The sequence below is a fragment of the Sciurus carolinensis genome, chromosome 2 (assembly GCF_902686445.1).
Source record: "Sciurus carolinensis chromosome 2, mSciCar1.2, whole genome shotgun sequence".
NCBI lineage: Eukaryota > Metazoa > Chordata > Mammalia > Rodentia > Sciuridae > Sciurus > Sciurus carolinensis.
In genome coordinates this window covers 27361437-27501485 of record NC_062214.1, presented here as the reverse complement: position 1 = coordinate 27501485, position 140049 = coordinate 27361437, and the positions used below count along the sequence as shown (strand labels likewise).

The following is a 140049-nucleotide window of genomic DNA, read 5'->3' as shown; positions in this document are numbered from 1 at the left end:
TGACCAGGCAGCACGTGTCTGTTGCCATAGTGGACCACAAGCCCAATGTCTCCGGGGTGTTAAGGGAAGTTGGAAATGAAAATTTTTAATTTAATACAAAATTCTTGCTGGTTTTAAAACACCACCTGCTTACTCAGTCACCTCGTACAAAACTCCTGCTCCTATTCCAGCCCTGGATGCGCTCCTTCACTTGTTCTAGGTTCCTGGTCTTCCATGGTCTTATCCTGTTTAGAACAACTGCAGATCTACGATGGCCTAGAGGGCCGGCGGTACCCAGCCTTTGCCCACCTCTCCGCTTCTTCTACCTCTGTCTCCTCACTTGGCTCCTTCCTCTCCCCTGCTCTCCTTGTCATCCTCAGCCGCCCACCCAACTCAACCTCAGGGACTTTGCACTTGCCAAGTGCACCCAGCCAGTAGACTCAGAAAGGTCAGAGGTAATGATGGGACAGGACCAGCACAGGTGGCTGAGGGAGCTCAGAGGAGGGACCTAATCCAGGTAGGAAGCAGTGGAGACTGAATTTCGAAGGACGAGTAGGAGTTAGCCGGGCCTGAGGGTGGTCAGCAGGGATGGGTGGGGTGAGAGAGGTTTCCAGGCAGAAGGAAGCCGGGGAGTTGCACAGGCTCGGGGGAGGGGTGCATGGGGCGTTGGTCCTGGAATTCAAGGTCGATGGGTGGAGAGCTCACACCAGTCTCTGAAGGTGCTGTGTACCAGCTGGGCTGCACAGGATAGATGACCACCTCTCTGGGCCTCCATTTCCTCATCTGTGAAATGGGTAGTCCCTACTTGTGGCTCATCCCAAGGACACCTTACACTAAGATCTGTACTGAGGCCTGGCACACAGTGAGGGTCTAGGAAATGCTGCCTCTGTCTCGGGGAAGCCCTTGAGTGCCAGGCGCAGCAGGCAGACCTCTCTGAAAGGTAAGGAGAGCCCCGAAGGCTGGGCATGGGACGGAGGTGAGTCAGATCTGTAGGATGGAGGAGCCATCTGGCTGCTGTGTGACGTGTGTCCAGGAGGACAAGTTTGGAGACTGGGGTTGGGGTGGACTGAGGGGCCTGGGCAGTGCCCGCTGGGTAAGCCACTTCCCGGCTCGAGAGTCTTGGGGCATCAGTTTCCTCATCCGCAGGGTGGGCGTGATAATAGCACGCGCGCCACTGGGTCTCTGTGGGTGTGCATGAGTGGATCCGAGAGCCCCTCAGAACGCCGCGGGCACCCGATCTCTGCTGGCCAGCTTTCCATCACGGTGACAAAACACTCGAGAAAACCAACTTAGAGGAGGGAAGCTTTCTTTAGCTCACGGTTTCAGAGGATTCAGTCCAGGCTGGCGCCATGGTGCCTGGGCCTTTGCTGGTGCGGGACATCATGGCGGAAGGGCACGGTGGAGCCCAGCTGTGCAGCTCAGAGAGGCAGAGAGAGAAAGATAGATTCACACGACGTAGGTGGGCTTCCTGCGTTAGTAGCCACGCGGTGGGGGAAGCCTCCTGCCAGGGGTCAGGGGTGGCCGAGGCTTCCCTCTGCATGGGCTGATCCATCGCCAGTGTGACACAGGCCAGGACAGCCATGGATGGCATCAGGGAAAGCGTCAGCCGCCTGTTTGCGTCTCCATATAAATGGTGCGGCTCACTCACCCAGAACCCGAATCCGCTCAGCTGCAGATAGAGGACCCAAGGGCCGGGAAGAGACACAGGTGGACACAAACCCACTTCTCTGAGTTTTCTGCTCAGGGCGCCCCTGTTCCAGGAGCAGATGGACCCACCTTTCATCCCTGTGTGACCTCAGGGGATGTTTCCAGGCTCTCGAGGACCGTTTCTCAGTGGGTAGATGGACTGATTTCCACAGACAAGTCAAGGGCCCTGTGCGTGCAGCCCCTGGGTCTCAGGGGAGGCTCAATGGTCAAAGCTGCTCTAGAAGTTGCAGTCACCTCGTGGACAGGCCTTGTACCCCAACTTCGCCCCTCAAGGCGGGACAAGGGCAGTTTCAGATCTGAAGTGCCCGTCTCACGCGTGAGGAGTGGATGAGGACATGGCTTGAGGGACTCAGAGTTGTAGGGGTTTAATAAATGGTGACTGGATCATATCAGGCAGGCTTCAGGGGGGAACTGTGTTTGTGGTGAGCGGAGCCCCACTCTAGGCTATAGCATGGGGCTCTGGGGCTCATGGGATGGAATCTTGCATGCCCAACACCTAAGCCAACATTGCAGCTTGCAGAAATGAGGACAGCCATCTTTCAGTTTAAGGGTGATGGATTAGGAAGACCAGCTTGGGAAGAGTGTGGAACCTCCAGCTGACCAGCCAGGGTGGGTGTCTCGGGGGACCTGCACTTTGCAATGTGACGGAACTACACTGGCTGCCCATTTGAATGACTTTGAGTCTTCACATTTGGTTTATAAAAAGAGGTGTCTGAAAGGGACAGCTTTTAACAGCTGTTAACGAAGCATCAATTCATCTGTGGAGTATTTATTGGAGGTCTATTATGTGCTGGCCAGGGTTTCAGGTGATAGGATATAGCACAGAGTGAGCTGGGTAAGGTCTGTGTCCCCAGAGGATGCACATTCCAGGGGTGGAGAATGCCAGAGGCTTACAAAGCACCACCACCAAATGAATACACATCAAATAGATAGGGAAGTAGAAGGTGGTGAGTGTAAAGGAATCAAAGCAGATGATGTGAGAGATGGAGGAAGCCACAGTAGATACAGGGATCAGCAAATGCCTCTGTGGCCATGTCATGTTTAATTCATTTAATACAAGAAAGAGTGGATCTTATGAAAATCCGAGGTCAGAGTACTTCAGACAGAGAGGCAGAGTGTGCAAAGGCCCTGCGGCAGGAACAAGCTTGGCCTGTTTGAGAACACAGAGCAGGTATTACAGAGAAGACAAGACATGGTCACTGCCTTTGTGGAGCAGTGGAGACTCTGAAGGCTCACCCAGCTAATTATCAAATAATGCATTGTTTTGATGGAAGAGATGCAAATTATTGGGAGAATAGGAAAGATGAGTATCTCATTTAGCCTGGAAACGCTGCCCAGAAGAGGTGATCTCCAGTCTAGGACTTAAGTGACAGGTAGCCAGAAGAGGAGAGGAAGGATTTTCTGGCAGAAGGCAGAGGGAAGAGCTTATGCCTTTGTGAGACAGCCTGATACATCATCAAGGGAATTACAGTTGGCGCTCAGAGCTGAAGTGCTGGCATACAGCAGGTGCTCAGCACTTGTCAATTCCTGGGCCTTGGACACCTGCTTCACCTCCCTGAGATGTAGAATGGACCAAGAATGCGTGCCTTGTGTGCTTCTGGCAGGAGTAAAAGAGATGGTTCTGCAGCTCCGCACCCCACAGAGCACGATCAGTCGATCGGTAGATCGATCGGTTTCATCGTCCTCTCCTTCTCCCTTCCCAGCAGGAAGAGCCACGACAGAATGGGGTGGCCGGGGCTGTTGATGGCCGCTTGCCTCCTCGCTCTCCCCTCTGCTGCAGCCGACTGCCTGTCCTGGTGCTCCTGGTGTGCCCTGAAGACCCAGGATGGACCCAAACCCATCAACCCCCTGGTAGGTTTCCGGCAGGCTTTCTCCATGCCAGGCCCTGCTGAGCGTGGAGCCCAGAGAGGGGAGGTCCCAGGCCTGTGCCTGTGCAGCACCCCACCCTGTGCAGCACCCCACCCTGTGCAGTACCCCACCCCGTGCAGGGCTCGTCTGCCCTGTCCCGTGGATGAGCCTAGGCACCAGGGGCCGCTGCCTCCCAGCACCCACCCACACCCACACCTCACCACCACGGGCTCTCTGGGGCCGGGACAGATTCAGGTTTCCAGGGAGCTGGATGCCTGGCAACAGGGAGTGTCTGTCAATCATGAGGCGCTGACTTTGCAGTCAGCAGATCTACATTCACTCTTCAGGGCTTCTCCCCTGCCGGCTGATGGACACCCCTAAATCCAGTCACTCTCAGGAGAAGAGCTGTCTCCACCACCTAACTGCTGGGATCTGTTGGACAGGCTCAAAACTTTGGTTCCTCTTCTGGGTCTTAGCATCTCTTCGCTGGCCTTGTAGGCCTTCCTCTGTCTGACTCTCCCCAGTGCCTCGCCCACGATGGCAGGAAGTCTGGGGTGTCCCTTTAGGCTCCCTGACTCTGGAAACCCCTTTTGGAGCCTCAATTTCCTTTTCTGCAAAATGTGGGTGATTCTGTGAGATAGTGGTGGAAAGTATTTCACAGATGATCTTAGCCCCTGTTTATGGAGATTCTCACAGTTTTTGGGGTGCTGCGCAGACAATCTCAGGTGGAGAAGCAGGACTTGTGGCGTTAGATACTGTGTCCCCCAACTCCACGCCTATGAAGCCCCCAGTGACCCCACATTCGTGTTCTTTACGCCAGGCTGCACTGCTCTCTGCCTGTCAAGTGTTCCCAGCATCCTTCACACCGGAGAAGGCTGGGAGAACCATCTTCTCCCTCTGGAGGAGCACGCAGAGCTCCATGGGAAGATCAATTCTGATCAATCTGAGCCCCATTTTGGCACTGCTGCCTGGAGCCACGTGTCCTTGGGAAAGCTGTTTCCACTCTCCATGACTTGTCTGTTCTTTCACACAAGTACAAGGGCACCTGCCTCTATGCACCCTTGGGAGCATTAAAATGGGTGGCCCAGTGCTTAGCAAAAGCCATTCATTTTGATTTTCTCAGATATTGAAAAAGGGGCTCCAGGGTGGGGCAGAGCATGTGTGGGTTTTTTGTTTGTTTGGTACCAGGAATTGAACCCAGGGATGCTTAACCAGTAAGCCACATCCTCAGCCCTTTTTAATATTTTATTTAGAGACAGGGCCTCAGTAATTTCGAGCATGTGTTTTGATAATTTGATAGGACAGAGCACAGTGATGCATGCCTGTATTCTCAGGGGCTCAGGAGGCCGAGGCAGGAGGATGGCAATTTCAAGGCCAGTCTCAGCAACTGAGTGAGACCCTGTCTCCAAATAGAGAATAAAAAGGGCTGGGGTGTAGCTCAGTGGTTAAGGGCCCCTGGGTTCAATCCCAGTACCCAAAGATAAAGAAATACTTGATAGTTTGACGGGGGTGACATGACCACTGTGGTCTCTCGGGTCTTTTGCAGATTTGCTCTCTGGAATGCCAGGATGCCCTGCTGCCCTCCGAGGAGTGGGAGAGATGCCAGGGCTTTCTGTCTTTTCTCACCCCCTCCACCCTTGGGCTCACTGGCAAGGAAGATCTGGAGGGCCAGGCAGCTTTGGAAGAAGCCTACAGTGAGCTGGTCAAGCTCATCGGTCCCTTCCTGAAGGAGGCAGAGAAGAGCAAATTCCTCCCTGGCACCCTGACAAAGGAGCGGCTCAGGGGTCTCCCGGGTGGGTTTGGGGCGGGAGGGGAATCGGAGCTGACCGGGGATGCCCAGCTGAACCAGGGCGCCCTGGAGGCGGCTGTGCTGGACTTGAATGAGGAGGACCCCAAAGCGCAGGTCAAGCGCTATGGGGGCTTTCTGCGCAAATATCCCAAGAGGAGCTCAGAGGTGGCTGGGGACGGGGACGGGGACGGGGACAGGGCGGGCCACGAGGACTTATACAAACGCTACGGGGGGTTCCTGCGGCGCATCCGCCCCAAGCTCAAGTGGGACAACCAGAAGCGTTACGGTGGTTTCCTCCGGCGCCAGTTCAAGGTGGTGACTCGGTCCCAGGAAGACCCCTACGCCTACTCCGCGGAGCCCTCGGACGCGTAAGCCCCGCGCGGTGCAGGGGAGTCGGGAGCTTCCCCTGGCACCGCCCCGTCCTGGAGCGCGCCCATCGCTCCTGCGCACACCTGCCCGCATGCTCAGCCCAGCACTGGCTACAACGTATCCAAGCCCAGCCTTTCTCCCTCCCGCGGGGACTGTGGGAGTTGTCTGGGGTCACTGATGAGAAAGAATGGAGATCCCCCTTCCAATGAGCTCAGTGCTCGGTTCAGAGCCCTAGACCTCTATAACCACCAACCGCCACTTTCGGTATCCCTCCACCCGGTTCTCATGACCCGCCCCCAACTCCAGAGGGACTTGTTCTTTGGAGCCATGATCTCCAGACTTTCCTGATCATATACCCTTAAAAAAACAAAACAAAAAAAAAAGTATGCCCCCATGTAGGCAATATACATAGGTACCATAAAACAAGCAAAGCAAAAACTTGGGGGGGGAAAAAACATAAATAGAAATCCTAGCCTTGTATTCTCAAACCTCGAATAATCTCCTTGTGCACTTCACCTTGGAGACCAAGCATTAGGTGAAAAGATTAAACCGTTTGCCTGCTATTGGATCAGAAATTCTGCCAGGGGGGAGTCCAGTCTTCGAGTGGGTTCAGTGTCTGATTTGCATCTTCTGAGCTCTGGTGATTTGGAAGTGCACCTCTCGGGGAGCTGAGTTCCTGGAAGTCCCGTGCCTGTGGTACCTTGCACAAAGCTGCTCTTCTTCTGAATTCTTAAATGATCAAGGAGGGAGCAAAGCAAACCAATTTGTTCTGTGCAACAAATTCAGAATGTGGACCGGTTCCCTCAGCTCTCATTAAGCTAATTAAACCAGTTGGTATCCCACTCCTTCCCCCATGGTGAACTGAAGCACCGTCAAGTGGATGAGGTTAAGCACAGCCATGTTCTTGAGCAGATGAATTGGCTGCCAGGAGTCCAGTCCATCTGGCCCAGCGTATGCACCCGGCATTGGGCGAGGGAGTCTAGAGTCAGAGCCTGGGAAGAGAAAGCTCTCCTCGACTCCCAGGGCGATTCCTTCCTCTCAGTGTCTCCAAATAAAACCAGAAAGAGGAAGTAATGATTGAGTGTTTGAGGCCAAATGAGCTCCCTTGATTCAAATAACCCAGAATCAGAGGCAGAGACCTCCTGGTGCCTCGGGCTTTGTTTTCACAGTCCTCCCCCACCCCACACTAGGTTTGGGTTTGTGTGTCCAGAAGATGGGACTGGGCAGGAGAGAAAACAGATTCAAGCTTGGATAATTTGTACAAGATGCTTCTGAGCACACCTCTTCACTCACAGACCCCCGGTCTCTCACGGTGTTTGGAAATGTATAGATTGTTTTTTGGGTTACTTTGTGTGCTTTTTAAAAATCCCATTTATGCAATTTACTTGGAATTTGCTTAGTCCTTAATAGGCCTGTGTAATTTCCTGCTCCTCCAGTACAATAAATAATAGATGCTAATGATTTGTGTGTGTCTGTGTGCGTGAGTGCATGTGAGCCCAAGTCCCAGAGAGAACAAAAGACCATTTGCAGAAAAGAATGCTAGGGAATGAATACTATCATCATCTGTACACATTTTGCACACATGCACATTCATCATGTACACACACAAACACATACAGTCATGTTTGAAAACAAACTGTGGCATGATAGAGCCAAAATTTTTAGGGTCCCACAGTCTTAAATTTGAAAGTTAAATCTGTGTGACGTTGGGTAAATGATGGACCTCTCTGGGCTTCACTACTTCTATAAAAATAAAGGGTAACAGCACCAATTTTTTCAGATGGTTGTGAGAATTCAATGACATCATATATGCAAAGCCCCTAGCACATAAAATTTGTCCCCCGAATGAGAGTTTCTTTTCCTCCATGGTCTTTCTTTTCCTCCAATGTCAAAGCTAAATATTCAACCACACATGAGGGAGGACCAGGAGAGATGCTGCAAACACAGCTGCCTTCTATGCTGGAAAAGCCAGGACAGGAGAGACAGAGATGTTCCTAATGAGGGTGAGTGTGCTTGAGTGACAAGGTGGCAGAATGACACTAGAAATGACATCCCAGGGCTGGCTGTATGGCTTCGGTGGTAGAGCACTTGCCTGGCATGCACGAGGGTCTGGATTCAATCCCCAGCATGGCCAAACGAACAAAAAACACCAACAAAAACACAAAGCTACATCCTTCACTAAATGGTACAGATGAGATGTCTTTAAATAGGTCAAGCGTGCAAGTGACGAGATGGCTCCAGACCCCATGGGGACGCTCTGAACACTGGCTTTCTGAGCAACATCGTAGAAAACACAGGGGTGGGGAGGGCTCAGTCATTCAAGGTTCAAAGCTGCAGACCCACTGTGCGCAGTAGGCATTTGCTAGGTGGGAGGTACAGGAAAACAAAACCCACAGGCCTCTGCTCTTGGGGAACTGACAGTGGGGGAGAGAGAAATGAACAGGTAAACAAACACATAAATGTAGAATTGGAGAGAGTGGTAATTGCTGTAGAGAAAAGAATTGGGATCTAGAAGTCAGGGCTAACAGGTGTAGAGGAAGCATCTCCCCAGGGTATTGAGGAAATCCTCTTCTGAGAGTATTCTGTTCTTCACATTCATTGGAAGAAACTTCACTTCCATTCCTGTGCAAGGAACCTAAGGTGTGGATTCATCTTATCCAACCACCTACCTTGTGCCAAAATGGACACTTGGATAGTAAACTTTAACCTGCTTGAACACTTTATGGACTCAGATCTCACAACACGTTGCCACTCCTTGCTGATTCAGCATTGAAAATTTCCATCTTTCTGTTAGGTTGATGTTTAGATTTCTGTCACCCAAAGGATCCTGGTCCTGCTGTAGGCTAACCTGGGAGATTCTCTCGGGAAGCATTTTCTGTCATTTGCAAACAAATCACTATTGACTATCTCAAATGGGTTAAGTGAATGGACAAACACGGCAATGTGTTGGCTTATATAAATGCAAAGTATGGCAATATTTTGCTTCAGGTAGAGATTGATCAAGGAGTTCACTGAGGACCTCAGGACCTTTCCACCAGTGGACTCCTTTCTCCTCAGTGTTGGATTCACTGTGAAGTTCCAGGTGCTTCTAAAAAGATGGCTGCCAGAAGCTCCAGGCTCTGCCACGCAGGTTCAAGTCCAAGGCATTATTTTCACAGTGATCCTAGTCAAAATTTCATTATACCTCATTGACCCTAAATGGGTCCCATATCCAGTCATGAGCTAATGCCAATCATTGTGGATGGATTGGTGCGATGCTCTGATTGGTCAGGACCAAACCCCACGGGCCGTGCAGGAGCCAGGGAGGATTCAACCACACTGACGTGGTGGGGAAGAGGCAGGTCATTCTGGAGAGGGAAATTGGAACGTGACCTCCAATAGGTGAGGAACAAATGCCAGACCACCAGGCAGCAGACGGCCACCCACCTAGTGAGCAGGGTGGGCTGGTGGGGTCTGGAGCAGCTGGAGAGCATATGCCATGGGGACTGTGGTCCCAGGGCAGTTGGACTTTGGATCCACACATGACATGCCTCCGTGTTTCAGTGTAGACAAGTCAGGTTTTTTTAAAAAGTACTAGGTAGGACAAACGAGTATGTTTGACATGAGACAAATCACTCTCTTGCCATTATTTTATGACTTCATTTTAATTTTCAAAAACTTCCCCATGTGCTGTGGATTTCAAAACACTATTGTCCTGGCCTCCCTTTCCTCAGCTTATCTCACTCGGTCACCAGGAGGCAGGGCCAGAGGGTAGAGGGAGCATGGCCCAGGGTCACAGAGGACCTGGGCTCAGACCTTGCCTCCCTGTGTGACTCTGGGCAAGTTGCTGCCCTCGGCGGAGCCTCAGGTTCCAATCTGTCAAATGGGGAGAGAAACATGGACTTCCTTGGATGGAGGCGAAGACAGTACCTGGGAATGTCTCCCTGGCTGAGACACAGGAAGTGTGCGACACCTAAAGTGGTCCCCCTCACAGGGTGGCACCTGGTGATGGTGGGTCTGAAGGAAGTGTGCGACACCCATGGCAGTCCCCTCTCACAGGGTGGCACCTGGTGATAGCAGTCTGATGTCACTGGGTTGAGGCACATTCCTGCAGAAGGGAAAACGTTCTGCTGGTGGTAAGACAGTGACATTTAAAACATAAATGTCATTGAGGTGTAATGTTCGTGTGTACAAACCTGTGTGGCCGCCACTCTGTCCATGGTGTAGGACTTTCCTGCACCCCAGAGGGCCCACAAGATCCTTTTAATGAGCTACTTGTGGGGACATAGAGCAAGCCAGAATCGGAATCGGGATAAAAGCATTGCAGGCCTTTCAGAATGCCGACCCTTTGTCCATGCCACAAAGGCCACTGCGCAGCGACCACAGAGCCGTCTTTGGTTAGGGGATGCCAACGTCCTGGTAACCTTAAAAATGCACGTTACTAATAGGCGCGCAGTTCCCATGACAACGCCGTACACCATCACCGGCGAGCAGCGCCTTGTCATAATGATCGTGACAGTCATTATGATCCCTCGGATTTGGATGGCTCCTCCCCCACCCTCGAGCTTGAGCCCTTCACACAAATGAGCCCAGCAATGGGGCTTGTCTGTTAATTAAAGACCCCAACGTGAAGGCGACAGAAATCCCGAGGACAGAGTTGGGACAGCGGCTCCCTAATAGGTGTCATCTCGCATTCTTGATTCCTGCGCTGGGTCCCCGTCGCCTCCCGTTAGCTATGGAGATTTATAACGGATGTTTATAATTACTCGCCTGATATGTAAATCTGCACCTGTGATGCTTCCCCACACGGCCTGTCTTGTCTCGGTCTCACTAAATCCAAGCCCATTAATATCTGTCCCCAGGACGCCCCTCATCCCCCATCGCCTCTGACGAGAAGTTTCCCTTCTCTCTCAGACCCCTCATGACGCCCACTGAGCTCCCACAGGATGCTGGTCCTGGGGTCTGGGAGGGTAGGGGTGCTTTCAGTTGTTGGTAAGATCCACACAGCCTTTGAACTTGAGGAAGGAGCACTGTACCGAGTCCAGGGCCTGGGGACCTAAGCATGGTCCCGCTCTGCTAGCGCCGTGGGAGGTGGGCTGAGACCTCTCCAGGACACAGAGTTCTCTTCTGAAAATGGTATTAATAATATCATGGGGTCTTTTGTTCTTTTAGGAGCTGACATGTAATATCTGATCTGCATCGACCAGGAATTGCCCAACACAGCAACTGAGCCTGTTTCCTCATCTTGAAATGCCAGGGACGGTTTCTACCCTCGAGGGTAGAAGGAGGTCAGGGGTGAGAAGATGGGTGGCGTCTGGCCCAGAGTTGTTGAGTCATCAGTGTCCGCGTCCTCCCTACTCAAGGCCATCTGGTGTCTGATAGACTTTTATTGAGCATCTGTTGAATACCCAGCCCTGGCTAAGCACCAGGGGACTCACTGGTGATCCGGCAAAGTCCTCAGTAGGTCTCAGGGTGTCAGTGGGTTCTGAGTGGTGGGAAGGAGAAGCAAGAGTTAGGGGTGCCAGTGGTGGAGGGCAGGGTTACTCAGAGAGGTCACCAAGGCCCCTCCTGAGGGGTGACATGTGACCAGAGCTGTGTCGGAGGTCTAGTGGGGAGCCTGCGGTTGTCCAGGCAAGGGTTGGGTGGGATGGGGAAGAGCTCCTCAGGCAGAGGGAGCAGCGAGTGCAGGGGTCCTGAGGCCAGCGCCTGACTGTTCCCGCCCAGAGGAGGAAGGAAGCTGCAGGCGAGCAAAGGTGGAGATGGGCAGCGAGGCTGCCCAAACGAGGGGACCAGATGGCACAGGGTCTCCCGCATCTCAGCAGTGTTCCCACATCTACCATCACCTTGATGATGGTGGATCCTCTTGTGCAATCCAAGCATCCTGATCTGGGCCAACTCGAGGGCCCTGGAAATGACCTTGACTTTGACCTACGATGGGAGGACAGCTGCTGAAGGGTTTTAAGCACAGGAGAAATTGTCTGAACTGGATGTAAAGAGATGGCGGTGGCTGTGCAGGGAGGGTAGACTGCAGGGAGCATGAGGGGACCTGCCAGTTAATGGCACCTCCAAAGGGAAGATAAGAGATAGGGGACCAGAAGCAGCACAGGAGTTTTGTTTTCCCCTTGGGATCAAAGCTGTGGTCACAATGTTCTTTTCTTAACCAGCAGCCACAGGCCTTGGACCCATGGCTCCTAGGTGGACCAAGATCCCCTGGCTCATCAGGAGGGGCGGGCGAGCTCAGTGTGGCCAGGATGACAGTGGAGAAGCCGCTCTGCAGAAATGAGCTGGCCTGAGAGATGTGTCTGCAGAAGGGGATCAGAGCCCCAGCGCCCCACCCTCCATCTCTGTCTTGAGAAATGTGGTCTTGGGGTTTAAACTCCCGTGGGAGAAAAGCCTCTGAATTAGGACTTGCTTTACATAAAAGATACATCATTGGCAAGCATACAAATCAAATTTGTGCAAATCGAATTGTATTTTAAGGCACTAGGGAATATTGCTATTCAATTTCCTTATCGATTTTACAGATCATGATAATGTCTCTTGCCCATTTAGGAACATTCATAAAGCCCAGAAAAGCATCAAGAACGTTCACGTGGTATCAACCAATGGTCAGGGTTCAGACAATGAATGCTCACTGAGCCCCACCCTGGTCAATGCACGTACGACCTCTGCACTGAAGGAGTTTGCAGGCCAGCGGGGAAGACCCGGTAGAGCAAACACCTACGTCAAAGATATGAAGAGTTACTCTGGGGAGCGGTGGATGGAAAGGGAAGCCGCAGGTGTCAGGAGCAGAGACCTGGCCTGATCTGGGTTGGGAGGGCTTCACGAGGAAATGACTTTGAAGCTGAGACCCAAGAGGAGCAGGAGAGAGCTGGTGTGGGTGTCCTGAGTGGTGATCTAGACACGACGGGAGATTGATCACACAGAACCTGCAGGCCATGTTGTGAGCCTCATGTCAGGAACAAGGGAACAAGTAGAGGATTTCAGTCAAAGAAAGGACATTGGTCAGGTGCACTGAATCAGGGTTTTCTTGGACAAAGTGAAGCATGAATATTTACACATAAGAAGTCAATATAGAAAACAGCTATCCCCCTTGATCTCCTCTCTGAGATAGCAATAATCAATCCATTTTAACATATTTCCTCCCGGGGTGGTTTCTCTACTCGTCTCTGAACTCTAGATGATATGCTTAAGCATTTTTTACACATTCTTTGTAAGTGTGAATTATAAATCTGCACAATCATAACAGTTTACAAATTGCATATGCCACAATTTCCTTAAGCACTTCCTCATGGGTGGAGGGAATGAATATCTAGTTTGCCTTTGATTTTCCAAGCCTGTGCCTTCATCCTGGTGTCATTATTAATTGCATCGAAAGAATCCTGGATGAAAAGTTCCACGGCTGCCATTCCAATGGGATGGACATTTGAGTTGCTTATGTCGCGATTTTATCGCTATTGCTGCTATTGATAACCCTGCGAGGAATGTATTCCAACCTATGAGCTTAGATAAACCACATTGTTGCAAGTGGTCCTTGCTAAAAGGGTGCTGAGGATTCACTTTGTTTCTCAAACTCGGACATCTAACTCCCCTCTGCCAGAGTCCGCCACTGGTATTACCTTTTCTTAACATTTTTCTCTAATCTGAATTACTTTTTAAAAACCTCTGTGAGTAAGTTGATTTGAGAAGGAAACTTGATGTTATTGCCACAAGTGGAAAACGGAGATGACGTTCCATTAAGAAAAGTGGGAGAACTATGAATTCAAGGAATAATGCCACCAGGAGGGGCCACTCTGAAGCTGCTAGTAACAACACAAAAGGACACTTGGCCAGCATCAGAGGGCCTCTGAGACTCTCCAGCACCAAACAGAGCCTTTCTCCGTAGTAGAATCGGAAGGTTTCAAAGAGCACTGGAAACCGCCTCCCCCTGGAGTCCTAGGCAGCAGAGCATCATGGGAGGGAGCTGTGTGGGGCAGGGCTGCGGTGACCTCGGATCACCATGGGCTTTGTGGGCCCTGTGGTCAGGAGCTCAGAGCTTCCTCCAAGGGTGTCAGGGTACACCCAGGGCCACGTGATGAATGCCACTCTGTCAATCCCATGCTGTCAACTGGCTGGCCGGATCATTCCCCATGGGGACATCCCCTCCACTCCTGCAAAAGATGAGACAGGAAAAAATAAAGCCCATGGTACCTCGTATAAGTCATGTGCAATAATAGCTTTAATTTTTAAAAAAATTAATGGACTTTATTTTTTAATTTTAGCTTTACAGAACAAAAATGAGTGAAAGTACAGAACCCCTAGGTACTCTTTCATCCCCGCCACCATATCCCGCATCAGTGTGGGACATTTGTTCCAATTGATCAGACAATATTGACACATTATTCGAGTTTTCTCCCTGGGCTGTGTGGTCTACAGATTTGGGCAAATGTACAGTGACATGTACCTACCACTGCAGTCGCACACAGAATAAGTGTCACATAACCCTCGGAGACCCCCTGGCTCCACCTGCCCACACCTTTCTCTGGAAACCCCTGGCTGGCAACCGCTGACTTTATCCACCTCCAGAGTTGCGCCTTTGCCGAGTGTCATGCATTGGGGCTGCAGTAGACAGCTTTCCAGATGGGCTTCTTCCACATGTGCCCTGAAGGTTCTCCCGGGCCTCCCTGTGACTTAAGAGTTCATTCCTTTTTGTCTGGATGATATTCCGCTGGATGTGTGGTCCACCATTCATCCATTCACTGGTCAAAGGACATCTCGGTGGCTTCCAGGTCGTGACAATGATGAGGAAAGCTGCTGTAAACATTCACGGGCAGCATATTTGTGGACAAAAGTTTTCACCTAAGAGCTTTCATTTTTTATTTTGGTTATCATTTAATTGTGCTATGTTTATTATGACTTTTGACAGGCAGGGGAGAGATGGAAGAGCTGGCTTTTTTGACAATGTGGTCAGGGACAACCCCTTGGGATGTGGCATTTTAAAAAGACCTGAAGGATGGAGAAGGAGACAGCCAGGAAAGAGCGGGGTGGGGGGGGGGCATCCTGGGCAGGGAAGAGAGCCTGGCAGGGGCAAAGGCCCCGAGGGGGAGCACAGTGGATGTTACGATTTGGACTGCAATGTCCCCACAAAGGCTCCTGCATCAAAAGCATGATTCCCCAGTGCAGTGGGGTCCAGAGGTGGGCTTTAGGCAATGATGGGATCCTAATGGCTTTGACCTCATCAGGGGATCAATCCATTTGATGAGTCAATCATTTGAATGGACTTACTGGAGGTGGTAAAAACTACAGGCAGGTGGGTCATGGCTGGAGGAAGTAGGTCACTGGGGGCATGACCTCAGGGGCTATATCCGCCCCTGATGCATTCCCCGCCCCTCTTTCTGTTGCTTGGCTGCCATGAACTGAGCAGCTCTCCTCCGCCATCCCCTTCCGCCATGTTTCTGCCTTGGAGCCGGCCAGCTATGGACTGAGACCTCTGAAACCAGGAGCCAAAATAAACCTCTCCCTCTCTGAAGTTGTTCTCGTCAGATATTTTGGTCACAGAGATGCGAAGCTAACACCCTGGGGCCTGGGAAGCAGACTTAGGGTAGCGTGGCTGGTGTGGGGTGCAGGAGGTGGTGGACTCGGCAGACCTGGTGGCCACAGCAAGCCACTGAGCCCTGATTGCCCAAGTCTAGAAGCCAGTTAGGGCCTCTGAGCAGGACTGAGAGCTGCTAGGGGTTGGTAGTCAGGGTCTCAGTGATCTCCCAGAACCCCATCGGGTCAGTGTATTGTCTCCATCTTGCACGGAAGAAACTGAGACCCAGAGTGAGAGAAAACTTTATTCCCTAACTTGACTCTGGGGATATTATAACCTGGAGCCCAGAAAGAGAGATGTAGAATCCAAAAAGAAGGCTGTCAATATCTACTGGAGTCACAGCCTGGGCAGACAGCAAAGGGAAAAACAGCTTCAGAATTCAATTAGGTAATAAAGAGATTAGCAAAGGAAGCCAGCTTTGACCTTCGGGTGGGGGTTGCAAAACAGGGCAGGGAGTATAGCAGGGGGGTTGTCGTCTTAGATCACACAGAATTAGGTAATGGTATGGCCAGAATCTAATTGCCCACAAAATCAACCTCTTCAGAGGAAATAGAGTCCCTCGTTGTCATGGCAACCAATTAAAAAAGGGCTCCACATATCCATCCATCACCAGCAAGAGAGAATAACCCTAGACCCTGAGGTAGCACATTCCAGCAAAAAAATCTCTGGTCTACAGATCCATCAGGATTTGGTTCACTCAAGACTCCAAACAACCATGGCTCAAATCGGATCAGCTTTGTTCTCAAGAAAGAGTTAGAACCGGGCAGGTTAGGGTCGTATTTTCTTTAGCTTTTGCTGCATAAACAAACCACCCTGGAACTCTGGCTGAGAACAACAATTTAGGTCTCATAGTCTGCGCCTTGGTGGAGTGTTTCCCCTGCGGATCCTGCCTGGGCTGCCTCACACAGCTGCAGCCAGCGCTGGAGGGCTGCCTGGACTGGAAGGTTCCACAGGGGCCCACTCGAGTGCCCGGCAGCTGGCGCTCCTGGCTGGAGACCTGCATCCTCCAGTAGACTAGACTGGCTCCTTCACATGAGAGTCTCAGGCCAGCCCTCCAAGTGGGCAGATGTGGAAACTGCATGGCCCCCCAAAGCCCAGTCTCAGAAGTCACCCAATGACAATTTTGCTATGTGTAACTGATCAAAGCAAGTTACAGGCCAAGTCCAGACTCAGGGAGGGAGAAGATGAGACGAGGGTGAAATCGCATGGCCAAGAAGCTCAGGCTGGGAGGAATCTCTCTCTGGCTGAAATGGATGTGCTGCTCCTTGGAGTCACCAGAACCCCAGGATCCTCTAGCTGACCCCTCACCCCAGAGTGGGGTCCTGGCCCTCCAGGTCTAGGCTGTGACTGAAGTCCAGCATCACACCTGTGGTCCAGATGGCAAGATGGAGGAGGTGGATAAAACAGAGGGGGAAAGGACATGTACTCCAGCTTCTTCTCAGAGAGGTTTCCGGACGTGGCCACTTAACATTTCCATTTCTATCTCATGGCCAGATTGTAGTGGTGAGACCACACTAGGCTGCAAGGGAGGCTGAGGAATACCATCTTTATTCCAGGTGGCAAAATGCCCATTCAGAACCTGAAGTCCTGCTTCTGAGGAGGCGGGGGTTGGGGGGAGATGGATATTGGTGTCTGCCACCACATGGAACTTCTGTCCCTGAGATCCTATGGTGTGCTAGAGAGATCATCCCAATCCCTGCAGGATGGAGAGTTTTCTCCTCCCTGGGAATATTAGTTTTCCATCACTGTGACAAAAATACCTGAGATAACTGAAAAAGGAGGAAAGATTGATTTGGGCTCATAGTTCAGAGGTGTCAGTCCGTTGTCACCTGGTGCCATGGCTTTGGGCTTTTTTTTTTTTTTTTTTTGCGGTGCTAGGGATTGAACCCAGGGCCTTGTGCTTATAAGGCAAGCACTCTACCAACTGAGCTATATCCCCAGCCCGACTTTGGGCCTTTAGTGAGCAGAACATAATGCGAGGGGGCTCACCTCATGGCTGCCAACAATCAGAGAGGGGATGGAGGAAGGGCCAGGTCCCAGGGTCTCAGGACCCTCCAGTGCCCTCTGTCCTCCATGAAAGGTTGGTCTCTGAAGTTGCCATCACTTCCCAATAGTGCCACCAACTGGGGACCACACCTTTAACACCTGAGTCTTTTCCAGATCCAAACTGTAATTCTGGGCCAATGCCTTTTACCCTGAAAAGGTTTAGAAATCAAATCCATATTGTGATATATTTGGTATTTAAAGTATTCATAACATTGAAAAGGGGTTTTTTTTGGCATAGAGTATGCACAAATTAGCCTTGTGACTCCAATTTAAAATGTGTAATTGATTTTAGACTTGTGATTCTTCTGTCAAGAAGCACATGAATCTTCTTACACTAAACTTATTAATGGTACCAGAATGTATAAGAGATCTTGAGATCTGCTATTGTTTAAGTTTTTAAATTAGATTTTTTTTCCCAAAGTGGTTTGACTTTAGAAAGTTTGGCTTGTCAGGTCAGCTGAGGAAGGTGTTTAAAAAAGGAAATTGAATATGTTAAATTAGTAAGTCCTGTGTAAAATGTTGGAGATAATTTAATTAACCAAGTTTGCAAGTGGGATGGATGGTTTCACTGAGTCCACTGACCATTAATCAAAAGTCCCTTGGAAGTGACTGCATAGAAATAGAATAATAAGTTTTGTAAATTGAGCTTAAAGGCTTAAGAATGCCTAGTCTTTTAAAAAGCTCCTGTAATACATTGAATGCTAATTAAATAACAATTACTTACAAGGAAACTTTTCTGCATGCAAAAAACCTCTCCCACATTGACATTTCCTGAGCTCACTTAGGAACCAAGTTGGGGCTTGGTGGTAACCCCAAGGTTCCTGCTTGTCCCCTTACCACATAGTGACTACCAGCCTGGGTAATTTTCTCCCCCTTCCCGGAACTGTCCCCTTCCCCACTGCAGATCTGGGGATGCCAATGACCAGTCCCTCCCTGATAGCAGCACTGTTCACCTGGGGTCTGACTGCAGCTAAGTCACAGCTGAGACCCCCTTTGCTTAGCAACTCGTGGAAAGCAGGGACAGCTGCCAAGGTCAAGTTTCCACTCGACCCTCAGCCTCCTCACCTTGGATAGCCACCTCTTTGTAGGTCCTCAGTTTTGTATAGGAAGACCCCGACACATAGTAGGTCCTCAACTTTTGCATCCTCTCAAGAAGCCCAGTCTATTTTAAGTGATCCTGAAAAGTCTCGAGGCACATCCTACTCCTCTGTAGTGACCTTGCTCAAGGCTTCAGGGCTACATCTGGGCTTATGGGATCTTCAAGGGGCAGGAGACCCCCGCCCCACCCTCCCAGACAGAGAAGGGACGATAGGTGGCAGCAGCGAGGCTGGTGGCTTCAACCGCCTGTGTCTGGTCTGGGAGCGCCCCCTCGTGGCGATACGGAGCAATACGAGTTGAAGAAGGTTTCGCCACCGTCAGGTGAATCTCCAGGGTTCAAACTCCAGCAGAAAAAAAGAGATGAGGATTTAAGGAGGGAACTCAGGGGCCCATTGAATCTTAGAGACGGTCGTTAGCATTAAGATGAAAAGTCTTGGTGCTTTCTGCTAAAATATGTTCTTCAGCGCTGTCTTTTCCCTTTGGCAATAGATGATTAAGTAATTTTCTCACTAAAGACAAGGAATAAGGCTTGCCATAGCTCTCAGCGGGCACCGGCAGAGAATGACCTTGGATAGTTGGCTTCCAGAAATCTCAGGCTCGCTCAAGTACAAAGTCCTTATTCCGCCCCCCCATCCATCCCATCTTTCTTGCACTTAAATTAAATATGAAGATAAAAACAGGCTCCAAATATTTTGTCTACCTCGCTGTGCCTGAAGTTCTGAGGGAAATTTTTAAATAATAATGATGATAAAAGCAAAAATCATAAACTATAAATATGGAGGGCTCTCAACTAAGATCCAAAGGCCTAAATGAAAGCGCATTTTGTGAGTGCAGGCCTATGAAAGAAAAAATGATTGATGACACACGTTAAAGATGGCGAGGCGGGGGTGGGGGGCTAGGGATATAGCTCTGTTGGTAGAGTGCTCGCCTCGCAAGCACAAGACACTGGGTTCAAATCCCCAGCGCTGCAAAAAAAAGAAAAAAGAAAAAAAAAGATGGCGAGGCAGCCTTGGTTCCAGGGGAGCCTGGCCAGAGCTGTAGGGTCCACTGCAGTGGGGTCTTGTGGTGGGGGAGAGAGATTGGACTAAGCGTGGCTCCAACCAGGACGAATGGGCACACACATACGCAGTCCTTTGTACAGTGGGGATTTATAACCAAGGAACTGGGCGGGACCAGCAGTGGAATGCTCAGGACGAGAGTGCCTGGCTAAAGTGACTTGGTAGGGTCACCGCTCAGGTGGGCCAGCGCGGGAGGATGCCAGGGTGGCCAGAGGCTAAGGGGCGGGTTCTATGAACTGACGTAGCGTTCTTTCTCAAACTGGAGTCTGGGAGGACAGAGGACTCAGAGAAAGACACCTGACTCAAGTTTTGGTCAAAGGAGAGAGTCTTGGCCTCCTTTGACCCAATCTGGAGAGAGGCTACGGGGTAAGTTCAGTTGCTTAGATGGGTCAATGATAAATGGTTCCTCCACGAGAGAGGAGGCAGAGCAGGGGCTTGCGATATTCTCAGACATCCAGAAGTGATCCCGGTAGTGCAAGAAGCTTGCCGGGAGTGGGGTGAGCTAGCACGCGCTGGGTCCCTGTGGCCGCCCGGGGACTCCCGGTTCTTCTCGTGGTGTCTTTACAATGGCCTTGATGAGGAAAGACAGCAGTCCCATTTTATAGATGGGGAAACAGAGGCCCCGAGAAGAGAGAGGCTGAGCTCAAAAGACATCACGGAAATGTGAAGGACGAAGATTAAATCCAGTCTCTTGATACCAGCCCCACTGGGTCGGCTGATCTGCAGCCTTCATTTGTTGCTGCATTGATTCCTCCGATGTAGATGGAGTCCCTACCATGCACCAGAGGCTGTTCTAAGCAGCCAGGTCGCCAGACTGTACGCAATCAGATGAAGACCTTGCAGCTGCAAACGTTGCTCGAGGGCCCAGATTACACCTGGTCTTCCATCTGGAGGCGACTGACCCATCATCTGTTCAGTAATGCATTCACTATCCCTTAAATCTTTATTTTATTTAGGCAAATATTTTGCTTATTTATTCATTCATCCAACCAATTGTGGAGCCATGTGCTCATTTGTGTGTGATCATCCACTTGTTTATTTTCTTTCTTTCTTTCTTTCTTTTCTTTTTTTGGACTTGGGTATGCTAGTATTTTTATCTTATTTTTATTTATTTATTTTTAATTTTTACAGACTGCATTTTGATTCATTGTACACAAATGGGATACATCTTTTTATTTCTATGGTAGTGCACAATATAAATTCATTCCATTTGTGTAATTGTACGTGTACATAGGGTAATGATGTCTGTCTCATTCCACCATTTTTCATATCCCCCTCCTCCCTCTCATTTCTCTCTATATAATCTAGTGTTCTTCCATTCTTCTCTCACCCCCAACCTCCCCACCCCCATTATATATCATCATCCACTTATCAGGGAAAACATTCAGCCTTTGGTTTTTTGGGATTGGCTGATTTCACTGAGCATGATATTTTCCAATTCCATCCATTTATCTGCAAAGGGCATAATATTATTCTTCTTTATGGCTGAATAATATTCCATCACGTATATATACCACAGTTTCTTTATCCATTCATCTGTTGAAGGGCATCTAGGTTGGTTCCACAAAGTAGCTATTGTGAATTGAGCTGCTATAAATCTCTTCCACATGCACTTCAGATAGAGTGTTAATCTCCAAAATTTATAAAGAACTTTACAAAACTTTACACTAAAAATACAAAGAACCCAATCAATAAATGGGCCAAGGAACTGGACAGACACTTTACAGAAGATATACAGGTGACTAATAAATATATGAAAAAGTGTTTAACATCTCTAGTAATTAGAGAAATGCAAATTAAAACCCCTCTAAGATTTCATCTAACTCCAATTAGAATGGTTATTATCAAGAATGCAAGCAATAATAAGTGTTGGCGAGGATGTGGGGAAAAAGGCACACTTGTACATTGCTGGTGGAGTTGCAAATTGGTACAGCCACTCTGGAAAGCAGTATGGAGACTCCTCAGAAAGCTTGGAATGGAAACACCATTTGACCCAGCTATCCCACTCCTCGGTTTATACCCAAAGGACTTAGAATCAGCACACTACAGTGACACAGTCACTTGTTTATTTTCACCTGTTCATTACTCATTCTTACTCCATCAGTCACTCACTCATTTACCAAGAACTTCACCACTCCACACACTTAGCCATTTGCACACACCACCATCCATCTATCCATCCATCCTTCCATCAGTCCCTCATCTTTCTATCCATCCCTCTATCCATCCTGTCTTCTTTTCTTCCATTGATTCATCTATTCCTTCATCAGTCCCTCCCTCCATCCATCCACTCATCCATTCTTTCCATCTTCATGTTGACCCTGTTTTGTTTTGTTTTTTTAAATACTGGGGATTGAACCCAGGGGTCTCAACCACTGAGCCACATCCCTAGCACTTTTTATTTTTTATTTTGAGAAAGGGTCTCACTATGTTGCTTAGGGCTTTGCTAAATTGCTAAGGCTGGCCTTGAACTTGTGATCCTCCTGCCTCAGCCTCCCAAGTCACTGAGTGTTCAGGCCTGTGCCACCACACCCAGCTGACCCTAAAGTTTAAGAACTAGATAAGACCCAGTTCCAACCTCCAAGGCACTTGCCCTCTCGTGGTGAGTGACAAGAATCACAGCTGCCCCAAGACTGTGATTAAACTCCATCCATCCCGTGTCACCCCATCCACCTCTCCCTGTCAGCCAGACGGACCTTCACCCAACTCAAGCCCCCACTGTGTCTTGCCAGAACCTTCCTGCCAGCCCTTCTCCCAACTCTGCCTCTAGTGGCCACCGCCACCCCACATGGCCATGCCTCTGCCTCTTGGAGTGTCTTTTCTGAAGGCCGGGTACCCTCCTGTCATTCACCTCCAGAATTCCTTTCAGGGCACCTTGTTCCAGGACAGCGGGTCAAGGGCAAACTCCCCAGCCAGGCGCTCAAAGCCCTTTGCCACCTGGCACATTGCTTGGCTCCCCTCCTCACACAAAGCCCCGGAAGATTCCCAGCCCGTCTTCCCTCCTGGCCTCTGCTCTGCCCCCAGTGACCTCCCTGGCTCGTCTGCCCCAGAAGACTCCTGATCGTCCTTCAGAACACGAGGGGACCTCCGCCGGGCCTCCTCACGACCCACCGTTACTTGGACAGTCTCTGTGCTTTGATGCGCATCTCTTCTGACGGGGCTGCGAGGCCCCGGGACGCAGAAGCCTCCTCAGTCCTCACTGCGTGCTCAGTGTTGCGCACACAGTAGGTGCTCCACGAACATCCTGTAGACAAATGAATGAGTGAACAAACGTCTCCGTGGATGCTTGGATTTGGATTGGACCAATGACTCTTCCTTGGTCCCCTGAGGGCGCGTATCCAGCCTGTCATTTATCCTGCCGTGGGAGCAACTTGACAGGCATTTGACGAAGGCCCCTTCACAGCACCTGGAAGACAGTCTGGAGGCCTGGCATGTGGTTTCCGAGGACGTGTCTGCACAGCAGGATCCTGTCTCTAAAGCTAATGAGAAAAACACCGTCCTGAGGGTGGGGGGATCACTCAGGTGCTGCCCCGCAGTCCAGCCAACAGGTGGACTCTGGGATCAGAGCCAAGGACCTGGAGGAGAAGGTGGTGAATGAAGATGCACTCGGAGGTGCTAGCAGCTGCCTCGTGAGGCCGACTCACTGCCACGCCGCGCTGGCCTTCCTGTGGCCCATGCTGAGATGTCTCCATCCTCAGTCCCTGGCTCAGATGGTCCTGCCTTCCCCTTGGCCCTGCAGGGGAAGGACTCCATGTCCAGGAGGCAGCAGAGTAAGGGCAGAGGAGGCCTCCGCTTGAGCCTTCTAGAGGCTTGACTCCGTCACAGGGAAGGACAGCCTTGGCAAGGAAAGATGTCGGCCCCATTTTACAGATGCGGAGACAGAGGCTCCGTGAAGAGAGAGGCTGGGCCAGTCAGGTCTTAGTAGCGTAGAAGGAAGTTTATTACAGAAAGTAAAAACGTGCACTCTCAGAGCAGAGCGAGAGCCATCCTGAGAGCAAAACGGGCCACCAGAGGCTAAGGTCGAGTTTTTATTAGGGTACTCAATTAAGTGAAATGAGTATGGTCCAAAGGGCTGGGCTTCTCCCGTGGTTGGGAAATATTGATCGAAATCATGTTTCCCCATGAGAGGGTCTGGTCTGCTCTGGAAGCTTCCTCTTACATCGATCATGGTCATAGGATGATCAGGACAGAGGATTACAGTCTAGCCGCCTGGGATCCCCTAGACTCACCAGGTGAATGGCTTCTTTCTATTGAGGTCTTGTTCCTGTTTTCCTACATCCCAGAAAACCAACAGGAAACTGTGGATCATAAAGTAACTTATGGGTGTTTAATATGTCCTTACGTTCTGTCCTTTTCTGTCCCTTAGTCTCTCCTTTGTCCTGTCCAGCATTGTTTCTGAGTTGTTTGTTCTCTTGTTTGGCAGAGATAATTTTTTCCTTTAGAGACTTGGAGTTCTCTTTTTATCCCTAAATCTGTCTCAGAGTAATGTCGGTACCAAACTGACCAGGCCGTGGGAAGGATTAGATGAGCGAGCACATCTCAAGCTCTTGAGCACCAACAGGTGCATGGGAACTGTTTGATTAGAGTCAGTCATTTCCTGAGTCTACTACAGGGGCATGAAGAACCAAGCAGACAATCCAGAGCCAGCCAGAGGCAGATGTGGTTCTTAGCTGGAAGCCTGGGGAGGTGTTGAAAAATCCAGGTGGAGCCTGGATCTGTTAAGTCAGAATTTTAGGGGATAAGACCAGGCATCAGTACTTGGGAAAGTGACCCCTTTATCATTATGAAATGACTCTTCATCTCAGCTGATGTTCTTTGTTCTGAAACCTATCTTATCTGTTAAGATGGTAACACGTGCCTTCTTTTAACTACAGTTAGCATGATCTATCTTTTCCTACATTTAACCTGTTTTTGTTTTAAGTGGGTTTTTTAGGGGAAACCTATTATGGGGTCTTGATTTTTTATGGCTGATATTACATCTATATTTACTTCTTTTCATTATTTTTTATTTGCTCTAATTAGTTATACATGACAGCAGAATGCATTTCAACTCATTGTACACAAATGGAGCACAACTTCTCATTCCTCTGGTTATACACCACGCAGAGTCACACTGTTCCTGCAACCGTACATGTACGCAGGGTAATAATGTCCATCTCATTCCACCATCCTTCCCACCCCACATCTCCTCCCCTCCCCTCACTTCCCTCTGCCCAATCCAAAGTTCCTCCATTCTTCCCTAGCCCTGCCCCATTATGGATCAGCATCCACATATCAGAGAAAACAATTGGCCTTTGGGATCGGTTTATTTTGCTTAGCATGATATTCTCCAACTCTATTTATTTACCTGCAAATGCCATCATTTCATTCTTTAAGGCTGAGTAATATTCTGTTGTGTATATATACCACATTTTCTTTATCCATTCATCTGTCAAAGGACACCCAGTTGGTTCCACACTTCAGCTATTGTGAATTGAGCTGCTATAAACACTGATGTGGCTGAGGCACTGCAATATGTTGATTTTAAGCCCTTTGGGTATAAACCGAGGAGTGGGGTAGTTGGGTCACATGGTGGTTCCATTCCAAGTTCCCTAAGGAATCTCCATACTGCTTTCCAGAGTGGATGCACCAATCTGCAGTCCTATCAACAATACAGAAGTGTACCTTTTCCCCCACATCCTCGCCAACACTTATTGTTGCTTGTATTCTTGATCACTGTCATTCTGTGGGGGCCTTGATTTTTAATCCAATCTGACAATCTCTGCCTCTTTAACTGGGTGTTTAGACCATTTATGTTTAATGTGATAATCGGCATCATTGGGTTTCAATAGACTATGCTGCTCTTTGTTTTCTGTTGGCCCCATTTGTTGTTGGCCCACCCCCACCACTTTTGTGGTGTTGGGGATCAAACCCAGGACTCCACACATGCTAGGCAAGTGCTCTCCCCCTGAGCTACACGCCCATCTCAGTCATCGTCCTTCACTGTGTTAATTCAGCAGTGGTTTTGGAGCTTAGAGCCTGCAGCCTGTCTTCAAGTGACATCACACCACTTCACATGAGCGTCAGAACCAGCCGGTGCTGAGCTCCCACTTCTCCACGGGCCTTTGTGCCATCGTAGATATGCACAGGATTTCTACCCTTATTCTGAACCCCACAGGACATTATTATTGTGCTTTAAATAGTCAATCCTATTTTAATGTGTTTTTTTTAATTTAAAAAAAAACAGATTTTTATTTACCCAAGTGGTTACCATTCCCAGTGCCCCTCCTTCCTTTCTGTAGGTCCAGACACCCATCAGGTGCCCTTTGCTCTCTGCTTGGAGAACTCCATGACCATTTCCTCCCTCCAGCTACGCTAGTGCTGAATGCTTTCCGCTTTGGCAAACCCGAAGACATCTTTATTTTGCCTTCACTTTCTGAAAGCTGCCTTCTTTGGCTGTGGGATTCTAGGTCCAGCTTTTAAAAACCATTTTCGGGATGCGGCTGCGTCGCTTCTCCCTGGCATTGTCTCTTTTGAGAAATCGGACGCCGGCCTTCTATCTGTTCCTTTCTCAGTAACATGGTTTTGTTTCTTTGTTTTCTGATTGCTTTTAAAGATTTTTTTCTTTATATCTGGTTCTGAATAATTGGATTATAATGGGTCTTGTGTCCTTTTCTTATTGCTTCTTTAAGGCCAGGAGGGGGGACGTGGGGGCATCATGTTACAAGATGCTCAAGCTTAACCTTGTAAGGGGACGTGGCACGATGTCATTTGGAGGTGGGAGGTGGGTTGTGATAAATCCATGGGCTTGGGGTTCACTGAGCTCTTTGGATCTATGGGTTTAGAGTTTTCATCAAGTGTGGACGCTTTTGAACCATTATCTCTCTCTCTCTCTCTCTCTCTCTCTCTTTCTCTCTCTCTCTCTCTCTCTCTCTCTCTCTCTGAAACACGTCCACTGGTCCTACAGCTCACCGACTCCCTTCCTTCCTCTCTGTTTCCTTTTGGATCCTTTCTATCACTCTGTCTGCAAGGGTGTATCTCTCCTCTTTCTGAGTTCTTGTACAATCTTCCACGTCACATTTTAACACCCTTATCTTTCCTCCAGATTCGCCAGCACAGGAAATACAGTCGTGGCCTCTGTTTAAATGTCTTCATCAGTTCCATCGTCTGCGGCGTTCCTGGGTCAGCGTCCTGTGATTGAATTTTCTCTTTGTTAATGAGTTGAATTTCCCTGCTTCTTTGCATGCCTGACAATTTCTTAATGGATACCAGACGTTGTGAATTTTACTTTGTGGGGCGCTAGATTTTTTTTTTTTAATTTCTATATTTGTATATGTTCCCTTTTTTCCTGGAACACAGTTAAAGTTACTTGAAATCAGTGTAATCTTTACTTTTAAGCATTTTTGGACAGGACCAGAACAATATTTAATTTAGAGTTAATTGTGTCCTATTAATGAGGCAAAACCCTTGTGAGTACTCCGCCTATTGCCCTGTGGGTCATAAGGTTTTCTCCTCTGGCTCCTGAGGACGGCATTCTTCTCAGCCCCGTGTGGACTCCTGGGATGTCTCCCTCTAATCCTCCTAGGTGGCCCCTTCCTGCCCTCAGCTATGTCCACCCGTGCACGTGTTCATCAGCACTTGGAAGATTAGTTTCCTCTGCTATCTCCAGGGCTCACCTATGCCATGGCACATGCACAGTCTGTCTCCTCTCCCGTTCCCTCTCCATCGCTCTTCTCCATGATACCTGCTCTGTGCCCTCTAGCCACCTTGGCCTCTGTCTTCATACATTTGAGTTGCTAAAACAAAATATCTGAGATTGGGTAATATTTTTAAAAATAGAAACTTATTCATTTCTCAGTTCCGGAGGCAGAAAAGACCAGGACGTTAGCAGCTTCAGATCTGAACAGGGCCCAGTCTCTGCTTCCAAGATGGCGCCTTGAAATCCAACTCCTCTGGGGGAGGAACTCTGTGTGCTCACGTGGAGGAAGGCGAAGGGCCAGAGGATGAGCTGGCTCCATCAAGCCTTTTTATGGGAGCGACCCATAAGCCAAGACCTAAGCGCCTCCCCAAAAGCCCCACTATTATAGTGGAGATTGTGGACAGAAACATTCAAACCCAGCAACATCCCAACTGCATCTCCTGGACTCAGGGAGAGCCCCGTGCTCCAACCGGCTTCCCTCTCCTGGGCCTGGCCTGAGTCCTCTCCCCAGGAGTCAGCTGAGGCTGTTGCTGGGCTTCTGTTCTCGCCTTCTGCTCTCTGCCCCCAGGGGATGGCTCTCCTTTGTTGCCTGATGTCCCCTGTTGACAACTGCTGTTTTATATTTATATTTTCCCATTTTTTGTTCCAAGAAAGAGGATAAACTTATTCCAGCTCAGCCAGGAGAAGTCAGTGAAGAACCTGGTTCTTTTCTTAAAGAACCAATATATTTCTAGAGAATTATTAACCTAAGCCATCCCGATTTTTTTTTTCATTTTGCAAAAACACTGGATGAACCAAACAATAGGCAGCTTTTGAGAGTCAAATCTTCAGATTTTCCCCCATTTGTTATTTTAACCAGTTAAAGCCTAAAAATAGTCTAAGAATGATACACTTTGGGGGCCGGGGGTTGTGGCTGTCAGTGGCAGAGTGCTCAGCTGGCACGTGTGAGGCACTGGGTTCGATTTTCAGCACCGCATCACGATAATGAAAGAAAATAAAGGTATTGTGTCCATCTACAACTAAAAAAATTTTTTTTAAAATAATGATAATATACTTTAATTGCCCAACGTTAGGAGTTGGAAGAGACAGAAACAGAGACGTTAGGAGTTGGAAGAGACAGAGTCCTGGAGTTCTCTGACTTCCAAGCTGGTATTCTTTCTCTCATGAAATCCCCACGCCTGGGTTCTCATCCGCATGCTGTTTTCCCCCAGCTCCACCCTGGGCTTTGAGACTGCCTTGGCTTCGCGTCCTCCATGTTTAGCAGAGGGCCTGGTTGTGCGAGGCATGCGGAGATCTGGGTTGAGCAAATCAATGCCTTCCCTCCTCTGTCTGTTGGCCCTCTTACTCCTTCCTGCCTCCCCGAATGCACACCCGTCTATTAAGTGGGAGGTATGTTACCAGCCGCACAGGTGGGATTTAAGTCAGGCAGCTGTTACCTGTGAGATGCCGCCTCTGCTCCCACAGGGCTGAGGAGCGTGGAGTGAGCCAAGGCTGAGTCAGAGGAGAGAGCTCGTTAACCACACAGACACAATCTTGGAGGGATTTTTAATTTTTAAAAATTTAAAGCCCTAAGAGATTAGAGGGAGGGATGGTCCTACTTCAGTAATCATCAAAGAAATCCAAATTAACAAACAAAATATTGGCATAATCTTTTTAAAAAAACAGTAACATGGGACATTAACGAGATCGTAGGGAAAAGATATCTCATAGGCAGCGGGTGGCATTTTGCATTGGTTTAATTTTTCTGGAAGACTATTTAGCAAAATTTATCAAAAGCCTTAAACACAGTCATGTGATTTTTCTCAGCGATTTCACATTTAGCACATTCTATCCTCAGGAAATATGCAGACAGGTGCAGTGATTTATCTACGAGAATGCTCATCACAGGGCTGTTTAGTCAAAGACTGGGGACCAGACCAATGCATCAACATGAAGGACAATCCAGCAGCCTTTAAAAACAAATACACAGAAGAATAACAACAAGAAAAATGCTTACGAGCAATTGTTAAGAAACCCAGATTATAAAATGATATGCATGTTCATTGTAATTAATGCTTCTTTTGCGCCTTACTAATTTAATTAGTTCATGTAGTCCTCACAGTAATCTTAAAGAGGTGGGTACCGTTCTTATAGATGCAGAGGCTACCCTGCCAGGTAGCTGGTGGTAGAACTGGATTCCAACCACTGAATCTTAGTCTCAGATTTCAGCGGTTTCCAAAGTGTGGTCCCTGGACCTGAGGCTCCACACCACCTGGAACTTGCTAGTCCCCAGGCATGGTCAGGCCCAGCAACCTGTGTTTGGTCAACCTTCCAGGTGAACGCATGGTCAACGTAGAGAACCCAGTGGGCAACATGATTCTACCTTTTCTTAAAATTTTGTCGAAAAAATAAATGTGTATAAAAACGTCTGGCAGAGGAGTAGATATTAATGGTGTCATCTCTGGATGGGTGATTTTGATTTTCTTGTGTGTGTGTGTGTGTGTGCGTGTATCTGTGTGTTTGGAATTTCCAAAGGGCATACAATGAACTTTTGTGATCAAGATGAAAAACTATACATGTTGAAGAAGAAGAAGGAGGAGGAAGAAGAGGAAAAGGAGGAACAAAGGAGGAGAAGGAGGAGGAGAGGAAGAAAAAGAAGGAGCTCTGCTTTAAACCTCAGCAAGAGGGCGTGGATTTTCCAGGGAGGGAAGTAGAGGTAGAAATTGCTTTTTCTAAATGCTGTAGAAATCAAGCCCAGCGCGGTAAGTCATGCGGATTCCCCCAGGGGTCTTGTTACAATGCAGATTGTGATTCAGCAGGTCGAGGTGAAAAGAGTCTGCCTTTCTATCCAGCTCCCAACCCATGCAGATGGTGCTGATCCCAGGGACCACTTTAAGAAAAAAGGGACCAGAGAGATGGAAGCTCCCAGCCCTCAGCATGGAACATTTCCTGGTCCAATAATATATTCCCAGTGCTGAAAACAGAACAAAAATTAGTTATCAAATGAATGGAGCTGCCGCATGCCAGGGAACCTGCGGGGGACCCAGGAAGCTGGAGTCTGGTCAGGGTTCTACACCTGCTGCTGGCATCGCCTTGGGCAAGCTGTGACCTCCCCGTAATGACAACTGTCACTGGATAAGGTGACAGCTTTGGGCTCTCCTTTTTCATGACCCAATATGTAATGCACGCTCAACCTGGGCCAGCATTGTTCAAGATTTCAGCTTTGTTTAAAATATAAAAGTGCCAGGAACTTGATGACATTATCAGGCTGTATTCTGAAAAGCCCAAGGAAAGAAGTTAGAGACGAAGAAAGATCTAAGTCGAAGTTACCGTAGAAACATTAACTCATCCACATAGTCTGCGTGCTGCCTTTGGATTACAGGTTAGGCTCATAAGCCTGAAATAAATTACATACTCTTCGTATTATTCAGCACCATACTGTATAATAATAAATTATACAGTTATAGGCCTCAGCCCAAGTTATAACAAATTATACCACAGCGTATAATTACTCTGCACTGCACCATATAATAATAAATTAGACAGCTACAAACCTAAGTTGTGATTCCTAGAAAAGATAGGAGAATGAGCAGGGCCTGTTGATCGATTCCTCTGATCAGATCCTTATCAGATGGGCCAGGGATCAAGGGAGAGGGGATGGCCGATCTCTGCCTCTGTCCTTGCTTTCTTTCTGCATATTTGGGTGCCCCGTGGTTTAGGGTACAAACTGGTCCTGGGGGGCCCTATCCTCAAGGATTTGCAGACTGTGGGGGAGAGTTACATGCAAACTGAAGTGGAAACACCATGTAATGTTACTGAAGCAGGCCCGGTTTCCCAGCAGCACGAAGTGCCAATCACTGAAACGGATGAATTTTGAAAAGAGAAAGAGTTTATTCACAAAAGCCAACAAGAGGACACAGGGGACTCACAGGCCTCAAATCTGCCTCCCTGGGCATAGGACCGGGGGATGTTTATGGACTGAAGCACAGGGAAAGGTGGTGGAGATTAGCTGAGAGGAGGTGAAGCAGGCTAGGGCCAGTGGGTTTATTTGGGGTTTTCCATGGGGAGAGTCAGAAATAACAGCAGCCAGAGGGGCCAGCGTACCCGCAGAGGGGCTCCCTGATCCCACCTTGCCAGGTGGTGTTGTCCTCCCATTTGGCAGGTGACGCGAGCAAGGCTGACCTAGCTAGCTCAAGGTCACACAGTAGAAATGGCAGGATGGAAATTGGAAGGCTTAACAAACCCTGAGGAGCCAGAGGGTTGGACACAGACGTCTCCTGGTGAGTCCCACACAGATAGCTTGTTTTGCAGAATTGGAGAGGATGGTCCTTCCTTCCTACAGCCCCTCAGCCTCAGGTTGATGGCAGACAGCAGTGTGACCTGGTGTTGTGCTCGGTCTCTGCTGTGAGCTTATAGAGGCATCTAGCTCCCTTTCCCTCTCAGCAACCTTGGGAGCTTGGTACTTCTCTTGTACCCATTTTACAGATGCCAAACCTGAGGCCCGGGGGAGGGAGCTAGTAAGCAGCAGAGCCAGAAGCTAAACTTAGGAAGTCTGCTGGCCACCTTCCTTATGCTTTTATTGGGTGCAGGGTGGGTGCTAGGGATGCAGCCCAGGGTCTCTGTATGCTAGGCAGACACTCTACCACCAAGCCTCACCCCGCCCTGCCACATCCCCTAGTCTGGACCACTATATTGCTAGTTAAAAAAAAAAAAAATCCAACCCCAAAACACTCTTTTTTTTTTTTTGACTGTTTTTAAATTTTATTTTTAATTGTTTTAATATATAACATATGTAACATGTTAATGTATAACATAAAGTGTAGCATTTTAACCATTTTTATGTGTATCTACCAGTGGCATTAAATACATTTACATTGCTATGTAACCATCACCAACATCCATTTCCCAAATTCTTTTCATCTGATAAAACTGAAACTCTGTACCCATTAAACAACCACCAAATTCCTCTCCCTATAGACCCAGGAAATGACCATCATTTTGTCTATGAGGTTGACCATTCTAAGTACCTCATATAAATGGAATCATACAATAATAATTATTATTTTTAAAGAGGGGATCTCTCCAAGTTGCCTAGGCTGGTCTTCAATTTCTGGGCTCAAGCCACCTTCCTGCCTCAGCCTCCTGAATACCTGGGACTATGGGCATGTGCCACCATGTCTGGCCAGTATTTTGTCTTTTTTCGTGACTGGTTTATTTCACTTATCATAATTGCCTCAAATTTTGTCCATGTTCTAGTATGTGACAGGATTTTCTTCCTTTAAAGATTGAATAATATTCCATTTTTTGGTGTGCATATCATTTTGTTTATCCCATTCATCTGTGGATGGACACTTGAGTTACGTCCATATTTTGACTCTTGTGAATAGATGTGCAGCCTGAAATTACTTTGTTTTCAGTGCTGGGTGATTGAACCCAGGTTCTCATGCATGCTAGGCAAGTGAGCTACCCCCAGCTAGACCACTGGGCTACACCCGCAGTCCTGAAACTAGCTTTTGATTGTTTCTTTTATTCTAAAAATGTTGAGCCATGTTCAGGATGAACTAAGTTCCTATGAGGAGATGAGAAAGATATTTTGTCTACCCCAGGGATCTGCATAAGAAAGGACAATAGCAATACCCACTATTTATTGAACTCTTGAATGCATCATTTTATTTAACATTTACTAAGACCCTGTGTGGAAGATGTTGTGTTATTCAGACTTACATAAGAGTTAGGTGAAGTTCAGAACTGCTAATCACTTGCCCAGGATTATCACAGTCAGTGGAACTGGGATTTGAATCTAGGACTGTTTGACTTGAAACCTGGGTCTCTAACAAGGACACAAAACCCCTAAAAACAAGGACGGAGCAGTTGCTCCTTGGGAAAGCCACAGCTGTCGTGCCAGGGATGTTCAGAGATGAGATGGTTGTTCTTGGGATCAGAGCAGGCTTTCTGGAAGAAGTGATATTTGGGCAGGATCTGGGAGGGCAAGTTGAATTTGGGTGGACAGAGATGGCAGAGAAGATCTCCCAGGAAGAGGCATCATGAACAAAGGCCCAGGGAGGACAAGCATGAGAGGGGTCTGGGGTCAGGCAAGCAGTTTGGGCAGAGTGTGGGGGGAGACATGGCTGCAGAGGTAGTCTAGGAGGTCCGTCCCAGGAGCTGGGTGGGAGCCGCAGATAAGGAAGCCACGCAGCAGCGGGGCTAAGCGATTCACGGAGGTCAGAGAAAAAGAAAACTCGGGTCCCCAACACAGACTCCAGCACAGTCCTTGCTGCTCAGTTGTGCTAGTGATGGAAAAGCACTAAGAAGTTTGACAGAGAGAAGACGCAGTTTATACTGCCTGAGCATCTGACCTTGCCCTCGGAGAGCAGAGCCCCAGGCCAGTCTCAGAAGGGAAGGGGTGTCAGTGTCAATATGACATACAAATGAGGGCTGTGGAGACTCAGAAACCCTATTGATTTTGGTTGTGGGCTTCTGTCAAGTGGACAGGGTTTGGGCTTCTTCCATAACGGATTCATTTCTAGACTTTTTACAACTGGCAGTGGTATGTACTAGGGTGCTTATGCTCTGGAGTCAGACAGATGTAGGTTGGAACCCACCGCACTATGCCACAGTTTTCTTTTTGTAAAAAGAAGAAAGCAGTAGGACTTCTGTGCAGAAGTGGGATTATAGGCGTGTGCCACCGCCCCGGTCTATCTTTAAAGTCTATCCCTGTCCTAAGGAGTTATGGGATGAGAGTCTGTGGGGACTGAGGCCCACAGGGCTGCTCTGCCTCTATCTCACATACTCAGGGTGGGTCCATGAGCCCACGTGCTCCTTATTTAATGATGAAATAAGGCCTTAGAGGCACGAGGGATGAATAGGAGTTTACACAGGCAGGAGAGCGAAGGCCACATGCTGGGTGGCCATACATAAGAAGAGACTGTCTTCAGGGACTATCCAGTCCCCCAGGTGGAGGTGGGAGCTGGGAAGGAGGTGAGGTGGCCTTCGAGGGCCTCTCTCAGGAAGCCGGGCTCTGTCCTGAAGGCAGTGGCCATCAGTGGGTGAATTCTGGGCCCCTGGAGGACTTCCCAGCTCTGCATTTCCTCCTCGGGAAGCCACTGAGGCCCTTGGAGTAGCAACTCACCCGTCCTGCTGCGTCCTCCCCGGCTCTGCATGTTGCCCGTACTTTCTCAAATGCTCTTCAGGCGAAGGGGACGGGGCTCAGTTCGGTAAGTCTCTCTGGGGGATGGAGACAGGGTTGCCAGATAAAATTCAGGATGCCATGCCCACTTAAATTGGAATTTCAGACAAACGGCAAATAATTTTTAGCTTATGTCATGAATATTGCATGAGCTAGACTAAAAAAGTATTCATTCATTCTGTAAAATTCAGATTGAATTGAATCTGTCCAATCTAGGGGGAGGGGAGCAAACCGATAATAAATGATAAATAAATAAATACACCATCCCTCCGCCCCTGCCCGCCTGGTGCAGCAGTCAGGGTCGCACTAGAGAAGCAGAACCTTTGGGCGTGATCCGCCACTATCTCCAGGGTGGACCCGGAAGGTCTGAGGAGCTGGACCAGCTGGAAAGGAGAGCCACTGTGGATGAGAGGAAGGACAAGGGGAAGTGTCTGTCTGCCACACCTCTGGGCTGCTCCCGCAGCAACCTGCCACCTGCCCCACAGAGCTACATGTCTTCCTGGCCCAAGGGAAGGAAGGGCTGGCAGTCACTGCAGGAGCTGAGGGTGAGCCCTGACCCCCGCCAAGCCATGAAAAGCAGAGCAGTCACCTGGGGAGTGAGCAGCCCCTCCAGCCCCAGAGCACAGACTCACAGTGGCCTTTTCAGTGGCCTCTTTGTTAGAGCCTCAGAAACCTCAAGCAAAATGTGGCACGTGGCCACTGTCACCCCAGAGCCAGACGGGGAAGGAATTCTGAGAAACAGCTCTGGTTTTGCTCGGTTGACCCAGTCCTGAGCCCATGGTGGGCAAAGAGCACGGTTACCAAGGAAGGGCCCTAGGGTAGGAGGCGTGCACCCCAGTTCTGCCCTTGCCAGGGTCAGTATCCGTGAGTCACTTCCGGGTAGTATTCATTCCCACTGCCTCGGTTTCCTCACCTGAAAAATGTATACAAAAACCATACCTCCTGTATAGAGTTGCTGAGAAAAATTAAAAAGACACTAGTAGCCCACCAGCCGGGTGGTTGACACATCCTAAGCAGTTAATTAATAATAATTTCTATTTGTGTCAAATCTGAGTTTGCTATTCATCTATCTTGCTATGGGGGAAAAAGTCATTTGTCTTAAAAGATAAGACACAGTTGTTTCCCCTTATCTGTGATTTTGTTTGGCAGTTTCACAGACATGAATGAAGAGTGTGAAAACATAGTATACATGGGGTTCAGGGTTCTCAGTGGTTTGGGGATGTCCATTAAGGGTTTTGGAGTGTGTACCTTGTGAGTAAGAAGGGACTGCGATATTAATAAGCAGTATGGTGCAAAATCTTCTCTCAGTCAAGTAACTCACCAGGTCAATTTGGAAAGATAACATACACCATCTCCAAAAGCCTCCCCAAATGCCAACGTTAACGTGAGCTACTGCATGCCTGCCAGTCACGAAGCTCTGAAATCTTAAAGCGTCCCCAAAATGAACCAAATGCATAAGCCCTAAGTCAGGAGAAATAATAAAATTATGCTTCAAGCTTTGCAGATGCAATGGCTGCTGATTAAAAGAAAATCCTTTCTTTTAAAAGGTCGGGTATGAAAAGGAAACCCTGGCAGCAGAGCCGGTGTGGAATGGAAGCCAGAAGGTCTCTAGCTGGCAGGTGGTGGCCACAACCAGGGACAAGGACCAGCTCAGAGATGGGAAGGCCAAGTGGGGCCCCCAGGGTGCAGGGCTCAGAGGGTGGTTCTCTAGATTGCTGGCACTTGCTAAGGGGTGGGAAGAAGGGCTTGGCCACTGGTCCTTTAGCTTTTGTCACCTCAGGGCCTAGTTTCACTGCCATCTCAGTGGGGGGACTTGTTTTCAGGGCCAATAGAAAGAAAAGCAAATTCTTTGTTGCTGGAAGAATAGGGATAAATTGGCCCACTTCAGGGTGTTGGAGGCCTTTCTCCTACTCCCATGGCAAAGGAGGCCCCTGGGCAGTCTTTGCAGTCACTTAGCTTGCCGAGGGTTTCTTCTTAAGGGTTTGGAATTCCAGAATGCAACGAGAAATCCAAATGCATTTGAGACTCGTGGGTTTGTGCCAGGGGTGGAGGGGATGGGCAGCGCGTTCGCAGAAGCCTGGCAGGTGGAGAAAGTCCAGGAGAGGGAACGGGAACCCCTGAGCGTTGGACAGGCGTGGAACGAGGGCGCGTGATCGTCTGGAGATGATCAAAAATGTCCACATCTTGAACCAACCATCTCGCTCCTGGGAATTTCTGTGCAGTGATGTTTCTGACAAAATTATCTGCAAGGAGGGGAAAACACAGAAGCAGCCCAAATCTGTATCAATAGGGAATTTGTTAATTAAATTATCACGGTGACATCTGTCAGTGGTAACGGGTGTCTCCTTTCCCTTCAGCTCTTCTTCCTCATCGGCTGGTCCTGTGGGCTCCCCAACAGGCACATTCCCATTGGAGTCCTCCCCGAGTCCCTGCATCAATGTCCCTGACAGGTGCCTCTGGGACTCTAGGGCCTGATGGTGTCCTTCCAGTGCATTCCTACATGTGGCCACCGTCCTTTGCCCCTGGAGGCTTTGCGGTCCTCTCAGTATAGAACCCAAGCTCCTCACCAGGGCCCACAGGCCTGCCTCACTCATGTCGATTAAGAAACACTCACTCTCTCCCTACTGGAGCTCAGTGGGGCCTCCCTGCCTCTGGCTGGGCGACTATTCTACCCTCTTCCTCAGCCTCCCCTTGCTGTTCCCTTCTCTTCCTCCAGGGGGCAGTACAAGCACCATCCGTCTAAATGTCTCCCTCCCACACCCAGCATCTCTCCATCTTTTTGCCCGTCTTATTTTCTTCATAGCGCTCAGCAGAAGGTGACATGGTCTCAGTTATTTATTTGTCTTCTTATTAATTATCTCTCCCACTAGAACGGAGAGCAAAGACTTAATGGGGCAGGGCGGGTGCAGGTGTCCTTGTGTGGCATCCAGAAGCTGCCTGATCTGTTTGGGGAACGAGAAAACAAACAGCAGGATGTCCTGAAGCTGTTTAAAAGAATGAGGTGGACCCCTAGCTCTTACTTGAAAGGTGCCCCGAATATGTATGGTAGATATGAAGCCATTGATGAAAAAGCATAAATGAACCAAAGCCCATACGACTTGCATTGCCCCCAGGTTCCGAGGGTCACAGTCACCTGGGCCCAGTTCTAACCACTTTGACTTTTGTTGACTTGTCTCACTGGATTGTCACCGTAACTCACTGGGGCTGGTTTGGTGTTTGGCGCCATTCACAGAAGAGGAAGCTGGCACAGAAACTTGCCCAAGGCCGCACAGCTGGGAAGTGCGGGAGCCGGGAAGTCAGAGGGTCTGATTTGCCCCCAAATATTTAGTAACCAGGGTAGAGAGGTGATCTCTGGGGTGGAGAGGTGGGAGCTTCAGGAGGCTGTGAACAGGCCAATTCTGCTTCTACAACTCTGTGTGATCCTGGGCAAGTCACTCTCCTTCTCTGTTCACCTGGGAACCACAGATGATGGCCCAGAGCGACCGAGAGGAATACACTAGGTGATGTGCTCCCAGCGTCCACTGGGGACCTGCAACACACGCTGACCACAAGCCAGGGACGTCGACATTTGGAGCAGCGGGCCTAGAAGCCACGTCCCAGTTCCTTGAACCAGGGCCACTCGGGACTCCACAGGGCATGGTGGCTTGGCTCAGGCTTCTGGTACTCCCAGCTGTCACTGTGTTTGGAACGTGGCTCTCTTGGCACCCCAGCAGGGGAATGCACAGAGCCGTAGGTGGAATAGCTTCGTTCCAGGCTCCAGGTGCCTGGAGCAGGGCGGGGGCTTCAAAGGGCTTTGCCACAGTTCCTGAAAGATGAGCCCCTGCAACTCGCCCTGCATCAGCGGCACACAGCTGGGAAGGGAACCAGTCAGGAGCAGGTGGCTGAGGAATCCGGTGCACGCAGGGCAGTGGCTCCTTGTGAGCTGAGGGTGTGGGATGTGTCTGGGCTCCCTTGCCAGCTCGCCCTCCTAGGCTCTTGTGGCTGACTTTGCATTTCTTTCTTTTTTTCCCATAAATCTTTCAATTTATTTATAGAAATACCATCCAAGACTATATTGTGACTCTATGATAGGATGAACTATTTTATAAAAAGTTTTTTAAATTTTATAAACTTTATAAAAATTTGAGTGACACATAGTGATATCAATTTACATTTAGCTTAATTGTTTTATCTTTTTACCGACCATCTATTTTATACTTACTATAAATTTTGCAATCATCTCTTCTAATATTAGTAAGGAGTTTCAACCAATTCATATGTTCCAGCAATATTTCAGGCAATACATTTTTGTAAGCAGTCAAGGCGTCTCTCTTGAGTTTCTCTCAAACTTCTTTTAGCATCTGCCCTTATATCATATTAAAGATAAAGTTCAGAACATATTGATTCTGTCACAAGGTATATAAGTAAAGATGGCAAAAAAAAAACTTTGCCATGTAGTTGTAATGCATAGTGACTTTTGTGACTCTCTGAACTTTGACACTGCAATTAACTGAAAGGACAGTTCAGATGAATACTGACCAATTAGCCATTAAAGTAAAAAATACATTCTTTAGAGAAACGTACTGATTTTCCAGTATTCAAGAAGATCACTAGTTCGTAGGTTTTTTTTGTTTTGTTTTGGGGTTTTGTTGTTGTTGTTTTGAGATGGGGTCTCCCTGCGTTGCCCAGGCCTGTCTGGTATTCCTGGGTTCAGGCCATCCTCCTGCCTCCGTCCTCAGCCTCCTGGGCACTGGCCCTACAGATGTGGGTCACCACACCCTGGTCACGTTTACTTTTCTGATTATTTGGGGACCTCCTTTCTTCTCAGTGGGGCCTGGATTTGTCTGTTCTCCACGTAGCTACCCATGTAGAGACTGAGTAACTGTTTCTCTAACCAATGGTGGGGTTTCCCTTCTGCAGGAGAGGCCCCGGATTCAATCCGCCTCCAGCACTCAAAGGCTGGCAAGTCCCGGATTTCACTTTCAAGGCTTCGGCTCGGCCTGAGGGCATCTGAGCCCAGCCTCGGCTCCTGCCAGTGGTCTCCTTGGGGACATTTCTGAATGTTGCCCTGCTTCAGTTTCCTCCTCTGGAGAGGCCAGGAGCTGGTATCACAGATTGGCGTGAGGCAGCAACAGTTTAACCCGTGAGAAGTGCAGTCAAGAAGAACTGGCATGCGGCAAGGTCTAGGTAAATATTAACTCATCAGTGTGTGCTATTATTTCTTTCAAAATCAATTTTATTAAGTTGTAACTAATAAACAATAAAATGCACTGTTCTTTGGTACCAGGAATTGAACCCAGGGGCCCTTAACCACTGAGCCACCTCCCCAGCCCTTTTTACATTTAGAGACAGGGTCTCACTGAGTTGCTTAGGGCCTTGCTAAGTTGCTGAGGCTGGCTTTGAACTTGCAATCCTCCTGCCTCAGTCTCCTGAGCCGCTAGGATCATGTTTAAGGACACAGTTTGACGAGTGCTGATAGATGATACCCGCTTCTAAGCACCACCTCAATCAAGGTAAAGAACATTTCCATTGCCCTAGAATTTTCCTCTGCCTCTTCCCGTCAATTCCTTCCCTCTCCCCCAACACCTGATGGGTGAGTTTTGCTGGTTCTAGAACTTGACATGAACGGAACTGTAGTTTGCTTTCCTTAGCTCTGACTTCGTTGGGGTTTTTGAGATGTCCCAGCCTGTTGCCTGTAGCCATCCTTCCTTCCTTTTTACTGTTGGAAGTCATGTTATTACCAATTATTTTCTGTCTCAGTTTCTTCCTCTGTAAAATGAGGTTGATAACTTCCACCCCATAGGACGTGGAGAATCGCAGAGAGGACGGTGAGTCACCTCCCCACTGACACCAGCGCGGATTTCACACCCATGCTCTTTCCCTTCCCCTCCTCCTTCTCCCCACGAAGCGGCCCTGGGAGCCTGGAGCCCAGGGGTCAAGGGCAGATGGAGTTGTGGGGGAGATGCTTCCCAGCAGAGACGCACAGTCGCCCAGGGATGGCCCTGTTTATGAAGCAGATTGTTATTTTTTAATTCTTTGCTGTGTGTCCTTTCCCCTACTTCCCTCTTTTAAGAATAATTAAAATGCAAGCTGGCACTCCCTGTGAGGAGACAGCTGAAGATTTAATTGCCCCAAGAAAAAATTTCCAGCAAAAGGTCCTGCGGTAATGGCAGCTCCCGGCCTGGCTGCTCAAGCACCTCCGCGTCCCGCACATAATATCAGCGATAATGCGTTAATCTGCATGTGCACGAGGTCCATTTACTGGCACCCAGGGAGCCGTGGCAGAACCCAGCCGACAGCCCCAGCCAGGCCTCAGCCTCCTCGCCATTAAACTCTCACCCGGCCTCATTCTGCAGACAGGTCTGTGGCCCGGATCCACACGACCGGCTGCGGCACCAGCTGACCCTGCCCAGAGCGGGCCTGCGGGGGCAGAAAGCAAGGCTGGTGGGAGCGGCACCTTCCACCACGAGGGCTTGGCTTGTTGTCCTTGAAGTGGGGCCAGGAGGACACGTCGGCTGAGTGGCAGATCGCCGGCGGCTCTCAAAGTTGGGCCTCTCACCGCAGAGCTTGGGTTGTGCAATTTCAGGACAGAGAAATCTCTGCAATCTTTCATCCTGTTTTCTAAGTATAGCCCCAGTTTCCCTAGAAGAGGCACCAAAGGCTTAGACGGGGGCCACTGGCTGCTTGCCTGCTGGGGAGCGTGCATCCAGTTTTTGAAGAGTGATTGCTCTTAGCCTAGGATCACGATGGAAGGCAGGGGGACTCGGGGCACAGTCAGGTGGACCGGGGTTTGAATCTAGCTCCAAACATGCCAGCCAGAGTTCTCATTTCTCCTGAGACTCCAAGAAGTATCAAACCTTCCTGTCCTTCTTTCTTCCCTCTCACTTTCCTGCCTCCCTCCCTTCTTACCCATCCCTCCTCCCATCCAACCTTCCATCTGTCTGTCCATCCTTCCATCCAACTTCCCATTTGTCCATCCATCTCTCTATCCTCTGTCCATCCATCCATCCATCTACCATCCATCCATCCATCCATCCATCCATCCATCTTCCTATCCATCTTCTTAATTCAAGCTCCCATCCATCCATCCATCCATCAGCCATCCATCCATCCATCTACCCATCCATCCATCCATCCATCCATCCATCCATCCATCCATCCATCTTCCTATCCATCTTCTTAATTCAAGCTCCCATCCATCCATCCATCCATCTACCCATCCATCCATCCATCCATCCATCCATCCATCCATCCATCCATCTTCCTATTAATCTTCTTAATTCAAGCTCCCATCCATCCACTCATCCATCCATCCATCCGTCCATCCTATCCTCCTATCTACCCATCCTTCCATGCATCTATCAATATACCTGTTCGCCCCCCCCTTCCATTTCCCATTCATCCTCCATTCATCCAACAAATACTGTTGGGTGCTTCCTGTAGGTGGAGTGTGGGAATTGCACAGAGTACAAACCAGCCACCTCCTTACCCCGAGGCAGCTCCCCAGGGCAGTAGAGGAGAGGGATGTTAATCAAGCACTGTGAGGCCAAGTGTAATTACAAAGGACAACAAGAGTTCCCAGGGTGGAGTGCTGGCCACAGTTGCTATGGCAGTGTCTGAAGAAGGAATCCAGCCTCTGGTATGGACGGTAAGCGGGAAAGGCCCAGTGAGTGTTGTAGGCGGAGGGAACATGTGCAAAGGCCCTGTAGCTCCCTTTAGAAATGGCAGCAGGCTGGAGTTGCTGGTGCAGAGGCGAGGGAGAGAGTCATGGAAGGTGGGGCTACAGATCCTGGCAGGGACCAGCTCACACCCGGAAGTCTGCTCCCTGCCTGGCACTGGCTTCTCGGCACTGTCTGGCTCATCCTTACTCATCCTTTAGGTCTCAGCTCAGGAATTTCCTCTTTGGGGAGACTTCCTGCCCCATGCAGGCTGAGCTAGGCCTACGCACTTTCCCCTAATAAAAAAAAGAAACCCCGACTTGGAAAGAAGGCAAAGAAAGGTGACGTTCCCTTTCAGGGCCACGCTGGGGCATTGTTTCAAAGACCCACTAAAGGATTGGTTAATTCTGTCAGGAAATATACCTGAGTTTGTCTTTGCTGTTCAGTTAGGGCCCAGATTTTACAAAGCTATTGTACATGCTAATTTGGAGATTCCGTCTGGTAGAGGTGTGAAAGACTTCCATCAGGCAAAACAGCTAAGTAACTCCAAAGGTATGGTTTCGTCACCTTGCAGAACATTCACCAGCTTTCTGTCTAAGCTGAACATTTTATTCTCACGTTCCTGTTTCAAAAGCCCTGGCTCTCCATGTCTACCTCCCTCCTGCTGGCTCACTTGCTAACGTGTTCACTTCGGGCGCCGGACAGCGCCGCAGCCTCATGTCTGCATTGAGATTGCTGCTGCTCCAGCTTCCTCATTCCTCATGAGCTCATCCGGGGGCGGCCCATCTTTCATCAACATTATATCCTCAGAGTTTTGCACAGAGCCAGGTTCCCCAGAGGAGCTTGAGGAATAATTATTAGCTAAATGAGTGATCTGGATCTTATCTCTTTCCCTCTCCCAGTCTTAATTTTCTTATCTGCAAAATGGACACATAGCACCCATTTGCAAGGCGCGTCAAGGCTCTGTGAGACAATGCAAGTGACCAGCACGCCATCGGCATGAGCTAGGCTGTGACCTCCTCATCCTGAGGGCTGGATCCCTGCTGCCGTGGGGCATGAGGTTCTGGGGTTGGGGACTCATGTCTGGTTGGAAGGATGTCAGGTCATAGGCAGAGTAACCCTCTGTAGGTCCAGGAGGGTCAAAGGAGGTTTCAGCTGGTAATTGGTGGGACAGGAGGACCCGCTTAGCCAGAGAGTCCAGTTGTGGCTGGAGGTAAGGGACAGGGAGCAGGAAATGTCCTTTCACAGTTCAGGCAAGGATGTATAAAAGAGGACCCTGAAAATCAGGCTGGCACATGAGACTCCCCAGAGTCGGTACATGGGAGCCACTTCAGGCTCATGAGGGAAACAGGGACTTGGTACGGTAATTTCAACCAGGAGTGAAGAGTCGCCAACATAGGGCTCCTGTGATAACCTGGCCTTGGTGTATGGGTGAGGAATGTGAGTGTGTGTGTGTGTGTGTGTGTGTGTGTGTGTGTGCTTGTGTGTGTGTGTGTGGTGTTGGGCGCTGCAGGGGCCACACTGCTGAGGAGGTTCTGGTGTCTATTTTCTCATTTAACCCTCCCTAGACCCCTGAGTGGAGGTGCACATGGCTACTCTCCCCATTTCACAGGTGAGCAAACCGAGGCTCAGAGATGAAGCCATTGGTGCAAGGTCCCAGGGCAAGGCTCTGCCTCCAGGTCGCAGGCTGGAGGGAGGAGGGATGTGGAGCGAGGCTGCGTGGGAGGGAGAGTAATTAGCGGAGCCTCAGCAGATGAAGTGATGACAGATAAACGGTGTGTCCTCCTAGCTGTCCTTGATCTTCCTGCCCGGTTTGGCACTGCTTCTTTCCCGGGTTCGCGTGCTATTTTGGTCACTGGGATGCTATCTTTTGAATTAACTTGACGATGCTCCTTGGGCTCCTTACCGGGACCAGACCCTGGCCTGGGTTTGGGGACCAAAGACGAGATGTTGACTCTGCTTTGAAATTGTCAGAATGGGGCAGGCGTCCAAGGATGGGGGTAGGCTGGGGTACCAGTCTTTGCAAAAATTTGAGGTCTGACTTTTATGCTGGGAAATGCATGCAGAGGGCAGCTTGAGGAATTTTTGCCCATGTAAACACCCCAGGAGCCACCCGGGAAGGTCCAGATGGCCCCTCCCCAGGCCCTCCTCATGTTCCCTCCAAGGGTCAGTAGCCACTCTGACCTCCGTCACCAAGTTCTTGCACACCTGGGGCACCTGTCTGTTTTAAAAAGCATTTTCAGCCTCCTACCTGTAATCCCAACAGCACCGGCAGGGCGAGGGTGGCAGCTGAGGCAGGAGGATCGTGAGTTCAAAGCCAGCCTCAGCAATGGCGAGGCCCTAAGCAACTCAGTGAGACCCTGTCTCTAAATAAAATAGAAAATAGGGCTGGGGATGTGGCTCGGTGGTCGAGTGCCCCTGAGTTCAGTCCCCAGTACACACACACACACCCTAAAAATGCAGCATTTTCCATGTCGTGAACTCATGTTCAGAAAACAAACCAAGACCCAGGTGAAGCAGCTCTGTGCTGGAGGGGGACGCTGGAGACCCCAGAAGTGGCAGGCAGAGTCCCCCCAGACTCCAGGGTGCCCTGGCTGGCTGGTGACCAGGTTGACGCTCTGATGTTTCAGTGATGAGGTCACGTGGGGTTTCCTGGCTTCCCACAGAGTCTGGTGCACCCCAACCACTTCCCGTGAACCCCACTGGGTCTCCAGCAGTCCCCGGCCCCCGTCAAACTGGCTCAGTCCTGGCTGGGCCGCATCCCCAGAGTCTCTTCTCGGCTTGGAGCAAGATGTTGAATCTGTCTGTGTTTCAATTTCTTTATTAAATGGGGTAATCATAGTATCTATCTTATAGGTTAAGAGGATGGAGGGAATTGGTGTTAAATAAGTTAATATTTGTACAGAGTTTAGGAGAGTGTCTGTTATGTGGTGTGTGCTCACATAAAAGTTAAATAAAATAAATAAGCCTGGGTCGATTCTTGGCTTTGAGACTACGCTCAAAGAGACAGGGGCTTTCGAGGTGGGGCAGTCTTGCGGGCTGGGGTGGAGATTTTCCTGGTCATCCCCTACAGTGGGCAGGGTCCGCGGGCTGGTCCTTATGGAGGGAGGGAGGAAGCGTCTCCTCTGTACGAGGTAGAACCCCAGGAGAGGTGCCCGATAAATGCCAAGTGCTTGACTGATTTCCTGGCGGGCAGGAAAAAGGCCACTTGGCACCCATCAACTTTTGTTTTACCTGCCAACCTCCAGCCCTGGAGATTTGGGCTGTGGAGAAGAGAGGCCCAGGCGCGGCATAAAACACCTCCCTCAAGTCTCCTTGCCTGGACACGCAGTCCATCACCGGCCGCCTTCCCAGGAAAGAGGCCTCTCCCCGCCCCCTTCTCCTGGATTGAACACCCGCCCCTGCAAGCGGTGCGCATATTTCACGGATGGAGCCCCAAGGGAGAGGCAGAGCTGAACTCAGGCAGAGGGCCCGGAACCTGCCGAGATCTGTCACAGCCAAGGTCCTGGCCTGAGACGCCAATGACCTCTGAGTCCTGCAGGAGGCTCCAGTGGACCCTGAGCAGGCGGACCAGGCCAGGGGGTGGGGGCTTGTGGATTCCAGTCAGACCCAACTGGATTGGCAGTGTTGTGTGCACTCCCGGAAACTCAATGCTCTTTCCTGCAAAATGGGCACAACCACAGCCCCCATGCTGATGGAACCTGAGAGCTCGTGCTGGGAGGAGTCAGCCTCCTGACAGCCTCCTGTCCTCCAACCCTGGCCCACAGAGCAGCAGGGAAGGGACCTGACTTCTATTGCTTCACCTACACGGCATGGAGAACGAGTTCCCACCTCCCACGGTGGTTGGGAGAAGAAATGAATAGTAACTGAAGCATTTGGCATGGAGCTCACCACGGCTCTGGCAGCTCTTAGGGCTGATTTTGCAGTCGGTGCTTAACACCTGATGTATTGGTTATTTTTAGATGTTGATGGACCTTTATTTTATTCATTTACTTATATGCAGTGGTGAGACTTGAACCCAGTGCCTCACACATGCTAGGCAAGCAAGTGCTCTACCACTGAGCCACGACCCCAGTCCCAACGCGTTGGTAGTCATCAGGCTCCGACATCAGACAGCTGGAGTCTGAGGCTCAGCAATATCACCCGTTAGCTTTGTGACCTTATCTAAATGACATCACCTCTCTGTGCCTTGTTTATAATCTGGGGCAATAACAGCCCTAACCTCACAGAGTTACCAGATTTAAAAGGTCTTCGGGCAGTGCTGGCACATAGTAGGCGCTGAGGAGTAGTGATACCATATTAATGCATTAGCCTTATTACACAATTATCATTACTAGTATTAATACCTAAGGGAGGGAGGACAGTCACTTTTCTTGAGCACCTACTATACACTGGTGCTTGCCAGGAGGAGAAGACCCAGGGAGGTGAGCTGCTCACCTACGGTCCCACAGGTGTGGAGGGGCCGCCGGCCCCACTGTGCAGGGGTGAGGCTGAACACTTAGTGAGAGCCCACCATGGGCCACTTATGGGGCTCAGCACCTGCTACCTCTCTTAATTCCCCCAGGCACCCTACAGGGGGTTTCATTATCCCTGTTGTGCAGATGAGGGGCGCATGTCTCAAGGAAGAGGGATGTTCAGACCCCCACGGCTATGAAGCAGCAGAGCCAGGAGTCAAGCCCACTGGCCTGTTGATCTCTATCATCCTCCACTGACTCCTTCGGAGGCAGGGCAAGCAGTTCCATGTCTACAACACCTGCAGAGAGGAGCAAGCACTGCAGAGGTCTCCAAGCCCTGCCTGGGCCACATCTGACCCTCTCTGGGCTCCTGGGGACAGGCGGACGATAGCCCCAAAGACAAGGACACACAGTACCCAAAGTCGTCATTGTTACCCAGAAATCTTTATTACAAAAATATTTTGCAAGCCAAAAAGTTTAAGTTGCAACTATATACAAAATGGGGCCTGTTTCCTTCCCAACAGTCTGAAAATAAACTCCTGAAACCACACTCCTTCCGCAGGTTTATTTCAACCTCTTCCTCTTCCTGGGGTTCCATACACAAGGTATGGGGACTCTCCAGGCTGCCCGGCTGGAGCTAAACGATAGTCTTCCTTGGCCTCATTCCCTACTTCCCCCTCCCAAAATTAAAGTAAAACAGAATTTAAATGGCACCAAGAAAACATTCTTTTAAAAATCCTGTGTGTCTGTGAGCACGTGTGCACACGTGTGCTGCCTCTGGGCTGAGCAGAGGGAGATGACCAGCCAACCCTTTAGAATTGGGAAACGGCCAGAGCAGGCGACGGGGCCACTGTGGCTCCCAGATGTGACAGAGGAAACGGCTTGGTCAGGCCAAGGCTGCCCTCATGGCCCACTGGCTCAGAGAACTTCCAGATGCCAAAGTGTAAAACACCAAGCCCCCGGCCCCGGAGCACGGGGTCTGTGCCAGCTCCTGGGTCTCACCTGTCTGTCGTACCTGCAGAAATGGGCAGGCTGGCTCAGCTTCTGCTCAGACAGCCAGGAGTCCCTTGGGGATCCCACGGCCCGGGGATCAGGGACATTCGCTTCTCAAGTCGACAAGTTATATGTGAAGACTGAATGAGCAGGTGTAACATGCTTGTCCTGGACCCAGCCAGGTCCTCGGACCCAAGAGGAAGGGTGGCGATCAAAGGGTCGCTAGGTCACAGCCTCTGCCCAACCTCCTGAGCCAGAGTGCTGGGGGGCTGGAGGTGGGGAATCTGCACTGGCTCAGAGCTCAGCTCCCTGGCCGTGACCAGGATCTATTCCAGTCTGATCCCAATGGCGTTCGTGAGCAGAAATGGAAGATTCCTCCTGTAGGGGTGAGCTCTGACATATGGAATGGGGTGGGGGCGACGGCTAAGGGGGTGAGGCAAACAGCCTGGCTCCATGTCCCCCAGTCCCCCGGCATGTCCCTAAAGTGCTTATGAGAGATGGTGGGGAGGGGTGTCACCGGCCCTCTTCCCACTCTATGGAAGAGCAGACTGAGGCATCGGGTCTCGACAGGACCGCAGGCTGGAGCAGCTCTGGGCAGGTCTGCACTTACCACAGTGGGGCCGCGGAGGGAGCAGTCCCCGCTGCATGGCCCGGCTGAGGACTCGGTCAAGTGAGTCCCAGAGAGAAGGCTACGTGTCTCCACGGAGCAGCGGCAGGGATGGATCCTTCTTCCAGGTCCTCAGGACGCTGGGACTTGGAGGCATTCAGTTTCTGCTGTAAGAAAATCCCTCCAGGACAACAAAGTGTTAAACCTCAGACTTCACAAGACCCAACCATGAACTTCAACACGTGACAAAGAGCCAAGATAACATTGCTGTTGTTTTAAGAAAAGAAAAAAACAAAAAGCAAAACAAAAACAAAAAAACCGAAACGAAACACCACAGATCAAGTTTTCTAACACCTCGGCTTCAAGATCGCACGGTTCACATTTCTCAATAATTTACAGGCGTCCCCAGAGCGATGCTGCTGAGTTAGTGCTGGCTGGAGGAAGCAAGCTGGGGCTGCGGAGGAGAGGCGGCCACGCCCAGTGCCCGGCGGGCTGGCAGAAGCTCCAGGAGTGGCAGAGAGGCCCGAGAAAGGGGAGAGGGTCCCCTCCTCCCCTGGGGCTTGTGGCACGTCAACCCAGAGAGGGGGAGCCCAGGACTGTCGGCAGCAACCTCCTCAAGTCTCAGGACTCAGGTCTCGGCTTTGTAGGTTTCCAGCTTTTCCACAGAGGGGGCCGTTTGATCTACAGGGAGAAAATTTCCCAGAAGCCCCCGTTGGGTGGAGGTGGTAAGAGGAGGTGGGGGGTCTGGTCCTCCTCATCCTGGAAGAGCAGGATCTGGAGCAACAAGGAGGCAGCCAGGGTCTCTAAGACCACGACCCAGACCCCTGCATGATGGTCAGAGGCACGGCAGTTCTTGGACCCCAGTGGTGCTGGCTGGTTCCCCAGCCGGTGCGGCAACATCAGTCTCCAGACGGGGTGCAGGGTGTGGGGGCGTGGCTGCCCTGGGAGTGCCCCACAGCCAGGGGCTGGGCAGACGGGAGCCACCTTCACTCCTGGTCCCGGGGTCTGCGCCACCCAGCCGTCCGGGGCCTGGAGTGGCTGTCCACACGGACACTCCATGTGGGACAAGAAAGCTCGTGGGGACAGGCCCCTGGAGCCCAGCGCAGCCCGTTCACTTCCTCTGGACCTGGACGCTGGCGTACTCCGAGAAGGATGGCTCGGGCTTGGGGGCTGGCTGCTTGGGGGCCCTGCTGAGGTGCACCATGTCCAGGTCGGCGTAGGTGAGGGTGTCCTCTGGCCTGGGTGGCGGGCCAGTCTGAATGCTGGCGTACTCCGTGTGGTTATTGGGCTCGGCCGCCCGGGGCGCGGCCTTCTTCTCCTTGGGCAGATTCAGGTCTGCATACGTGATGTCATTGATGTCGTTTGTGTCCTGGATCTAAAAGGGACAGAGAGAGGCCATTCTGAAGCGTCCAGCCTGCTCAACAAGCAACTGGCAACTGGCACGGTCCCCTCGCAGCCCTTCCTCAGTGACTCCCTCCTCCCAACTGTGGCTTTGCCTGTCGCTCCCAGCATCTGTCCCTTTGCCTGGGATGCCACCCCTCCTTTCCTTTGTAAGGAATCCACCAGGTACACTTCAGCTCAAGCATGGCTCTGTCCTAAGATGCGTCTCTGCCCTCCAAGCCCCGGGCTGGGCCTCTCCTTCTCTGGCTCCTCACACCATGCTTCCCCGTCACAGTACCCACTGCCAAGGGCAGGACAGTTTGGGGTCAGAATAGATGTGATTTCCCAGTGGGAGGGGGCACTCATATTCATTTATGGGTTTATTCAACCAATGTTCATTGGACATTGGTTGATGTGGGCACCAAGGCTGGCACAGAAGCCCAATTCATGTTGAAGGCATGAGTGCATGGACGGATGGGTGGATGGATGGGTGGGTAGATAGACGGATGGATGGATAGATGGACGAATGGATGGATGGACAGATAGATGAATGAGTGGGTGGATGGATGGATGGATGGACAGATAGATGAATGGGTGGGTGGGTGGATGAATGGATGGGTGGATGGATGGATGAATAGATGGGTGGATGATGGATGAATGTTTGGATGAATGGATGGATGGACAAATGGATGGATGGGTGGATGGGTGGGTGGATGGATGAGTAGATGGATGGATGGATGGATGGATGGATGTGGATGGATGGATGGGTGGATGGAAGGATGGATGTCTGGATGAATGGAAGGATGGACAGATAGATGGATGGATGGGTGGATGGGTGGGTATATGGATGTATGGGTAGATGGATGGATAGATGGATGGATGGGTGGGTAGATGGATGGATGGATTAATAAATGTATGTATGCATGTACGTATGAAAGGAAAGATGGTTGAGTAGATTAACGGATGCATGAATGGGTGCACGAATGGGTAGGTGGAAGGATAGAGGGAAGGAGGAATGAGTGAACGAATGGCAAAGATTTCACTCTCACTCTTGGCAAAGCCAAAGCCTGAGAGACAGACCAGCAGCTGTGAGGGAATGAGATCACCAGTGTGGGGATATAAAGGTTCTGGGGTCAGAAGGCCTGGGTCTGAGTCCTGGTTCTGCCCTCTCAAGTTAAGCAACTTTGGGCAGATCCTTCAGTCTCTCTGGGCCTCAGTTTCCCCGTCTGTAAAGTACGGATGATGATAGCATTTGTCGCCAGGGCTGCTGTGGGGATCGAGGGGAAGCAGCCAGGCAAGCGGCAGAAGTGAGCCTGGCACACGTGAGCGCTTACTGTCAACACCTCAGCCTCAGCCACCGGCAAGCCAGCACCCCCCACGCCCACCTCGTCACGGTCACTGTGGACTAGACCCTGCTCGCCCCACACTCAGCAGCTGCTGATCTCAATCCTCAGGCTTCTGGACACCACCTGATCACACGTCCCCTCCCCAAGGCCTCACCCAGCCCTGCTCAGGAAGAATCATCGCTTCCATTTTACAGGTGTAGAAACCAAAACCTAAGCAGGTCTGATGATGTGGCAGAGTCACCCAGCTGGGCGAGTCTGCTGGCACTTGGGTTGGGGCCTTCCCTCACCAGGGCTCCTCCGTCCTGAGCCCCGCAGGTGCTCCCAGCTGCTGTCTGCAAAACCCACGGCAACAGAGTCCCTCCCCAGCAAGAGCTGGTGCCCAGCCTCAGGGGCCCAAGGCTCAGGCCTGCCAGCTCCAGACAGGGTGGTCACTGCCCCTGCTCAGGGCCCAGGGCCTGGCACTAGGCAGGCACTCATTAAGTGTCTGAGCGTGAATTTCTATTGGTTTCCAAGACCAATTCTTCTCATCATCGTCCTTTCCCCAGGAGGTTCCAGAGAGAAGTCCAGACTGGGGAGAAGACCACGCCTGGACATTGTTTGGTACTTTCTTTCTAGTTCCCACCCAATCTCCTGCCTAGGGCTGCTCAGGAGGGCATGGGGAGGTGATCGGCCTCCACCAGCCTGACTCCATCAACCGATTACGTCAAAAATGACGCCAACTGCCTATGACTGTCAAGGACAGCTGGTGCTCCTTCACCGGGCTCGGAGCGGGCCCCTGTCTCATTACCAGGTGCTAAGGGTCCCTTTGCCTTCCAGGTCTGACCGTGTCAGCTGGAACAAAGCAGGTCTCAGTTTCCCAGAAACAGGTCAACCACGTTGCCTATGAAGTCTCCTTAGCAATGTTGAGGAAGCATGGGACGTCATGGGACGTCATGGGACGGTGCCCTCAGGAGGTAATTCATGATAAAGGGGTTTTCCCTCAGCAAAAGCTAGAGGCTGTTGGGGCCAGCACATGGGCCACACAGTCACATGGTGACTGGCACCCCTCTAGAGTGGTACCCTGGGAAGGCCACATCAGAGTCTCCTGGCTGGAGCACAGGGGAGGAATCTGCAGAGGACCTGGGGAAATCAGGAATGCCAGACTCTCTCCTCCCGCCTCCCTCCCGGGAGGACAGTCTTAATTTAGAACCGGATCTGCAACTTAGGCTGATGCAAGGAAATCACACCCTGAGTTTCCCAGGAAGGGTGGCTCACCAAGGACTGTACCTGGGTTATATCTCTGGCGTTCTTCTCGGGCTCATGCAACCTAAAATGGAAAGAGATGCACAGATAAAAATACCCGCACTATCTCAAGTGCTTATGCAAATCGATAAGAATAACATTTAAGTTCCACTTCCTATATGGGGAGAGGACATGGATGAATGAGTCACCACAGAAATACAACTGCTTATCAAATGTTTGGACAAGGGTCCCATCTCACTAACAAGGACGTTTAAACAATGTGCTGTCGTTTTGTTTTCTTTTTTTTAGATCTCTGTTGGCAGGGATCTCTAAAAAATGATTAATACTCAGAAGATACACCGGGGAAGGAAGGAACAGGCTTTACAGGCTGCTGGTGGGGGAGGCGAGGTAGGACCGAGCCAGGCAGCCCGTGGGAAGAGCTTGGACCCGATTTTCTCTTTTGACTTTTGGGGGGAAATTCAACATACAAAATAACTTTCTATTCCGTGGGTCCCAGGCAGGGTCCTGGAGACCGGTTTAGGAAATTAGGATGAACCTGTACATTAAGGTTTAAAAGGTTTACGGGAAGGCACTTTTTTAAAGTTACAAACGATTACGTAAGCGATCACCCGGAAAGGCCAATCTGGGTGGCACAATCTCGGGGAGGGAACGCTCCAGGGAGGGCAGATGCCAACAGCAGGGGCCTTGGGGGGCGGGGGCAGTCTTCTTCGCTTTGGTTTCCGGGATTTAATATCAATGGATTACGATGGAACGAAAGAGAAAGACCAAGTTGTCTTGGTTCATCAAAAGTACTGTCCGGGCGCTTGGCTGTGTCACTGGAGGGCGCGGCTGGGCTCGGCTCACGGGGTCATGGTCAAGGTCATGCACCCCCGGAGCCGCTGCTCGGCAGGAGTCCCACGAGTTCTCAGGCTGGCGACTCGGGTGTCAGATAGTGAGCAGCGGCGCTTGGCAGAGGGGTTATGAACGGAGCTGGCACGGGCGCTTGGCTCAGAAGGCAGCTCTGGGGCATGACGCGTCCCACGTGCCACAGCAACAGCCCTCCAGGATTGGGGACACGTCTGGCGGGGGAGACCATGCAGATCTGCGCCCACCCCGCTGTTTGCAGCCCTTCTGCAGCTCCCCGCTGCCTGCCTGGTTCAAGTCCAACTCATCGCCCTGCTCAGAAGTCCCAGCAGCCTGGCTGCGACTCCGGGCTCATCCCCTCCCCCAGCCCTCCCCCGCACTCACGTACTCGCGGATCCACCCACCAAGTAGTTCACGCCGGCTACTTGGTGCTTTGCGTTTTATGCTTCAACAATAGCCTTGAATGACCCCGCTTTTTCTCTTGGTTCACTTTGAGACTTAACTATGGTGTCACCTCCTTGGGAGGCTTTGCTGACGGGCTGTCCTCTGTGGTAATCTCTAACCTTCTTTCCTATTTTCCTCTCTGCTTTATGTTGCCTTGTCATGCTGTCTCACTATATGGGCACAGGTGCCCAACGAGTGACTTGGAGTGAATGCCGGTCAGACTGCCCCAGGGCCTTTGCACGCACAGTCCTCCTGCCTCTTCATCTGCCTCACTCCAACTCTTCCCTCAAATCCTATATTAAACAGTCTTTTCAGGGGGAATCTTCACTGAACTCCTCAAATTCCATTTCAAAGCCTTGAGCTCCTTTCTTTCACAGCAGTATGTTAGACTGTAACCAATTATCCAGTTTCTTCTGGTCTTTCTATCTCAGTGAATGGCACTACTCATCCTGAGTCAGGCTGAAGTGGGAATTATCCTTGATTTTCTTCTCTTTCTCTAAAGAAGGAGAGATTGCAGCCTAATCCCCACAACGCTGGCTGACTCCATTAAAAAAAAAAAAAAAAATATATATATATATATATATATTGTATATATATATACACATACAAATTCCAGTCACTGCCATCTCCCTCTTCTAGCTCTCTAGATTTCTAAAAAGCCTCCTCTCTGGCCTCCCTGCCTCCGTTCTCCACATTTTTTTTTTTTTTTCGTACTGGGGATTGAACCCAGGGATATTCAACCACCTCCCCAACCCTTTTTATTTTTTATTTCGAGACAGGTTCTTGCAAAGTTGCCGAAGCTGACCTTACACTTGTGATCTCAGCTCCCCAGGCTCTGGGATGGCAGGCACGAGCCACTGCGCCCAGCATTCTCCACAGTTAAAATGCAGAAAAGATTCTCTCTGCGCTGAGCACTTACCCGCCTCACCACACGGTGCAATCCATCCCTGCATCCGTCCGGACAGGCGCTGGGTGGCCTGCCCTGGCTGACCGCCGTGGGCTTCCCTCTCTCCCGCCCTCACCCCTCTGGCCTCGGCGCCTTGGACTGGCTCCCTTCCCTTATCTCATCAGTCCCTGCAGACATCATTAGGCCTCCAGCTTGTCTGTAAGCTGCCTCCCCAGGGGAGCCGAGCTCCAGGTGGGAGGGACGAGGCTTGTCTGCTCACCCTGGAAGCTGCAGCCTGGTCCCTGAGTGAGTGAATGAGTGCTCTCCCACTGGACCCTCGTGCCACGGGCCCAGATTAGTCCCTTTTCTGCTTCCCTTCCAGCTCAGGCCTCCGGCACCCAGCAGGGCCCGATCCAGATGAATAAACGAAAGAATCAGAAAAGCCCTAACTATCCTAAGAATGAACGCGGCAGATGTCTGACAGGTGACCCCATGGCCAACTGAACGAACCCCGGTGCCAATTGAGGGAGCAGAGACTTTCCCGGTGTCTGAGCCGGGAAGACGGCAGGCAGCCCTCTGCCTGTGTGTTCCCAGCCCAGGGGTTAGAGCCGGCCGGTCGCTCCCCAGCTGCAGGCCGAGGGGCCCTCTGAGCTGGGGGGGCACCTCCCCTGGCACTGGTGCCGTCTCCCGCGCCAGCTCCTCTGGAAAGAGACTGATCCCAGTCGGCCAGAGCCCAGCAGCCTCGGCCGGGAAGCGCCGCTACCGCTCAGGAGCTGTGGCTCCGCTTTAGAGATGGAGCTCGGTAGGCTCTGGCTGGAAGAGTAAGGAACAGGCGGAAAACGCCCGGCTTCTCTTGGGGAAGGAGAACCAGGTAGTGGGAGGCAGCGCAGCCGGGAGGAAGGGCGCCCGACGAGGCTGGAGTCTTGGGTCCCGCAAGTCTGAGTGGCAGGACCTGGGGAATGTCATGGGACCTCTCTGCACCTCAACCATATGACGAGGACAGTAGTAACCTTCTAGAACGGGGTTCTCAAAGTATGGCTCCAGAACAGCACTGGCTAGAGAGGAATCCTGACTCAGAGACTCGGGGTGCCGTCTGCCTGCACAGGCCTCCCCAGGATTCCGCCACACTCCCGCCTGGGAACCCGTGTCCTGTGACAGGAATAGGAACAAAGCACAAGGCTTTGCAGAAACGAAAGTCACCAAATGGGAGCAGGTATAGAAAGGGACAGATCGGCGCACAGGATGCAGTAAATGCTCAGTTAACGGTAGCCCTGACGGCTGCTGTCACTGCTGTGGACACGCTTACGGCTCTTTGCTTCCAGAATGTCCTGTGTAACTGGGAAGGTGAGACGAGTAGAAAGGAAAGTCAAGGGCAGGACAAAACAGGAGAGAGGTGCCTCCCGTGGGGAGCAGGACTTCCGGCTTCTGTGAAGGACCAGCCTGGGGCAGTGGAGGGTCGGGACGGTGCTCCTTCACTCACTGAGCCCACCTCCGCTGGACACAGGTCCCCTTCCAGGAAGCCCCCAAGCCTGCAGGAGGGCACCTCTGGCTGAGCTCAGCAGGAAGGGCGGGAGGTGACCAGGTGAAGGCAGGGTGCCCCCTCTGGCTACTCCAGGAGGTGTGGTTTGCAGCGCCCAGAGGGGCCCCTGCCCCAGTGCTGTGGAGACCCTGGCAGGACATGTGGGCGTCCACCCAGGAGAGGCCAGTGCACAGGGTTAGGAGGACAGCGAGGTGCCCGTGTGGCAGGAAGGGAGCGACCTGGCTCAGCCGTTCAGCATGAGGCCCGGTGGGGAGGACAGAAGCGAAACTGTTCACGCCAGCCGGGGCGGGCCATGAGGGCCTCCGGACTTCATCTTGGGGGCCCTAGGGAGTCACTAAAGGCCTCTCAGCAGAGGGGAGATGAGTCTGGCCCCTGGAAGGCGTGTGCCAGGTGTGGGGAGGTGACAGGCAACCGGACAGTATTCCCTGGGATGTCAGGAGGGTGCTGCCTGTTTGGGGGAGGAGGCTGGGAGGCTGGGCAGGCTCAGCCTGGGCCACGCCCATGGAGGCCAGAGCAGGAGGCACGGCTTTATCTCAGGGGCCCTAGGACTTTCCATTCTGGGCAGGAGAATGGCACAAGGTGCTTCCCAATGCCCCTGTGGATGGGTGAGAAGTTCCTACTATGTGCAACCACAGAGCCCAGTAGTTCCTTTATCACCATACTCATCATCTGCAACCCCCCAGCTCAGGACACAGCACCGCACTGCCCCAACCTTGGCGTTGTCCTTGATTCTACGTCTCATCCATCAGAAAGTCTCTTGATCTCCCTTCAAACTAAGTCCAGAATCTGACCATTTCTCAGCCCATCCACCACCCAGGTCCCGGCCACCAACATCGGCTTGGACCACAGCAGTAGCCTCCTCGCCAGCTCCTCTGCCTCCATCCCCACCTCAACAGCCAGGTTTCCACATGTGGTCAGGCTGATGCTTTTAAAACAAAAGTCAGACCACATCCTTCCTAGGGCTCACTCTCCCACTGGGAGTAAAACCCTTCTAGAAGCCAAAGGCTCTGCAATTCTGAAATCCAGAAAGCTCTAAAAATAGGGAAGTTTCGCACAATCCATTTGGCAGCAAAACCTGACCTGAAACAATAAGAATCTGTTTACAGTTTATTTCTCATGTTCAGTGTAGATGTCTACCTGCTTTCGCACACGGACATCCCCAAGGGAGACTACGGAATGCTGTCCCTACTCTGCTGGAGATGATTACCAGGGCCTTCTCGGATGCTGGAATAGTCTTTCAACCACAGTCTGCAGCGCATCTGCTAAGACGGAAGACCAGCCTCCCTGACCTCATCTCCTGCCTCCCCTCCTTCCCTCTGCCCCAGCCAAATGGGGCGTCCTCCGCCACATCCCTCCCCAGTGCCTTGGCCCTGGCTGCTCTCCTGTGCAGCCCACTGATCTGTCTTAGCTCCCAGCTGCAGGTCTCTGCTCACATGCCCTCTTCAGAGGTCGCCCCTCTGCCTAGGACAGCCCCCCCACCAGGAACCTCCACCCGCTTGGCTCTATTGGAGTTGTCACCACCTGTTAGAATATTCTGGATCATTTCACTTGCATGCTTGTTGGCTGCGTCCCTTGCCAAGTCTGAGGCCCATGAAGGTCAGGGCTCCTTCTCGCTCAGCACAGCAAAGCTACACATGCCAGAGATTTGGCAACAAGTCCCCGCAAATGTCAATCCACAAACTAACGTTCCCTCTGCGAGGCCAGGTCAGCACCTGAGCCCCTGACGGGAGTCCATCCTCCCACCTTGGCGTGGCCCCGGCCAGGGTACTCAACACATCTTCACACAACGAAGGAGAAGGCAGGAAGAGGACTCGAGTCTGGGGAGCGAGGCCAGCAGTGTGTGACACGGAGGGGCTTGGGGTTTCTCTCACTCTACCTGGGATTGGATCGGGGCCTCACCCTCTGGGACAGCAGGTAAGAAGTCAGTGCCACTGTGCACAAAAACCCGGCATTTGAGACAAGAATTAAACGCAGACCCGGAGCAATCAGGTTACAAAAGAGTGGAAATGCACGTGAGGCGGCCCGGGCGGGGATGCACCATGGTTTGGGGGCTGTGAAGTCACCCAGGAAGAACTGCAAGTGTCCGGGTCCAGGAGGCACTTACCTTGTGGAAGAAGTGGAGCCCTTGGCTGAAAGAGAAGAGAAGCAAAAGCCAGTGAGTCAGCTGGAAACGCCACTTCTCCAGCAACATGTCTTTCTTTCGTTTTTTAGCACAGGTTTGCTCCAGCAATGTGGGGGGTAATTATCTGAATCATACCCTGAGAACCACACGAAGTCCCCATGCCCACCTCCCCGGCAGGTGGTCCAGCACCTTCCTCGAAGCCCACGAGGTCTAAGCTAGGCCTTCCTGGCTTCCCACTTCCGGGAGAGGCCATCTGCCTTCCCTCTGTGGGCTTCATCTCCATGCAAGTCAGAATCTCAGTGGAACCCTCCAGCGAGCCAGGTCCCAGGGAGTCCTGGAGAACAGTTGGGGAGCAGGTGTGAAGCCTGCTGTGTGACCCCAGGTGGGTCACCTTCCCTCTCTGAGCTTCTAAAACTCACAAGGTTGGGCCCTGCATCCATTTATTTACATATCACTACTTTCCAAGAAAGAGAGCGTCCGTCTGGTTCAGAGGTTTTAAGCCTGTGATATGGGGCATCCCACAGAGAAGCCTCGGGGGCTGAGCAGCCATTCGACTCCCATTTTGCTGTAAAATTGTAATTAAAAAGCAACGTGCGCACTCGAATGTGCTCTGTGCTGCACTTTAACAGGCTGGAGGTCGCCACGGGCAGGAATTCCCGCTGCCGGGTTCCCCAGGCTTGGTGCCTGGCGGGGGCCGGACGGTTCAGGCAGCCGGCATGGGGGAGGGGGCTCGGCAGCTAAGGTCTGAATGGAGGTCTGAGGGTCAAGTGCTGGGACCTGTCTCTGAGAATCTAGTGACCACCTGCCAATCACCCTCACTATCCACCCCACAGACTGGGTGACTTCCAGGCTCACGCAGCTGGCCAGCGGTGGAGCTGAAATGGGGACATTTCACCGTGGGTACTGAGGTGGAGGAGGGGTAGACCCCTCCAGGACCCAAGCGGGGAGGAGGGCCATCTCCTTGGGGTGCAAGGAGGCAGCGTGCAGCGTGGACCCTAATGTGGTCCCTGCCTTTGAATCCTGGCCCCTCCTGCCGGCTATGGGGACCTGAGCAAGCTTTCTCACTTGTCCATGCCTCAGTTTCCTCATCTGTAAGATGGGTTGGCAAAATCTGCGCTGAGGCCTGTGGTGGGGATTGACTGTGTTACTGCACACAAAGCCCCCAAAGAGTGTGGGGCACATGGGAGTGGCCCAGTGGGTGCGGTGGTCCCTGTGGCCCGTGTCCGAGAGCTGGGCTCTGTATAAAGACCCACCACTCAGGAGCCGAGTGGCTTCCTCGGTGTCCACAGCCCTTTGGATCCCAATTCTCCTCTGCAACAAGGACCCGCTGATCCCACCCCATAGACACGAGCTCATGTGAGCCAGGAGCCCTGCAAGACGTCAGGCACAGTCTCGGAAAGGGCGGCTGGGATTTCGCTGACGGCCACCACGAATGCTCTGTCACCCTCGGGGAACTAGGGTAGAGCTCCCCAGGAACTGAAGGGAAACCCCCATGGGGCAGGTACCACGGGCCCCTGCACCCCCGGAGAGGCAGGACCCGACTCTGGCCCTCCGGACGGGAGCATGGGGCTCGGCCTCTGGCTCAGGTGGACTCCAGCCAGCCCAGGAGGGGTGTGAGACTGACTCACACACAGCACACCTGTCCTGGCTCAGCCAGGCGCCCGCCACAGGAGGGCAGCTGGGGACAGCGCCTGTCACTCTGCAGCCTGTGGCTCATGGTGGGTCACAACCAGTCACTTTAAACAGAAGAGAACAGAATATGACCAAAAAGAAAATACCAGAGTTTCAATTTTATCTAAAGGGGTGTGTTGGGTGGAGATGTGAAATGTTATTTCTGTCGCTTGCAGTAAAAATGGTTTCGGAAATACCAGCTTAGAACTGCCTCCTCTGAGCCTGGCTGAGGAAATGTGCGCTGGGGTCCCAAGAACATGCCAGACCCAGCATCTCCCAGGAGTTGACTCGGGCCTTAGATCTGTCCTCCAAGGCAGGCGCTGCAAGAGCCATTTTATAGATGCGGAAACTGAGGCGCATGGAGGCAGAAGGATTGTTTATAGAGTACAAAATGCTGCGATCAGGGGCCCTGGTTGGCCGGACTTCAAAGTCAGAGGCCTGCCCCAGCCCCAGCCTCACTCCCCAGGGCCATCGGGAGAGGGGCTTTCTAAGAGGGTGCTCACGTTTCCGGGCTCCTGTGATACCGACTGCGGGGGCTCCTACTTGGGAGCGCTGTGTCCCCGCTGCCTATAGATCCCTCCCCTGACCTTGGAGGTGGCGACAGTACTAACCCCACTCCCTTCCTGCTGCCTGGCACTGGGCATGGAACCCGGGTGCATAAGAGGGAGGAGGAAGTCTGACGGGAGCTCCTAGGAAACACGGTTTCCTCCCTGAGACTGGCAGGAGGAGGCCCCAAGTCCCCTCTTGCCACCCTGACAGCAATTTGCTTCCTGCCTCAGAAGTGGTCCTGGGAGGAATGAGACCTGGGGCAATGACAGCCCTTTTGCCACCACGAGGGGAAGGCCACAGAGTGACCCTCCCAGACTCCAAGAGTGGGGAGCAGCAGCTGCAGCAGCCTTGGCAAGGCTACCTCTGGACTTCTTGTCACCCATGCCCAGAGCACCTAATGTCCTGGGAAGGATAAGCCTAACGGCAAATTCTGAGGGAGGCAGAGGGGAAACCGCCTACCTTTCTTCTGTTTGATTCGGAGGAGGTAGAGGGTGGCCATCAGCAGGACCACCAGCAGGGCACACACCACGCCCACCACGATGAACACGTTCCAATTGCTGGTGTTGCCTGAGGACCACACAGAGGACAGGCTTCACTTATGCGGAAGGAAAACACAGGGAAACCAAAACCCACTGCCCCTTTCCTAACTAGGCGGACATCGCCAACAGAACACCTGGCCGGGCCTGCGAATCGTCTGAGTCACACGGACATGTGACGCCCAGGGGTCTGCGGTGGCTCCTGAGCAGTATAAACACGGTGCTGAGGGCCGGGGTTGGGGGGGTGCTCCTGACGGCCACAGCCACGGCCACCGAGGAAGCCCAGCTGCAGGATGTGGGTGGCGATCTCACTCCCAAGGAACAGAAACACGTTCTTTCTCATCTGGAGTGAGACCACAGAGGAGCCACAGGTCCCTCTGAAACTGTGAGTTGGCAGCTGGCTGCAGCAGGCGGCCGGGAGGAGGGACAGTAAGGGGTGGCTGGTGTGCCCGCTGGCTGCGGGACTCTGCAGAGCTGTTGGGAGCTGACCAGCCATCTGTGCCTGGGCCCTGGGCCTCACAGCCTAGGAGCTTTGAATCAGGACCCCCAGGTTAGAAAGAGAGGCGGAGGGGCCCTAGGCACAGGTAGAAGGTCCAGGACTCCACGCCACAGACATGTGGGTTCAAATCAATGCCCCTAACTAATGACACTTGGGCGGGTCAGTTGAACCTCTTCCCCACACCAACGTCTTCTTCTGTCATCGAGGATGATGATGATAGACTCTGCCTCATTGGATGGCTCTGAGAATTACCCAACAAGCCGACTGCTCAACCAATTCTTCCAAACTGTCTCAAAGAATTTATTGAGTGCCTATTATGTGACCCGAAGCTACAATGCTGAATAAAACAGTCACCGTCCCTACCAGCAGAGGTTCAGAGCTGAGGGATCATGAAGCTCAACTCCTTCAACACGGCCCTGACCAAGGCAGAGGCTCAGAGAGAGGCACTGACTTGCGCAAGGCCACACAGAAAGCCTGTGACAGAACCAGAGTGGAAATCCACACACCCTACCTCACGGTGCACAATCCTATGAGAACCAGGCCTCAGTGAAGTCAGAGAGACACCACGACACAGCACCCAGGTTTCCTGGAGCCGCCCTGAAGTGGCCTCTGTTCTAATCCGTCCAGAGGTTCTCTATGTACAAACCATCAGCCACCGTGATGACAGGTCATCTTTCCACAGTGGCACCAAGAGGACAACAGGATGCTGCTATTTTCAAGAAGCGATTCGCAACACACTGGCAGATTGTGTGGGGGAGGTGCCCAGTGCCATCTTGGGAAAGTGGATGCATTACCTTCACCCAGATGAGCATGCCCTTGACCCAGAAAAGCTCCTTCAGGAGACCGCCCCACAGACACGGTCACACGGGGGACACAGTAGGTACCACGGCAGCACCAGTTTCCTTGAGCCAAGTGGGGTGGGAGCCTCCCACCCCACTCCCAGGGGCAAGAGTGCAATGGCGGCCAGGGACACCAGGCTGAGGCCAGAAAGGAGGGAGAGGCCACGAGGATGGGACAGTGTCAGGTGAAAAAGGCAAGTGGCGGACGCCAGGTCAGGCCCATCCCTCACTCTTCTTCCTTAATGGTTATTTGAAGGCCCCAGGAGACGTGTACCAACTCAACAGGGGAGACCCTTGGAGTGTGGGGTGGGAGCAGCCGACTTCAGGATGCTGTGCTGCAGGCCTCTGGAGTGCCCCCAGAAGGAGGGGTCACTGCTGTTAACATCACAACAGAGACAAAACCACATCAAGTTGAAAAGCACTCGGTCAGTCGGGGTGGAGGCCTCACCAGAGGGGGCGTGGTCCAGGCCATGCTCCTTGGAGCCTGCAGAGACCTGCAGGGTGCAGTTTCTGGTGGTGGCCGGCTGCCCATCATGCTCCACCCGGCAGGTGAAGGTCACGTCCTCCCTGTGCACAGACGAGTTCACCAGCAGCCAGCTGGTCAGGTTGTAGGTCCCGTCCTTGTTCTCTGAGAGGGTCGAGGCCGTTTCTGTCCGGGACACATTTCCATTCTCCACCCAGGTCAGCTGTAGGCTCCGGGGGTAGAACTTCTTCACCTGGCAGGTGACGTTCACCTGGCTCCCTGCCATTGTGGTCAGTGGGGTGACCTCCACAGTGGGCGGAACTGAAACAGCACAGGCAGAAGCTGTGACCTTATGGCACAGAGAGCTGAGCTCCTGCCAGCTCAGCAAGGGCCTCCCTCAGGACAGGGCTGGGCATGCAGCAGGCACTCAAACATTGAGGGTTGCACGGGAATGGAATCACTAATCACAAAGACTGCCACACTGTAGGTGCCTAGTGACCAGTGGCTCCCGTTAGGGTAAAAGTGAGTGAACCTGACATGCTGGCATGCAAAAACTTAGCAAAATAAATGAAATCACCCAGCACATAGAGACTTGGCTCTGGTAGGAGCTCAGCAGGGGTAGTTGCTGCTGGCCAATGAAGTGAAGCCACAGCACATGCTGGCCACAGGGCAGGAGTCCCCATGTGCATGGCAGGTGGGCAGCCCTGCTGGGAAGTAGAGCCCAGGCCAGTGAGGTCCTGAGCAAAGGCCCCTGGGGAGCAGGCTGGGTGGCCAGCTGTGCGCTGGGGCGGGGATCAGGGTCCTGTACCTCGGATGGTGTCAGACAAGTTGGCAGTCCCACGAAGAGGAGGCCCCCCCTGCAGGGTGACGTGGGCCACCTCGCAGATGACCTGAGAGTGGACGTCCCCGGGGGCCAGGGTCACCTGGGCTGTGCTGGACACCCTGTAGGACACGCTTTCTCCTGCGGGGTCCACGCTGGTCTGGATGTGGGAGAGCTCGTTCCCATTTTTGAACCAGTTCAGGGTGATGTTGCGGGGGGAGAAGCCGTGGGACTCGCAGGTGAAGCTCACTGTCTGCCCAGGTGTGGCCCTGGTCGCAGGACCCGACACCTCGGGGGGAGAAGGTCTGGCTGTGAGGGAGCAGTGACAGACAATCAGGTGATGGAGCCCACCTCCGACCACGCCCAGTGACACTGAAGAACCGTCCTAGACATCACTCTTTTTGGCAGTGCTAGGGACTGACCGCAGGGCTTCGCGCCTGCTAAGCACACTCTGGACTGAGCTAGGTCCCCAGCCTAGACAGGACATTATCTGCTAATCCTCTTAATAAAGCTAGGAAGGGGTGTCCTTAGCCTCTTATCTCCTGTCTTGGTGGCAAATACACAGAACCAGACAGTGAGGAAGAGAAGGACCAGGCGGAATCCAGGCTGAGGTCAAAGTCCTCTGTGGGAGGGGATTTCCACCACTCTGGGCCCAGGAAGAGATGACCGACCTGTCTCTCTCCTCGTATTAACTATTCCCTACCGGCCTCCCCTGGAAGTCGCACCGACCTGGGGAAAGCGTTTACAGAGGTCAACACAGGTGGCCAACAGCACCACAGCACCATGAGCTCTGGAGCCCTGCTGGCCACCCTGAGGCGTGTGTGTTGGCACATTCCAGTGCTGCATCTGAGACGTGGGGTGCCAGTCCCTCTTCTGGGGCCACGTGACGATTACGAGACCCTGGAGGCATTTTGCTTTGAGTCACGCACAGGAGACGGGCCTCAGATATGAACCCAGGCAGACTTTCCTCCTGTGCAGAGCGCTCCCTGCAGGTATTTATGAATGCACTCCATGATTTTCTCCTTTCCAGAAATATGCCAGTGGGTCTAACCTGTGCTAACTCCAGGATTTGAAAGGGAGAGGCTAAAGAGATTCTCTTCTTTCTTTCTGTTTTCTTTCTATCTTTTTTTTGGGGGGGGATGCTACAGGGATTGAACCCACAGGCACTTAAGCAAGGAGTCACATCCCCAGTCCTATTTTATTATTATTATTATTATTATTTTATTTTGAGTCAGGGTCCTGCCAAATTGCTTAGGGCCTTGCTAAATCACCGAGGCTGGCTTTGAACTTGTGATCCTCCTTCAGCCTCCTCAGCCGCTGGGAAGCGATGCTCTTCTGAATCTGGGGGCTTCCTTGGGTCACTTTTAGGTTGGAAACACAGATCGCCACGTGCTCAGGAGGCTAAAGAGGGTTAAGCTGTTAATCGCTGGTTAATTACAAGAGACACAGACTCAGGTCTGGGAGCAGGCAGAGGCTCAGAAGAGAGGGAATCAGAAGGAGGCCGTTTGCCCTGTGGACGGGTCCTCAGACGGGTCCTTTGGAGTCTCCCACCCAGCACCTTCTACGACAGTCTCCAGGCAGCAAATATCACAAATATTTGTATATGTAAACATTAACCTTACTCCCTAAACATTCACCAAACACTTTGAGGGCACAATCGGGGGGTGTCACTTAAGTCATCAAGACACCAGCAGCCCGGAGGTCGATACGGGATGAGTGGTGACAGAAGCAGCCCCCTGAATGGGAGTGCTCCAGGTCCTTGAACTCAACCAACTGCGGATGGAAGCATTGTTTAAATAATCGCACCTGAACTGAACATGAACAGGGTTTTTCTTGCCATTATTCCCCAGACAAGACAGTCTAAAAACCATTTACATAGTATTTGCTTTTATGAGTAATCTAGAGATGTTTTAAAGTATACAGGAGGCTGTGCGAAGGTTATATGCAAATACCACGTCATTTTACATGAGGGTCTTGAGCATCCTCGGACTCGGGTATCCTCAGGGGTCCTAGAACCAATCCCCCATGGATTCCAGGGACAACTGCAGCTACCATTTATCAAATTTCAAGGGCTCTGAAGCTGCCTGCTACATCTGTGCTCACCAACCTCGTGAAGGGGGTCCAAGGTGAGCCCCTTTATGCGATAAGGTTCAGAGACAGGCGTGGCTGGCCAAAGACACACAGCAGGTAAAGGGCAGGGCTCCTGGCATCTCACGTAGGGTGATTCATTTCAGACTCTCTGGTTGGTTGGTTTGTTGTGGTGCTAGAGATGGAATCCGGGCCTGGACATGCTCAGCGGGTGCTCGACCACTGAGTCACAGGACAGCAGCCCCTGTCCCTGTTATACCTGCTTAGCCTCAGTGTCCCCTCTGTAAAAAGGGAACACCACCCTGTAAGATGAGGATGAAGGCAAAACTCAGTGCCTGGTATACAGTAGGAGCCTAATAAATGACTCCAGTGCCTGCTATGCTCACTCCTTCTGAAACCACACATTCGTTCTTTAGTAGCCAGAAGGAGCAACAAATGCAGTGGGGACCCAGGAACAGCCTCCCTCCTGCTCCTGCAGCTGCCAGAACCCCAGTGAGAGGAGGAGCAGAAACCCCCAGATGTGGCTCCCCGTTTTCCTAACCAGCCCTGCAGGAAACGAGGTTGAGGAAGTGGCTTTCAAATCAGGGGTGGGATCCCAGGCTGTTCCTCCAGATGAGCTCTTGACAGAAAGCCAGGGCTCCGAGAAGGGAGGGGGACAGATCTCAGTGACATCCTGGGCCATGGAGGCTGGAGAGCTGTGGCTGAGGAGCAGGGACTGGCCGGCAGACCGCGGATGACCGAGCTGGGGCATCCTGCTCTGAGGCTGGCTCTGGGCAAGCTGTCTGTGCGGGCCCCTCTGTGGGCCCTGGGCTGTGCTCCCTGGGAAGTGTCCCTGCCCTGCCCCGGTCCCCAGAGAGCTGAGCCCAGCACAGGCTGTTCTGAAGCATCCACACCGGGAAAGGGCTCCCATGCTCTACCTCCATGGGGGACCGGTTTTGTCAGGGGACAAAACCTCACCTCTTCCCTGTGGCCTCAGGCCATCTAGCTCCCAGGTTGTCAGCCATGGCTGTGTGTTAGAATCTTCTGGAATCCTAAAAACTTCAGATGCCCAGACCCCCGTCAGACCTATTAAAGCAAAACTTCGAGGTGGAGCCTGGGTCTGGGAGTTCCTTCAGTTTCTCAAGTGATTCCAACGAGCAGCCAGGTGGGAGCCACCGACCCCCTGCCGCCCCAATCCTCTTGACCCTTGAAGACTAGAGAGGGAACGTGGCCCCTTCAAGGTCACAGAGCCTGACCCGACAGCTCACTTGAGGGGATACCTTCTACCAGCCATGTGCTGATCCAAGGCCTTAGGTAACTTTGGTCCTTCAGGGCCAGCTCTGCTCTGGGGGTGGGGGGCATCCTGGACAGATGACGGTGCTGAGGTCCCCTGCATGAAGCACCCTGTCTGAGGTCACAGGCTGGAAGGTGGCCCGGCTGGGGTGTGGGTCCAGGCATGGGCTCTGTCCCTGCCCTCCTGCTGCTCAGTCATAACCCTGACACCCCCGCCCACCCCGCTAGGGCTCTCATGGCCACAGAACCCTGGGCAGGGGCCATGATCATTACCATTTCACCCACAGGGAAACCGAGGTCTCGAGAGAAGCCACGCTTCACCCAAGACCATGCAGCCCAGGGAGCACATTCCCCCGGCTTCCTGCAGGTCTGTTCTTGAGCAGGCTGCCCCCTGCGTCCTCGCAACAGCCTGGGAAGGTTGGCACTCAAGGCAAAGGTACCAGAAGGAAGATGTGGCGTCTGGCACCTGGCCAGCTCTGCCCCCTCCGTCTCCCTCCTTTCTCCTCCAGGGCCTCATCGAGGCAGGAGGAGAGGGCCAAGTGTCTACTAGGAGTCAGCAGGGTGAGTCACACGAGCCACTTGCTGGCCATGACTGCCCAGGCAGGCATGCAGCCCCCAGGCCCTTGATACCTGCAAAGCCAGGAGGAAGCCACCTGCAGCCTACATCCAGGGGTGGTGAGGAGACGTGGTGCCGCCATCTAATACAGCAAAATAAACATGCTCTCTGACCAAGCGGGCCTCTGCAGTGGGCATCTCCCACCTGAAGAGGAAGCCGAGGGTTGGGAACAACTCAAACAGCCACCAGGAGAACCCAGGCATTTCCGGCTGCTGGATTGTAAAGCGCCCGCTCAGGCACCGGAGCAGCTCCCCACGTAGTGATAGGGAACCCTGATAAAGAATGATCAGGTGGCATTGGGGGAGGTTTTAGATCATAAACCAGCCTCGGGGTCTGAATGTGAGGCTGGTGCCGAAGCTCTGGGAAACCATGCAGAGCACAAGACTGGCTCCCTGCTCGGCAGATGGGCGGAAGGGGTTCAGCGCCTACTATGCACCTGGCCCAGCTGAGCAGACAGTCTCAGCAGCAGGCAGCACAGAGCAGGGGCTGGAATCAGACCTGGGTTCTGGGCCTGATCCTGGCACTCACTGGCCGTGGACCTTGGACCATGGGGCGGGGTGGATGGACAAAAGCTCCCTTCTCTGCTGACCGTCCTGGGCTCAGGAGTTAGAAAGAGGATCCTGGGCTTCTGGCAAGAAACCCAAAGTGAGCACCTTCGCTGCCTCAGCTGGGAACCCCTACGTCAGTCACGTGGGGACCAGTCCCTGGGTGAGGGACCAGCTCTGCTTCTACCCTGCAGTGCCTGTGAGAGCTGGTCTCTGAGAATAAAGGGCTTTTCCAGACAGACCCAGGGCAAAGGCCCAACCTCTTGGCAGCTCCTCCACCAGGCCTCCAGCCGTGGCAGGGAAGCGGAGCCTGTCAGGACCCTCTCAGGAGGCTGTTCCAGAAGAGGAAGTAAGGAACGCATGCCCTGCCCTCTGCCCCCTCTGGAGTGCCTGGTCCTCCAGAAGGGACAGGAACACAAGGAGGTGGGACAAGAGCCTCAGTCTGGGCTGCTCCCTGCTTCTTCCATGGCATCCAGAGAGAGCCTGGCACGCCGCAGGCCCTTGGTGGCCCTCGGTGCTCATGGAATAAAGACAAGACTCACCCACCGATAGGCGGTGCTCTCTGAAGCCAGCAGACGTGGTCTGGCTCTGTGACTGGTGAGTCCCTCAAACCTCAGAGCCCTCAGCTGTGGAGCCTCAGGCTGGGCCAGACTGGAAAAGGTCAGAGCTGTGGAGCAGGCAGGTGAGGGGTGCAGATGGCCCCCTTTTACCAGCCGTGGAGCCTGGATGAAGGAGCGTGGCCTCCACAGGCCTCGGCCTCTCTGACCTGCAGAATGGGTGACAGCAGATCATGACAGGAGCACCCAGTGCAGGTCTTGCTACTTAGCGTGGCTCCCAGAACGGAAGGTGTTACCCTGACCTCTTGTCACACTCCAGGGACGAGGAGTCAGCTGTACTCACCTCGCACAGACAGCTCGGTGCCTGGTCCAGACTTAACTTCCTTGTTTTCATTGCTGGTTTTCTGTAACTTCACACAGTAGTAGGTGCCGGCATCTGCTGGGGTGACGTTCCTGATGCGGATGGAAAAGTCCCTGTTGTCCCTCAGTGTGGTATCTGAGAGATTTGTGACTCGGGGGAAGTGGCCTTGTTTGAACTTGTAGATTGTCTCCCGGTCTGGTCCTGACCCCTTAAACCACTCGATGGGCCCCACGGGGTGCAGGGTGGTCACAGTGCAGTGCAGAGTGGCCGACTCTCCAGCAGCGACAGACACTGACGTCTCAGGCTGAATCACCTGCAGCTCCGGTTCAGCTGCTCCTGGAGGGAGGGAGACACAGGGTGGTCACTGTTCATCCTGGTGGGAGCCTCTTGGTTTAGCACGTGTTATCGACAACCAATTTCCCTGAATACACACCCAGGAGGTCCTGAGCTCAGCAGGGCACACGTCATCACAGTTAACCTGGCACGAACTGGGATACCAAGGACACTGAGGCACGGAGCCTGCTAAGTCACGTGGCAGAGCGTGGCTGTGGGAGCCTCAGCCCTCTGTGGCAGAGCCGTGTCTCGCCGGGCTCTGAAATTCAAATCTGAGCCCTGGGTCCCACAGAGAGAAGAGCCTAGGAGAAGGTGCAGAGGCAGGAGGCCACCCGGGGGCAGGGACCGACTCTGCAAGGCATCAGATGGTTTCCAGCCTGGACCAGGACAGCGACCCTCACTGGGAGCTGCACTGAGCAGCCCAGGAAGGAGTGAAGGTGCAGCACCTGGGCTGTAGTCCTGGCCCGGTAGTGTCCTGTGTCACCTGGGGCCATCTCTTGGGCAACTGAAAGACCCAGTTGCTCTCCCAGTGCCAAGCGCTGGCCTGGGCGTGGGCAGGGCCTTTTCCGGCTCTCAGCCCTGCCTTCCTCATCTGTAAAATAATTACTCCCAGTCCATCTCGATGCCTGCCCAGGAGAGCCGGACAGGCAGAGACCAGGGACAGTGGCAAAAAGAAGCATCTGGTCTTTGGCATCAACGGAGCTGGTCTGAAACCTGGTGGACCCCTTATTCACATGTGACCCCGGTTTATCCATCAGTTTTGAATCTCAGTTTCCTTATCCACAAAAATGGGTGGAAGCCCCACCGCTGGTCCTCCACCTTGTTTGCAAAGAAAATGAGCTTCCCCCAAAGGAGCCCCTCAGCACCAAGCGAGGCCAGGGGAAGTTGTCGTTAGAGAAACAGTGGCTAAAGGGCAGGGTTGTCACTCAAACTTCACTTCCGCCAACACTCGCTACCACCACCCAGGCCAGCCCTGTGCTGGACGATGGGGACACACAGGAGTGGGACCCAGTCCAGGCCTCAAGGGTTCCAGGCGGGGCAACTGGAAGGAGCCCTGGGGTCGGGTGTGGGAGAGGCCTGGGAGTCAGAGACCCTGGAGCATGTGAGATGGAGACCCTCTAGAGACCGGGGGCCGTGCAGAGGAAGGATACAGCCAAGAAGATGCCCAGGCAGGCGCAGGGTGGGCTGCTAACACCCAGGCACCGAGGGAGAGAGCTGGGAGCAAGTGCATCCTGGGCCCCCAGCTCTGAACAAGGTGGAGGTGGGCAGGGAACAAAGGAAAGACCGTGGAGACCAGGGAGGAACACACAGAGCCACCCCTCAGAACCTGCAGGGCACTGATTCCAGTACCCTTCCGGGATGCCCAAACCCAGGGATGTTCAAGTTCCTCTTATAAAATGACGCCACATTTGCATGATTGGCATTTGATGTCTACAGTCCTCTCACGCCCTGTACATCATCCTGGGTTCCTGAGGGTCACCTGTTGCTAAACGACTGGGATGGGCTGTTGGGCAATTTCACTGCCTGAACAGCGTGGTACTCGCCCACGCCTAGATTGGGTGGGGCCGACCACACAGCACAGGGTGTGTGGCCGTGGGGGGTATACGTGGCCTGCTGTCAAGCAAGATGTCATTACGCAGGGCACGACCGTAGTGCCTCCTACAACGTGAGTAGTTGCTAGGCTGTGTTGTTTAGGGAGTAATGACGGGAACGACATCTGTAGTGTTCACACAGAGGCAGCCATCGGAGGCCGAGCTATGGCTGAACGTGTGGGTGTGGAACCTGAGGGTATGGAGAGACAACTGTATACACCGAGACGCAGAGACAGACAAAGTCAGAGAGGGAGCTGGGATGGGAGAAAGAGGATGAGGAAGATGCAGCCTGGACACAATGGGGCAAGTGACCTGGCCCCCAGCTGGGCTCTCCACTGACCCTGAGGAGACCTTGTCCATCAGACAGGGCTGCAGACTCCCTGAGTAGCCCCTCCACTCTGAATGGGCAGGAGAGGGACCCTCCTGAGTTTGCCCACCAGCCCACAAGATGGCCCTGTCCTGCTGGCAGGGGGAAAGTGTCCAAGGGAGGTCCACAGACCCAGGAGCTCAGAGCAGGTCTGTCGCCATCGGTCCATCACCCTGGCTCACTTCCCCTCTCCAGTCAGGGCTGGCCCTTGAGGCCTGGTTCTCAGGGCGGGTGAGCAGGGTCTCCAAGTGCCGGCCTGAGCATGGCCTGATTTCCACGGTGCCAGGGAAGAAAGCAGAGCCTGTCGGGGACAGGGGCCCGGCCAGCATCAGCCAGCCCAAGAGTGGAGCTGGTGGCAGGCATGTCGTGAAGGCACAGGAGGTGCAGGCCAGTGGAGACCTGGAGGCCCCGAGGCAACGCCAGCCTCTGCCCAGAGCACCCAGGAAGCCACACTCCCGGGGTCTGCACGGGAGCTTGGGGAGAGCAGCCCAGCTAGAAACGGCTCTGGGGCCAGCAGGCCTGGGCCAGAGCAGAGCTCCCCTGTCCACTCTGCCCCCACCTTCCTGGGCTGCATGCCACCGTCCACCAAGCACGGTCCTGGCCCGCCCCCGGGACAGTCACGAGGACTGTGACGGAGCTACACATAAACACCGCCACACACGTGCCGGTTGAATTTTAGCTCCTATTCCTATTATTATCACAAAGCGGTACCATGTATATATTTGATTTTCTCTGGATTGTTCTATTTCCCCCCCACCAGGATGTTGGATCCATAAGGGACTGTTTCCAACCTCCTGCCTGGAACAGGATCTGGCGCACCCCGGGTCCTCAGTAAGGATCTGTTGACTGAACACATGGATGAGTGGGGGAAGGAGCGGCTTTTATTTGCTCTGTGATCCAGGCAAATCCCCTCTCGGAGACTCCCCGTCTTCGTCTGTGAAATGGAGCTCCTGTTGGCATCTCTAGGCGCCGGGGAGGCCTGGACCTGGCTGGCGTGGTTACCATCCGTATCGGTATCAGCACCCCGGGTTAGTCAGCAGCCAGCCAGGGCTGCGCTCAGGCGGTGCTGCGGCACCGGGCAGGCGGCAAGCGGGAGCAGGGCTATTCTTGTGGTGCAGCCAGAGGGCCTCATCACACCCCGGGCAGGCGACAATAAAATCTGGAGTTGGGTAGGGCTGGCTCCCCCTCTTTTTTTTTTAGATCCTCTTGAGCTCTCTCCACCAACTGCAGCCAGATTTAGGCAGCTTAATTAATTAGCTAGTGTTTATAAAGCGTTTGAAGAATTTTAAAAGTGCGACGTAAGTGCCAAATATTATTTTAATCTGGGTATGTGTGTGTTTCTTCCAAAGAGCTTTTTTGTCCCCCCCCCCCCCTTCTCTTGCTTGCTGTCTTTTCTTTCTTCTCTGCAGGTTCTGTTCTGGGAACTGAGCTCGTTAAGAATCGCTCCTGCGGTCCAGGCCCCGGGTCATCACGCTGGTGTTCTGACAAAGCCCTTTCCTGCACTCTCTGGCCCTCCCGGCAGTGGGCAACTATTCAGGGGCCCCAAGCAGTCCCGGGGAGGGGAGGGGGCTGGGCAGGCACGCCACCCACTGCTGGTGGGAAGGGGAGTTGGAAGGTCCTCTGGAGAAAGCAGTTTGGCAGGATGGCAAGAGCTGGCCACTGGCCTGTGCTGGGCTGTTCCACAGGGACATCATCTCAGATGTGGAGGGGGTCGCCTCTAGAAAGATCTAGAAAGAAACAACCACCCTAAGGGCCAATGATAGGGATGGCCAAGTGAAGGCCAGCCTACCCCTTGGTGGAATTCCAGGCAGCAGTAAAAAGCCATTACTGTGAAAACTGTGGTCATACGGGCATTTTTCAAGGCCTGATTTTAAATAACACTGTGTTTATGCAAATAAAACCTGTTCATTGCAGAGCATTTAGAGGAAACAAAAAAGTATAAAAACAAAATAATCTCATATAATACCATCAAAGAACTGCAATCAACATTTTGATGTAGAGTAGTTAAAATATGAGTGAATGAAAAAATCATACCTTCAGAGAGCTAAGGGTATGTGCAAACATTTTGGTTTGTTCATTTAAAAGCGTTTTTATAAAAATGAAAAATTGGGACTATCCTAATATCCGAGGGAAGGAGACTAGTTGACCCCACTGCATGTGAATCCATGTGACGGCCAAGTGCACTGCCATGAAAACCATGGTGTAGATACTGTGACAATGTGCCACAGGTCAGAGTGGTCACCGGGGCATAGACTGAGTGGTCCTATACTTCCAGTTTTTTTTTTTTTTTTGGGGGGGTGGGGGGTGGATATCAGGATGAACAGTTATTAATTTGAGTAGTTGGATTTATACAGGAGTTTGCTTGTGTCTATGGTTTTGTTCCCATTGCTTGTGCAAGAGAAGAGACAAGGAAACCCTGCGCTTTCAGGATGATTGCCACTTTGTAAAATAAAATGAAACTATTTATGAACAACCGCAACTTACTATCCAAAGCTATAAAATGCAACTCTCTTTGGATCATGAATCTAGAATTGATGGGGGTTTTCTCTCTCTCTCTCTCTTTTTTTTTTCCCCCTTCTACTCTGGGTATTTTTCAGATTTTTTCTAAATTGAGTGAACATCAAAGAATACATAATTTGCTGGGTGTGGTGGTGTATGCCTGTAATCCCAGCTCCTCAGGAGGCTGAGGCAGGAGGATGGCAAGTTTCAGGGCAGCCTGGGCGACTTAGCAAGACTGTGTTTCAAAATTAAAAAAAAAAAAAAAAAAAAAAAAAAGCTGGGAATGTAGCTCCACGGTAGAGTCCTAGGTTCAATCTTCAACACCTATTACTGCAAAAAATATTTCTATATACATGTTATATAAACATGTTATAATTAAACTATATATAAATCATATAATATGTAGTGTAATTCTTATTAAACATAATAATACAATTATAATTATAATTTTATGTAATATAGTTTTGATTAAACATAATAAAAATTATATACATAAAATTCTGGGGGTATAGCTCAGTGGTAAAGCACTTGCCTATCATGAGACCCTGGAGTCTACCTGCAGTACCTCAAAACAAACAAATGTAACACACACACAGAATGTATACACAACGTATCTCATTGTGTTTGTACCTGTCCCAGGCAAGCTACATTATGTGTTTACTGTCTGGATGTACCTCCGCTGTGGAGGATTTTTGTCCTTTTGCTCACCACCATCTCCCTGGCTCCTGATAACTGTGCCTGGTGCAGAGTACACGCTCAATAAATATTTGCATGGTACTGATCAATTGCACATCCAAAGAAAGAGGTCTTGATGGACGAGATAACACTCCCATGTTGGGGTGTGTTACACCTAGGAAAAGCAACTAGGCGTGGGATGCAGTGGGAACATTTTACTGTTTCTTTATAGTAAATAATATGTAAATTATATATATATATATATATATATATATATATATATATATATATATATATATAATTTTTTTTTTCCAGTGATCATTGAATACTTTCTGGAAAAAATTCAAGTGTCCATCCAGAACACCTGAGTGGGCTTCCTAAGGGGAGAAGTAACTGCTCCCAGTAGGGGGGGGGACTCTAAGAGAAGCGCAGGATCCGAGGGATATCTGGGGCCCGCAGTACAGAGATAGTCAGTGATGAGAGAGACTGGGTCCCACCGTGTCCCAGGTTGCCGGAGCTTGACACTCGTGGTGAGGAGAGAGTTGGAAGAAACCACCAAAGACATGGGGAATGGACCTCAGTGCTCTTGGATGGGCAGCTCTGCTGGTGACCCTCCCCTGTGACCTCTGCCCACCTCCCCACCTCCTATCTCTCCCACGGTGGCGGGGAAGGGCTGGAGCACTGTGCCCGAGGCCACCTGGAGAAGCGGCCCGCGGGCTGAGAACTGATGGCCGGCTGGGAGACACACTTGACTTTCTCTCTTAACACAGTGCTCGTGGTGTCTGAGATTGAGAAAGATGGGAACAATTTCCAGAAGTGAAAAACTAAGCAAGGAGGATTTTTCTAATGGAAGAAAACCAAATTAACTTAGAGCTGAAGCTTGTGGGGAGGGAGGGAGGCAGGGCCGTGGGATCTTGGGTGTGAACCTGGGGGACCCCCCCCCCTCCAGAAGCCTGCCCCATCCGCCGGGGGAGGGACCACAGGGGGCGGGCTCACCCCCCAGGGCCCAGTGCGGGCTCATGCCGGCACTTGCAGGGGAGCTGGTCTGTCCCCCGGGAACACCGGGTCAGCAAAGAGAGGACCACGGGAAGGGCTAGTGGCAAACCCTCCCACCAACTCAAGGAGCTGCAGGCCACAGGAGGCCCTGGCTGGAACTCGGGCAGTGCCCGGGCTCAGTGTCCCAAGAGGTTTTGAATGACCCCACGTCCCCGCAGCAGGCACGGGCACCTCACCAGGCGGCACCTCTGCTGGCTGTGGTTGTGATTTAGTGGTTGGAGTGTGTGTGTGCAGGAGTGTGCAAAAGGACGTGTGAGTGTGCATGAAAGGGCACACACAAGGGAGAGGGGTGCGCGTGCACATACGCGTGAGTGTGCGGAGCAGCAGCATCCACACACATACACCTGGGCGGGCCAAGAGCGAGCACGTGAGCGTGGGGGGCAGATCCTGTGTGCGGGGCCATTTGCGCACGACGGTTGGGGGACAGGGGACATGGCATGGGTGGGGCAAGCTGCACGGGAAGAGCGCACCCCGGCTGCCCCGGCACGTGGGAGGGTGGGGGAGGCCTGGGAGGTGTGAACCAGCGTGCGGGGGCGTGTCCACGCGTGCGCAGGGAGGGGCGGCTGCAGGAGACCTGCGCGTGCGCGAGTGGGAAGGGGTGTGAGCAGGACTGCTATCCGTGAGCACCCAGTGTGTCCGCGCACGCATGTTTGTGAGTGTGGCCAGCTGGGAACGTGCCTGGCACAGGTGAGGAGGGGACAGAGGGCCACTCCCTGTCCGTCCCTGGTGGGCCAGTCTTGCCAAGTGCCTGAGCGAGGCCCTGCCCTTGAGAGGAGGTGCTGACCTTCCAGGAGAACCTGCCTGGCATGTGGGTCCCTGCTGGAGCGCAGGGTCAGCCATGGGGGCAGAAGGGACGGGGCGGATTCAGAGGGGCTGCCTGGTGCGGGGCAGCATGGACTGTGTAGCTGGGTGGCCAGCGCAGGCTCCCAGCGGCAGGGCCTCAGCTGGAACCACTCCTCATACCCTCCCAAACCCCACCCTGTGCCAGGCCCTGCTCCTAAGAGCATCTCAGTCTGGGGCCTTCCTAAACATGGGGATGACCAGACTTGGGCCATCCTTATCCTGAGAGGAGGCTTGGGGGAGGGGTCCCCAAAGTGGGGCAGGATCTGGGAAGACTTCCTGGAGGTGGCGGCCCCTGAGCCGGGTCTTGGAGGTCAACAGAGGCAGGGTGGAGGAAGGACTCAGGGGGTGGGGAGGCCTGAGCAAAGGCAGAGGTGAGACCAAGCCCTGCACTACCTGGGGGTCAGAAAAGAGCGTGGGAGGTGCATCCCGGAAAGCTGGGGTGGGGCTAGCCTGGGGCTGGGCTAACCTGGCACCCTAAGGACCGCTCCGGCTTCCCATCTGAAGAACAGGTCTACACGGGGAGCATTCTGCTGGCACCCTGGGTGCAGACAGCCCAGCTGCTGTGGAGAGTGCCACACCTGCATGAGGCCGTGCTCATGGGAACAGGTGGCCTGGTGGTCAGGTGGGCTCCCTCCTCACCTACACTGGTGGCAGCTCTGAGGACCAGCCCCCCGCTGCATCCCCAGGACCCTCCAGGAGGGAGTCAGCTCCAAGGGGTCAAGATACGCAGTACAAAGCTTGGGCTCTGGGGCCAGAAGACCTGGCCAGTCTCTCTTCTCTACGCCTCTGCTTCCTCGCCTGTGCCTCGGGTCCCTGCCCCCTACAGGGCGCATGCCCAGTGTTCAGGAGAGCCAGGCTGAGGATTCCCTGGCTCCTGTCTCACCATTTCCCGCAATCCGTCCTACTGGTAGACCCTGCCAGCTCAGCTTCCAACGTGAGGCCAGACTCTCACCTCTTCTCACCACCTCACTGCCCATCACTGTTCACCTGGATCCTTGTGGCAGTGACCTCCCTGCCCCTACCTCCCCTTTCTGTAACCCACATTCCCTCTGCTGCCAGGGGAGTCTCTAAAGCCTAAGTCAGGTGACATCCCTCCTCAGGCCCTTGCTGCACTGAGACTGAGACCCAGAATCCTCATGGGAAAGCCTTACTTTCTCAGTTATGCCACTTTCCTCCCCTGCTCACCACAGGGCCTTTGCACCTGCCATTACCGCTGCCTGGTACTCTCCTCCCCTAGCTATCCACGGGGCTGGCTCCCTCGCCTCTGATCACGAGGACTGAAACACTAACACCCTCCACGCCCCTTGCTCTGCTTTATTTCTCTACCCAACCTGCTGCACATTGACCTAACTTTCAGTCTCCGTCTCCCTACCCTAGCCTTTAAGAGTCCTCTGGGAGCAGGGACTTCGTTTTGTTCCGCAGGCTGAGACCGGTGCCTGGCATTTGTTTGAAGGTACTTTTTCATTTGGATTCTCACCTTCCTACCTATGTGACCCCAGGAAAGGTCCTGACCCATGCGGACCTCTGGTTCCTCCTCGTCTGTGGAAGGGACAGTGACCACGGTGACGATGACGACGATGGCGGTGAAGACTAGCGTCGTGCTGGGGTGAACCGGGCTGGCCTGTGCAAGGAGCTCAGTGCCATGCTGGCAGGGCAAGTCCTCAGGGCCGGGCAGCCGCCCCTGCAGCAGGGCCCTCGGTGGCGCAGGGCGTGACGGAGGACCACCTGCGAAGCCCGAGGGGCCTCCCGGGGCAGGCGGCTCTGCCTGGACCTGTGGGCGGGCTGGACGCAGCCAGCGAGGAGGCAGGAGGGCAGAGGCCCTGGAGGTGACGGAGCACTGGGACCTGTGGGCACGGTGGCAGGGAAGGAACCACCCCTGGGCACACCTGTAAGTACGCTTCGCACTGTGGCGGGCCTTGGGGGACCAGGAGGGGCTGGGAGGGCCCGCAGCGGTCACCACGCGCTGCGCCTGTGCCTGGGCAACCTGCGGGGCTTCTGCCGGCCTCCCTCCTCTGCAGAGGCCTGGAAGGGAGGCGGGAGGCTGAGGACCTAGGCGTGTCCTCCCCAGCCCAGGCCCACTGTCACTCTGAGACAGGCCCTGGGGCCTCCCAGGCTCCCACGGGGCAACAGGGGAACCCGGCCAGCAAACAAGACGCCCTGGGGACAGCCCACACTGGGGACAGCCCACACTGTCCCAAGGGCCCTTTGTCACCATCCCCTTCCTCCGCGTGAGGAAGCGGAGGCCCAGAGGGCAGGCAGGTGACAGAGGCAGGGCTGAGCCAGGGGGGCCCACGGGCATGGCTCCTCCCTGCGAGGACGGGGTCCCTGCAGCTCCGGCTCGTGCACGCTCAGGCCAGGCCGCCACACATCTTCCCAGCGAGGCACAGTCCCCCTTAAAAGCCACACACGTTTACGAAACGACATTTGCCAAGGTTTCAGCACTCTGCTGCGGCAGCAGACGGGCTCTGGACGGGATTTTCCCCCAAGCTGACACTATTCACTGATTCCTTTTATAGAGCTCTTTGCAGCTTGCAAAAGCACTTTCCGTGGCTCTCAGCTCCCTTAACCCTCCACTGTCCCTGCGCGGGAGGAAACAGTGGCAGCCTTTCCATTTTGCAGATGCAGGTACTGAGGCTCAGAGTGGGGAAGACACTTGCTCCAGAGCACACAGCCAGGAAGAGGCACAGGTGGTGTGGACTCAGGGAAGGGCCCCAGAGTGGGTGCCCCCTGTACAGCCTCTCCTTCCGAGAAGGAGCTTAGAGAGGAGGTTAGATGGCAGCAGAAACCTGAAGGAAGTAAAGACCAGGGAAGGTTTCCCTGGCCCGGACAGCAAGTGCAAAGGCCCTGAGGTAGGAAAGAAGTACTGTGGATGAAAACCCCAAAGAACCATCACGCAAAGAACCAGCGCCCCATAGCTGGAAGAGACCTGCAGGGAAGCACCCAGGCCAGGCCCGCGCTCCACGGAAGGGAAACTGAGGCCAAGAGCGGCAGAGTAGTGGGCTTCAGTCTCCCTGCTGGTGAGCAATAGAGCAGGACTCCATCTGCTCTTGACTCTATATAAAATCTGCTCTTATCACTATAAAATGGTGATGCAATACAGGAAGGAGCCCCACAGACAGCAGGCAGGGCTGCCACCAGCCCACTCCACAGAGGACCACAGGGCCACCTGGGGTCAGGGTCACAGGGCCGCCGAGGGGTCTGGCTCTACCCCTGCCCGGCCAGGCCACCTCCCCCCCAGACCCTCGTGGGGAGGCTGACCCAAGCTGAACCCCCAACCGACCCCGGTGGAGAGCACGAGGCCCTCCCTGGGGCACCTGCTGCTCCTCCGCGGCCTCGGGAGGGGCCGTGACTGTGCTGCTGGGGTCTCCCTGTGACTCCTGAGGACGCCCAGCCGCCTGCCCCTCTCCTACCTGGCACCGAGACGCTGCTGCTTCCGATAGCTCAGGATGATGGGCAGGTCCTGGCGCCGGCCCACAAGTGCCCGGTGGTGGTGAGGGCGCCGGCCCTGCCTGCGCAACCCCCTGGATCTGGCCTCCTCTTTGACAGGCGGATCTCCACACCCGCCGGGTCCCTCCATTCCACCACCGTGGATCAACTGGCCCCCGGCGGGCCAGGCCCCCGGCTGCAGCCTCGCAGGCCCAGCAGTGAATGAACCAGCCGCCATTCCTACTCGCACACAGCTTATGGGCTGGTGGGGGAGATGGCGCTGCAATAATGAAGCGAATAAATACAGAAATGGCTCGGAGCACCAGGAAACCAACACATTTGGTACAGTGATCGAAAATCACCGGGAAACCTTTTTAGAGCAGGGTGCCTGCGAAAGGCATCTAAGGAGGTTAGATGGCAGCAGAAATCTGAAGGAAGCAAAGGCCAGGAAAGGTTTCCCAGGCCAGGGAAGGTTTCCCTGGCCCGGACAGCAAGTGCAAAGGCCCTGAGGTAGGAAAGAAGTGGTGTGGCTGAAACCCCCAAAGAAGGCCTCCATCCTGGGATGAAGCCCAGGGAGGAAGGAGAGTGGCAAGAGACAGTGCTGGAGACAGACATGCTCCAGAAAGTGACACGTGGCAAGGGCTTGGATTCTTATTATAGAGCAGCGGGAACCGCAGGGGATGTGGGGCAGGACCAACGATAGACCCAGGGCAGCTGCTGTTGGCAAAGAGACTACAGGGGGCAAAGGCAGAAGCAGTTATGAAGAGGCTATAGCACTCAGGGGCTTGGGCTCAAATTCTCACGCTGCAGTTAAAAGCAGTATGACCTTGGGCAAGTCACTTTACCTCTCTGAGTCTATTTCTCTCTGTGTCCAGTGAATATAGTACTAGTTCCCACTTCAGAGAACCGCAGTGGGAGTTAGATGAGATGATGCATAATGATCCTATTACACAGCTTGTCGGGCTCCACATGGGCTACTCACATCCTACTTGGTCTAGCCCTGACCTTCGCTAACTCCCCCGACCCTGTCTCTTCTCACTCTATGTACAGTGGTCTCCTTGTTCATTGCTGTCCCAGGGCCTTTGCACCTTCTGTTCTTCTGCATGGAAGGCTCCTCTCCTGGTCCCATGGCGGCTCCCTCAGTTCCACCAGATCTGTGCCCCCCAGAGAGGCCTTCTTTGCCTCCCCATCCAACCTTATTCTGCTTACTTTTCTTCTCACCACGTGTCTCCACCTGACACGAATGTTTACTTGGGTTTGTGTCTTCTGAATGTCCGCTCCCTGAGAGCAGGTATTTCTTTTTGGTACTGGGGATTAAACCTGAACCCAGGGGCACTTAACCACTGAGCCACATCCCCAGCCCTTTTTTTATATTTTATTTAGAGACAGGGTCTCACTGAGTTGCTTAGTGCCTCCCTAAGTTGCTGAGGCTGGCTTTGAACTCACAATCCTCCTGCCTCAGCCTCCTGAGCCGCTGGGATGACAGGCGTGGGCCACTGCCCGGCTGAGAACAGTATTTCTGTCTTGCTCACAGCTGTATCTCCGAGCACATGGAGCACGCAGCAGATGCTCAAAAAACACTTATAATTAAAATGCCCCTAATAAGCACAGCAGCGGGCTTAAGAGTATAGGGGGCGTGGATCCTGGCTCTGACTCCGAGGCCTCAGGAGGGCTCAGCTTGGCTCCGGGAAGCCTCACTTGCCTCATCTGCAACCGTACTTTCTGGCTCACTGTGAGAACAGACCTCGTGCCCTGTGGGGACACAGAGCCGAGGGTCTAGGGGCAGCGATGGCCGAGGCCCAGCATCTCGTTACAACGCTAAGGCCAAAGCAAGGGGCAGGGCCTGGGCCTGGGACGGGGGACTCTTTCCTTCCCATTTTCATAGGTTTGGAATTTTCCAAAATAAAAGGGGAAGGGACAGCGAGTCTGGGGTCAGCGTGTGCCAGTCACGTGTGCGCTGGGTCCTTGCTTCCACCACGGGCTCCCGATTCTGGAGGACACTGAAGACCCACGGGCCGCAGCAGCCTCTGTGGTCCGGGAGGCCTACCGCCCGCTCCTGGCCCCTATCTCCCTCCCGATCCCACCAGAGCATCTAACACCGCGTCCCCAGATGGACAAGCTCGGAACTGCTACAGACACAGAGAACCACTCCCACCGCGGGCGGGACTTTCCATCCCCCGCACCCCACGCCCACGACCCGCAGGACCCCTGGCGGACGATCCGTCCTGCGGAGGGTTCTAGAGGAGACCTACCCCGGGAAGGCCTGAAGTTGACAGGAAAACGTCTCAGCTGTCAAAATAGATGCTTCCTTCTCCAGCGTGGGGACGGAAACATCTTGGGAACACCTGCTGCCCCCACCTCCCAGATGATACACCATCAGGCGACATCAGGTGTAGCCCCAAGAGAGCAGGATGCCAGCCCCTGGGCCTCAGTTTCCCCATCTGCCAAGCAAGGCTAAACAGTGTCTAAAGAATGGCCCAGAGCTAACAGCACATGGGTGCTGTGGTTAGGCTGACGGGGGTGGCCATCCGATTCCGACGCTGTGTGGCCTTGGGCAAGGTGCTTCACCTCTCTGAGCCTCCCTTTCCTCACTAGTCAAATGGGTCAAATGATAATGATGGACACCGCACACCCCAGGGCTGAGCTCTGCCGTGCCTGTCTGGAAATGATGTTTCCTATTATGATGACTTTAGAATTTTCTCACAGAATTCAGGATCCTGTCAGATTTCTGGCTTTCACAGTGGAAACTTCCAGCACAGCCCAGTTTTAAAAAGCCTTGGCCTGGACCACAGGAGGCCTGGCGTCCCACCCGGGCCTGGCGACAGAGCTGCCCCGTGAGCTCCCTTTCCCTCTGCCGGCTGCAGTTTGCTCGGGGGTACAATGAGGTGCTGGGCAGGAGGCGGGTGCCGTCCCCCTCAGCCTCCTCCAGCTTTCCAGGCCTGGGAATCCACCATTCCAGGCCTGCGGGTCCAGACAGAGCCACCTAGAGGCCGGCTGTGCCCACGGCGCTCAGTCTCAGAACGTGCAATTAAAGGGCACCGGCTAGGTCTGCTCAGCCGTCTGTCCCCCACAGCTGTGCGACCCCGACGCGCACTCCCTCAGCCACTCCTGGGGTCCGAGCGCCCACCACGCGCCAGAAGCCGTGCTGGAGGCTTTACGGAAACCAGCCCTGGTTTTACAGATGAGGAGATCAGAGCAGAGAGGACGGGGAGGAAAACAGCAGCTGAGCCAAGCTGAGCGCCGACTCCCTACTCGGCACACGTGAGCTCCCCGCCGCGTGCGCACACCGACTTGGTTCCTGAAATACAGCTACTAGCCTCAGCCCTGTTTTACAGGTGAGAAAACTGAGGCCCAGCTGAGTTCGGCTGTCCAAGTCGGTAGCAGGGCGGGGGGCCGACAGCAGGGGTCTTGGCCCTGACTAGGACCTGGGGGTTGCAGAGGCAGGCGAGAGGCTAAGGAGGAAAAGAGTAGGGAGCCTCAGACAGGAGAAGACGCAAATCCAGGGGGTGGCTGGGGAGGCTCAGGGGAGGAAGAAAACCAAGCAGGGGGCACAGAAGGTAAACCTGAAGGCTGAGCAGGACTTGGGCACAGGCCAGGGTGGGCAGGGACAAGGCGTTTTGTTTTTTTGTTGTTGTTTATTTTTTTGGTACTGGGCATTGAACCCAGGAACACTCAACCACTGGGCCACATTCCCAGCCCTTTTTAGATTTTATTTAGAGACAGGGTCTCACTGAGTTGCTTAGGGCCTCGCTAAATTGCTGAGGCTGGCTTTGAACTCGCGATCCTCCTGCCTCAGCCTCCCAAGTCGCTGGGATTACAGGTGTGCGCCACCACACCTGGCTTGGGAAGGGGCATTTATTTTTTTTAAATATTTTTTAGTTGTAGAGGGACACAATATCTTTATTTATTATTGTGATGCGGCACTGAGCATCGAACCCCGTGCCCCACAATGTGAGGCAGGCGCTCAGTCACTGAGCTACAGTCCCACCCGGGAGGGGGCATTTTGGATGGCAGGAACAGCTTGAGCAAAGCAGAGGTGAGGGTTTGGCTGGGGTGTGGCTTCGTGCTGGGTTAGCCCACAGGGTGCCCATCACAAATCAAATGCGTCCTGTCCCCTGCCTGAGAGGCACAGGGGCAGAAATGGCCCGAGCTGGGACTCTCCAGAGCGGGGCTCTTCCTGGTGCTGGCATTTCAGGCTCCGGGGGCCGCCCGGCCGTGGGCCGAGGGCCCTGTGATGGCGCAGCAGCTTGCGGGTCAGGCTGCTGGAAGCTCGCGGCCAGACGTCGGCCCTGTCGGGGAGGAAGCCTAGGCCCCGCTGCCACTTTCTGTTTTTTCAAGAAAACTTGGACCAAGAGCTCCATGGTCGTGAGCCGGGGAGTGACATGATCGGAGCCGCGTTGACAGGCCAGAAATCAGAGCACATGTCAGAAGAGAGGGGAGGGACCTTCCGTCAGCTCAGGACTACGAATGAGGAGGTAACCTGTCGCACGGAGGGAGCCACGGGAAGCAGCGCGAGCGTGTGGGATCCGTACAACACTTTTAGACTCCCTTCCTCTCGCACACCCCCTCGCCATCTGTCGCAAAGGGCACCGGGAAGATGCAGGGAGGAACATCCAGCTCTGGGGGCTCCGGAGCTCAGCAGCCCAGATGGGGGGCTCTTGGGGGAGCCACATCGCCCTGGGTGTGAGGGCCCAGGGCTGCCAGCGGGCTCTCAGCGGAGCACGTGCATGTGACTCAGTCGAAAACCTCTGCCCAGAGGAGAAGTCTTTCCACGACTCTCCACCAAAGTCTGGAGGGGACTCATGTCACCCTCCTTATCCTGGACCAAGGAATCCCGAGTAAGGCACGGAGTCTCTCCCATGGGAAGCCACACCCAGGAAGGCCTGCATTCAAACCCCAGGCTCCCTCAGCTCTGACTCCTGGGACAACTTATTTCCCCAATCTGGGACTTGATTTTCCTCCTCTGTAAAATGGGGCTAAGAGCCAACCCGGGCATCCCTGATGAGTGAGATCATGCAGATAAAACGCACCACCAGGAACACAGCTGTTTAACGAACATCGGGCCTCCGCCCTCTCCCAACCCCTGGTTCACATCAGGACTTCATGGGTGCTGCTGACGGCAGGGAAAGCCATGAATCACACCATGAGTCTCCACGGGGTTAGCAAAGGAATAATTAAGAGTCCAAAAGTACCCAGAGAACACCACGGCCGTGAAGGACCTTCCACAGCCTGGGCATGTTGGAACCAAACTCCCACCCCCTGCTTTTCCTCTGAAAGAGGAAGTGAGATGAACTTCATCACTTAGGAAAGTACAGGGGAGCCACCAACAGGCCACCTTCCACCAAGGGTCAGAGGCTCATGGGGGTTCCAGCTGTGCCCCAAGACTGAACCCCGACTCAGCTCGGCCTACTCCAGGCTAAGGTGAAGGAGCTCTTCTGAGGTCTGCCTGAGAGGTGACCCGGAGGTCCCCAGGCCTAGAGGGGGTCAAGCAAGCATTCCGTAGGTTCAGTGTCGGGGCCCCGGTGCCCAGAATGAATCTGCCCAGGTGTCCCCAATCTCCCTAGTGCAGTTGCCAGGAAGTGGGCCTTACGCTGGCTCCAGGAACACAGGGTGGTGACTTCACCAGAATCTTTTTAGAATTTCCCTTTGGCAGCATTTGTGCCAAATGCGAGCTGTAGAAACTTCTTCCCCTGCCTCCCCCCAAACCCAGATGAGCCACATGACCAGTTCCCCCCCAGACGGTGATCATGTGAAGCCACGGCAATCATGTGGTGTGACGCTCCCAGGAGGACGGCCCTCCCGAGACCAGCCGTCCTCAGGCCGGAGCTGCCTTCCTGAGCCTGACATTTGAGTTTCTCACCCGAACAAATCCATTTCTTAGAAAATTGGACAAGTGCCTCCTCCTACCTTCCTGCCCTCCTATCCTGTCTCTCTTCTGCTTTGTCATGAATCCCATGCCCCAAACAAGGGAGGCAGGGCCCGAGGCGTAAGGCTTCTCCAGCCAAAGCAGGATAATTCCATGCCAGGACCCAGGGTGGGACCAGGACCCCAGAGAACAGAGTAAAGGATGCTGGGAGGCCAGAGCTGACGGCCATGCCCCACCCCTTCCCACCACCCTCCACCCAGAAATTCATTCTTACCTCCTAAGATTTATTTATTTCAAAGTTAATCTGGGCCCCTCTGCTGCTTCCACTTTTTCAGGCTATTGATGCTGAATGGATTGGAACGGAAGTTTTATGGCCCCATCTTTACCATTTTATAGATTGTTTTTACAGGCAGAGGGGGAGACGTGATCACAAGAAGGGTGCTGGCCTCCCGACCAGCGCCCCAGCAGAGGCAGGTGTCCCTCTGAACACTTGTTAATCAGTGTCACTGCTCATTTGCCAGGGACTGAACCACAGGGTCCTGGTCGGAGAAGGGCCTGGAATAGACATTTAGAAATTAACTTGGGCCCAATTCCGTGCTTCGGGAAAATGAAGCACTTGGGAGAGACACTTGTGCATTTCCAAGCAGGGCAGGGCAGGGCTGGGACTTTGGCAGGGTGCACATGGCTGACTGAGGCAGGAAGGAGATTGAGATCCACCGGTGGGAAAGAGAGGAAGTGGATCAGAGCCTGCGTCCACGCAGCAAGGAGCCGCCTGCAACTGAGAGGGACTGGGGGGGGGGTAGCTTGTGGGTGCCTGGAGCTCAGGGGGAACTAAACGCAGGGCAGAGAGAAGCTGCTGTCCATCCCCCACTCTCCTTCCACCCCCTCTAGTTCCTTCTCACTGCTATCAGATGGTAACCAGTTTCCAGGCAAATGCAAAGGGGTGGGGGGTGGGGGGCGGGTGGATACTGAGCTCATCTTTACCTCCCTGCTCAGGGGGGCAGATGCAGAGACCCGGTGCACAACAGCTTCCAGAGGCCACAAGACAAGACCCCCGTGTCCTCCCTCCCCAACTCCTTCGACGCCATCGCTCTGCGCTTCCCCCCCTCCCAGGAGACTCCCGGTTTTGCAACACCCCTTTAAGAAGCAGGACTCCTGAATGGTGACCTCACCCCTTGGCGATTACACACAGTAGCCTCCCCAGCCCGCCTGCCTGCTGCCTGCCTGCCGGAGACGGCCAGGTGTTTGATGTAGGCCAACAAAAAGACATGCTCAGAGCCACAGGTAACAGCCCCGCAGAACACCTGAACTGCAGGGAGCTGCCAGAAGCCTGGGGCAGGCGGGAGCCAGGCGGGAGCCGCCAGGAGAGAGGCTATCCATCCAGAGGCTTTGCCTCCACAGGGACAATCCACCGCGTTTTCAGGAGAGATCGGGTGATCGCAGGCAGTCTCCCCAGGGCCTCCCTGGCTCTGGCCCCCCCGCCCCGCGTACACACTAACACTGTTGACTCCCCGTACCACAGCGAGGACTCACTCTTTACTATTTGCAACAGCCTGTTTCTGTTCCATTCCAGGCAGCGTCTCTGTCCCCAACCCCTCTCTGGACCCTGAAGTCAAACCTGTGGAAAGCCTGAGTCTAGTGAGAGAGCTCTGAGCGAAGCCAGGCATCCTGCATTAAGAGTCTCTGACAGCCTGCAGTCCTCATTCCACTGGGCAGGGGCTGGGGAAACCAACTCATCAGGAAGTCCTGGTGCCCAGCACAGTGTCACACTGTCACTGTTTAGAGAAACAGACCTTTATAGGAAGAGTTCTATCCTGGGTGCTAGCCTTGGCTGTGTGACCTTGGGCAAGTCGCTGGCCCTCTCTGGGCCTCAGTTTCTGCATCTGTAACCCTGGTTACAGGCATCTCTCCCACTAGGACTGCCGCTGCACGTTAGCCGAGCGGCTCCCAGCGGCAGTCTTCGAGGCCCGAGCCCGCCGTTCGGGGCGGCCATCGGTGGGGATTAGGGGTGCTTACCTGACCAGGCGCAGAACGCGGCGAGCAGCAGGCAGAGCAGCGGCCCGAGGCGGCCGGGGACCGGGCCGGCGGGCTCCATGGGCCGCGGCTGCGGAGCGAGGAGGGAGAGCGGCCGTGAGTGCGCGCCCGGGCGGCGCGGGCTGGAGCGGGGAAATGACTAAGGCTCCCCCTCCCCCGCCCCCCGCCCCGGATCGGGCGCCCGGAGCGGCTCGGAGCCGCCGCCGCCGCGACTGTCGGGGACTCCCCGCCCCCCGGGAGAGATCGAGGGACGGGGAAGGGGACGGAGCCCGAGCGCGCGGGCAGCGAAGCCGGGGACGGCCGGGCAGAGGCGGCGGGAGAGGACAGACCCAGGGGAGCCAGGCAGCGAGCCAGGGACCCGGGCGGCGAGCGGGGAGCGCGGAGCGAGCGCGGGCAGCGCGGGCAGCGCGGGCGGCGAGGAGGCGAGCGGGGGGCGAGCGGAGCGAGCGGGCGGCGCGCGGAGCCGACAGACCGCGCGGGAGAGCGGCGCGCCGAGCGCAGGGCCGGGGCAGCGCGGCCGCCGGGCCCGAGCGCAGAGCCGCCCCCGCCGCGGCCCTCCCGCCCCGCCCGGCTGCCCGCGCGGCGCCCGCCGCCGAGCCCGGCCCCCTGCGCCCGCCCTCCGCCCGCCGGGAGGCTGCTGGCGCCTCCGGCCCCGCCGGCACCTCCTCGCCCGGCGCCCGCCCGCAGCGCGCCCGGGGAGGGGCGAGGGCAGCGCCGGGCCCAGCGCCCCGCGCGGGTCCCCGGCCGCGGCCCGGGACGCGGCGGCGCAGCAGCCTCGCCGCCCGCTCGGCTCGGGACGGCGGGAGCCGGGGGCTCCGACCGCGCGCAGCCTCCCAGCCGCGCGCCCCTTCCCTCCGCCCCGCCCGCGCCCGCCAGCCCGGACCTGCGCCCCCGGGAGGCTGGAAGGCGGTGGAAGCGCCGCCCGGGCTGCCCAGAGGCCCGGCTCCCCGCTCCACTTTGCGCAAACTTGTTTTTCTAAGGTCAGCGCCGCGAGCTGGCTACATCGTCCTCTTAAGGTGGACCGGGGAAGTTGCGGCCGACCTCCCCTGGCCTCCCGACTGGCGCCGGACTGCTCCCCGCTTCCCGCCGCGGGCGAGAGGCTGCAGGCGGCGCAGGAGTGGGGGAGTGGAGGGGGCGGGGAGCTCTGCCTCTTGCCCCTCCCCGAGTGGCCCTGCCCCTGGGTCCCAAAGCTTCGGGGCTGCCTTGGGGATGGGCGCGGGCCGGAGGGGCCCAAGGCTTCCCGAGCTGGGCCGAGGTGAAGCAGGCAGGAAGTGAAGGCAGGGGGAAGGGGAGAGGAAGGAGAGAGTGATGGTACAAAAATAGCGTGTGTGTAGGAAGGACTTCGGTGCCGCCTGGAAAAGAGGCGCTGGGGAGCGGGAAGGGGCTGCGGCGGGGAAAGCAGAGCCGGGGTCCCGGCCTGCCTGGGGCGGTGGGTTCTCCCTGGTCCGGAGCGCAGACTGAGAGGTGCAGAAGGCCCAGGCAGGGGCGTGAAGAGGGGACCGCTTGAAGGCCTGGGCGCCGGGAAATGTGGAAGATGAGAGGAAAGGAGGAGACTTGGGGAAGAGGCCTGGAGGAGAGGCCGCGCCTCCCCTGGAAAGCCCAACCGATGCTGTCCCCCTCCTGTTTCCGCGTGTGCCTGGCATCAGCCAGGTCAGCCGTGGGAAGCTGGAGTGCTGGAGTCATCTAGCAGAAGGCGGCTCCGCTGGGAGGGAGGAAAAGGAGTTCAAGACCCTCTACTAATTGGAGAGTTTCTGAGTTGGAAATAAGCTCAGAGATGCCAATTTTGCTTCACACTGTGGTGGTTAAGGGACATAAGGAAGCAAAGTGGGAGAAGTCCCTGTCTGTAAAGGGAGAGGGTCTTGAGGACCAGAGAGGGAGATTTTCCTAAGGCCACACAGCAAGGCCTAGGGTAGAAAGAAGATGTGAATTTTTTTTTTTTTTTTTAATTCCCAAGCTGATGCCCTCTGCACAGTGACACCCTTGCTTCCTCTAGCTTCTTGGTCATGTGCCTGGCTCTCCTTTTCTGCCAAGACAGAGAGGCAGGCAGGGTGCAGCAGTTAAAAACGGAAGACCAGACTTTCTGGTCCATATTCTTCTGCTAATCTTATGAGCCTTGAGGACTTGAGCAAACTCCTTATCTTTCTGTGCCTCGGTTTCCTCTCCTCAAATGAGGCCAGGGCGAGAACCAGCCTAAAAATGCTGTTGTGGGGATTAGACAAATTAATAACTTGCATAACATTTTTAAAAGCGCCTCACATGTACCAAGTGCAAGGAAAATGTTTGATAAGTCAATGAGACGACAGTCCTTGGGAACCCACAGGGTTTGGGGGAGCTTTGAAGTTCAAGGGAATTCTCATTTCTTTGGGCGTGGGAGATTACAACAGGTACCTCTCCCTGGAGGAATTCACATTCTCAGAGAGGAGACAGATAAGAAGGCAGTGGAAAGAATTAATGGACAACATTAGAAGCTTAGCTTAGCGAGAGGCGATGAGCTCCTTTAGGCAGGGTGGCAGGTAAGTTAAGTCCCCAAGAAGCAGGAGCTGGATGAGAAGAAGGGAAAGCGAAGATTGGGAAGAAAGGTATTCCAGGAGGAGGGAGCAGCCACAGACAAAAGATCCAAGGTCAGCTGGGCAGAGGGTGGTCCAGCTGGGTGGCCTTGGAGGCCCGGGTGGAGCTGCTGGGGGGCGGGGTGTTCTGGCAAGGGAGTACCATGGTCATTTTTTGTGTTCAAAAGGCCACTCTGTCCCCAAGAGTGGGCTGGAGGGAGGGGATCATGGAAGTGTGGTATCGGGGTGGAAAGGTTATTCTGGGGTTGTCCTAGCATCTGCAAAGGGCAGCAGGAAGGAGTCTCCAGCTCTTTAGGCCCATCTGGCAGGACCATGAAGGTGACCAGGGAAGGCTCCTAGGGAAAAACCCATCCCCAGACTCCATCTGGGGTGGGAGGGGGACAGGACCCTCTGATGAGGTCAGAGGCAAGGCGGGCTCCTGCTCTGAGCTTGCAGAAGGCGAGGTGCTGCTGTCTGCAGTTCCCCAGGGCACACACACAGACCTGCCTGGGATTAGGAAACTGGGGATTAGGAAGGATAATAATTGAACCACCTGCCATTTATATATAGCACCTTTGGCAAAGGCGCTCAGCAGGGCTTCCCAACACAGTCCCTTTTATCCTCACCTCTGCCCCACGGGGTGGGGTGGGAGGGGCGGCGCTGGGCCTTGTTCTGCATCCACATAAAAATCCCCCATAACCAAACATCAGGGCCGAGAGGGCATTGAGATCAGTGGGCAGGTGGGTAAACTGAGGGGGTGTGTACAGCTTGCCTGTGGTTACCGAGTATGGCAGATGATTGGTATCAGTCAGGCACTCCCATAGCAGACGGGCTGGTCTGCCCTGGATCAGAATCCACCTGCCTTCATACACAGAGCATTCATTCATGCCCACGCCAGTGTTTACGAAGCATCTACTATGTGCCAGGCACTGAGCTAGTCAATGGGGATGCAGTGATTGGAGAAAAAATAAAACAGACAAAAATCCCTGTTCTCAAGCAGTGGGCGTTCCAGTGGGGGAAATAAGCAATCAATAAGTAAAATAGTCTTTCCGATGGAAATGGATACAACAGGGAAGAGTCCCTTCCTGTGCCAATTTTGAGAAGGGGTCCGGGGAGGTCTCACCCAGGAGGTGGGATGGGAAGCCAGAGATGGCTCCCTCCCTGCACTGGCTCCTTGACTCTTCTCTGCTGCTCCTGGTGATATTCGGTCATCGGGTGACGCAGGCTGGGCTTTCCCATCGCATCCAGAATGGAGCCTCAGCACCTCCACTGTTGGCACCTGGTCTGAGCCTCTGCGTCTCCCTACCTGTCCTTCCTGTCTATTCCTCTCTCCCCCTCCCAAGCATCCTTTGATATGTGTCCCATCAGATCCTTTCCCTGTTGCCAGGGGTCTGCTGGACGGATTTGACCGAGCACAGGGAGGAGACAATCAGGGTCTTCGAAGCTAAGACTCTGGCAATGTGACTTAAGCAACTTGGGGGGAAAAGCATTTTGAGACCTAGTCTATGAAATAGGAATAACAAGGACTACCCTGATACGAGGGGTCACTGGCAGCCTGGATGTGATAGCGACCCTAGTAGGAAGGATCTGGGTTGACCTCTGCAGAAGGGGCCAAGGTTACAGGCCTGTCACTCATGGAAACCTCAGCAGCCTTGCTGGGTCCCCAGGGACGAGGAGCAAAGCCAGAGACAGAAAGGGACTGGACCAGGGCAACTTCGGAGGGCCCCCTGGAACCTGCAGGGACCCAGCACCGCCTGGCACCAGCTTTGCCCAAGCCCGGCTCTTTGCTTCCCGTAACCCTGGGCCAGCGTCAGCAGGCAAGCCCGCCAGGCTGCTTTTGTGTGGGGCCTGTCAAGAGGCTGGGGCTGCCAATGACCTATTTTTCTGGGCAAGAGGAGGCATTTGGAGTTGGAGGCCTCAGCTGTGGAGCCAGAACAATAAAAATAAAAACAGCACAGGCTCCTGGGCAGCCTGCACCACGGAAGCAGCAGCCCTGGAGGGCAGCTACTGACCAGGCTCGAGAGAAGGCAGGGCTGGGGACCCAGGAGAGGGAGTGACCTAAGGAGCCCCTGCTATGTCCTCTGACCCTCGGATGATTTTTTTCCAATGCACAAAACAGCCCCTCTCTGGGGTTGGCTGCTGTTCCCATTTTATAGCTATAAAAACTGAGGCTTCCAAGGGTGGAGTGACTTGCCTAAGACACACAGCTAATGGGTGGCCAAGCCAGTCAGGATTTGAACTCGGTTCTCAAAAAACATAACAACACTTCCTGTTTGTTCAGCATCTGCTATACTTTACAGAGTTGTTTTATTTTTATTTTTATTTTTTTTGATGGGGGGGCAGGTACCAGGGATCGAATTCAGGGGCACTCAACCACTGAATCGCATCCCCAGCCCTATTTTGTACTTTATTTAGAGACAGGGTCTCACTGAGTTGCTTGGTACCTCGCCTTTGCTGAGGCTGACTTTGAACTCTCGATCCTCCTGCCTCAGCCTCCTGAGCTGCTGGGATTACAGGTGTGCACCACCATGCCCGGCTACAGACTTTTTTGGAACCCATTCATGCCACACCTGAGAGGGGTGCTAATAACGCCCCCGTTTCACAACTGACGGTGCTGAGACTTTGAGAGGCCTCTGCTCACAGGCCGCCTCCTCAGACACCCTGTTAAAGTAGTCACCCTCAACCCTGTCCCGGTGACACCCTGTCCTCTTCCCTACTTTGCCTTCATAGCAGGCATCGTGACCTGCCAAAATTTTAGATCTTTGTTGAATTTTATCCATCTTCCTAACTAGTTACAGGCCAGCCCAGCTCGGTTGCTCAGTGGTTAGCTCTGGAAGTAGCTCCTTCGGCTGCAACTTAGACTATCCCAGGGGCAAATTCTTTTCATGATCTGCCTCTCACTTATACAGATTGGGGTAACAATAGTATGGAATCTAAACGTTTTTTAATAAGGGTTAAGTAAGTTGATATTGATTATGCCAATTGTTTTTTTCCCAGAACCTCAACCCCAGAACCTTCAGCAGTAAAGAGTAGGTTGTCAATAAATATGTATTAAATTACAAAGCGATCCTCTGTAGCTCACAAGTGAGAAATCAACAGAGGCAGGTCTCTGCAGACCTGTGTTTGAAAACCCACCCCACTTTATAATCCCCCATCCATGGCACCCCACCCTTCATCCCCAGCTGCCCAGGAAAACAGAGTTGTGATTCTCCAAACTGAGCAGATTTCAGATTTCAGCATCGAACAGAGGGATTCTTAAAACACACTCCATGCCCCGCCCGCATGGTGTCTGATTCAGCGGGTGTCAGGTACGGGATGAGAATTTGCAAGGTCCCCTGGCAATGCGGATGCCGCGGGTCCAAGGACCACACTTCAAGAGCCACTGGAGAGACTGCTGTTCAAGCTGAGCTGGGAATGGTTGGTGAGTCTGGTCCCAGCTTTCCTGTTGGTTGGCCAGTCTGTCTGTCCCGCGGGTTCCTGTCTGTCCTGAAGGGAAGGCGGAGGGCAGCCGGCACCCGCTCAGAGAGTACAGTCAGTGCTCTGAGGCTGAGGGGCTGTGACAGATCACTGAGCCAGACCCCAAGGGAGCCGTGTGGTAATTAGTGCTTTCCCAGGAAAGCCAGCGATTAAGCCGCGAGGCAGGCAGGCAGGCAGCTCGCCTGAGCTCATCAGGGGTGGGCCCCGCTGTCAGGGCCTAAGTACTGCTCTCAGGCTCTGGGGATCCGAGCCCAGCTGTGCTCTGCTGGGCCTGCCCCCACACCTCTGGGAGGGGGGCTCTTGCAGGGTGGGGCTGCAAGGCCAGAGAACCCATTGGCTCTGTGTGCCCTGCAAGCCCCGGGTTCAGAGCTGACTCTGCCTGTGACACTAGCCACAGCGACAACACAGGAGTGCACACCAAGCCCAGCCCTGAAGGGCCCCAGCGGGTTCTCTCGTGGCTCCTCACCATTACTCCACACGGACACGATTCTTATCCCCATTTCACAGATGAGAAAACTGAGGCAGAGAGCGTCAGGGGCTTGTCTTGAGAGCAGACAGCTGGAGAGCTACAGAAGCAAGCTTGGAGTCCAGGCGTGCCTCCCCCAACCCCTGCTCCCCCTCCTCCGCACCTTCTGACTTGTACTTTGCAGTGAGCTTAGAATGCGCCCCGGAGTCCCCTCTGGGTCTCCATCACCGCCGACCCGCTGGCCTGATGAGTTCCAGGTTCTTCCGTGGTGCCCAGCACCGGGCCTGCTGCTGGGTCACAGGCGCACACGGACCTGGCACATGAAAGAGTGAACGGACACTCGGCGCCCTCTCTAGGTCTGATGGGACCATGTGGCTCAGTGGTCACAGATGTGCATTCAGCTGGTCCCTCACTGGCTCCGTGATCCTGGGTAGGTCTTGGCCTCAGTGTTCTCATCCAGAAACAGGTTGAGAGTGGGAATCATGGATAAGGAGGAAAGAGAGAGAGAGATTGATTCCCCCAGAGGCTGAGCCTCGAGTGGTGGCTGCTGGTTTCTCGGGTGCACGGTGTCCTCCCTGGCTCATCTCTTTCTCTGCCTCCCCACCCACTGTCCTGTCAGTCAATCTTGGCTCTAGCTTCAAAATAAAGCAAGACTCTCCCTAGTCCTTACCGCCTGTTTCACACTCTGCTCTGGGCACCTGCGTTTCTCACTTCCTCCTGGACAGTCCTTCAATCGAAACCTCCCGGACAGCCTTCCATCTTGTCTCTTGGAATAAAACCAGAACTTCTCCACGTAGCTCACAGGGTCCCATGTGACCCCCTTCGCTCACTCCACTGCAGCCCTACTCATCCCCTGGGTATTCCTTGACTGCGCCTGGTGGGTGTCTACCCCAGGACCTTTGCACTTGCTGTTTCCTGTGCCTGGGATCAGCTTCCCCAGCCAGTTGCCTAGCTCATTCCTTTGTGCCTCTGCTCATCTGTTGCCTCCTCTCATGACTCTGCCCATGGACGGCAGGAAGCAGCTCTGTCTCTGAGGACACTGGCAGCTTGACCAAGGAGCTCAGCCTCCTCCATCCTGTCCCCAGGGCCCGCTGTGGCCTGGGTTTCCTCGAGGAACAGGTGTCCTCATCAAACTCCCAGCTGCCTTTCCAGGCAAGGAGTCCAGGACTCCAGTTGGCCTTATTCCTGTTCCAGAGAGGAAGCCTCGGTCCTGGGCAGGAGCTGGGTTGGCCCTCAGGGAAAGCCCACGGGACACACACCACTTTCTCTGCTGCAGCTTCCGAGGAGCAGGGGCTGGGGCTCCCGGGAGTCTGTGGCCATGCATGCTGCCTCAGCCCTGGGGGCAAGGTGGTGGGCTGGGGAGCTCCTCAGACCTGGCTTCCTGATCCTGGTGGCCTGGTCTGTCTCGGCAGCCCTCACAGCCTCACTGTGTGAAGACGGAGCCCAGAGGCCGGCTGGCCTGGCTGAAGTTCCTTCTCTCCACTGGCCTCTACCCATCTGCACAGACGAGCAAGCAGAGGCTCTGCGAGGAGAGTCTGCCTGGGCGACCCTGGATCAGGGCAGAGCCAGGCAATGAATGGAGATCTTTGGATGCCAGATCCCCCTCCCTCCTCCAATCCACGTCCTTCCCACCTGCCGTGCCAAGCCGGGAGCGCCCAGCTGTTCATACCTGAAATCCCACCCTGAGAGCTTCCTCTGTCACGTTCCCTCTCTGCCTGTCCCCACGGACTAGATGAAAAGACCGAGGGCCAGAGGGAAACTGTGGCCCAAGACCTCAGCCTGAGACAGGAGGGGCCGCAGGAGAGAAGTTTCATCTGGCTTCCACCTCCTCACGCTTCTTCTCCCCAGTTCCCAGCAAACGGTCAGGCTTCCAGAACGGATTTAGGATTTAGGCAAGAGCGTGCCCGAAACTTAGGTCCAGCAGTCTCTCCAGGGAAGTCTCAAACCGAGGTGGTTACTGGGGAGGATTGGGACAGCCAGGGGAGAAGCGGAGGGTCTCAGGGTAGCAGGGGATGCTGCCCCTACTGGTGACTGGGGCCTCCCAGACAGGCGTCATGATTGGGGCCTCCCAGACAGGCGTCATGGTGGCCGCAAGAAGCCAGGCCTGGCTCCCACAGCCTCTGCCCCCGCCAGAGGCCCCGGGGCGGACAGCGGGCTCGCCTGCTTTCCTCCAGTGCAGTTACTGAGCTGCCCTGTTCCTGGGCGTTCTGGTGGGGCTACGTTGTGAGAGTTGTCAGGAAACAAGAGGGAGGGACGCAGGAAAGCCAGGGGAAAGGAGCAGCCAGCACCGAGACCCCTGGCCAGTTCAAGGACAAGGGGCAGCCGGGAGACCAGGACAGGCTGCAGGGGGAGAGGAAGGCTCAGTGCAGGGTCTCACCGGCTGGTGAGGCAAGACGGAGGCCACTGCAGGGTGGACGGCTGAGGAGGCTCAGGCCAGCAGCGTGCACAGATTCCAGGAAGCCACCTTGAGTGCCTAAGACCCTGGAACTGCGACACTCTGGGGAGGGGGCCCAGAGAATGGCCAAGGCTGGGCTCACTTCTCACCCGCCCGTGGGGCAGGACCATCCCCCAGAGGAGTAAGTGGCAGGGGCTTCCGAGACCTCTGCCCTGTTCAGTGCAGATTCTGATTTAGTTGGTCGTGGATGGGGTCGGAGTTGTGTGTTCCTACAGACTCCATGGGCGGCCACAGCTGCTGGACCCGCCTGGACAGCACTTGGAGCAGCGATGATTTGAAGGAAAGAAATGGCCACATCCAGTCCAATGGATTGAGAGCGCATCTGTTGCTCAGCTTCGAGGCTGTCATTCAAAACTCCTGTTTTGGGGTGCTAGAGATTGAACTCAGGGGCATTCAACCACTGAGTCACATTCCCAGCCCTTTTTTTATATTTTATTTTAAGACAGTGTCTTGCTAAGTTGCTTAGGGCCTGGCTACATTGCTGAGGCTGGCCTCGAACTTGGGATCCTCCTGCCTCAGCCTCCCAAGTTGCTAGGATTATAGGCGAATGCTCTTGACACATGCTGCAGCCCCTCCCCTCAGTCCCAGGATCCCAGTTTTGCAACCATTACCTCCAAAAATAAAAGGTTTCTTCCCTGACTTCATGCAAGCCCCACCCTGTCCCTGCATGGCATGGGAGGATCAGGGTAGCCAGTGGCCTCTGGAGCCAGCAGCCTGAGCAGGTTCAAATTCCACCCCTGCCAGCTACAGGTTGTCATTCAGTTTCTCATCTGGAAAATGGAAAAATCATGATAGCCTCTTTACAGGGCTATTTTGAAGATTCAAAGGAATAATATATATCAAAAGTCTGGCATACAGGACGCACTCAATAAATGTGATATGGCTTCTCTGCGATTCCACTTGTCCCTTAAGGTAATGATCTATGTGTTTGTATCTCATTATCCCGAGTTTTTTCTATTTTTGCTTATCTTTTATCCAATACATAATGTTTGCATGAAGAGGTGTATAAATACATTTATAAATAAACACATAGGCTGAACTTTGGGGGAACGTGTTTAAAATGTCTTCACTAATAGAGAACGGAGACCAAAGATTTTGAAAATGACTATTTGGAAGCCCAGTGGGACTGAGAGAAGTAGGGAACCTCGGAGTCGGACGGGAGGTTGAAGGGCTTCCCTTCCCCCAGTGCCCCTCACCCATGGATTCGCATCACGCTGTGCGGGCTTGGGTGACCTCGGGTGCTGGGGAGCCCAACGCCTTTCTGGAAAATCCACGTCCTGCAGCTCTGGGGAGGGTCCCCTGACCCCAGAGCCTGCATGTGCTTCAGCAGCTCTGAGCCCAGGACTGATGGACCCTGCTGCACCTCCACCCGCTGGCCAGGATCCCCCAGGGCCCAGCGCCAGGCTGTGTGCACAGGGGTCCCTAAATAGTGTCCCTTGCTTGAGTGGGAGCGGGAGATGGGCGTGGAGGGCAGGCCAACAGCTCAGTGCCCCTGACCCCCTGGGAGTGTGTGGGCCTGTGTGACTCGGGTGTGTGTCTGTGGGTTAGGTTGTGTCTGCCTGTGCCCGTGTCCCTGTGCATGAGGCTGTGTACCCCTGTGGCTGCGAACACCTATGTGTGCTGTGCGTGTCTTTGTACTTTTTCGTGTCTGTGCACCACGGCATGTGTCCCACTCTGAGCGCCGCACACGTGTGGATGCGTGCTGTCTGTGATGTCTGCCTGTGGCATGCGTGTCTTTCCGTGTCTTTGTGCGTCTGTGTGCCTGGGGCCTTTCTTTGTGCGTCTTGCTGTGTATGTGAGTGTGTGTGTGTGTGTGTGTGTGAGTGTGTGTGTGTGAGTGTGTGTGAGAGAGTGTGTGTGTGTGAGTGTGAGTGTGTGGGTGTGTGAGTGTGAGAGTGTGTGTGTGAGTGTGTGGGTGTGTGAGTGTGTGTGAGTGTGAGTATGTGTGTGAGTGTGTGTGAGAGAGTGTGTGTGTGTGAGTGTGTGGGTGTGAATGTGGGCGTGAGTGTGTGTGTGTGAGTGTGTGTGTGTGTTTGTGAGTGTGTGTGAGAGAGTGTGTGCGTGAGTGAGTGTGTGTGGGTGTGTGGGTGTGTGAGTGTGAGTGTGTGTGTGTGAGTGTGTGTGAGAGAGAGTGTGTGTGTGAGTGTGAGTGTGTGGGTGTGTGAGTGTGAGAGTGTGTGTGAGTGTGTGGGTGTGTGAGTGTGTGTGAGTGTGAGTATGTGTGTGAGTGTGTGTGTGAGAGTGTGTGTGTGTGAGTGTGTGGGTGTGAATGTGGGCGTGAGTGTGTGTGTGTGAGTGTGTGTGTGTGTTTGTGAGTGTGTGTGAGTGTGTGTGTGGGTGTGTGGGTGTGTGAGTGTGAGTGTGTGTGAGTGAGTGTGTGTGTGTGAGTGTGTGTGTGAGTGTGTGTGTGTGTGAGAGTGTGTGTGAGAGTGTGTGAGAGAGTGTGTGTGTGAGTGTGTGTGTGTGTGTGTGTGTGTGTGAGTGTGAGTGTCTGGTCTCTCCTCCCCTGCTCGGCCCTTTTGGGGAGCTGGGGTGACTCCCTGCAGCCTGGTTGACTTAAGGCCGACCGACTGGCGGCAGAAAGGTTCCACACCTCCCTCTCGGGCTCTGCGGTGCTAATCACTGGGTTACATACAGATGGCAAATGTTTGGCTGCCAGGCTTGGAGGAGGGACTGTGGAGGGGGTGTGTGCAGATGAGCAGACGCCTCTGAGCAGCCAGAAGACAATTTAAAGGCAAAAATGGGGTAAACAAGGCTGCTTGGTTTAGGAGTTATGGGCGTGGGGCTCTCTCCCGAGGCGCGATGGTATTAAGGGGAAGGGATGGCCGTGATGTTTTCCCTCCCTAATCATGTTAGAGTCTTAGAATCACAGGATTCTAGAATCTTAGCATGGGGGGGGGTCTAGAGAATTTTCTAGAGTCTCAACCTCATACCATCTAGATTCCAAAAACCATATTTAAGGTCTTGAATTCTCCTGGGGGGTCTTAGCATCTTCACTGAAATTCTCCTTTTCCCTCCTCACTCACTGGCCTTTCTTTGGATAGAATCATGACCAGGGCGTGACCTTGAAAATTCATGGGGACCCCCCTCCCCTCCCCACCTGCCCTCCTCCCCCCCACAGGGCACACCGGCTCCAGCAGGGCGGGGACATTCTTGGGCATGGTGAACTGGAATCTGTCCTCCCTGGGCAAGAAGCTGGGCTTGCCCGGTCTTGGGTCTCACATTTCTCCGGGGCCACCTTCAGCAGGTCCCCTATTCCAGCACACACAAAGGCGCCTGTGTTCCCAGGTTGTTTGCAGCCACTCAGGAGCTGGTGGAACAGGTTGCAGGTGTGAGGAGAGTAAAGGGGCGGAGCTTGGCTCCTCCTAGATCCTCCAGCCGCAGCTGAATAACCCAAAAACCCAACTAGGTGTGGGGGTGGGGATGGGCAGCTGACCAGGCAGCCACATTCACCTGGATGTCCACAGGGCTGTCTCCTGCCTCTTATTGCTTCTCAGGGTGGCAGCTTAAAAGTCCAGACTATGTCCTTTCCTGGGATCCTGAGCCACGGACTGTGCTTGAGGGAGGTCATTCCACTTACTTTGAAATCCTCCAGGACTCTCCCAAACTCTTTAGCAGGGCAGTTTTCCAGGCTGAGACTGCTCGCCATCGCAACCATCCTCCCTGCCTCCCTCCCACACGTGCCTGGCCACGGGGAACCTCTGCTTTGCATGGACTCTTTCCTCTCTGCCGTCTCTTCAGGGTGCAGACCTTTACTCACCTGGGACATGGAGGCTCCCACTCAATTGTAAGCAAGTGCCTTGAGAGAAAGCATTCGACTTGTTTAAAACTTTATTTCCCAGAATCCACAACATTTGGCACCCGGCAGGTGTTGGCTAAGTGTTCGCTGAGTGACTGACTGACTGGATGCCTCCTTCCCAGTCAGCTCACTTCCCCTCCGAAGACGGTTCCCACAGGTGTTTCCTGCTTCCCATCACCCCTGGGCTTACCTGTGCTTGTCCGTCTGCCTACTTCGTCTTCGGTTTTCACCAGACGCGGAATCCCTTGACAGCGATGCCACGTTTGGCCAACCTTTCTACCTGGGGCACCAGTTCCAGACCTGGTACCCGGCAGTACCCAGTCAACACAGGGAAGTTGCCAGCAGCCCAGCTCCGTCACATGAAATCCCGTTGCTCCCAACTGCGAGCACCGGTCCAAGCTGTTGGCAACATCTGCTTCCGAGTCTCATCTGCAATTAAACGTTCCCAGGCTTTTGCCACTTAATATTTAATAACCAGGCGGCTGGCCTTCTCTGGCAGCCACTTAAGCCCCTGATTGCCTCTTGTCTGAACTTGGCCTTCAGTGAAGCATGGACTGCTTTGGGGTTAAGCATAAAGCCCATATCCTGAGTCTGAGGCCAGCAGATCGCCAGACCCTCAGGCACTGGTGGAAGAAATGCCTGTCGGCTTTAGGCTCCTGGGTGACCTGACCAGGCAAGAGGCAGGTGGGGCAGGCTCCAGCTGGTCCACCTTTCCTCCTCCGCTGGCTCATGGGAGGAGGAGAAGGAGAGGTGTCAATGGGACATTCCCTGGCTCATATCCAAGTTGGGAGAGGAGAAAGAAAGGGGGATTCCGCCTGGGCTGTGTCCCTGCAGGAAAGGTGGTTCCTTCCTGTGTCCCTTGGCCACCAGGAGCGAGAGTCTGGGGGACTGTGGCACCAGGGAGTGAGGCTCAGGCGCTATGCCAACCTCCCCTGGCAAAAGGCAGGAGAGGCCTTCGGTGGCTGTGCCGGGAGAGGAGGCGGTGAGAACACCCAACTCTGGGGATGGCCGAGCTCCTGCCCTGCTCGGGAAGCCCTGTGGGTCCCCGGTTGCTGGGTCCACTGGGAAGGCTGACCTCAGCAGGACTGCTGGGGTGAGACGCAGAGAGGGGCCAGGTGACACACGGCAGTCACGGGAAGCTTCCGGAAGAGGGTAGTGCAAGCTCAAAGCTCTGCGACTGTCGCCCGGGGTCCAGGGACTTCAGAGCCGACTTCTCTCGGGATGTGGAGGGAGGTCGGGCTGGGTCCACACCTGGGCACCGCAGACTTCTCAGCTTCAGAGAGGTTTTTACGGGGTCAGGAGCCTGGATTCCACGTTCTGGCTCTGCCCCTGGCGAGCCCATCTGGGGCAAGTCCCTGGTCCCGGGTGCTGTCACTTGACGCGTCCGACAACCTGACAGCCTGACCTCTCCTCCCGCAGAGTCCTCTATTCACCTCTCAGACCAACCCAGAACCTGGGACCAGGGAGGCCACTCTTCGTGATCTGCAGAGCGGATCAGGCCACCTCCAGAAGGCGCTGGGTGCAGATCGCTGCGCGACAGGCCGTATTTATAAAGCACTCCCCACGTGCAAGGCGCTGTGCTAATTTACAAGCCCTCTGCCGGCACGCGCCATCTCTTTAGTCCTGTCAGCCCATGCCCCGCCTTGCCCTCACTTCTCCTTCCCAGGTCCCACAGCCCTGGCCCGCCACCCTCTCCACCTTCCGTCAACCACTGACCACGGCCCGCGCTTCCCCCCAGCCCTGGCTCTCCTGCATCCACCCTGGTCCCTGCGACCATCCATTCCCAGCCAGGAGGCCTTTGAACAGTTGAAATCAGATGGTGGCCCTCCCTGCCTCCAGCTTCTGCGGGCTCCCATGAGGCTCAAAATCAAACCCGGATGCTACGCCAGCACTGCTCCGGGGCTGGCCCTCCCTCCCTCCATCCTCATCTTGGACGGTCTTTGCTGCCCGAGCTGGCCTTCCCCTCCCCCAGCGAGGCCCTCAAGTCCAATCCCCAGGGCTTCTCTGTGTGGGTCACCTGAACCTTAGTTCCAATGTCCTCTGCTGGGAATGGCCTTCCCTCATCACTCAGCCCAACTCCTAGCCTCTTGCTATCCCATTTCCAAATCCATAGCTCTGACCACCTTCGACTCTTTTCTTCTCTATGTGCCCCTCCCCCACCGGAGTGCAAATTTGTCAGGTGGGACTTGGGTTCCCTTGCTCTGTGCCGATCTCTGGCACCTGCGGAAGACTCCGTGGGGTTTGTTACTATGGGCAGCACAGCCTCCCTCCTTGTGGTGTCTTAGGATCATCCCAGTTCATAGAAAGCCCAGCGAGGTCAAGTGCAAGTGGGATTTGCCGCCTCTGGAAGGAAAACCCCCCTCCCACTGGGGCAGCACCAAAGCTGAGTACCACAGTCGTCGGATCCAGAGCCCTGGGAACTCAGAGCCCCTTCTGGGGATGTGCTGGCGCTGGTACTGGTGCTGGTGATGCGAGGGATGTGCTTTTTGATTTTGCCCCCAGCGGAGTCCCTGGTGCGAGGCTGAGGGTCTAGGATAAGGCCCAGCCTTACCCACACCCCTCTGCCCATGGGTGGCTCCCTGCAGCTCCTGTTGAGGCTGCTTGGTGGTCAGCAATCTCAGCCCCTGCCTGCCCCGTGGGTTTCCGGCACTCCCTCCCTCTGCCGCAGTCGTTGCTACATGGTTAATGGAATAACAAGACACTTTACCCATTATCTGATGCAAATACCTTTTGTCGCTGGCACTAGCGCTACAGCTGGGATCTCGCTGCCACCGGCCCACAGGCCTCCCACTCCCTGGCTCCCCTGCTCCAGCCCCAGCCTAGGAGGCGGGGGCCCAGCTGGGTGCAGGGAGGAGGGTCAGGGTGCTCTGCGGCGAGAAGGCGGGGCTGCCCATCCTCACAAACAGGAGAAGTGAGGAGAGCTGCCAGCCACCGCGGGGCGAGCCCCTCTGCGCGTGGGCGCGCTGCATACGTGATCGCCAAGGAGCGCGTGCACGTGAGCCCACCGTGTGGAAGGGGACCTGGGAGCGCCTCCAAGGCCGTGCGCCCTCCAGGGGGTGCAGGCCCGTCCCTCGCCTCCTCAGGGTTGTGTCCCTGCGTGCCATTTAGACCCTCTTCCTTGAATAAGTCTACGTTAACAGATGAGGAAGACGTGCGGGCGGGGGCGCCCTGCTCAAGCTGCACTATCAGCCACTGGGACGGGGGGACCCAGGAACGTGGGTGTGTACGGGCGGGGTGGGGTGGAGAGGTCCCGAGCTTGCCTCCCCACCCACCACCCTCCCCTGAAGCCTCTGTCCTGGGACCCACGGCACCCAAACGCACCTGGCCTAGTGGGCATTAGTGTCTCAAGATGTAGGGGACACCTGGTAAGTTCTGGGGTCACACAGAGAGAAGGCAGACCTCCCCCAGACAATTAGGTGACCTTCAGAGGACAGCCGGACAGCTGGTCCCTCCCCTCCCCACCCCTCGAAGCCGTGAAGAGGAGGGAGGACGGGTCAGACAGGGACAGGGCCTCAGGGGCACCAGCTGGGAGCCAACAGGAGTGTGGAGTGTCCACTGCCCACTTCGCCTGTCAGAGGGGACCTCACCCACCCTCAGACTCGAAGGTCTCTGACTTCTTCCTGGACACTCCCCCACCCCGCCGAGGACTCATGGGGCCCAAACTCCGTGTGCCTGCCTGTGAGGAGACTCGCTGTCCCCCTGCCGGCCCAGCTCCCCAGTGCTTTTGTTGGACCAGTTTCCAGAATCTTCACACAGCCCTCGGCCTGCCTCCCGGTCCTGCCTCTCTAGGTGCCCCCACGCCGGTCCCGCCTGACCTGCCCCAGCTCCCCAGTGGCTCTGCCCAGCTCCGTCCCACCCGCTCCCAGAGCCCCCGTCTTCCGGACTCCAGCCTCCGCCCGACCCACCTTGTCCCAGGTGGGCTTTCTCAATGCAATAGTGGCCTCTCCAGAGAGCAGTCCAGCTCCTTAGCCAGGACTCCATCAAGGCCTCTGTGTCACCAGGTCCTCCCCTGCATCCTCGTGGCTGTCCCACGACATGTCCCAAAACACCTCCAGGTCTTGGTATACTCACTCCCTGTGCCCGGGAACGCCACTCTCGCCGCACCTGCCCGGCCGGCGCCTACTCATCTGTCAAAACCCAACTCTCGAGGGCCTCCCCGAAGAAGAGCTCCCTCCTCTGGGTTCGGGGGCCCTTTGTGCTTCTGCAGCCCACTCGTGCCCCTCCCTGAGGACCTGTTCCCAGGAATTTTTCATGTGCTTTCCTCTTTCCTGCTGGACTGTAGATGGGGTTGGTGGGCTGCTGGTTCTGGAGCCTCCACCCTGGTTCAAACCCCGGCTCTGCCATTGTCCAGCAGGGCAACATCGTATGAGGGAACTTAAACGCCTCGTGCCTCAGTGTTCTCCTCTGTAAAATGGGAGCGGTACTACGCCCTTCTGCGTGGAGTCGTGTGGAGGAGCAGGAAGCACTCTGAAGGGGACCCAGTACATAATAGAGGCTCACTAAATGGCAGTGTTTAAGGTCACCTCCAGCTCACATAGGCGGCTCATGGGATCTGTTCACCTGACAAATAAAAAGCTGGTTCTTTCTAGATCCAACTTTTCTCAACCCGTGATTCTCAAACTCAGAACCAAGTAGCACCAGCCCAGCAGTTCTGTGGGCCTGGGGTGAGGCTTCTAGAAAACCCCTGCATCCTATTCTGATGCCCCCTGTTCTGAGCTCAGCTGCAGCTCTGCTGGGTGGGGGTGGTAAGTGGAATTCGATGTGAAACGTGCCCCCTTTGACAGCCCTTTGAACCTCTCTGGGAGGGTTGGCAAGGCCCTGCCTCTGGAGCCAGAAGGTTTGGGTTAGCCCTGGTTCCCTCTTGGGGCAAGCAGTGTCCAGTCCTGTGCCTCCGCGGCCTCACCGCGCCGTCCCCCGGGGGGGTTGGATGAATCCCCTGGGGTGGGCCTGAGACGCAGGGAGCACCCGCCAGTGGCGCTGGCTGCTACCTTCGCCCTCAGCCGTTTGTCTTCTGAGGGCTGCTCTCCCTGAGCGTTTTATTTTCTGTTGATGGATTCCAGCTCATGTTCCGGGCCTGCACCTGCATACAAATGCCGAGCGGACCGGCCCACCCCGGGGTCTGTCCTCGCCTGCTCTTTGCTGAGCACTAGCCTGAGAGTTCCCAGCAGGGCTCGGAAGTCCACGGGCCTCCTGTGAGGCTGGGACCACCATGCCCGGCCAGCCTCCCTGGTCGTGGCCGGAAGCAGCCAGACTGCAGGTCCCTTTGAGAGAGGGTATCCCCGTGAGAGAGTGGCCGCTGGGAGGGCTTCAGGGAACTTGGGAGCCACTGGGACAATCGGTAGCTGTTCGGGGGAATGAGGTTGGCAGGGCCCGGCCCTCGGCACCGAGCCCCTGCGAGGCTCTGCCAAGCCTGGGCCTGGTTTCCCGCTGCCTGCCAGCTCCAGGGTGCTGGCAAGGAGGCCCCAGAGAATTCATGGCCCCTCTCTCCAGAGTCCTCCTCCCTGTGGTCAAGGAGGCCGAAGCGACTGTCCACTCAAAGATGGCAGCTTTGCACGGACCCGGACACGCTCTGCCTCAGCCCTGCCGTCTGCAGGCGAGGGGTAGAACGGTTGGAACCAGCCCCTGCCACCAGAAGCACTGGGAAGGGGCAGCTTCTCTGGATGTCAGGGCACAGGCCACCAAGGAGCACGGGCTTGGCCTCAGCCCCCATGTGCTTGGTGGTCCCGTCAAAGCTGTGGAGCAAGGACAGGACCTGGCACGCTTCAGAAGAGCCTGGAAGCCAGAGTGGTGGGAGGAGAGGCAGGGAGAAGGAGGCAGCAGGCCCGGAGGCCAGAGCCCTGACACGCCTCACAACCACCGTCTTTTCCACTGTACAGTTGGGAATTGGAGCTCAGAGAGGTTAGACAGTTTGCCTGAGGCCACACAGCTCAACAATTGGCAGCATCTGCCTGGACGCCCCCTCCTTGCCATATCAGAGCAGCTTATCACATGTTGCCAAGTTGCTTTCTTGTGAGGTACAGGTGGCACCTGGTAACAGGTGACATGGGCTCATGGGGTGCTGGTTGTGTCCCCTGCCGGCTGTGAGCACACCCACCAGTGCTGTGTACTGGGCCGTCTCTAGGGAACTTCCTAGAGTCTGGAGTCTGACGGGCCTGGGTTCTGATCCCTAACTGGCACCGCTGTCCTGTGCCTTGCTTTGGTGACCTGCATGCCGGGGCTAATTCTACCTGCTGGGGTGGGGGTGGCCTGGCAGAGGCAAGGAGCCCACCCAAGAGGAGGTGACTGATTAGGAAGCATTTATCTCACCCCACCCCCTCCAGGCCTCTGAAGTGGTCCTCACACCCCACAGAGCCTTCCCTGGGCCTGTGCTTGGGAGGAAGTGTCCCTCCCCAGAGGTGCTGACCAGGGGCCTTGGAAGGGGGCTGCTCAGCAGGGGGACCACCCTGGGGCAGGCTGCTGCCAAACCTTGCTCAATGGGAAATGCTGGCGTCCTCCTTTTGTCCCTTCCCGGGGGCCCGCTCTGCTTTCCCTTGGTGGCATCCATCACGCTCGTAATTACTTGTTTAGCATCTGTCTCCTCTCTGGGCTGTGTGCTCTCTCATTCTCCGCTGGCCTTGTTCATGGCTGGGTCCCCAGCACCGAGCAGCCTGCCTGGGGCATAATAAATGTTTGTTGGGAAAACAAACTAACAGGCAGCCTGGCTGAATGAGCACGGAGGCTCCTGAGAGCAGCTGGACTCAGCTGCCCCTGGAGACCTGGGTTCTAACAAGGCTGGGCGGCCACTCGCCGCTGGTGTGATCTTGGGCGAGTCACAGGGTTCTCTGGAATATTAGGTGGGTGAGCGAGGTGAGATGCCACAGAGGATCCACCAGCAAGGCGCATGCTAGAGGAACCAGGAATTGGAATCTCAATAGAGGGGTGGCATGAGCCAAGGTGAGGAGGCGGAAAGTTCTCGACTTGTGCAGGGGACCCCAGACATCCAAGCAACCTGTGCTCATTGTGCACCTCGCTGTGTGTGTTTGAGAGTGTAGGCGTGTGGTCTGTTCCTGTGGGTAGTGAAGGGTGTGTGAGACCTCACCTGATGCCCCTTGGGGTGGGTGACAGGCAGATCCCACCCATCGTCCCTCTGCAGCCCAGGCCCTGGGCCTGGAGGCTTGGGAAAGAGGAACCACATCTTCGGATGGATCCCCCGCCACCGGGCATTGCAGACAGAGTAACCACGAGACGTGGCTCCCCTGCCTCCTTCCCTTCCTGGCCGAGGAGCTCGGCTGTAAGCGGGCAGCCTTCCCTCCCCGGGTCAGGGGTGCCCGGCAGCCCGCTAGGACCTGGGGGTGGACGCGTGTGCGTGTGGGTGTGTGCGTGCGCGTGCACCCCGCGCCGCCCAGAGAGGGAATTCTATCATGGAAATCGTTTGCTGGCCCTCGGTGGCACAGGGTCGCGCAGCAAGCTGGCACTAGAATATTTCCAGCTCCCGGTAATGAAAGCAAACGGCAATTTGGCGCGTCTTCAGGCTTGAAAGCCGCAGCGCGCCGTTCAGTCATCAGCGCCGTTATTACCCGCCGCTAATGGGGCTGCTGCTCCCAGGCCGGTGAGGGAGAGGAGGGCTCAGAGAGGTTAAGTGACTTGCCCAGCATCACATGGCGGGTAATGGGAGGGCAACGTCCGAGGCGGAGTCTGGCCTCTCCCCCGCCCCCCAGGCCAGGCGGCTCCCCGGAATGGAGCTTCTCTGAGCATTTCCTGAGCGCTGGTTTCCATAGCAGCAGGGCCATTCCTGCACAATGGATCCCCCATCTTCACTGGGCTCCCAGGCTGTGGGGGCTGCAGGGTGGGGGGTGCTCCATCTTGGGGGGCTGCCTGGGTGCAGGAGGGGAGGAGCAGGACAGGCCATGTGGACGGTCTAACCCAAGGGTCACCCATGTTGAGTTCTGCTGCGGTCCGGTCTGCTTTCAGGTAGGGAGTTGGTGGAGAGAAGGAGATAGAAAACCATCAGGTCACAAGGGGGAAGACAGAGACAAAAGAAATCGTACAAAAGCCAAGGTGGGGAAACAAACAAACAAACAAACAAAAAACCAGGGTGTTTTGTTTTCCAGACAAAGATTTTCATCTTTACAACCTTGGGCGGTAGATGTCCTTTATCCCCATTTCACAGCTGAGGAAACTGAGGGTGAACGTGATCCTTGCCAAGGTCCAGCCAGGCTCACCTGGGAGGTGGGCACACATTGGGAGAGGGGAGCCCTTAAGAATGTCCATTCCCTGCCCCAGACCTGCAGAACCCACCCTCTAGAGTGGAACCAGGACCCCAACCTGAGGGTGCTCCCCAGGAGAATGTTCCAGAGAGCAAAGTTTGAGAGCATGGCTGACAGAATGGCTGCCAGGTACTCTGCTTAAGTTTAGGCAGCACGTAAAAGCAGAGCCAGGATTTAGGACCCAGGAGGGAACGAGAAAGAGAGGAAAGTGACAAAGAGAAGCATTTCAAAGCAAGACAGATATGCCTCAGAAGAGACGGCAGTGAGCACGAGAAATAAGAGAGTCAGAGACACACGCGGAGCCCTACGCGGAGCCGAGAGAAGGGGTAATCGCGTAGCATTAGAGAGAGCTTTTAGTGACTGTGGATTGCCTGTCACTCCAAACGCTCCCTCACTTTATCCCCAGGAGAGCCCGATGAGGTAGGTCCTGTGGCTCCTGCTTTTGGAGTGAGGACACTGAGGTTTGGAGACCAAAGGGGCAGAACCCCCCAGCCTTGAACCCGGAGGCCTGGCTTTGGGAGAGGGTTAGCCTAGGCGGCCTCTGAGGCAGGAAGTGCAGGGACTCAGACCTTTGCTCAAATCTCGGCTCTGCCTCCTGCTACCTGGGTGGCCCTGGCCCTTCTGTGCCTCAGTTGCCTCACCTGCACAGTGGTGACATGAATACCTGTCTCAAAAGCTTCCCGAGGGACTCCGCTGAGGTGTCATAAGAGAAGCTCACAGAGGCCTGGGGAGCAAGTCAGGGATGGAATGCTGGCCCTGCATGCATCAGGCCCGGTTCAATTTCTAACACCACAGGGGAAAATTAGAAGGAAAAGAAAAGTGTGAAGAGCAGTTCCTGGTACTAGAGGGGGCGTTCCTGGTCCAGGAGACTGAAGCCCAGTGCAAACCCACCAAACAGAAGCATCCATGGGCAGGGACAGTGACCTAACTCCTGCCCCACCTGCTGCTCTAGGTCACCTGGCTCCTGGGAGCCTCAGCAGGTTCTATCGGGAATTCCCACCCTGAGATCTTTAGAGTTCAATCCCAAGTCTGCTCGGCCCAGATGCTACCGTGGCTCAGAGAAACACCATCACGACCAGGGGCCACTTGCCAGGTGTCCTCTGGGTATCGTGGTCACTTCCCGCTGTGGCTGAGACACGGGAGGCCTGGAGCTGCCCCATTCACCCTCCCAGGAAGAGCGACATGGATCGGAAACAGAGGCTCAGAGAGGTAAAGCGACAGGCTGCTGGTTACACGTCTGGGGAAGATCAGGACCGACACGTGCCTCTGACTGGGCTTTGGTTGCCTCTGATAGGCCTGGGCTGAGCCCCTGCTGTATACCAGGCCTTGGTGATCCACGTAAGCATGGTCATTTCCTGCGTCCACTCCCAGGCTGAGAAAGCAGAGGGATGGATGTCCTTCCCCCTGGCATGATGGGTGTTGTGCCCACAGTCGACGCTGACTGGACGTGCCCAGCACGTTCCCAGGGGGTTTCCTTTTGGACCCGTGACCCCGTCCTGCAGCCCTGTAGGCCAGTGTGAAGAGCAGCCCCCTGTGGTCCAGGCCCTGTTCTCCAATGAATGTGGATGGTCCTGGGTTGAATGGGCTTGGGGAGGTTAGGAAATGAGCCTCGCGAGCAGCCGGTCTTTCTCCGGTGTTGCCGGACAGTGAGAATTTCATGTTTTCAATCTCCTGACAACACAGACCCTCCCAGAGTACTAGTGTTCACTAACCTGTTGTCATCCGATACTGAGGTAGGTTCTTCATGCTCTGGTATGGTGATTACTCCCATTTTACAGATAAGGAACACTGAGGCACAGAGACTCTAAGGAGAAGGTTTGAACCCTGCACTTGAGTGTCCAGACCTGTCTCTTAAGTGCTTCTTGGTTCTCTGGGAAGGGATGGATGAGAGCCGGTCTGGGGCTCCGGGCTGGCTCCTGGGAGGGGGTGACGTCTAGAATGAGACCTGAAGGACATGGTGAGAGGCTGCAGGCGTGGGGGTGTGGTAGACCAGCCAGCGTGGCTGGGTGAGGCTGTGCAGGGCGGGCGGGCGCAGCCAGAGACAGAGCCATCTGCAGAGGCGCACGTACCACTCGGAGCTGAACCCGCCCAGCCGAGAAGCCAGCTGCAATCTCATCTTGTCACCCAGGTTACGCTCTGTTAGTAAAATCAGAGTGAGGTCACGCCCCCTCCTGCGCTCAGAGCACTCTTGCGGCTCCCATCGCATGCAGAGGAAAGCCGGAGTCCTCAGAGTGGCCTGCCAGGCCCTGCCCTGGCTGACCCCGGGCTACTCTCTGGCTTTGCCTGCAGCCATCTCCCCCAGCTCCCTCGGTTCGAGCAGCCCGGTGGTGGAACATGCCAGGCACGCTCCTGCCCCTTCTGCCTGCAAAGGTCTCTGAAATACCTGCGCGGTTCGCTCGTCTTGCCCAACCTTTTTATAGACAGGCCTCGCCCGACCGTCCTGTTTAAAATTGCAACACCCCTGCCCCGTCCTCCCATACCTCCCTCTCCCCTTTCTGGGTTTAATTACTGCTCTTTGCCAGCACTTTCCACCATGGGATACGCTCTGTGTTTTACTTGCTTGTTTGTCTGGTGTCTGGCCGTCCCTGGGGTAGTGCCGGCTCCAGCAGGGCTGGGGTTTTGTCTGTTGTGTTCCCTGCTGCAGCCCCAGAACCAAAAGAGGACCTGGCACAAGTAGGTGCTCGAGGAAAGTGGGTGTTGCCGGAATAAAAATAACAATGATGACCTCATCTCGCCATCGCGTCACTCTGCAAGTCGTGCCCTCTGCGTTGCCAGTTTTGGAAACTGAGGCTCAGAGAAGGAAGGCCGAGGGCTGACCCAAGTTGACATAGCTAAGGAGGCACGGTGGGTCGTCAGTCCAGCAGTCCAGCACAGAGCCCCCTTTGGGGACTTCCCAGCTGAGGGAACAGCTTTGCCCAAGGTCACGTCCAATGACTGATCCTTTACAGGGCCGATGGACTGGTCCAGCGCACTGACCACAGTCCCAGGTCCTGGTGGTGCAGAGGCGATGGCCTTGGACAGGACGCTTTAGCTACCATTATAGGTTGAATCGTATCCCCCATCCCCCCAAATTCCTATACTGAAGTCCCAACTCCCAGGGATCTCAGAATGCGATTGTATTAGGTGCAGGGTCTTTAAACAGGCAATTAAGTTGAAATGAGGTCATGAGGCTGGGCCTTGATCAATATGAGGATTAAGAGGAGATTAGGGGCTGGGGCTGGGGCTCAGCGGCAGAGCGCTCTCCTAGCACATGTGAGGTACTGGGGTCGATCCTCAGCACCACAGAAAAATAAATACATAAAATAAAGGCATTGTGTCCATCTACAACTGAAAAAATTATCTTAAGAGGAGATGAGGACACAGACACAGCCCACGGGAGGACCCGGGGAGAAGAGGGCCGTCTGTAAGCCCAGGAGGGAGGTCTCAGAAGGAACCAACCCTGCTGGCGCCTTGGTCTTGGGCTTGTATTCCCAGGGAGATTGCCGCGGTTGAAGTCACCAACAACAGACGCACGAGCCAGTCGGATCCTTTCATGATCAGCAAGGCAAGTATGGAAATTGCCCCATTTTACAGATGAAGAAATGGGCTCAGAGAGAGGAAGTGGCTCGTTCAGGGTGAATGAACCGAATGCAAAGCCAGGAGCTTTAAAGATCTAGCAGGGGAGGCGGGCTGCCTGGGCAGAAGTCGTCCAGCTGCACCATCTGCCTGCCCCACGGTCAGGCGAGGTCTCTGTGAGCTGAGGACTGAGGGTTCCCGTGTTTGGGGTGGTCAGCTGGGCACCCGGGGAGCAGAAGTGTTCGGGTCTTGAAGATTGAGTCTGGTCTAGTCGAGGACAGTGGTGTGGTAGGAGTTGAGGTGCTTGCTGTCCAGGGGTGTGGAGACCGGGGTACTCATGGACGTGCGAGCTGGTCAGCTGATCAGAGCACAGAGACGGAACACAGATGGGGACCTGGGGAGAGAGGGAAGGGGCCAACGGGTGCCAGAATCATAGTAGGTGGGCACTCACCGTGGGAGAGTACCTTCTAATTTTTAGGTCTCAGGACCAATTTAAAAAATGGCTGAGTGTCCTGAAGCGTTTTTGTTTATCGGTTTATCTATTGGTAATCACCATGTTAGAAATTAAAACAGACTCTTTTCTCTTTTGGTTTTCAAAGTTCATTAAAAATCAAAGAATAGAAAAACTTTCCATAAAACACCTGTCAGTTTTAGCTTCCACCTCGACGTCTGCACACAAAAGAAAACCGAAACCTGAGATCTTTTGGTGAAACCCACAGCACAGGCCCACGGTGGTAGCCAGGCCTATTCATCTGGTTCGCCACGGAGGGACGGAGGTGGCACCTGGGTCTCCAGATGGAGCTTTAAAATGCACACCTGGGGGACACTGAGACTGTCACCGCGCTGGTGTCCCTGAGGTAGGTTTACAGTTAGTATTGTTAGTGTGTAAAGCTTAGCACAGGCCTGTAGATGGGTGTTTATGAACATTCTCTATCAATAGGTTCACAATTTGAATATTTTTAAATATTCTGGGGGATTCCGATCGTCACCAGCCGCAGACCGTGTGCTGCTGTTGTGGAACGGCTCCTGGACACTGCAGCGGCAGGTGGCAGAGCTGGCCACAGGGCTGGTCCTGCTTCCAAGGCAGACCCAGACACGTGGAGCTGGCCCTTGCTGGGTGACATCGATCTAGAACTTCCACAGCTGTGCATCGATCAGATGTCAAGGCCCTTAGTTTCTGGCCTTGACATTCTCCACTAGGGGCTTCAAAGACCGGCCTACCTTCGTGTTTAGCAGGGCCAGAACCCCCATGTTAAAAACGGAGAGTCAGAGGGGCTGCAGCTTGCAAACCAACTCCCAGGACAGCCGGGATGCTCCAAAACCCAGGGTGAGGCAGAACGGATATGAGCGTGTTCAAAGGAAGGTCGCAAAGAGTGGTATTGGGGCAGCATACACTCACGCGGTACACCCTAGGCTTCTGGGGCCGCCCCAGCCACCCGGGTCACGCTGCGCCGGGCTGTCTGTGACACGTTAGATACGCCCCAGGCACACTGGAGGCTCGGGTGCTTTTGGGTATCTGCTCCTAACAGAATCAATGCATCATGCTCGGCAGATTCCGCCACGGAATCAGCGGGATTCTTCTCCACATTCCTAAGCTGGGTGCCCTTGTGTGGAATGACGTCCACCAGACCCGCCGGGACAGGCCATGCCACTAAAACTGACTGAAGCATTTCCACGTTCACATTTCTGTTAGGATTTTACGACGTGTCCACCTTTTCTCTCCTTAGAGAGTCATATGCAGATGCTGGGTTTGTTGTCTAGTTTAAAAGAACCACAAGGAAAATGTTAGAACTCATGGTCAGAGCAGGCAGCGCCTGGGGCCCCAGGGAAGGGCCACGGGGTGCTGCTCGGGGGCCCCGGAGCTGAACCTCCAGGAAAACCGTCAAGAAGACTCGCCTCCCGCACTTGTACCTGACCAAGATGTAAAAGTAAAGCCAAACCCCTGTTGTGACGTTGGTGAGGATGCTCATCGGACGGCCGCCCACGCCATGAACCCAACTCAGAGAACGCAGCCCGGGAAGGGAGCTAAGCTCGTGGAAGAGAATTCCCTCCTCGCCTCGGTAGAACGTGTGAAAACAGGAAATTAAATAAAAAGTATCTGAGGTATTGCACAAATCATAAGTTTTCAATACTTAGAAAAATAGTCCTGAGGTTTCAAACAAAACGTGAGGGCAATAAAACAGTGACCTCCAGCCCTGCATGCTGGGAAAGATGAGACCGGCCGGCTCTTCCACGGCAATGACAGGGAAAAAAAATTACCCAACCGCAAGGGACAGACTCAGAGGAGTCCTGGGCAGGCCTGCTGGGTGGGAGGGGGCCCTCCGGAAGGCAGAACGCACCCACCTCTGGCGAGGCTTCCAGAAGTCACAGGAGCAAAACACAGAGACATTTTCAAAACACACTCCTTTTGTTATCCCAGTGGCTGAGGCAGGAGGATCTCAAGTTTGAGACTAGCTTCCACAATTTAGTGAAATAATAATAAAAAAAAATAATAAAAAAATAAAAAGGACTGAGAATATAGCTCAGTGATGGAAATTCCCAGTACCAGGAGAAAAAAAAAAAATCTAAGTAATGAGGTAGGGGGAGGCTGGGATGTGGCCAGGGGGCTGGGGTGTGGCCAGTCATACTGAACTTGCCTAATAGGCCTTGGGTTCCACTCTCAGCACTACAAAGGTGGTGGGCGGGGAAGGTCATCTTCTCAACAACCCTCTAATATGCCTGCTATTATTATCATCCCATTTTGTAGATGAGAAAACTGAGGCCAGGGACACTAAGTGGTCTAAAGTCTTATACCTAATAAGGGAGCAGAGGTGGGATTTGAAAGCAGGCATCCTGGCTACAGAGCTCAAGCAGTGAGTCACTGTGTTATGTGACTTTGGCACAGTGTAAGCCCCGCTCTGTCCCCATCCCTGGTGGGAGACTCCCGCGTTCTCCTGGGAGTCTTGGCCTAAATCCCCAGAGCCTGTCTAGAGCAAGGAGGACAGGGTGCAAGGAGTTAACCTTCCCTGGATGAGACTTGGAACAAACGTGAGAGGGGCGCTTTACCCTCGAGGCACACCAGGCGTCCCACACCCACCTCCACACCCAGGCAGGGGTGAGAAGTCTGCTCTCACAGCACAAGACTCTGAAATGTTATTTCCTGAAGTGTCTCCTCACCCCTACCACAGCCCAGCGCCTCTGGAACGGGGGCTCCTTTGGAGAGGCAGCTGGTTCCCACCCTCCCCGCTGCACAGAGTCTGAGAGCAGCCAGGGATCAGGGATTTGGGGGTAGGATAAGCCCTGGCAAGAATCTGCCCTCCCTCTGCAAGGCTGGCGTGTCTTTATTCAGCTCGTTTTAACTGTGGGGACACTTACTGAGATCCTCCGGTGCGCCATGAAGCGTCACAATCAGAACATCGCATCTGGTCATTTTGCAAATCCAATCCATACGTGCTTATTGAACATTTATTATGTGCCTGGCACGTAACTAGATCCCTGGGACACGATACAGAGGAGGAAGACAGGTAAGGACCCATCTCTTGGGAAACTCAGATCCATATGGAGAAGAAGGATGGGTCAGCCACAAGCACGGACTAGGAACTCAAGAGATATCTGTGGCCAGATGAAAACCTGAGACGGACCAAGAGCCCTCAGGTTGCTGTCCGGGTCTCCACCCGCTTGTGTTAGTCGGAGCAGGATAACCGCTGTCACCAGCAACCTCCCAATCTCAGTGGCCCAGCACGGAGGAGGGACACTTATCAGCTTTCACAGTTCACTGGCCCATGGATAGCTCTTCAGGGCCATTCAGGGATCCGGCTGTGCCATACTTTGGGGTTGTGGGTTCTTTTTTGGATCTTCTGAATTCTGTAGAAGAGGACAGAAAAGGTCAGGGCGTGGAAGACCATGGGGGAAGTTTTAGGGCAGGAGGCCTGGGAGGGACACATGGCCAAGTCATCTGCTTTGTGTGGAGGTGCAGGGAGTGACTTGGGGTCAGCACCCTCGATGCTCCAGACAAGCTCAGTGGTGGAGGAGGTGATTTCCTAAACATCGAGGGTGCTTTGGAAGGGGACATGGATTCTGGATGGCCACCAACATGGGAGTCAGGATTCTTTCAGCTTCAAGGGACCAAAAAACCCAACTCAAACTATTGAAGGAAAAAATGGAGTGAATTGCCTCTGGTCTAGGAGCAGTTTCAGGAATGGCTGGATAAAGGGCCACACTCTCTTCTTGGCTTTGTCATCCCTTTGGCAGGGATGGTAGCCATTATTGGAAGGATCCAAACTGAGGCACTCCCGGGTCAGCAAGCCTGGCAGGAGAGAGTTCCTTTCTCCCGTCTATCCCACAAAAATCATCTCTGTCCTTCGTGGGACCCTTGACCACTCTTGCTTGGGGGGTCTTAATGGAAGCCCCCGGTATCGGAACTCAAAACAGAGAATATAATCAAGTCCACCATGGGGACTTGATGAGAACTTCATCTTTACTAGAACTTTCCAATAGCCTTGGGCCTATAACACTGTCCTACATGTCAAAGGGGCCTGGAAACTTGAGAAAATGGGTGGCTTGTATCTTCATCCATAGCCAGGGTTTACAGCCAGGCGTGGACCATGCGATTTTATGGTGTCAAGGTACAGCTTTTCTTCTTCCCCCACCTAAGTTCAGAATCTGCCAGAGACCCAGGAGGCAGGAGACGAAGAAGAAAATGTCAGTTTACTGCAGATAAAGCTGTTCTGAGGATGTGGCTCTGGGCAGAGAGGCAGATGGAGCTGCTAAGAGCGATCCTCAGAATTGACAGCCTTAGGGCTCTAGTCAGGGGTCCCTCCCTGTGACCGCAGGACTGAGCAAGCCTTCACAGGTGCTGCCCAGGGCTCCCAGGTAGACAGAGCTCAATCTCCCTCCAGCCTCCCCAGTGAGGGGTCCAGGATGGTCGCTGATGGAACCCCCTTCCCGCCTCACTCCTTCCCAACCGTGCTCTGCAGGGGGGAGGCTCTTTGGGGACACCCTGAGAAGTACCAGCAAGTGTCCCCCGAGGGTGAGGAGCTCCTGGCTCCTGAGGAAGCTGATGAGATTCGCAATGGGCAAGGAGTCCGAGGAAGGAGGATGCTTAAAGTTTGCCTTTCAAACAATGCAGTCTGCTGTGACCACTTAAAAAAAAAAAAAAAAAAAAAAAGACTTGTAAAAACGCCGCCACCCCATCTAGTGTTAACATGTTGGTGTAGATCCCGGGGGCCTTTGCGAATGTGTGTTTAAACAAAATTAGAATCATGCTTTATGCATAATTTTTTATCTGGCTTTCTTCGACTTTCTATCTAAAGCGCTTGGGCACGTCCAGGAGGCCGTGGGCAGCACGAGGGCAGGAGCCACGTCCGCTTGATCAACTCGGGGTCTCTGGGGCCGAGGGTGTGCGCCGCGTGCAGAGCCGCGATGAAGATAAGAGCCAGGGCGGTAGGGATTCGGTGGCTTCCAGGCACCACCGTGCGCCCCTGAAGCACACCCGCCCGGCAAGCGGATTAAATAGGCCCTTCCAGGAACCGTCTCTCCGAAGGGGAAACCGAGGCCCAGGCGTGGGCGCCCCACCCCAGGCCGCCCGCAGCGCCCACCCCGCGCGAGCTTGACCTTGCAGGCACGTTTTCCCCCTCCAACCGCGGCCTCGCCACGTTCCACTTTGAATCAGAGACGGAGGGGACAACGCCGCCCCCCCAAGACAGGGCTTCCCGCTTGGACAGGTGGAGCCCACTTTGGGTGGGACCCTGGGGGCTGCCTTGGGTGGGCTTTGGTCAGTCCCACGGGATCCCTCCGCAGCCTGGATCCAGGCTGGCCTTGGGTCTACCTTCCCTTGGGACATGTCGTCCATGACCTGCCTGTACCAGCCACGCATCAGGGGCTGCCACCAGGACCACTCGCTATCGCTCAGAATCCCGCTGGGGCAGACGCCGGTCACGTCTCCGGCTACACCGATTCCGCATCCAGCCCACGAGTCTGCGCGTGCGAGTCTGGCCCCCCGGAGCCGGCTCTGCTCCCAAGCACAGCGCCCAGCAGACGTCCCCGGAGCAGCCCTCGACAGTCACTACGGGAACGGGCACTTCAATCCTCCAGCCTCCCTGCCGGCTCAGTGGCTCTCAGAGGGCCACCTCTGAGGTGCAGTCCATGCTGGTTTCCAGAATTCCCCAGGAGGACTGAGGACCTTGGTGGTCACTGACTTGCTCATGAACATCCTATCTACTTCCTTCTCTCCTCCTCCCACGTCAGTGTTTCCTGGAGTCACCTCTAAACACACTTGGCTCCTCGGTTAGAGTTGGTTTCCCAGGGGACCCAATGTAAGACTTCCACTCTCTACTTCTTACCTGCAGCCATCACTCACCTGAGCCCCCTCCCCACAGGTCCTGACTCTACTCTTTCTCCTCTAATCCGCCTCCCACACATATTCACCTTTAAAAATATTCTGTTCACCCCACTACTTTGCTGATCTCCCCTGACTGCCAAGCTGAAGTCTCCAACTCAGTATTCAGGGCTGCATATGTTTCCACCCCATCAGGCTCTGGGATGCTCTTGAGGGTGCATGGACCATGCTAACTGTTTCACACGTGTCTGCCTCTGCACATGCTGTTCCACGTGCCTGGGTGCCTTCCCCTACCTTGTGTGTTATGAAGAAGTCCTCTACTAATCCAGCAAGACCTAGCTCAGAAGTTACCTCTTCTCCGAAGGCTTCTTAGATCACCTTAGGCAATGACAACTTCTGCCTCTTTATGCTCCTTTTGTTAATTATTTATCCCTTTTACCCAAGACTTCTTGTATTGTAATTATGGTTTTAGTTTTTGATACTGGGGATTGAGCCCAGGGGCACTGTACCACTGAGCCACATCTTCAGCCATTTTTTGGATTTTCTCGCTGAGTTACTTAGGGCCTCACTAAGTTGCTGAGGCTGGCTTTGAATCCCAATCCTCCTGCCTCAGTCTTTCAAGCCGTTGGGATTATAGGAGTGCACCATGTGCCTGGCTTGTAATTACGGTTTTATATATCTGTCTCCTTGGAGGAGGGCTCAGCTCTTCTTTCTCACCCCAATGCCCAGTGTGGACCTTGGGCAAATCAGAGCCCCAGTAAGTATAGATGTTCTTTTTTATTTTTTCCCCACATAGGGGATGGAACCCAGAGGGTTTCTACTACCGAGTCACACCCTGGCTTCCTGACCCCTTTCTAAAATTTTAAGACAGGGCCTCAATAATTTGCTTAGGGCCTCACTAAGTAGCTGAGGCTGGCCTTGAACTTGTGATCCTCCTGCCTCTGCCTCCCAAATCACTGGGATTACAGGCCCAGCAGTGTAGATGTCCTTTGCTCATCCAACTCTCCTGTCGACTCAAAACCTGGGAACAAAGAGGTTCGGGTAACACGGCGTCCCTTGTGATCCTGAATCCATTGCTCAAAGCCCTGCTACCCGACGTCGGGAGTTGTGTGGATTGGGTGGCAACGGACACTTGGATGTGAATGAATGAATTAGAATGAATGAAGGAGTCCAAGTCTGAGAGTGCTCGTCAACTCTGGGCACAGACCTGCATGAAGCTGGTGGAGGGGGAAGGAGAGAACGTGGGGATGCCAAGCCGGAGCCCAGAAAGTTGTTTTGCTTTGGAATATATTATTTTTGCAGGTTGCTATAGTTACCGCTGTGAAATTAAAAATTAAAACCTTGTGAAAGAGAGAGGGTTGACTGAGATGAGGCAGTTCCTTGACAGGCTGAGTTATTTATCTTTTCCCCATGTAACATCTGGTTATGTGCTTGCAAATTTATTTTTAATTCAGAGCTCTAAAAAGGATTTTGCCGTGGTTGCGAGGTGCCCGGATGAACAGTTCAGGAGGGGAAGGTTAGTGGGTGGTATCCAGGGGTGATTGGTGACCCCCAGCTTACCCCCTGGCCCTTGCCCCTGCCTCTCAGGCAAACTCTAGGAACCAGGGTGTGGTTCGAAGGCGCCTGGACCCCCTGCCAATCAAGCGGCAGCCGTAACCATGGTTCCCAGATGCAGAGCCAGGATGGAGGCTGTTATCTGGTTCCTGCGGTTCTCTGAGCAGGAGGACAGGACAAGCATGGCAGGGGGTGGGGGAGGCGTCACCCTGCTGGCTCTCCAGTCTGTGTCCTAGCCTGTGTGACCCCGAGTGTCTCCCAGGATCTTCTCGGTCCCCTTAATCTGGCACCCAGAAAGGCGGTCACCGTGGTTTAGTGGAGGCGACCCTGACTGGAGTTAAGAGACGGGAGGTGTGGGTCCAGCCAGCCAGTGCGAGCTGTGTGACTTTGGGAGATCATCTTCCCTCTCTGGTCTCAGTCCTCCTAATTCTTCAGGGAAGTGGTGGAGTCTGTGATAGGCTCCACTGGACTTTCACTCTAGGAGTCTAAGAAGTTGCCAGGGATCCTTGGTGCCCGTGGGTGTGCTTCTCAACACTCAAGGTGGCCCTGGGGTCTCCCTTCCCTCGCCAGCTCCCCTCCTACCTCAGGCCTTGGCAGGGACTTGGCTTCCCCAGAGGTTCACAGGATGCCCTCCTCAGCTCCAGCCAGGTCCCTGATTGGATGTCGGCCTGACTTGCTGATCTGCAGTGGCCCTGTACCCTGCAGTCCCTGCTTCTCTCTGGCCACCACTGGGGGCCTACAGACTGCAGCCCCTGCCCTTACCTGCAGCTTTGTCTCTCTGGTCTCTGTTACCTGGGGTCAGCCCACCTCGGCCTGGCTCCATGGTCCTTCAGACAAGGCCCAGGCCTGGGTCCGCTCCTCATCTCGTCACCGAGGCCGGTGTCCACTCCCGTCCTCACCGGGAGAAGGATGAGCTGGGTGCAGACATCTATTTTGAGCGAGACCACATCCATAGATCTTCTTTTACAGAATATGCTTCTAATTTTTCTATTTTACTATTCATTATTGCTGCTAATCTCTTACTGTGCATAATTTATTCCTTCGGCTTCATCACAGGTCTGTATGCACAGGAAAAAGCAGAGTACCTAGTAAGTTTGGTGCTGCACCACGTTTCAGGCATCCCAGGGACATCTTGGGCCATGTCCCCTGGGGACGAGGGGCACTGCCACAGCGGACACCTTGCCTGCTGCCTGCCTGCCCGTTGCCTGTCCTCCCTCTGGGATGGAGACTCTGCAAGAGCAGAGACTGTCCGTCTGGGTCACATTGTGTCTCCTGTGCCCAGAGCAGGCCCGGCACAACACAGGACTGAACAAGTGTCCGTCAAGGAGAAGAGGAAGCGGCCGAGCGAGTGAAAGCGCGAGCTGGATGCCACGGGTCACGCCTGCAATCCCAGCCACTCGGGAGGCCGAGTGGGAGGATCCCAAGTTCGAGGCCAGTCTGGGTGACGTGGCAAGACCCTGTCTCAAAATGAAAAAATGAAGGAGCCCTGTGGTCGAGTGACCCTGGGTGCCGTCCCCAGTGCCGCCAAGGAGAAAAAGAGGAAAAGGGAAGAAAACATCTTTTGGTCCTCGCTGTGTGCTAGACTGGGTTGGGGCAAGCTCCGTGAGGTCAGAACCGAGGGGAAATGAATAAGATAAAGAACTGCCAGGCCAGGAAAAGGAAATGTCAAAGGCAACTGCAGAGGAGGAAATGTGATCCTTGTGATGGCCTGCGTGTGCATGTGTGTGTGGGTGTGCACGCATGTGTGCATGTGTGTGCATGCGTGTACATGTGTGTGCATGTATGTGTACGCGCATGTGTGCATGTGTGTACATGCGTGTGCATGTATGTGTGTGCATGCGTGTGCATGCATTTGCGTGTGTGTACATGCATGTGTGTGTGCATGTGTGTGTGCATGTGAGCGTGTGTGTGTGTGTGTGTGGCTATGTCGTGGGAGCCTTTTCTGCAGCTATAACGATGACCCTACAGTGTGGGATGATAGAAAACAATCATATGTGTTCTCTAGAATACCAGAGAGAACACTGCGTTGAGGACTGATTACACATCAGACACGGTGGTACAGACATGTTAGTTCTGATCGTCTCAAAAGCCCAGTGAGATCATTATTCTTATTTCCACTGCAGCATCCCCAGTGCCCAGCACAGAAGATGGATTTAATAGACATTGAGGAAATCAACAAAACTCGCTTTTTTGTCAAAGACATGGGATCAGATAGGGTAAGTGATTTGTCTGTGGACACACAGCTAGGAAATGACAGAGCCCAGCGCCAAGCCAGGTCTGTCTGCTCTGTCCCTGTTGGAGAAGGGGCTCTCCTCCCTGTGTGCTGGCTTCTCTGAGTCACAGCCTCCCACCATTGCCCTGAAGAAATGACACCTCCCCACACTGCTCAGCAACCCTCACCACTTGCCCGACACCCCATTTAGCTCAAGATCTGAAAGACATTGGGCTGAGTGGAGTAGAAATCAGGCCAGGTGGGTTTCACCATCCACGCTGCAAGCCCAGCCTGGGCCCTTGGAGTCTTTGAAGCATCCTGGCTGGTTGTCATCTGTGCCTGATGGGGATGACGTGGGAGGACCGGGGAACATTTTGTGGGCAGACAGATTCCAAACTTCTTGACAGGTCTGGACTCATTACCCAGCTCCCCCCATGGGCGAGCTCCAAAAGCCTGGATGGAGCCCTGGGCCTGCTCGTTCAGCAGGGATGAATAATTAAAGAACCATCAGGCGCCAACAGCTTGGCGAGGGGGTGCTGTGTCATTGGCAGCGCTGCGCCCAGCCGCCTCTGTTTTTGGGTAGAGGCTGCTGTTCGATGATGACTCGGAGGTTCTTGGAGCAGGAGTTCCCACGGCAGAGGGGCCCGTTGCCTGAGGCGGAGGGCACGCCCGCCAAGGGCAAGCGCGGCCAGGCTGCGCCCGGCTTCAAATCGGGTGACCTCCTGGACACACTGGGAGATCTCAGGGAAGGCCCTTTGTTTCTGTGAAGTCACCGTAGTACCGCAGGCTGTGCCAGAGCCCGGGAAAAGGAGGTGGGTGGGGCTCAGGTAGGCATCCTACCTTCCTCTCTTATCTTGGTCCTGGGAACTGAGCCAGGGATGGTCTACCACCGAGTCACACCCCAGCCCTGTTGATTGATTGATTGATTGATGGTACCAGGGATTGAACCCAGGGCACTTAACCACTGAGCCACATCCCCAGCCCTTTTTATTTTTATTATTTTTTTAAATTTTGAGACAGGGTCTCACCAAGTTGCTGAGGCTGGCCTCGGACTTGCGATCCTCCTGCCTCAGTCTCCTGAGCTGCTGGGATTACAGGCGTGCCCCACCGAGACTGGTACAAGGGCGCCTTTTCCTAGTTTCCTGGTTGTGCCTATGTTTCTTCTGTAAAATGGGGAAGTGATCTGTATCTCGAGGAGCTGTTGAGGAAATGCAGATAGGCAATGTAAACTGTAAAGTGCCTTGAAACGGTGAGGGGTGGTGTCAAGAGAAATCTGCCAGCTCGCTTCGCTTACTGTCTGTTTCTCCTGCTGGGCCCAGAGCTCAGGCAGCAGACAGGGGCTTTGCAAGCACCCCCATTCACACCTAGTAGTCACAGGAGGGGTGTATGTGATCGGTCATCATGGCCAAATCAAATGTGTTTCCTGGAAGTCCAGTGGTCTGGGTATCTACTGCTGGAATCTTCATGGTGGGTGGCTGCAGGGCAAGACCCACAGCCCATTCCTCAGGATGCTCAAAGGGCTTTGTGTGGGTTGGGCTGGGAGCTGCTGGTCACTGTGGGGCCTGAGGAGCAATTGCTCAGGAGCTTTTTCTGAGCCCTGGTCTATTAGCACTGGTGCATTTTGGGAGAGATGGGTGGGAAGAAGGTACGACTTCTAGGAGGTACCATGATTCCACAGAGGGACCATGGCTGGGCTCAGGCAGTTCTAGGGTCCCATCTAGGCCCACCTTCATGAAATTTAGGAATGGACTTAGTTACAAATAATGGAAACTCTACTGCAGAGACATAATCCAGTTGGTCCTTATTCTCTCCTTTAGCAAGGAGTCCAGGATACACTACCCAGGACAAGAATGACTCATTGATGCCATGGGGGACCCAAGTTCTTTGCTGTCTATAACGTGTAGACTTTTACATTAGTTCCTGTTACCTCGTGGTTGCAAAAAGATTGCCATGTCTCAGGCACTATATCCCCTGTTCCATACAGGAAGGAGGGGAAGGGATAGGCACAAAGGGAAGGGTTTTCTAACTATAGAGGAACATTGTCTCTGGACTTCTAATCTCGTTGGTCAAATCAGTGTCATGTGCCACTCGTCAAGAAGGAAGTTGAGAAAGCAGGTGTTCTGGTAGCCCTGCAGCTAGTGGAAGAGAAGCTATAGGCTCAGTGGAATAGCTAGAACGGGTCCCCCAGGGAAGACCCCCTCACCCAAGCTGACCTTCCTGAAAGAAGGTCCTGTCCCTGTGGTCAGCATGGTGCATAAAATACGGTGTATGCAATGCACCAGGCTGCTGGGCCCCGGAAGGCCAGCTGTGGTCTCTGGCACATTCTGCAACCCAGATGTGCCCTGGTTCTGAGGGGCTCCCCGGGCTGGATCCTGATGGCAAGGAGCATTCTGAGCCTCAGCCCAGCCTCTGGGGGGGTGTGGCACGGAGCTGGGTGGTCACGTTGTCCCCTCCCCTGGATGCAGTGTAAGGCGTGGGGGAAGGACCCAGGTGTGACAGGGCAGCGGTGGCTTCTCTTTGATCTATTTCTTATCCCGCATCTGCGGCAGCCTTCACTGGGGTTCAGGACTCCAGAGTGGAAATAAAAGTTTGGAAGTAATAACTAACACTTTATAGATTTGCCATGTGCAAGGCACTCGGTGTTCCACACGTATTAATTTATATAATCTCCCAGCGAGGCAGAGTGGAAGGGACTATTATTAGTTCTGTTTTTAAAGGCAAGGAAATTGAGGAAAGAGAAGTTAAGTAAATTACCCAAGATCACTTAACAAAGTCGGAGGGAGCTGGACCCAGCCAGTCTGGATGGCTCTTTGCTCTTTCTTCTGGTTGCTGATTTCTCTGATTTTTGAAAACCCATCCTCTCTGCCTCCCATCTGGTGTGAGAATCCTCACTATGGCATCCCCCCCAACGCGTCGCCTAGCTTGGGGATGGGTCGCTCCTTCACTCCCTGGGGATCTTGAGCCAGCTGTACCAGTAGGAAAATTCTCCCCCAAGTTTGTGGACCCCTTAATAAATCTTTAAGACTCCAAGTGGTTTCCTGGGAAACGGAGCAGATTGCTCAGCCCCCGGGGGCTGGTGTGGTCTGGATTACAAATGGAGAAATTTAGAAGGCGGTCACAAGCCTCATGTTGTGTAGCCACAGAGAGGCTGCGGTGTAGACAGCAGGAACTCTCTGGACTAGTTTCCCTTCCTGAGAGTCGTGGTCCATCTGGGGCTGCTCTCCTGGAATCCCGCAGACGGGTAATCGCTCAGCATAGAAGTTTAGATGGTTCAGGGTTCTGGAGGCTGGGAAGTCCTTGGGCAAGGGACAGGCGTGAAGTAAGGTCCAACTCATGGCCATAGGTAGAGGGTAAGAAGGAATGTGAGAGAGAGAGAGGGAGAGAGAGTGAGAGAGGGAGAAAGAGAGAGAGGGAGAGGGAGGGAGAGAGGGGAGGTGGGAGGGAGAGAGAGGGAGAGAGAGAGGGAGGGAGAAAGAGATAGAAAGAGGAAGGGAGAGGGAGGGAGAGAGAGGGAGGGGGAGGGGGAGGGAGGGGGAGGGGGAGGGGGAGAGAGGGAGGGGGGTACTTATAGCCTCAAAGCCTAATCCACTCAGGAGGAGGGAGCTACCCTGATGGACCCCTCTCCAGGCCTCACCCCAAGACTGCTACATTGGGGACCAAGTACCAACGCACACTTTCCAGGGGACACGTTCAGACCGTAGGCGGAGCTTCGTCCCAGCTCCTGTGGAAGGGCGCTAACAAGGCCACCTTCCCCGCGGAGCTGGCCCCAGGGCTCGCCTAGCAGTCCATGTGAGGCACCAGTACAGCCTCAGCATTCCAACCCCTGCGCTGGCATCTCGGTGTCACTGCCATCGCCATCTTCACCACGGAGGGAGGCTGTCTTCTCACTCGGGCCTTTCAGAACGACTGGGTCAATGGCTCCGTCACAGAACTAAGGGGGTCAGGAACAAGCCTCTTGGGTCCACAGAGGGCTCTTGGCCTACAGAGGAATCGAGTTCCAGAGAAGAGTGGGGACGTACCCGAGCCGGTCGGTGGCAGAAGAGGCGGAATTCCATGCAGCAAAGTGAGAGGTGATCCGTCCATCCCATGGATCCTCTTGGAAATGTGAGGTCGAAGGTCAGAGGCGGGCCCACGTGGGAAGGGGGTGGCGGGCTTCTGGGAGGAGCCCAGTGTGGTGGGGACTAGTGAGTGTTCAAATCGATCACCCCATGTGTTGCTCAGCTCCGGGTTTCCATGCTACTTCTGGGTGTGAGGCACCGTTCAGAGGGATGTAGCTTGGTTTGGGATGCAGCCAGACACTCTGGAACGTGTTGTATTTGGATGGTTTGTGGACACATGGGAAAAGATTCCTGAGGACACCAAGGGGTACAATGGAAAAAGCAAGAGCCCAGGAAGCACCCGTGGCTGGGATCCCAGCTGCTCCACCAACTTACTGTGTGAGTGCCACTCTGAGCCTCGGTTTCTTCATCTAGTAGTCGGGGACGGGACTGTGGAAAGTACGAAATGTGGCAAAGGCAGTTGAGTCGTCAGAAAAGTGGCCAACCCAGACTCTGTCTCAGCCATCTTTAGAGATTAAGAGACGTGACATCAAACGCAGACTGCCTCTATCTCAAAAAATCGAATGATCCAGGGCCCTGAAACCACTTTCTCCAGAGGCCGTGGGGGCATCTCTGGGCCCCTGGAGCTGGGCTCTCTGATCTGCCAATCTGTCAATCTGCCTGACAGCCGCAGGTGGGCTGGAGGTCGGCTGGCCCACCCTCCTGCCCCAACAGGTCTGTCCCAGGCTGGGGAGACAGCCGTCCCTGCTCCAGAGGAAAGATCCCTGCAAGAGGCAAATCCCCCGTCTCGGGAGGTGTCCGCTCAGGGCCGCTCTGGGATGAATATTTCCTTTCATAATGTTGCTAATCATTTTTTTCCTTCAGGCAGAAACGGAGGCTCTCCCAGGCTCCTGCAGCTGCTGTGCCCCATGGGCTCTTAATCAATGTTACATGGTAATTAATAATAGATCCTCCATCACTGGCGGTTCCCCGTTCTCTCTGACGAGTTGGCATCTTCCTGGCCAGAAGAGGCTGAAATCAAAGGCCTGAAATCGGAGCTGAAAACTTTTCCTCCAATAGCTTGTGGGAAGGAATCAGGAGACTGGGACCCCTGGGCAGGTCTGGTGCTGGGTAAGACTCTCACACTATCCTCGCTGTGACCCCGTGGATGGTCTGCCCTGCTTCAGGGAGGGGGCGACAGGCGTGGGGACGCGTCGCCATTTGTTCTGACGGTTCTCAGGCCCATGTGGTTGGGGGTGATTTGGGAGGTCTGCAGGGGGACCCGAGAATCACCAATGCCAGCGAGGTCCCAACTTAGGTGGATGCTGCTGGTCCCTGGGCCACTCTTGAAGCACTGATGTATTATTGACCACATTCCGAGGGCAAGTTACTTGGTGTCGGGCACCAGGAACACAACTGGGAGAAAAGCCAACGCGGTTCCTGCCCTTTCCTTGGGTGGAACGGACCTGGCGCATCACATGACACGGAGGAAAGTAGGTTCTAGAATCTGACAAGCTGCTCTGGAGCCCTGGTTCAGCAGGTTACACCGTCCAATTCCGGGTAGGTTACCCGAGTTCTCGGAGCCTCTCTTTCTGTAGCTGTCTAATGGGAATAATTGTGTTTCCTGACTCAGATGGTGGATCTGAGGATCAATTGAGGAAAGGCACGTAAAAATACATGCTCAGGAATAGAATTAGACAAATAATGTACATTAGTAATTATGTCATTATTGTCCTTGTCGAAGGTTGTGTCCTGAGGATGTGGAGATTCATTTATCGATTCCTTAATTCATCCGACACGTGTGTCTTGAACACCAAGAATGTACCAGGTATCGGAAACACAGAGGCGAACCCAAGAGCTAAACTGTCTATGCTCATGGAGTACATTTTCTTATCAATAAGCAAATACACATATAATAAGCCAGAGAAGGAAGCGGAAGCAAGCAGGTAATAGATGATGGGCAGGTGACGTCAGGACACCGCAGGCAGAGAGCACTTTGAGTGCAAAGGCCAGGTCAGGTCTAAGGTCTGTTAGAACTTGTGTACATCCCACCTGAATGTCACCTGGCATTGCATCCAGGGACCCCTGCAGATTACAGTTCTCCTCCCCCCCAGGACTGACCCTGGCCCACCATAGGCACATGCCCTTGATTCCCAGGGCTGCGTTGGCTAGTCATCAGTTCCACAGGCTTATGCAGCTAGCCACTATGATCTTACACAAGCCACTTCCTTCTCTGAGTGTCCCTCAACATGCCTGCAAATCAGGGATGACAATCTTACCTACCTCTCAGGTGATGGTGAGTCAGTAGAGCCTCAAACTGTGGAAATGCTTTGCAAGCTGGGCACTTAGTAGGTGCGCAATTGAATGATGGTCATCCCCATGCGACCCTCCCTGCCCCACACCTTGGGAGACCCAGGAGCAGGTGAGAGCTCAGACCCAGAATTCTTGCTTAGCTGGGGAGTGTCTCATTTGCATAGATTTGCATAAGGCCTGAAATGGTGTGTACCTCTCTGCCTTTAGTTCCTGTGAGCTCACGTCACTATTTAAAAATAGGGTGTTGATCTTCCCCTTTTCCCACTATTCCCTTTACCTCTTGAAAGAATTTCGAGCTATTAATCTAATATGCTGGCTTGGAAGCTGTTTTTATTTTGGACCTGCACCCCTTTTGCGGAAGGGGGTCATCCGCTCTAGGCAGCCCTTGATTACTTGCTTTACTGGAGGGGAGACGACAGCGATGATCTCACACAGCGGAGGGTCCTGGAAGCTTTAAAAAGAAAAGTCAATTTTATTCTTTCTGCTCACAAAAGTAGAACACACAGACAAAATGGAAAATACAGAACAGCAGGAAAAATTCCCCAACAAAGTACTTATAATAACCCTAACCAGACACAATCGCTGTTAATATATTAGTGTATTTTTTCTCCTGGTTTATTTTTTCCCCGTGCAATTTTTATATAATTGAGACCATTTGTGCTCTCTCTCTCGCCCTCCCTCTCTCTCTTCCTTCCTTCCTCTCTCTCTCTGTACACACACACACACACACACACACACACGTGACTTCCCCCCATGCTATTAAGAACTTATCATTTTTTATAAGCACATAATATTCCACAGAGCAGATAGCTTTTACTCTTTCACCTGTTGTCAGGCATTTAGATTTGTCCAGGGTTTGTGTGGGCTATGGTGTTTGCAGGTGTGATGAAAATATTTATGTTGCTGGCATTTTCTCATCCCGTTGTGGGTTACTTTCTCATGAGAGCCCAGAAGTGAAATAAATGACTAAGAGGCAAAGGGGAGACAAGTTTAAGGCTTGGAAAGACTTTTCTGAACCAGTACCTGGGCTCTGTGGCTCTGGCCCCCGCTTGTTCAGGCAGCACAACCCTGGCTGGGTGGTGGCAAAGGCTCGGATGATCTGTCTTCTTGCAAATACCCCTGGGGCAGAGGTGTTTAAGAAAGCGTCTGAGAGTCAGGAAAACCCACACTGTGCCTTCAAGGCTGGGTCTGCACTCTCCTAAGTCCTGTTCTGAAAAAAATAAAATAAAATAACAATGACTTGACTTTGTGTCAGCTAGGAATGCCTTCCACGTAAACCAACAGGCTCTCCTAACTTTTCACAACAGGCTGTCACGAGACGGAGGTCCAGAGGACGTGCTTCTCTCCAGGGATGCCACTCAGCCCTGCCCTCCACATCTCTGTTTCACCGTCCCTGGGAAGATGGCATTTGTTTCCACGATTGTCGCCTTGCGGTCCCAGGGTGGTTGCCACATCATATAGCCATTCCTGAACGAAATTTTAGTGAAGCCAGACAAAGGTACCAGGATCTTTGGACCAGCCAAGATTCACCCCAGGGCTCAGGTAGGGTCTGTCCTCCCTGAGACCCGTGGCTTACCAGTGCCATGGGAACAAATCAAAGTGTAATCAACAGGGCAGAGCAGGATGAGGTAGGAGGGAGGGGCGTTCCTAAGAGAGGACAGTCACAGACCTCGAGGAAGACATTATGATTTCATCCCAGGGATGGGCTCTTATTGGTCAGTGGCCATTCCCACTTGCCTAGCTCCGGGGAGAGTACATGGTCTAAATAGGGCATCTGATCCATAAAGAGATATAAAAGGCCCCTCGCCTTCCAGGTAGTGGGGTACTTGAGCACAGAATGTCCGGAACCTCCGCAGTCATTTTGCTCTCACAAAGTAATCCAGTCTGAGGATGAAGCTAATACGCACTCAGAGAACGGGGTGGAGACACAAAGGAATTCCCAAGTGGTAGAGCTAAGGCCTTGATCAAACTATACCTGAGGTCCTCCAGACTTCTGGGCTTTTTGTTTACAAAAACTAACACATCCTCTGAGTTGTGCAAACCTACTTGACTGAGGTTTCTGATGCAACAAGAGCTGTAACTGATAGAGATGCAAACGGGAACTCGAAGAAAAAGGGCCACGTGGTTATGTAATCGTGAACTGGATTAAGCAAATTTTGACAAATTTCTTTTTGCCTTGACTTAGATTCTTTTATATGCTAATATGTACTGTGCTGCTTTAGGTGGGGGAGATCTCCTGCAGCATTTCCAGACTCCTTTCCTCACGGGACATTGGCCATCCCTGGGGAGGGCCACCAGCCTACACCCTACCCCAGGAACTTTAGGTTTTAACTTGAGATCTGACATAACAGTTTGTGTGGGCAGTTAGGAGAGTCAAGAGGGTATAGGTTTTGGTTCCTCAAACACCTCCCCAGTGATCTCTGTATTTCCTCTTGAGGGAGGCCCTTCATCAAACAGGCAAGACAAGGAAGCTATTTGGAATTAGGCAAGACGTTCTGGGAAACTCTGTGTAGCCTCTCTGAATGGGGAGAGCAGAGGAGGTGGGTGAGGAGGGGAGGTGATCTGGGATCCAGTCCTGCATAGAGCTGCCCTGTCCTCCCCTTTTCTCAGACCTCAGTTGTCTTATCTGCAAAATGTGGGGACAGGGACAGCTTGTCAGAGACATTCTTCCCAAATGTTTCCAGGCCACCGCCAGAGCTGGATTTAGGAGGACTTCTTCAGTGTCAGAAGGTTTGCAGTGTCTTGGGTGGAGAAAGAGAGAGATGAGACACTTGCCCCTGCCTTCCAGGAAGCTGTGGTCTGAGGGGTGTGTGTGTGTGTGTGTGTGTGTGTGTGTGCGCTCGTGTGTGTCCACCTGTGCCTGCATGTGTGTGTTGCACATCATTAACAGGCTTGGGAGGCTGAGGCAGGAGGATGGCGAGTTCCAAGCCAGCCTCAGCAACTCAGTGAGACCCTGTCTCTAAATAAAATACAAAATCGGGCTGGAGAGGTGGCTCAGTGGTCGGGTGCCCCTGAGTTCAATCCCTGGTACCAAAAAAGAAAATCAAAACACAAAACAAAACAAAACCAGGCAATTGGAGGTGAAAAACCAGGCTTTAACCTACCTCTCCACCTCTTTCCAATTATGGTGCTCCCTAGAACGCTGCATGCCTGAGGCCACGTGCAACCAGGCTGGCGGGACAGAGCGCCCGGATTGTGCCCGGTGGACCGAAGGGCCCTGCTGCCAGCCGCCAGCCTGACGCATCCTGTAGTGCAGACAGAGGAGGAGCTCAGGGATCCCAGTCTGGAGCGGGAGCGGGGCGACGGAAGGCCTGCGGGAGGAGAGGGCAGATGAGTGGGAAGCGGCCAGGCGCGGGCTCCACGCGGGAGGAGCAGCGCGTGCGGGGCGGGCCTGCGGGGGTGGCCTGGGCACGGCTTCCTGTCGCAGGTGGAGTGGGCGGAGGAAGATGGTGAGGGGCGGGCACAGATCCCACAGGGCCTCAGGGTCACCACGGGGGTGCTAGGTCATATCCCAGGACATGGCAGCCACGGTGGCGTTAGAGCGAGTGATGTACTTTTCAGGACGTCCTCTGCCCGCTCCTAGCGGGGTGAGGCATGGCCAGAGGGCAAGGCCTGCATGGGGAGGACAGAGCGGCCGGCCATTCCCTCCGAGTGGCTTTCGGAAGAGGGGCCGCAGCTCGTCTCCACGGAGCTCGCGGGAGGCAGAGCTGCCTGGAGCGGCGGGGACTGACTCCGCAGATGATTCTGCGGTGACCTCTGCTGACTTTGAATTAACAAACAGCTGTTGCCTGTGACTGTGGAGCCCGGGAGGGGCAGGAGCCTGCTGGGCTCCAGGAATGGGCGACAAGATACCCCACAGGCGGGGACAGGCGCGTGGCCTCGCTCCTGCTAGTCTGAGGGAGGGGGCTTTACGGAAAAGCCAAGGAGCCTGGCCGTCCTCCTCACTAATAATAAAGGCCCTCCTTCATCAGCCCAGGCTTCAAAGAGAACCCCAAATCTAAAGCCTGTCATCCTCTCCACTGCCACTACCCGGATGGTCACCAGACTGCCCACCCCTGCCCCCCTGCTCCGGGGTCTCCTCAGGTCTTTGGAGGAAGGGAGTCAGGTCACGGGACTCCTGATGGTTTCCGTGGCCCTGCCGGCACAAGCCCAGATCCCCACATGCTAACCTGCTTCCCTCCTGGGGGCCTCACCTCCTGCTTACCTACCTCTGCCACTTTAGTCCCCATCCGTCAGGATCACTGTGCTCTGCCCACCCTGGCCTGCCGGCTGTGAGCTCCACTGCTCATCCTGCCTGGGATGCTCGTCTCCAAACATTCATGTGGTTCCCTCCAGGGCTTTGCCCAAATGCCACCTTGTGGAGGCCTTCCCTGACCACTGTACCCTGCTCTACTCTTCCTGCCCCCCTCGGGTGAATTTTCTCCATGAGACATGTCACTGTCTAGCACAGTCTATATTCCACGGTGTCTGAGTCTGACTCTCCTTGGGTTGGGAGTTTGCTGAGGGGAGGCATCTGTCCTCTTGATCACTGTTGAAACCCCAGGACTGAGAATGGCCTGGTTCATGGCAGGAGCTCATGCTTATTTTGTTCATGAGCAAAGGCAGGATTCCACTGAGCATCAGCACCCCACTGGGCTGCAACCTTCTAGGAGGCTCCACTGTGAATTTTTCTTCTCATTTCCTCTTTCCAGCTTGAGAATTTCTATGGGCCCATCACCAAGTTCATCTTCCTCTCTTGTGTCCAGTCTGCCTATTTTCCCACCCAAGGACTCCCTCATCTCTGATGTCAGGTCTTTCTAGAGTGCTTCTGGCATTTCCAGCCAGCTTTCCTTCAATCTCCCCATCTGTTCATGCATGTTGTCTACCTTTTCTACTTGATCTTTTAATCAATTGATTGTAGTTCAAGTCCCTGTTTGATAGCAAGTGAGTAACCATTTATTGAGTCCTAGGCAGCAGGCTTTGGGATAATGACCTTAAGTGTTTCAATGAGTTGATTCAGATGACAAAAACTGAGGAACAGTCACTAGAGGTGACCTACCCCTAAGGTCCTCCAGCCATCATTGTCAGCACTGAACTGACCTCAGACTGAGTGAGAAGCTTTTGTTCTGACCAACTCTGCTGGTCTGCCTTCAGCTGCAAGCTCTCCCAGTTACCTGAACTCAGATCACCAATTTATCCACAGCAGAGGATCCAGGTGGCCAGTCCCCACGACTCCTCACTGTGGCCAATTCTCCGAAGAGTAGAACCAGCTTGCATTCGAGCCCCTCCACTTGGCCTTCCAGACCCCCACCACCTGGTCCCATCCCCCTTCCACCTCCCCTCCCCAGGCTTCCCAGCAGGGAGCCAAGCTGGTCCTTTCCTCGCCAGAATTTCTCACCATCTTCTCCTGCTCCTTCCTGCTGCACCTCAGATCTTACTGTCTGTCACTCATTGATTGACTTTTTTTTTTTTTTTTTTTTTTGATACTGGGAACTGAACCCGAGGCTCTTTACCACTGAACTAGATCCCTATTCCTTTTTTGTTGTTTATTTTGAGAAAGGGCCTCACCACATTGCCCAGACTGACCTTGAACTTGCCGTCCCCCTGCTTCAGGTTTCCAAGTCCCTGGGCTTAGAGGCTTGCGCCTCCATGCCTGGCCTGATTAACTTCTATAACATATATTTAATCATTTTGAATTCTAATCTTTCCATTCCCCAGCTGAGGACTTAAGTAAGCAATTCACCTCACTTGCCTCAGTTTCCTGCCAGGAAAGGGGACAGCGGGAGGACCTGGCCCACATCTGTTGATGGTGTGAGAATTCAGCCAGTCAGACCTGACTCCCAGTCACCCCGCGCTGGCTGCCATTAAGAACAAGTGCTGTGACTTAGGGACACCCAGGTGGCGTAGACCCAGCCCCTCTCTCTGAGACTCCCCACCCTCAGTCCTGAGCAGCATCGGCATGTAGACCCGATTCCCATGGTCAGGTTAGAGCTGGCACAGGTCTGGGTAGCCCAGAACGGGCCTGTCCTTTGCCTGCCTAACTAGCCGCTTGGCCGAGCAGAGGGACAGGGTCACTGGGCTGTGAAAAGTCCAGCTGGCCAGGCCGTGGCAGGAGCCCCTCCTGCTGGCCCTGCCCAGCCCCCACCGCAGCTAGTCACAGTTGCTCTCCTGGCCCAGAGGAAGCTGTGCACGGACAGACACATGGACAGGACATGCACTCTCACATGGCAGCTTGTGCCCATCCATGCTCAGACGGTCAGACCCAAAGACAAGCCCCTGCGAGCGGGAAGGACGCTGGGCCACGGTGCGCACACGCTGCTCTCGGCCCCGGTTCCACCTTCCATGTGCATAGTGTACTTGACTTTTGAGACCATTTCACCGAGAGGGAAGGCGAGGCAGAGAGTGCGCCAAATAACCTGCCCAAGGTCCTGCTGAGTGGCGGCGACTTACTCCCCCTGGGGGAGTTGGGCCCCTCTGCAGATCCCTGACGGCTGGGCAGACCTGGTTTCCAAAGGCTCTGTGACGCATGCTCGTTTTTAGACATTCGGACCCAGATGCGTATCCCCGGATGGACATGGGGAGCGTTCCGAGAGGCAGAAGCTTGCGTAAAGACACCTGTGGCTGACAGCCTGGAGACCCCCCCTCAGAGTCTGATTGCACCGCTGCTGGCAACACCTGCTGAGCCTGTCCCCACCCCCCCCCCCCCAGGCAGGTGGGCCCCGCCCCGTGGATCCCTGCGCCTGGCTCAGCGCCTGCTACCAACATATGCTCCGCTCACCCGGTGGCTTCCTCCCTGGGAAGAACGTCAGGCCCTTCCCAGGTGCCAGCCCTGACTTGGCCAGCCAGGCCCACGGCTCTGCTCTCCGCCGCCCACTGCCAGGCAGGAGACTTCTCTTTTCTGAGCCACTGCTCTCGTCCCCACCCCCTGTTCCCCTCTAGCCCTGGTGGCCCCCGGCTGCTGCTCCAGCTCTCCAGGATGCACCCCCCCTGGGACCTCTGCACTAGCCTTTGCCTGAATGGGTCTACAGGGCCCCCTCCCTCACCTCCTTGGGGACTTTCTTGCTCTCCCTGTGTGACCACAACTCCTCTGTTCCCACCCCTTCGCTCTGTTCCTCTCCCCACTAAAGCACAGCTCCTTGACGGCCGGATTGCTTCTGTACCCTGGTGTCCCCTAGCCCAGCGTTTGGAGCCACGTGGCTCCCTGGGGCACAGAGAATGAGATGGAGCAAGCTTTGGGGGCTGGGAGCTGCTTCCTGTCCTCGCAGAGCTGCTGAAGGTTTGAGGCCTGTGTGTCCACGTGGGACACCGCACCGCTACCTCAGCGCTCCTTTGAGACAATCACTCCGGTGCCAAGTGACTCTGCTCCATAGAGTCTCAGGCAGTACTGGAGCCAATGGAGCACACGGCGAGTGCCCCTGCACCTCACCGCTTGCTGTGGCCTCTGCTCTCCTGGGGGACATCTTCCCAGGCCTTTCTGCATGCTTTCCACTGCATGGATACAGGGAAACGTGCATGTCTTAAATGCATGTTGTCCATCAAATGGGATCATCCTCCGTTGACTTGACAGCCATTTAGGAAGCACCTACTATGTGCCAGGCATTTGCAAGCAAGCGCCTGCCTTCCAGAGCTGAAGTTCAAATAGGACCTTAGGCAAGCCTGCAGTACTTCCAGGTGGCGGAGGGTGCTTTGGAGAGATCTTAATGGGATGAAGGGACAGAGGATGGTGGGAGGGCTGAGGGTCCTTGGGTCCGGGGGTCGGGGGAGCACTGTGAGGCACAGGACTCGACCTGAGACCTAATAGAGGAGGACAAACAAGTCCCCCAGGGATCCGGGGCTGGTCCCTCCAGGCAGAAAGGCAGGAGGTGACAAGGCCCTAAGGCTGGCCTGGATTCAGTGGGTTGGAAAAAGATCAGGGAGGCCATTGGGGCTGCAGTGGGTTAACTGGAGAGGGACAGAGATGGGACAGGCAGAGGCCAGGGTGCAGACCCCATGGATCTCTGGGCTGCCACACAAAGACACCAAGCTGGGGAGGCCTCATCTAGTGGGTTTTCTCTGTGCAATTTTTCTTATTGTTGTAAAATATCCATCACATGAAATTCACATTAAGCACATTCACATTGTTGTGCCATAACCGCCACCACCATCCAGCTCCAGAGCTTTTTGTGTCTTTCCACACTGAAACTCTGAACCCATGAAACTCTCACGGCCCCCTCCCTCAGCCCCTGGCAACCACCATTCCACCTTTCGTTGCTATGGATTTGCCTGCTCTCCGGATCTCATAGACGTGGAATCACCCAGTATCTGTCCTTTTGTGACTGGCTCATTTCACTTAGTGGAATGGCCTTGAGATAGCTCTACAATGTAACTGTGGGTCAGGAGTCCATTCTTTTTGCAGGCTGAGTAATATTCCGGTGTTTCTCCATTCCTTCATCTGCGCCTGCTTGGTTGGGCTGTTTCCAACTCTTGGCTATTGTGAACGAGGCTTCTAGGAACAGGGCCCTGCAAACATTTTTTGGAGACTTGCTTAGGATTCTGTTGGTTACAACGTCGGAATTGGAATTGCCGGGTCACATGGAACTCTCTCACCTAGTGTTTTATGCAACAGAATCCAGGGAGACAAGCCAGGCGGCAGTGCTAGTGCCTGGCGCTAATGACAGCTCCTGCGGATCCCTCTGGGATGGTGCACAGAGGCCCCCGGCCCGGTCTCGTCAATGATTCAGGGTGCCTTCGTTTTCATTCTTAATTCAGGCTCACCCCAGCTCTGGAGTCAGGCGGGAGAGGCCTGTGATCTCCTTTGGACAGGCGAGGACTTGGGGCTCAGGGAGGGAGGGTGCCTCAGCCCGGGTGGGGCCTCCAGGACGGTCTTGAACCCTGGGCCTGCCTCGGGCCTGCCTCGGGGGTGGACGACGGACCTGGCAGCCTCCTTCCCATTCCTGGCTCCTGCCAGGCAGGGTTGGGCAGCTGGAGAGAGCTCACGGCCAGAGCAGGCTCTGCCCATCTGTGACAGGCACTCTCAAGCCAGAAATCCTACCCAGGGCATCCCCGGGACCTGAAAGCCACGGGGAGGCCGTGCCCTAATTAACCACCTGCTGCCCAGGAAGCCAGCCCCTCGCCTGCTGCGTGGGGGCTCCTGCCTTAAGACCAGGGTGTCTCTGGGTGGGGACAGGAGCCCCGAGACTGGCTACTCCTTTCTGGGTCTCAGGTCCCTGAAGGCAGCAGAAATCCTGCCAGAGTCACCGGAAGAAGCCCTGTCCCACCTGGGCTGGGTCTGTCCTGGGTGAGTCCATCCTCTCAGAGGCCTTTCTTTCTTGGGGACATTTTCTTCCCCTCTCCTTGTTAAGGTTCACTGTTTGGCTGATGAAGTTTGGTGGGATAAAAAGGGAGAGCAGGATATTCTGCTTTCTTGGGTGGGGGTCCCAGGAGCAGAATGGCAAGTGGGGGCTGGCCTGACCTGCAGCCTTTACCCTCCTGCAGGCACCCTGTCCCTCCCCGCGCTCCCACACACTCCAGCACCCCTCCACCACCAGCTTACTTCAACCTCTTTGTTTTCTTCAACCTCTTTGCTTTCTTCAAACATACCAGGCCCGATCCTGCCCCAGGGCCTTTGCACTTCCTCTTTCCTCTGCCTGGTACTCTCTGACCCCAGACTTCATGACCACACCTCCAGGTCTTGGCCCAAATGTCACTGTTTCAGGGAGGCTTTTCCCTGACTCTTCCTGTTTAAGACTGCAAACTACCCCTGGTCTGGCCTGGCCTGACCTCTCTTCCCACCTTGAAGGTCAAGTTGGGGATGATGGGTTTCACTCCACATGATCTAAGACCCACTAAAGGAGTTCCGCCATGGGTGGCCTGATCAGGCCACTGGACGCTGGACCTGGGAGACCGGTGGTGGTCAGAGCATGAAGGGGAGGGCTCAGTGCAGGCGGGACAGGGTGGCGGTGGTGGATGGTCTCAGGACTCCCGCGGTTTTGTTAGTGTGCCTGTTTACTCTCTGGTGACTAGACAGAGCTTCCTCAGACAGGCCTCGTTAGCTTCTCTCTCAGGCTGACACCTGGCACATAGTAGGTGCTCAATAAAGACTGGTGAATGTGTGGAGCAAGGACAGCTTTTCCCTGCTTCTCCCCTCCGTCCTCACCAGCTCACGGGACGGAGGGTAAGACCAGAGTCTCAGAGAGGTCGGGCAGTGTTTCCGGGTCACACAGCTGGTGAGCACTCTGTGTGCCCCTGTGTGTCTGTGTCTTTGGGTGTCCCTGTGTCCCTCTGGACTTGGACATCTGTGTGCCTCTCTTCCCGAAGCTGCTGTGTACACTCCTGCTTCTGCATGTGTGTCCCTGTGCCCTTGTGAGGCCTGGGGCTCTGTGGGTCTGGGCTCCGCCGGCTCCTTGAGTCCCAACTTGGTGGCCCATCTCATTTCTTTGTCTGCCCAGACCCCTCGGGGGCTCTACAAGTCCCTCCATCTCCCAGCCAAGGGGTCCCTGAGCTCTGGGGGCACAGGGGAGCTGGAGCAGAGGAGAGGGGCCGGCGGGCCTGGGCATGGGCCCCCCGTCCCTGACCCTTGGCCCTGCACAGGGCCCCAGGCCCTGGGATTGTCTCCTGACTTAGAATCGCCAACCCCAGATCTGGTTGCCAGGAGCCTGCACTGGGCTGGTTCCCATGGCAACGTGGAAGCCGTCAGGCCTCTCTCATAAAACAGGTCATAAAGCAGAGAGGGAAGGGAGGAGGAGCCGGGCCGCTGGGCTGTGCGGGGCTGGCGGGTGTCGGGGCCACGTCCCTTGGAGACCCTTCACACAGAGGGTGGGCGACTGGGCCCAGTTCTGCCACTGCCCCTGTGTTGGGCAACCCTGGGAGAGCCCTTGGGCCTCAGTGTTCCTGGGGGCTCTGCTTCCAGGTACCCCGCTGCCTGGATTCAGGAATGTCCTGGGTGAGAGGACTAAGGCCAGACTTGAGCACTCGGATCCTTAGTGTCTGGGTCCACAAGGAGCTAAGGGGAAGCACATGGTGAGTGTAAAGATCCAGGTCTGAGAGAACGATGGGTTCAAATCCAACTCCACCTGTACGCTGTGTGACCTTGGGCAAGTGGTTGACATCTCTGAGCCAAACTCGTTCACTTCTAAAGTGAAGTCCAAAGATAGCATAGGGTTTTTGTGAGAAACACATTCAAGTGTGTAGCGCTCCCCGCCTGGTGCCTGGTCTGACGCCGGTTGTGAGTAATGATGAGGGCTGTTGGTGATAATGGTGATGATTCGGAGCCCAGCGCCGGGCGATTGATGCCGTCCTCCCAGGTTGTAATCATCTCCATTTTACAGACGAGGACACTGAGGTTAAGGAACCTCCCAAGAGGTTAAGCAACGCCTCTCGGATCCCAAAAGTAGCCAGCATCTGTGTTTTCTCTGCCACACCCCAGTACTGCCCCCGTCCCATCAGGGCTCCCCTCTGCTGACCCAGGGACTCTGGGAAGATGGTGGGAGACTGCAGCATGTGACCGAGCAGAGGCTCCAGGCACTGTGGAACTCATGGGGTGGTCACAGGGGGCGTGGTCCTCCAGAGGACATGGAGAAGCAAGCCCCTGAAGACAGCCTTCTTCAACACTCTCCTGTGGCTCAGATGCAGAAATCGAGGCCCAGAGAGGGCTAGTGACTTGGACAAAGTCACAAAGCAAGGTGGATCCAAACCCAGGTCCTCCTTCCCTGAAACTGGTGATACAGCCAGTAAACCTGTATACCAGCAAAACTGAGAGGAAAGCGAAAAGTCACAGTGACTCCTGCATATGGAGAGCTGGTGGGTGTCGCGTGCCCTTCCCGTGCAC

At 54.1% G+C, this 140049-nt stretch overlaps 3 protein-coding genes and 1 long non-coding RNA gene across 7 annotated transcripts; 2 read left to right on the top strand and 2 right to left on the bottom strand.

The window, feature by feature from the left end:
* Positions 1 to 3408: 3408 nt before the first annotated feature.
* Pdyn (prodynorphin) lies at positions 3409 to 5994 on the top strand. The gene is made up of 2 exons (XM_047535670.1): positions 3409 to 3537; positions 5081 to 5994. The coding sequence occupies exons 1-2, from the start codon at positions 3409 to 3411 to the stop codon at positions 5693 to 5695; spliced, it is 744 nt and encodes a 247-aa protein (XP_047391626.1). The 3' UTR covers positions 5696 to 5994.
* Positions 5995 to 46803: 40809 nt separating this feature from the next.
* On the bottom strand, positions 46804 to 88511 carry LOC124976058 (tyrosine-protein phosphatase non-receptor type substrate 1-like). Of its 3 annotated transcripts, none has more exons than XM_047538679.1 (9): positions 88172 to 88511; positions 87271 to 87358; positions 68580 to 68933; positions 63147 to 63467; positions 62324 to 62659; positions 60461 to 60568; positions 57764 to 57788; positions 51959 to 52010; positions 46804 to 49353 (listed from the first exon to the last, which is right to left on the bottom strand). In XM_047538679.1, exons 2-9 carry the CDS (start codon positions 87347 to 87349, stop codon positions 49090 to 49092), a joined length of 1539 nt encoding a protein of 512 aa, XP_047394635.1. In that variant the 5' UTR covers positions 87350 to 87358; positions 88172 to 88511; the 3' UTR covers positions 46804 to 49089. The 3 variants fall into 3 exon arrangements, with proteins under 3 accessions (XP_047394635.1, XP_047394636.1, XP_047394637.1); XM_047538680.1 differs by having other exon boundaries at positions 51971 to 52010; positions 88172 to 88504; XM_047538681.1 differs by lacking the exon at positions 88172 to 88511 and adding an exon at positions 87618 to 87806.
* Positions 71708 to 78794, bottom strand: LOC124976059 (uncharacterized). Of its 2 annotated transcripts, none has more exons than XM_047538683.1 (2): positions 77440 to 78794; positions 71708 to 72616 (listed from the first exon to the last, which is right to left on the bottom strand). In XM_047538683.1, the coding sequence occupies exons 1-2, from the start codon at positions 78259 to 78261 to the stop codon at positions 72419 to 72421; spliced, it is 1020 nt and encodes a 339-aa protein (XP_047394639.1). In that variant the 5' UTR covers positions 78262 to 78794; the 3' UTR covers positions 71708 to 72418. The 2 variants fall into 2 exon arrangements, with proteins under 2 accessions (XP_047394639.1, XP_047394640.1); XM_047538684.1 differs by having other exon boundaries at positions 71708 to 72113.
* Positions 88512 to 125528: 37017 nt separating the features above from the next.
* Positions 125529 to 130380, top strand: LOC124977949 (uncharacterized). The gene is made up of 5 exons (XR_007107292.1): positions 125529 to 126030; positions 126136 to 126350; positions 126837 to 127511; positions 127696 to 127779; positions 129572 to 130380. It is a non-coding gene; the product is annotated as an uncharacterized LOC124977949 (long non-coding RNA).
* The last annotated feature ends 9669 nt before the right edge of the window (positions 130381 to 140049 follow it).

What these genes read in the sequence shown, in the direction of transcription:
- Pdyn (XM_047535670.1), top strand. Translation starts at nt 3,409, where the DNA reads ATGGGGTGGCCGGGGCTGTTGATGGCCGCTTGCCTCCTCGCTCTCCCC. An exon ending in CCAAACCCATCAACCCCCTG is followed by an intron (nt 3,538 to 5,080) that starts GTAGGTTTCCGG and finishes GGTCTTTTGCAG; the next exon opens with ATTTGCTCTCTGGAATGCCA.
- LOC124976059 (XM_047538683.1), bottom strand. Translation starts at nt 78,261, where the DNA reads ATGCCCGTGGGCCCCCCTGGCTCAGCCCTGCCTCTGTCACCTGCCTGC. An exon ending in GGGGTCACATAGGTAGGAAG is followed by an intron (nt 72,617 to 77,439) that starts GTGAGAATCCAA and finishes GTTTCTTTCTAG; the next exon opens with ATCTTTCTAGAGGCGACCCC.
- LOC124976058 (XM_047538679.1), bottom strand. Translation starts at nt 87,349, where the DNA reads ATGGAGCCCGCCGGCCCGGTCCCCGGCCGCCTCGGGCCGCTGCTCTGC. An exon ending in CTTGTCTGACACCATCCGAG is followed by an intron (nt 62,660 to 63,146) that starts GTACAGGACCCT and finishes GTGCTGTTTCAG; the next exon opens with TTCCGCCCACTGTGGAGGTC. An exon ending in CCGAATCAAACAGAAGAAAG is followed by an intron (nt 57,789 to 60,460) that starts GTAGGCGGTTTC and finishes CTTCTCTTTCAG; the next exon opens with CCAAGGGCTCCACTTCTTCC.